At 39.3% G+C, this 121896-nt stretch overlaps 11 protein-coding genes across 19 annotated transcripts; 5 read left to right on the forward strand and 6 right to left on the reverse strand.

Moving 5' to 3' along the window:
- Window positions 1–9327: 9327 nt before the first annotated feature.
- Window positions 9328–32026, forward strand: LOC111234228 (small conductance calcium-activated potassium channel protein 2-like). 2 transcript variants are annotated; one of them, XM_022762193.1, is made up of 8 exons: window positions 9328–9738; window positions 10161–10256; window positions 20975–21393; window positions 21664–21850; window positions 22048–22158; window positions 22244–22371; window positions 27459–27528; window positions 31751–32026. In XM_022762193.1, the coding sequence occupies exons 1-8, from the start codon at window positions 9352–9354 to the stop codon at window positions 32024–32026; spliced, it is 1674 nt and encodes a 557-aa protein (XP_022617914.1). In that variant the 5' UTR covers window positions 9328–9351. The 2 variants fall into 2 exon arrangements, with proteins under 2 accessions (XP_022617914.1, XP_022617915.1); XM_022762194.1 differs by having other exon boundaries at window positions 21709–21850.
- A 3558-nt stretch (window positions 32027–35584) lies between these two features.
- drg1 (developmentally regulated GTP binding protein 1) lies at window positions 35585–42053 on the forward strand. Its single transcript, XM_022762152.1, has 9 exons — window positions 35585–35748; window positions 37170–37293; window positions 37409–37584; window positions 37688–37757; window positions 38281–38450; window positions 39089–39219; window positions 40474–40641; window positions 40789–40911; window positions 41692–42053. The coding sequence occupies exons 1-9, from the start codon at window positions 35710–35712 to the stop codon at window positions 41789–41791; spliced, it is 1101 nt and encodes a 366-aa protein (XP_022617873.1). The 5' UTR covers window positions 35585–35709; the 3' UTR covers window positions 41792–42053.
- A 6996-nt stretch (window positions 42054–49049) lies between these two features.
- Window positions 49050–53556, reverse strand: stard7 (StAR related lipid transfer domain containing 7). Its single transcript, XM_022762189.1, has 8 exons — window positions 52630–53556; window positions 52024–52187; window positions 51813–51862; window positions 51196–51306; window positions 50900–50982; window positions 50692–50791; window positions 50516–50600; window positions 49050–50350 (listed from the first exon to the last, which is right to left on the reverse strand). Exons 1-8 carry the CDS (start codon window positions 53076–53078, stop codon window positions 50172–50174), a joined length of 1221 nt encoding a protein of 406 aa, XP_022617910.1. The 5' UTR covers window positions 53079–53556; the 3' UTR covers window positions 49050–50171.
- Window positions 53557–56434: 2878 nt separating this feature from the next.
- LOC111234143 (sodium-dependent phosphate transporter 1-B-like) lies at window positions 56435–69377 on the forward strand. Its single transcript, XM_022762078.1, has 11 exons — window positions 56435–56711; window positions 57833–58548; window positions 58959–59099; window positions 60181–60266; window positions 60567–60663; window positions 64282–64401; window positions 65771–66052; window positions 66214–66853; window positions 67013–67198; window positions 67348–67432; window positions 67632–69377. Exons 2-11 carry the CDS (start codon window positions 58200–58202, stop codon window positions 67785–67787), a joined length of 2142 nt encoding a protein of 713 aa, XP_022617799.1. The 5' UTR covers window positions 56435–56711; window positions 57833–58199; the 3' UTR covers window positions 67788–69377.
- A 170-nt stretch (window positions 69378–69547) lies between these two features.
- On the reverse strand, window positions 69548–72781 carry LOC111234145 (cyclin-dependent kinase 11B-like). 6 transcript variants are annotated; one of them, XM_022762080.1, is made up of 13 exons: window positions 72677–72781; window positions 72446–72499; window positions 72321–72347; window positions 72007–72057; window positions 71817–71852; window positions 71699–71719; window positions 71573–71608; window positions 71441–71476; window positions 71258–71290; window positions 71169–71183; window positions 70836–70874; window positions 70703–70735; window positions 69548–69667 (listed from the first exon to the last, which is right to left on the reverse strand). In XM_022762080.1, exons 1-13 carry the CDS (start codon window positions 72729–72731, stop codon window positions 69654–69656), a joined length of 450 nt encoding a protein of 149 aa, XP_022617801.1. In that variant the 5' UTR covers window positions 72732–72781; the 3' UTR covers window positions 69548–69653. The 6 variants fall into 6 exon arrangements, with proteins under 6 accessions (XP_022617801.1, XP_022617800.1, XP_022617803.1 ...); XM_022762079.1 differs by having other exon boundaries at window positions 71441–71479; XM_022762082.1 differs by lacking the exon at window positions 71169–71183.
- Window positions 72782–73441: 660 nt separating this feature from the next.
- pcyox1 (prenylcysteine oxidase 1) lies at window positions 73442–78769 on the reverse strand. The gene is made up of 7 exons (XM_022762223.1): window positions 78514–78769; window positions 78151–78295; window positions 77208–77414; window positions 76923–77097; window positions 76624–76835; window positions 76375–76527; window positions 73442–76253 (listed from the first exon to the last, which is right to left on the reverse strand). The coding sequence occupies exons 2-7, from the start codon at window positions 78269–78271 to the stop codon at window positions 75583–75585; spliced, it is 1539 nt and encodes a 512-aa protein (XP_022617944.1). The 5' UTR covers window positions 78272–78295; window positions 78514–78769; the 3' UTR covers window positions 73442–75582.
- Window positions 78770–79551: 782 nt separating this feature from the next.
- fam136a (family with sequence similarity 136 member A) lies at window positions 79552–82480 on the forward strand. Its single transcript, XM_022762180.1, has 3 exons — window positions 79552–79838; window positions 79949–80089; window positions 81690–82480. The coding sequence occupies exons 1-3, from the start codon at window positions 79752–79754 to the stop codon at window positions 81876–81878; spliced, it is 417 nt and encodes a 138-aa protein (XP_022617901.1). The 5' UTR covers window positions 79552–79751; the 3' UTR covers window positions 81879–82480.
- Window positions 82481–83999: 1519 nt separating this feature from the next.
- gmcl1 (germ cell-less, spermatogenesis associated 1) lies at window positions 84000–90382 on the reverse strand. 2 transcript variants are annotated; one of them, XM_022762234.1, is made up of 15 exons: window positions 90046–90382; window positions 88933–89110; window positions 88687–88810; window positions 88479–88575; window positions 88289–88386; window positions 88052–88164; window positions 87906–87971; window positions 87584–87668; window positions 87405–87495; window positions 87143–87283; window positions 86986–87055; window positions 86783–86858; window positions 86527–86672; window positions 86163–86250; window positions 84000–86071 (listed from the first exon to the last, which is right to left on the reverse strand). In XM_022762234.1, exons 2-15 carry the CDS (start codon window positions 89106–89108, stop codon window positions 85931–85933), a joined length of 1512 nt encoding a protein of 503 aa, XP_022617955.1. In that variant the 5' UTR covers window positions 89109–89110; window positions 90046–90382; the 3' UTR covers window positions 84000–85930. The 2 variants fall into 2 exon arrangements, with proteins under 2 accessions (XP_022617955.1, XP_022617954.1); XM_022762233.1 differs by having other exon boundaries at window positions 88933–89115.
- A 3291-nt stretch (window positions 90383–93673) lies between these two features.
- Window positions 93674–100725, forward strand: ggcx (gamma-glutamyl carboxylase). The gene is made up of 15 exons (XM_022762129.1): window positions 93674–93842; window positions 94114–94314; window positions 94732–94890; window positions 96137–96302; window positions 96413–96491; window positions 96607–96713; window positions 96823–96986; window positions 97089–97390; window positions 97861–97992; window positions 98242–98393; window positions 98486–98655; window positions 98777–98907; window positions 99004–99151; window positions 99388–99589; window positions 99687–100725. The coding sequence occupies exons 1-15, from the start codon at window positions 93818–93820 to the stop codon at window positions 99844–99846; spliced, it is 2298 nt and encodes a 765-aa protein (XP_022617850.1). The 5' UTR covers window positions 93674–93817; the 3' UTR covers window positions 99847–100725.
- Window positions 100726–102756: 2031 nt separating this feature from the next.
- snx24 (sorting nexin 24) lies at window positions 102757–106403 on the reverse strand. 2 transcript variants are annotated; one of them, XM_022762130.1, is made up of 7 exons: window positions 106225–106403; window positions 104655–104738; window positions 103845–103949; window positions 103535–103629; window positions 103399–103428; window positions 103113–103177; window positions 102757–103000 (listed from the first exon to the last, which is right to left on the reverse strand). In XM_022762130.1, exons 1-7 carry the CDS (start codon window positions 106291–106293, stop codon window positions 102930–102932), a joined length of 519 nt encoding a protein of 172 aa, XP_022617851.1. In that variant the 5' UTR covers window positions 106294–106403; the 3' UTR covers window positions 102757–102929. The 2 variants fall into 2 exon arrangements, with proteins under 2 accessions (XP_022617851.1, XP_022617852.1); XM_022762131.1 differs by lacking the exon at window positions 103535–103629 and having other exon boundaries at window positions 103399–103466.
- A 977-nt stretch (window positions 106404–107380) lies between these two features.
- LOC111234195 (protein-lysine 6-oxidase-like) lies at window positions 107381–113503 on the reverse strand. The gene is made up of 7 exons (XM_022762158.1): window positions 112694–113503; window positions 112293–112401; window positions 111669–111806; window positions 110055–110211; window positions 108320–108415; window positions 108031–108146; window positions 107381–107932 (listed from the first exon to the last, which is right to left on the reverse strand). Exons 1-7 carry the CDS (start codon window positions 113346–113348, stop codon window positions 107926–107928), a joined length of 1278 nt encoding a protein of 425 aa, XP_022617879.1. The 5' UTR covers window positions 113349–113503; the 3' UTR covers window positions 107381–107925.
- Window positions 113504–121896: the final 8393 nt, after the last annotated feature.

Genomic DNA, 121896 nt, shown 5'->3' on the forward strand with positions numbered 1-121896 from the left:
CCCTCTGTCATAAACAAGCCATGGTCAGGAGCGCATATTGGTTTATGACCAGAGCCTAAAGACTGTTGCGAGCTGCCCAGCTTAATGGAAGTGCGACATTAATCACTGGAGTATGCCTTTAATGAGGCCAGCTAAACTGTTTCAAAACTTTCTTCCTAGAGACAGAAAAGACAAATACTAAAATGTCACTTCATCATTTTCATGGAAGCTATTATTCATTTCTCCATCACAATTATCACAATGGCATTTACGGCATTTATCCAAGTATTCATAAAGTTTTGACTTATACATAGCGTCTGGAAACTGTTTATCCACAGCAGATTATATTCATATACAACAGCACCTTGGAAGTGTGTCGATTAAACTATATTTGATATTTCAATATTTGATGAAATTAGCGAAAAGCTTTAGAGTACTTGGTACAGTATGACAAAGTTCTGCTTGAACACCCCCCAAAATTTTAGCTGTGACTTATCTGTGAAGCACATTATAAATCAAGCTTGCCAAAAACATGATCCCTCTGTCACTCTCGGAGTCTCTTGCATTGACGTTAAATCTGCCATGAGGTGGCAGTAGCACAGCTGGTATTCTCAGCACGTGTCTCTGAACAAACGTGTATGTATCTCTCAGTCTGGGCTCTTTGTTTCAGGCCATCAGAGAAACACTTGGCAGCAGAAACAGACACTCAAGGAGTCGTGCCAAACTTGTAAGGTCCTCCCAAGTAGACAGAGAGTCATGGTAACGCTTGATCACGATGAATAATGAATGGCTCACAGGTTCACTTTACAAGGAGCTTTTCAGGTTCAGACACATCCTCACTATATTCTCATTATGTGAGGGTGAGCTGCAGTCTGGGCAGCGTGACTTATACCAACTGATGCATCCGCAACTTCTGACTCTGCTGAATATTTCCAGAAAGTTAATATACTCTGCTCAAGACATTTCAAATGCAGTTGAAGCTAAACTTAAATAAACATGAACACAACATATCGCGACTGTCATTGTACTTACAGTATCATAGGCAGAGCACAGAGACTTCAAGCTCCAGAAATGCTCTTAGAGATAAATTAAAACTGTATTTTCAACTTTTCAAAAGTAATATGCAATGAAGTTGCCCTGAGCAAACATTTTGGCAAAAATGACAGTGATAGTCTCACTAAGATTCATACTTCCAGACATGTGGCTTTAATGTTCACATCATTATTTAAACATTTTTAGCCATACTAGCGGCATGACACTAGGGATCGCAATGTCGATCAGTTGCTCAAGATTGACATGATTGAAATTAAATTTTGCATAGATATTTTGTGGTCCCAGAGGATGAATTATAATGATTTTGGTGTTCCCTTGACCTGTCCTCTAGCACCACCATAAGGTTGACATTGGTGGTTTTTGAAATGTCTCAACATCAATTGGGCGGATTGCCATGAAATTTGGTTCACACATTTATGTTCCCCTTAAGATGCACTGTATGGTGAACACTCAACATTTCACTTTGTCCAGCACTTTGGTTTATGACCAAATACTTTCAACTATTGCCTCAGCTCTTTGTGTTTTAGTACTAATTAGCAAATGTTAGCATTTGCTAACATGCCAAATTAATATGGCCAGGATGGTAAATATTATACCTGCTGATTATACCAGCATTTTAACATTGTCTGCGTGAGCATGTTAGCATGTTGACGTTAGCATTTGGCCTCACAGATCTGCTAGCATGGCTATAAACTCTTAGCCTTGTTATCTTACTGTAAGGCTCAGAACCTAATGTGGCTACTGTATAAGAGCGACCTGGAAAAGTTTGATTTAACATTACGGGTTTTTATCTGTCTCTTGACAGATGTTAGAGAAATACTCTTCTTATTTCACCAAACCGCATGCAGCTGCAACATGATGTGATGGGCTAATGGGTTACAAACTAGAAGAGATCAAAGAGCCACAGAGGTGAAAGATGCAGCTGGCGTCAAGACTTTGGGATAAACCATCATCAGTGTAGCTCTGCTCAAAGCGGTTAGTAAGTATACAGTACCTGAGCAATGCTATATTTCTGTGCACATGATTTGTGGTTATCTAAAATGTCAAAGACTCACGCATTCAAGTTCTCTTTGTGAGGCGCACACACAAGTGTACACACAAAATTCAAGGATAAAACATGCGGAGCTTGTCAAAGTTGTCCTCAAAGTGCCAGTCATGAGGGATATGTTTTCTAATCTCCAGTGGCAGGAAGCAGAGTGGTACAGCAGAAGACAAAACAAGTTTAATAAAAGAATTTTGCAAGTATTGATGTTAATAATAATAACGCTGAGAAATGTCAAATGTGCTTTTGTGAAGTAACCAGACGATCTTCTCGTCTCAGCAAAGTGACACCAGTTAGAAAACACACTTCTTACTTTGTGTGATGCATTCATCTTCAGAGTCACCTGGCCATAAAACACACCTGTGTATAAGGTAACAAAGCAGACAGACCAATTATGCTGTGAATTCCTGCCCATGCATGCAGGTTTTTTGCCCATGCGCCGTCTTACAAATGACAAATTTACAAATGAACCAGCACGGCGGCAGTATATCACTCTGCTCATGGAAATAAACATGAAACCTGAGAGTCAAAATCCCACATTGTGTATCGTGCCATCATGCCCTTGAGCGTGGCACTTAAACCAGATTGCCAGTAAATCTCCAGCTCAACACAAATGGCTCTTCTGTCAGGTGTGACGCGCCTAAAAGCCCTCTGGATTCAGGTATCAGGGACATTAGAGGAGGAATTGGAGTGAAAACAGGTGCAGGATGCTGCTGGAGGGCAAGTTTCTCACTCAAGTCAGGTATCCACTGTCCATATGACTCACAGCTAAATAAATCATGTTCAATTAATTTCCAGCACAATGGAGACAGGTGACATTGGATTTTTGGTGAAACTTGCAGGAAAGGATAGATCAGCTACACCTAACCTTTAGACAGCATTTGGTAATATTGTGCATTTTTTTAATTTATGTAATTATGTTTTTGTAAGTTTACTTTCATTGCTTGTATGTTATTTATTTATTCAATTGTTATCTGGCTGAATTAATTTACCTCAGTGATGTTTCTGTTTTAATCTGTCGTGAAGCGACACACTTGTTGAAGCGGATTGTGGCTTTGCTTTGAAAGCTACTGTATAAAATAAATGACTTCATGTGTTCATGTACACACACATTACCATGGCATAAATGATTATGCATGTTCAACTGGAGTGTGGACACTTTTAGTAAAGACTGCAACACAAAGAGAGAGAAAATGTTCTGCTACTATGGCAAATATTATAAAAGACTTCACTTCTAATTTTAGCATTTGCTGTTTGTATTTGTTCAAAACATACTTCGTAGGCTATATGTCATTTGTAATAATATGTGTGATCATTTATTTAGGGGTTAAGAATACAGAATGTGTGAAGACTGGGTGAAACAAAGCATTCAACCTGAACCCAATTTGTATTAAAAAAAGTATGATAACGCTATTGTTCATTTAACGTGTATTTTGTCATTTTAACTGTCTAAAATTATGTATTTATTCTTGTAGGCTAAGTCTCTTTTTAATTTTAGAGTTTGATCAAAATGTTATTTCTTCTTAAGTTAAGTGGGCAGTGGTAAACAAGTATTAATTATTCTTATTGGTGTCAACTTAAACTACTGGCTTGTATTGGCTTGCTTATTCTGTAGGTAGGTGTGAAGGGAAAGCTTGCACCAGGACAACAAATTTATGAACAGGCCCATTATCTCCAGAGGTTATGTTTTTACTCGTGTCTGTTTGTTTGCCAGAAAACAAACAATTTGAACCAATTTGCACCGAACTTCTTGGAGGGACTGGGCATGAGCCAGGGTAGAACCCATTCAATTTTGGGGCAGATCCAGATCACTTACTATGAAATTGAATTTTTTTTTTCTATGTAGTCTGGTATATTTTTTTTCACACTGGCCTTGCCGGAGGTCTGTGCTCTCTGAGTGCCGTTCTAATTTTATGTATGATCATGCAATTGTTACTGATGTGTTGGTGTTTTACATCGCGCTCTACAGTGTTTCCACTGTTCCCAGATTTACATTGTTGTTGTATAATTAGTTATTAAGAGTGAATGCAGTTTGACCATAAGTGATGTTGTATGCATGCCTGGTGAGCTGCTCTCCCGTGTGAGTGCAGAATGTAGTCGTGGCAAGTATCCCTTACTCCTCCTGTTCTCTACAGTCAGAAAACTGAATTCTAAATCACAGGCCAGAACACGCAAAACATTATGCAATGCCGCACTTTTGTGATAATGATCAGAATAAATATACCCTCAGCTAACTTACAGGTCAGACCACATGATATCACTCGAATAATGAACACCATAAACCCCATAGAAGGCTGAATGCAGAAGCTTTTCCCCAGCGTTTTGACAAAAGTTGCTGTATTTGCATAAATATGGGGGAGGGTAGAGCTGTCAGTTTTAAGACTGTTTTAATTGTTCATCCTGACATTACAACTGTAATGGCTTATATAATGTAATAAAAGTATACAGATGGATGATTGAATTGTGTGTACAATTTGCTGCAGAACTTCCATCTCATTAAGTCTCATGTTGTTCAAATATTCAAATATATAGTCCTGGTGTTCATTTAAGGGTCTATTGAGCACCTAGCAGCCATACAGAAAAGGGTTTTGTTTCAAAAGGAGGAGAACAAACTTTTAACAGGATGATTTACCTGCTGCTTTGGACAATTGTCAAAAGACCAGTGAAAAAATATTGATCTCAATAGATTCACAACTGCATATAGTACAAACTGCTGAAGTATTATGGATAAGATGATGAATAAACCCTTCATTTGCAATCATTCGCAGTCTTGCAAGCACCTAGCACCATTTAGGATCTTGAACTCATTCATTGCTTTGATCATCTCATCAAGAGTCTCAACTGTGCTGTCAGAGTCATCTGAGGCCTTGAAGTTATTAAAAAGAAGCACTGGCACTCAAGCAAAATGAAACCTCTGCTCATAACAATACCATAACAAAAGCAATCTCTCACCTATCATCATAGGAATTCAGAAGCAATCAATGTTCTTCAAAGAACATAAAAGTTTTTTCTAATAGTAAAATGTACAGGAATTTGTCATGGTGGCATTGGTGCAAAGATATTGATAACTTTCAGAGCTACAGTACAGGAGGGACAGGTGAAAGAGTGCCTCAATATAATTTATGTCTCTGAAGTGGAAAACTGTCCGAAAGGCATCTGTGAAGGTTCTCAGTCATCCAGGTCATGGTCATCCAAGAAAAGTTCAATTCAGGGCAACTGGAATTGGTTGAAGATACTTAAAGATGAGATGAGAGATGAAACATCGCCCAGTATCTACAATGCATTTTCAAGTATCCACAACCAAGTCCAGTTGCCCTTGATTCAACTTTTCTTGGATGTCTGAAAGGTGCTTTTTCACATGGGAGACTCACAGTAAGAAGGTTGGTAAAGAACGGCCACAACTCATTGGAAGAACCTATTGAGGTCAAGAATGTTCTTGGTGTTCTTTAATGGGCTGGTACCTTCACCCAAGGAAAACTGGGAAATTACTGCTGAGCTTCTAAGTGGATGTTTCTTGCAACCTAAGCAGGCTGCTCACTTTGCGACTTGCCTTAGTCCACATTTTTCTGCCTACTTGTCAGTATGATCAAAACACAGTCCAGTAGGTAAACACATGGCGTTGCGGAGAAAAGTGGTGCTGACTCTGTAATTGTGTGAGGCAACATTATGTTTCCCTTTCAAGGTACATCAGAAGGAGAACGGAGAGAGCTGCAAGCTCACAATTCAACTTTTTTATTTAGGAACTGAAAAATCTGCATTTTGGTACACGTTGCCTTCTGCAGGATTAAACCCACACTTGATCTGATGGACATTTATAGTCTATACAAATGAATAACAATTCAGGATCGGAACAGGCTGCTCAAATCTATAGCTATATCTAAACTACAGTATTCAATAGGAATCAGTGAACAGCTAACAAAGTAAATAGAATTACTGATTCACGGTTGTATGCCTCTGCCACTCAGAGTAGTTTCAGGTTACATCCTTGTTTATCCAGAATCATATATAAAATATTAACCAATTGTGTAAAAATGTGTCATAATTGCTGTGTAGAGTCTTAATTTATTGCTAAAAATGTGTTTTGTGAGGTGACCGTGACATTTGACAACCAAAATATAATCAGTTCTTCCTTGAGTCCAAGTAAAGATTTGTCCCTTGAGTTTTTCTATTGATAGAAATTTTAATCTCAGTGATCCTCAGTATCATTCTTTTACTGTACATTTCTACATTTATATTTAAATATTCTACTGCATGTGGGGTTTGAGTTTGTAATCTTGATTGGGATGTATCATTGAATCCTCTAGACTTTTGTTTTTTTCTACTTTTCTATGTTTTTCTACTGTGTATTTTTTTTGTGATTTTGTATTATTGATTCCTTGTTTCTATAGCTATAGATGTATGGATGTTGGAGGCTTCACTTTGACTATGAATAACCTCTCTGTATCTTCTATTTGATTTGAAACACCACTCCCACTCTACACATCCCATCTGAATTAAATGTAGCTTAGTCCTTAAAAGATGCACCAATATATCAGTTTGTAGAATAATGAATTAAAAGTTATCGTGTTAGCCTTTGTGAGCCAGCAGCACACTAGAATAGTAGAGTTTTTCTTCTCTTTTAAGTGCACTGGCATGTCAGTCTCCACTTTCAATTCCACCACCAGGGGGAGCAATAACCAGCTCCACAATAACACAGACTATAAATGAATAATATGTATATGACGAATATGAATGCACTTCTTATAATTATCCCCATGACCATAAATCTTAAACTGAAAGAAATTCATGAACACTGTGGTGAGGCTCATCACAGATCTTCCTGATTCAGATCCTCTTTTTTGAAATAATATCATATGTTCTGCTTTTTAATGCACTTTTTATAGCTTGCTCCTTTTCCTATATTCTAATGTATATTAATGCTCTTCAGTAACCTTTATTGTTTTTTTTTACATGTACACAGGTATCCCTTGTGAATGAAGGGATGAAATGAAGTCTCAATCTCAATAGGACTTATATGAAAAATTTGACATTGAAATGTCATTTTTAAACGCCTATGAGCAGTAGTAATAACAGTTACCAAACAGCTTTAATTCAGCTCCAAAGAGTTTTAGACTTAATAAACATCAAATGTAGTAATCAGATTTTACACAGTAACACAATTTTGAAATGAGCTCAGCAGAATATGAGATATTTTGTAATGTAGTTTTGCAGTACATTGTATGATGATAATGTGAGGAAGTCAAAGGCTATCAAGTGTTTGAAAAAAGTCTACTTTGGGTGGACTACGATTTACCAAGATATCCGGAAAATAACTACATGATTGAGATGCATGTTGCCAGGTAATACCGTCTAGAATGATCATCATTCAGCTTATATGAACGGCTCTCCAGCCGTATTTTGTCTGACTGTGTCCCACAGAGCAACGACACAGCTCAAACATTAACCGGATAGGACGGATACCGTTTGTCCATCCTGTGAGCGATATGTGTGTTGAATTTATAAACCCTGTGTTCATTCACCGGGACTCCACACACACACACACATAGAAGAGAAGAAGGAGAAGCTTCCGCCTAGAGAAGGTGGGAGGTGTCAGGTGGTATGTGTATCCAGCCAATCAGGAGTAAGTGCGCATTGCGATCCTGTGCAGAAGGATTGTTTTATTAAAGGGTTGGTAGTGATCAATGGGCGAGTGGAGCTGTCCGCGGTGCTGAAAGTTACTTCATGATGGACTGCCCTTCAGCACCATGGACAGCTCCACTTTCATCACTCCCATTCAAAAACAATACACGAGCCTATATTCATCACAAAATATTAAATATATAAATTTTAAATCAGCGTCCAACTTTACACTTGTTTAGTTTTTCATGGATGATGAGATGAGATATATATAAGAAAACGAGAACTTTACGACTCCAATGCAGCTGTGGCAAAGAAAGCCTTATGAACGAACTGTGCAGCTCTGACTAAAATCCCACTACAAATACAAAAACATAACTCCAATATAGCCTAACAGCCCTAAGACTAAATTTGTTGCTGCTGCAACGCCGGGACGTGTGGATGATTGGGTTTCGGGCTTTGGTTTATGCCCCCACAGCTGCTCAATCTCGGGCAGTTGGCTGTATTTCCTCAGGGTGATATAACTCTTCTACTCCATTAATAACGCAGCCACCAGCGGTCACATCAATCTGTGGCTGCAGACACAGGCCCCGGTCATTTAAGTGCTACAGGCCTGCACGGTCACATGGTCGACGGCCAATGAGCTGAATGAAATCAGCACCTTGTAAATCAACGGTTGCAGGGTGTTTCCTGTGAAGTCGATAAATGGGAAATCAGTCAGGAATTTATGAATAGATTGATATGCGTTGTTTGCAAAAGCTAAATCACACCTGTGAGAATGGCATATCTTAAAGTGCTGAAATGTATTGGTGAAGTGATATGTAACCACAGTAGGAGAAAATACACCTTCTGTGTGTTTTAATTTATACTTTTAAATGTATTTATATTTTTTATTCCGTTTGTGGCTACAGTTTCAGAAAGAAGTGAAGTAGTTTTTGTCAAAAGCTCAGTTTGGTGTAAAAAAAAGTGCTGGTAGATCTCCAAATTTAAAAAAAAAAAGAAAAGAAAAGAAAAAAAGAGAGAGAGAGGCAATAATTCTGTAGTTTTTGTTGATCCTGATGAAATAAGGCTGGGCTTCACATCCCATGGTTGCAACCTTTTCATGACGTCGAGCCAGTTGTTTTGGTCCCCTCTGCCCAATCGGAGGATCCTCTCACATTCTACCGGAGCCGAAATGGGTCTATTCATGCAGCGGCACTGTCCTCCCGTAAGTACCATAACGCCCTTCGTCGGGTGCTCTGTGGTACCCGACTGCTGCTTTAAACAGCAGCACTGACATGGAAACCCCTTTGCAGCTGCAGAACGATTTCTTTCCAGAGCAGCAGTTCCAGCACTGTAAGTACCAGCACTACTGCGGGCGGGAGGATCGGCTCGTCAAGCAGCACGACCAATGCTGCACCTGCAATAACTGCACCTGCGATGCGAGAAAAAGCCTCGTCTTTCGCGGGACGTCGCCGACCACTGTGGGAACTTTAAGGACACCTTCGGAAACGTCTTCGAGGCAAGGTTGCCAGTACAGCGTCTGCGAGTTCACACCCTCTAGTCATGGTAGTTCATCCAGACATCATCATCCTCACCATCAGCAGCAGCATTGCCGCGATCGGCAGCGGGGCAGCCTGGGCAGCAGCCACAAAGACAGTAACTCCTACAATGAAATAGCCATGAGCAGCTGCAGATACAACGGCGGCGTAATGCGGCCGCTGAGCAACTTGAGCTCGTCCCGCAGAAACATACACGAGTTTGATTCCGAGTCCCAGCCTTTACAGCCCATCTCAGCCGCAGATGCGTCGGACACTCTAGTATCCAAGCCGGAGAATAATTCCACCACCCTGATGCCTTACGCATCGGGAGACGGAGGGGGAGGCTGCAGCCACAGCGGCGGTAAATCGGGTAAAAAGAAGAACCAGAACATTGGGGAAAAGCTCGGGCACAGGAGGGCCTTGTTTGAGAAAAGGAAGCGGCTCAGCGACTATGCTTTAATCTTTGGGATGTTTGGGATCGTTGTTATGGTTATAGAGACTGAACTCTCATGGGGAGCCTATGGAAAGGTGCGTATTTACCCATGCCGCGCAGTCCCGTCTAGACCTAGAGTTAATTTAGTGGCATGCGACTGAGGGAGCGAGCCGTTTAAATTAAACAACTTCTGTCAAAAGTGTTAAAGACAAACAGTCACTTTAGCAGCACAAGTCTGAGCTTATTATAAAGTATCCCAGTTAGTCACATTTCCAGTCACATGTAGGCCAGAAGGCCCACTGCTGTCCAACCATGAAGGGGAACCCCATAATATAAGAAGATATCATGTCAGCATTTGTTGCAGTGCGCCTTACCAAACTGAATTTTTACTTACTTTTATGTGTTTTTTTGCCCAGATGTTTGTCACACAAGTAACAGCTGCTTTACCATATAAGAATGTGATTTTATGTCATGATGCTGTGTGTTGTTTGGCTTTAGTGTTGTTGCTCTTTTCCAGGAGTCCCTGTATTCATTAGCTCTAAAATGCCTGATAAGCCTTTCTACAATCATTCTCCTGGGGCTGATTATCATATACCATGCCAGAGAGATACAGGTAATGTTGCAACACTTTCCTTATTCTTTAACTGATGTTAGAGGGTCATCTTACCATATGTCATCACATTTCATAAATACTAATATTTAGCTATAAAAGTGCACTTTATATGATAGCCAATAAGTTTTGCAGATTATTCCTTTAAGTATTAGAAAAGATGTTTTTTACTGATTATCCATATGCCTGTGTAAGAAAGTGATTTCTCTGCAGCATGGGGCAGTGTAAATATTCAATGAAATTATATTTGCAACATGAACATTTTGGATGGCTTTGACAACTTTATTTATTTTCACTTTTCATCATTCTTAGGATAAAAACATCTCATGTTTGTTCTATAACTATAGTGTAAATAATACTGTAATTGCACAGAGGTTTTTGCACTGTAGATTGTAGTGTTTTGAAGCCACATTACTAGTTCATTATACATTTTGATAAGATTTAGAAACCCCTCACAGTGTTCAGTGGATGGATATAGATCGTCAAGCTCCCCTGAGACGTTTCAACACTTGTACAGTTTTATGACCCTGCCTCAGAGCATTGTTGCATTACTTACAGTTCCTCCTGCGCTCCAGCACTCGTGTCTTTGTTAAACAGCCACAAAATTAATGGCGCCACTTTCTGCAGGGTGAACGTATGTTTTCAGAAAGCTTTCTTTTCTTTTTTAATTAAATCAGCTTAAAAGGAAAACTTGAAAAGAAACACGGCTCGAGCATTTTTTATGCTGTTTAATCATGTTAATGGATTTTCTGACTTTTAAACAAGATGGTGATTTTTGAAAATGCCTTCAGATAAATTAATATGAGCTGATCCATCTGTTTTCATCTTCATTCTTTTTCTCTATTAAGTCTTAGATTCAAGATGTAGAGTGGGCTTTTTGAGATACAAAAAAAAATGCCACATTTGGATAAAACATTAGGTTCTCATCTCTTGCATTAAAGGTTGCATTAGTCACAGTATATTCATCAGTCTTGTTGGTATATTTAGGACTTACAAGTCCCAGGGGAGTATCAGTCATTGAAATAGCCAAACAGTAAAACGTGTCGCCCCCTTCAGATGTCTCATTGTAAACCTTTCTTTATGAGGGATGATAGAAATGCACAGACATCATTACCATATTTCAATGCATAACAAAAGCGTTTTCATTTCCCTTGCAGACAGCTCCCAGTAGCTGTTTATAAATTAGAAAGCATACTGTAAGTTTGAATGAGTATCATATTCATTCTTCCCTCCCTCTGCCTCCACACCTTTTATTCTAATTCTGTGTAAATTAATCAATTCATAAACTGAGCTTTTTCACCTCTTGCTTGTACAAACTTTCCTTGATGCTAAATACTGTAACGATTCAGTTGTGACTAATATATTGCAAAGGCGCATTCCTCGTCACAGCGGGTTTCATTTAGTTGAGTTTGATAACAGATTGTGTTAAATCGGTAGTCGTGCGTCAGTCCTAGGTTTACGGTCCCTGTTCACATTAAACCAGTGAAATGCTTAAGCACTGAATTATGCTACATAGTTTTGGTCACAGTTGACTGTATATTCCTATATTGTGACACAGAAACACAGGCGATGATACCCAGTTTTACAAAGTTTGAACCCTCTCTTTTACACATTAAAAATGGCTGTGAAGCAACATGATTTCCTTCATTACAGATGAGCTGAAATGCTCCTTTTTGCTCTAAAACTAGCTTTTCTTTCCTTTCCTTTCATTGTCAGCAGCTGCACATTTGCCCCACAGCAAGGCTGCTCAGACCTCTTTGATCCAGACTCCTCTGACACTCACGTCAATATCCAAAACATGTTTCACCCTAGATAGCTCTCTCTTCACGAGGAAGACATTTTCTCCTTTGTTGACCTAGAAAACCTTATTAAGGCAATTGTTTGCCTCAGAGTTGATTACTGCAATGGACTTTTCACCACATATCCTCTCCATAGTCATTTATATACAATTTATTCAAAGCCTGAACACTCAAATGAATCAGAAAACATCATCACGTCACTGCAGTCTTAGTCACTCTTCGCTCTAAAGTTGATTATAAGGTCCTTCTTCTAATTCATCAAGTCCTTTGGAACAAACTATCAGCCAGTTCCTGGAAACTTATTATTTAAATCAAGCTCATAGTGTTTATACTTCAACTTCCACCACACCAGCTGCTCCTTTCCTTCCCTGCCTAAGGGGCCTTTGTGCCTGTTGTTGCTAGTCTGTCATTACTTGGTTCTTGCAGGCTGACATATGCGCTTGCACACACAGACACACACAGACACACACAGACACACACAGACACACACAGACACACACAGACACACACACACACTCATTCTAAATCTATCTTACTAATGACACAGACATGCACACACAGCGGCGTTGAAATGTGTGTGTTCCCTTCACATTTTCTCTGTGCTTCCGCTGTTTGCTGCTCAGTCCAGGCTTTTGTGACAAACTAATTTGATCAAAAGACGTCAACTGAAAAGAAAAAAAAAAAAGTGATTTGAGTTCATGTGAAAATGTGATTTTGAAATGTGCCGTGTTAAATTTAAAGACCAGAATTCAGCCTCAAAGTGTGAAATATCACATTGTCAGGTTGACACAGGGCTAAATGAAGACTGAAATGAACCCCTACAAATGAAAAGCCTAACTTGTGATTTATTTTTGTCAGTGATAATGAGGTATGCAGTTGAAAATCTCAATTGCAAGTTGTCCAGAGCTCAATGTGACAACTTTCTTATGTTGCGTTTGACCAATAGACACTACCAAACCTAAAGATATTCAGAGATATTCAGTTCACAGTGATATAAAACAGAGAAAGGCAGCAAATCCTAACAAAACAAACCCTGGGAGAAGCTGGAACAAGGGTGTTTGGAATTTTAGCAACCAAGAGTTATGTTCATTATAAATTAATCTCAATTAACCAAATAATTTTCGGCTTTGTGAAACACAAGATAACAGCGAAAAATGTCCATCACAATCACACAGAGCTCAACGTGGCATCCTCAAACGTCTCGTCTGAGGATTTATCTTTTACACTCCATCATGTTTTAAAGGTTCTTCATACGTTTTTTACATTATTTTATCTGTTAGATAAATGCATAAAGTGGAGTAAAATGTGCAACATTTTGCTCTGAAATACATTGAGGTAGAAGTAGAAAGTGTTAAGTAGTTGAGGTCATGTACTTGGCTTTTTTTTCCCCCACCACTGATAAACTGGTGGAGTGTCCCTTTAAATTGTGGCTCTCTGACATTGAATTTCACTTAACCAAACACAAACCCAGTGATTATTTGACTCCATGTTTATTCATATTATCACCTGGATGAAACATAGCACCAGAGATACTTTTAACACTCACACTGACCTCTGTTGTGCTCTTCAGTCTAATGTAAAATCCCTGGTTCGCGACCCTCACTTTGTTTTTTGTTCAAACTCTAAAATGAGGCCAAATTGTTGGTGATATTAGTGGAGTGCTTTCTAAAGTGCACTTTTCCATGTTGGAAATTTTGCTCCTGCAGTGAAATAGATTATGCATGCACATCCATGTGTACTCACAGATGCCTGTCAGATGCAGAGGCATAAGTCAAGATGATGAAGTATTTCTCCACCACTTCTAGCCCCTTAAAACTGATTTACTTGTCAAACTCGGTAAAGACTGTGGCCTCTCATTTTTACATGGTATAACAACGGGACGTCAGAGTGACTGAGAACTCGAAAGGTCAGATCAGAAAGGATAGATGTTGGACCCTAGCTTTCGTTTGAATTGTTGAGGGACACATCTGCAGTGGCAGTGACAGGTGACACAGAACCAAGTGCATTAACAGAGGGAGACAGTGTGTCCATGTTTTGCTCAATGTCCTTAGGTTTGTACCAGCATGTATAATTAGGAGACATAATACGCTTCTTTGTACATACTGCTGTCATTCAAAATTCTGAAGCACATATGCTTTTATACTTCTCCTTCAAATGTTATCGGCCTGATTTAGTCCCAGTAATGTCTTTTGTTGACAGCTGGCGATCTGCCTGAGGAATTTTTAGACGTTTTTAGTTTAGTCGAGTTTGCTGTGTTGGCAGGCAGCGACTTACTGTACGAGTGGAAAGGGAGAGGTTGGAGTCTGAAGCTCCTTCCTGACTTTGATTTGTCATTGTCAAAGTCTGATATGAGCTATGAGCTGGGAGCATCTTCCTCGTCTCACGGCTAAGATGGTTGATGAATTCACCTTTTCCTGAAGCAGACAGAAACTGACATTTTGAAAGTTTTCTCTTCTTCTCACATCAAAGGCCTCTTGCCGAGGGGCATTTGTGTTAAGGCCATTGCTATGTCGCTGTACCTTGTGATGACAGTTCTGCTGAGTTTTCTCAAGCTAATGCAAAACGCTTTGGGGCCTGTTCTGTCTTTGATGTGTACTTTTGTGATAAAAGTCAGCACTGATGTTTCACAGTCGCCCAGTATTACATTTTACAATCTGCAGAAAAGATAAAATAACAACACATCGCTCCAACGCTGTGCCAGCGAATCCTGCCAAAGCCAAACTTGGCCGTGCTTGTCAGACCGCCCCTGGGTGGTGTGTATGTGTGAGAGATATGGTGTAACTGCAGGAGACGCTCTGCATTTCTCACAGTGAAATCTGTCCTCTACCTGAGACTCCAGACCGGAGTCAGATAACCACCACTGGCTGGTGACCTCAGTGTTTTCACTGAACATACAGGCTTTCAAGGGCAGAGACAGCCTCCCAAAGAGTTGAGCATCCTAAAGATTATTTATTGATGGCATTTACGAAATTGTGCCCTGCATGTGGCTTTAAACATGCAGCAAATTTTAGATTATTAATGTAGGCGACTTGGACACAACTGCAACAGTCTAAAGAAAGATTTATAAGGGCTTTTACTTTGGCGCAGAGAGGTTAAAATGACTTTGCTTGAAGAGAGGAATGTATATGCAAATGTGAAACTTAATTTCAGAAACAAAAGCAAACTGCAACAGCTTCAGATTTACTCAGCAAAGTGGCCTCTTAGTGGCTCACTTTGATATCATAAATAAAGCATTGCATTAATGTCTAATTGGGCTGAACCTCTCAACCTAATTCACTAATGAGATTGAGCGATTTCATTCTCAGTGACAAGATATATGTTCCCATCTCCACATTACACAGATTAAATATTGAGCTGGACTCCATTAGTTATATTGAGCGTGGTGAAACCAGTAACCAACCCAGCTAGCATCGCTGTTGAGCTCCTTGGAGACTGCACAGTATAGAGGCAGGACAAGCGGCAGGCGGGGAATGATCTCAGGACAAATTCAACTGCATCATCTCTCAACCTGACATAAATGAAACTGTCACATGATGAGCAGAGGACATGCACTCTTACTGATTCGACTGTATCTTATTATCCGTCAAAAAACAAGCTGAATATCCAAGAAAAATCATCTGGATTTATCCTCATTCAGAAATAACTGCCGTAATGTTTGTTCTCTGAGATCTGTGGCACGACGCAGGAGTTTCATGTGTGTGCTTTTTTATTTAATGTCACTGTGAGGATACAGTGACGGCATTTTGGCCAATTGAGACTTAAGACTTAGTTTTAGGGTTGAGGTTAGGATGTGTCCCCACATGTACAGCGGGACAAACGTGTTTATGTGTCTCGGTCTGTGCGTGTCTATATAATAAATGAGGGGTTATAAGGGCCACATAAGGCACATAAAAAATTAATGAAAGAAATAAAAGGGTCAAATATATACTGTTTTTTTTTTCTCACCTTTCAGTTGAGGTATCTGGTCATGCAGATAGGTTTTGGTTTAAAATGTGATTAAATTTAATTAAATGTAACAGTTGTGTGGCTTTAGGAAAAAGAATATTACAACTCTTGGATAATTCACCACAAAATTATGTACAGAAATTCATGTTCCCAAGACAATGAGGCTTACTGACTTTGGTGATCCCCTGACTTTTCCTCTAGCGTGACCGCTGCGTTGACACTTTTCGTGAACTTTGCGATGGTGCGAGCAGCACAGAGGAAATTCCATTCACCTCCACTGTCCTCGGGTGAGGGCAGCATTCTCTCTCAAAACCTGGACAGGAAAGTGAGAAAATATGTTTGTTGTAATTTAGATCCTTTAAGCGACTAACTCATCATTAATTAGTAGCATTTGTCCGTGCCCTTTACACTGTGATCAGTATTTTTATCACAGTTTGTGTGAGTTGGACAGATGTGATTTTCTGAGACCATACCCCCTTACTAGAATTTTACTAGAACTGTCTTTATCATTTATTGATTGTTTATCCTCCTTGCTTCAGTCAAAGGCAGTATTACAGGTTGACAGGGCTGAGAGGTGTGTTTGATTAAGGCATCATTTTTATTTTGGCTGTTGTGGAAAATGATGGTGTCTCTGTGCACACAGCTTCTTGATTTATATATCTACCAAAATGCAATTAAACAATTGCTCACAAAAAAATGTATTTGGGTTCAGATATTTTACGACATGTTTCACGTTGCTTTGACAATCAGGATTTCATGTGAATTTTGAAACTGCAGACTTCTAAGTTGCTTTCAACCTTTGTAGACATGTGTTTAGCTGTTAGTTCAATTTTAAAATCCCTTTTACTCGTGGTGTTTAAATTATTTGTCAGCCTCCTGTAACTAATTTAAAGGCTTCCTGACTCGTCAGCTTTTTTAATTTCCTGACTCTTCAGTATCTTCCTCTGTAGCATATTCTGACATGATGTAAACCACACAGTTTAATGTTTTTTCCACTGGAGATGTTGGTTCCCCCACCTCTCTGTCATAACTGCTGGTTCTGCTGCTAGCATGGAATATTTGATGCTCTGAGGTAAAGGGCCCTTGAGTATTGTATTTCAGGTCATCCATTACCATAATTGCTTTTACCCACCAAGTAGGCTTTCCTTATGCAACCTGCGTTTAAATGTTTAATTACATTGTTTTGAGGTAACAAACTTTGTAACTGCTTTTGACAGGACAGGTTTGTTGTTTAAAATGTAAAATAAAACGCAGCTTGTGCTGTGTGCAAACAATAGATTCAGCTGCTTTCAGAGACCTAATTCTGTAAGTAAGAAACCGTGGCAGAGTGGAGTCACAGCTTGCGTTTCCGTGTCTACATTACACTCACTTGGAAAGCTGAATAAGACGAGCTGTGGTTAGAGTTACACACTTCTCTGACACATGTCAGTTTGTTAAAGGAGCTCGGTGTCACTCATTTGATATGAACAACTGCCTCTGAAAATTTAATCCATGTGTTTTCTGTGTTTGGGGGAAACTTTGATTGTAGCTTTTAAATAAATATAAATGAGCTGCGGAGGCTTTGTGGGACAGTTGTGCCGTTTGTTCGGGGACATGTGTTAGCTGTAGCTTGCTCTGTTTATGTTGTTATGTGTCAGATCACTGACAGCTGATATTTCTTGTACAGTGGCTGTTGGACATATAATTGGCTCAGAGGCTCTAATGAGTGCACAGTGTTTGCCATTGTGGGTTCAGTGAAGTTTGTGTGTTAAAGCCTTTAAAGCTGTCAAACTGTAGTATGTGGAGCATTCATGTATGTCTGGGTGAAAAGTTGCAGCACACAGCATTATTGATTTTCTGTGTGCTTTCTTTGTCCTTGAGTTGAACATGTTGAATGGGAGCTTTCTTTTCAATGTGAGAAATATGACTATTTCAGCGATTCTATTTTATGTAACATATCAGTGCTAAATTTACAATCTAGGTCACTGATCCCATTAGCCCTCCAGAACTGGGACAGTTTTTTACTTCTATAATGAGAAATTCCAAATTAAACTAAATGGAGACTAGTTGGCAAGATGCCGAGTCGTGATGTGTGCCTCCAGTGTGTGCTGAGCATTTTATTTCTCATAGAACTAAAACTGATGTTTGACTGATAAATCAACATATCAAGTATATTTCATACTTAAGCAGCCAAGGGTCTGCATGAAAATTATTTGGGTGTGAAGGGGGCTGAACTTTATGTTTGACTGAACTTTATGTCTCAGGGTTCTTTATATTTGGCTTGGACCTTGCCTTTGACATTAAATATGGCAACACCCACCCCTGTAAATTTAAGCCCTAATTCAAGCTTAATATTTTAATGAAACCATTTTTACATACCCAAATCACAGATAAGGAGTTGAATTTGAAGTTCATAAATTATGAAAAACCTGATAAACAAACGGTGCATTTTATTTACCAAGCACTCCAGCTGCTTTCTATTTCTGAACCAAGAGCTACTACACAGTCATTACCAGTGTTACTGAATAAGTGAAAGGGGCACATGCAGGCGAGGGGCTGTTGTTCTGTAATGATACAGAATAAAGGGAAGGCAACACTTTACAGAGATAATGTTCAATCACTACATCCACTGTTTCTCAAATCTGACATGTTGGCCGGGCTAGAGACTAGAAAATGAAGTCCTGATGCAGAGACATGATTGTTGTTGCTCTACATATGGCAGAATGGACTGTGAGCCTCTTGCAGTAAAATCTGCAAAAAAGGATGAAATAAAATATAAATCTGGGACATGAAAAATTTAGATCTCCTCTTGCTCTCCCAAAAATTTCAGACCACCCTCCTTTCAGCAAAAATGAGGAAAATAACTTTCCCCCATTTCCTTTCCACCTCTGCCCCTATTAATTTCTGTACAGTCCCTAAGTTTAAAAAAATGTATATTCAATTTTTCCTCACTAGTCTTCATGGTTAATGCAGGCAAGTATTTGTGGAGCACACAAAAGTCACTGAAAATCCCAAACTGCACACTTTAAAGATGAGCTGAGCTGACAGATGAACTGACCTGAGCACAGTCCCGGTCGCAAGGATGCTAAACTGTAAGCAAAAAACATTGTATGTGAATATTTTCATTTTAAATCCTAAGAAGTCACAGGACATCGTATAATTGATTACCAAGCATATGAGGGAGGTTTGTGACAAAATGTAATCATGTGCAGTTTTTCTTTCCTCTCCTTTAGAAAGGCTTCTGCTATCATGGCAAAAAAACAGCCACGAGGAAACCTCACTTATTTTTGCTGACAGCAACATTTTGTGAAATATCTACTGCCAGTTGTGATGGCCTGTACACAGGCAGAGGACACTGAGGTGATTGAGTGGAAAGAACAGGAGCAGCTGTGGAGGAATATCAGTGTGGCGTGTCAGAGAGAGGAATTATTTGACAAATGTAGGGGAAGCTAATACAGTTTGATAGTATTTAATCTGCAACGCGCACCGGTTCCCGTAAAGCTCTGTGAGAGGGGTAAGACTGAGATAGTGTATCTACAGCCATAAGCATGATCAGGGATCACTGTGAATTAGCCGGCGATGGTGGTCATGGGCTGAGCCATTAGCTCAGGGTGAATACACCGTGCAGTGAATCTTTTGAGAGAAGATGACTGCAGATTGGATTTAAAGTGATGAAGAAGAGGGAGGGGAAGAACAAGAGGAGGGACCAGCAGCAGCAGCAGCAGCAGCAGCAGCAGAGGTGACCATGTGAGGAAGCTACAGTGAATGACGGAGGATGAGGTGGAGAAGAGTGATGAGGGGTGTTGAAATTCACCCATGCTGAAATCCCCAGTGAAATGGCCTACCTTCTGGTCGGGGTGGCCAGGCGATCGGAACCTAATGCTAATGTGGAGGTGGCAGATGTTCTCATCAGTATAACGCTTTGAAGTTGAAAATGCCACTGCATGCTGCTAATCTAACACTTATTTTTTTTATTCAGGGAGTCTGAAAGTAATGAGGGAAACAGAGTAAGGGGGACATACATGGCAGAATTCAGTCCCAGAGTAATAGTCAAACATGTGCACACAGACTATTAAGCCTATTTAGTACAAATTGCATACTTTACATTATATTATTGCCATTAATTATAGAATTTTAGAGTTTTTAATTATTTTTATTAGGTCTGCAACAAATTGTTTTCATTATCCATCTGCTGATTCATCGTTTAGTCTGAGATGTCCATCATAACTTCTTGTTTTGATCAAAAGTCCAAAACCCTAACATATTCAGTTGACAGTGACAAAGAGAAGCAGTAAATCCTCCCAGTTGAGAAGTGGGAACTAGAGACTATTTGGCTTTTTTTTGCAATTTTTAGAATGCCTGAAATAATTAATTGATTATCAAAATACATCGATTAATCAATTAGTCAGCTCACATTTTGAGTTACTTTCTGCCTTCCAGAAAAGCTGTTACAGCCTTGAAACTTGAGGTAGGTAATTTATCACAATGGTTTTCTCACCATACAGACATAAATATGAATAAATGGTTACTACAAGGCAGGAAAACCACCTGAAAAATGAAAACACCATGGTATACTTTGGAAAATGCATTCTGAAAAATAGAACTATTTCAGTCTTTCAACATTCATCCCATACCCTTATATCATGGTTCATTTTTGGCTTTGAAAGATCATACCGTCCGCCCTTTATCATATTAGTCATTTTTTAATCTTTTTTTTTCCTCCAAATGTTCTGAGCACAGTTACTTGAATACATTTTATACTGTGGAACATGGTCAGAAATATTGTATGTATATATATATATGATTTGTCTAAAATGGAGAAGAAATTACTATGGTCTTTAAAAAGTGTGATTCAAAAATGTGATTTAATGACCCGAGGCTATTTGTGACTTATTGTTTAATGGGTTTAATGATTTCCTGCAGCTTGCTGTGTCACCATGATGAAAATGTTAGCTGGCTTTTACCCTCCATCAGCCTCACTGTGCCCTTTCCTTACAGTTATTTATGGTGGACAACGCAGCCGATGACTGGAGGATAGCCATGACATATGAGCGCATCTTCTTCATCTGCCTGGAGATCCTGGTGTGCGCCATCCACCCCATCCCAGGGAACTACACCTTCACCTGGACCGCACGCCTGGCCTACTCCTACGTGCCATCCAAGACGGATGCGGATGTGGATATCATCCTGTCCATCCCCATGTTCCTGCGGCTGTACCTCATCGCTCGTGTCATGCTGCTGCACAGCAAGCTCTTCACGGACGCCTCATCCCGCAGCATCGGTGCACTCAACAAGATTAACTTTAACACACGCTTTGTGATGAAGACCCTCATGACCATCTGTCCTGGCACTGTGCTGCTGGTCTTCACCATCTCGCTGTGGATCATTGCTGCATGGACTGTGAGAGCTTGCGAGAGGTGCCTGGATCAGTTTCTCACGCTATGCTGCGCTGCTCAGCATGAAACATAGATAAGGAGTAAAAATAGATAATGTACACACTTCTAAGCTCAGTCTGTGTCTGAGCATTAAGATAGAAAGATTTACACACAGTGTAAGAAAAGATTATAGCCCTATGGTACTCTGAAATGTAATCTCATAACCTACATTGGATTAAATCCTAATTCTTTCTTCTTTTTTTAAAATAAGAATTAGTCATTAGAGAAGCTGAAGTGCATCAGTTTCTGCAGGTGCTTTAAGGTTGGTCAACCTGTTGTATTTATTATTTATTGCAGGTACCACGACAACCAGGACATAACCAGCAACTTTCTAGGAGCCATGTGGTTGATCTCAATCACGTTTCTTACCATTGGATATGGGGATATGGTCCCTAACACATACTGTGGGAAAGGAGTCTGCCTCCTGACTGGCATTATGGTGAGAAAAGCAGACTTCAGTTTTTTTCTTTGCCAGTTTGTGAAACTGTTGAAAGACAGGAATACAGGAGGCCTTATCATTTGTGTGACTAATATGCTGCTAATATTCAATGACAGGAAAAAATAGTGGACAAGCAAATGAAATAAGTAAAAATCCACATTGTGCAATTGTGCCTGTCCATTCTTGTTATTTCACAGGGTGCTGGCTGCACTGCTTTGGTGGTGGCTGTGGTTGCAAAGAAACTGGAATTAACCAAAGCTGAAAAACATGTCCACAATTTTATGATGGACACCCAGCTAACAAAAAGAGTAAGTGAGCACTCCACATTCAGTTATTTGACATCACAGATATCTGCATTCTTAACCAAACATGTCCTTTTTTGGGGCACCTTAGGTGAAAAACACAGCTGCGAATGTTCTCAGGGAGACATGGCTCATCTACAAGAACACCAAACTGGTGAGGAAGATGGACCACGCCAGAGTCAGGAAGCACCAGAGGAAATTTCTCCAAGCCATTCACCAGTAGGTACCACGCCATTAACCCTGATCTCGCCAGTCATGTTGGTTTAATATCTTCTTATCCAGCAGTGTATTTACATGATTCACCAATGCTACACGAACCTGAAATCTGAATTGTTTGACACCTGTAGCAAAAATATTTTGCTCATACCATTGCAAGATCTTTGTGTATCATGACCATGTTTCACCTGGCTTGACTAACTTTAAATTTGCAGATGTGGTAAAGTGTTGGCCTGTTGATTCAGCATCGTAACGAATGGTAAAATATGCAGGGGACTAAATTTATGCAAATATTATTCACTGATACACTAGAGGTTCTTGTAATTCATTTATTTTTAAACAGGGTAGGAATTGCCAGCATGAAAGAGACATATCTTATCTGTGTAAAATGGTGTTTTCTCTGAATGAGATTTGGAAAAATTTCCATTTTCCCAGAGTTACTGCAGAAACAGTGAGTTTTTCAGCAGCCACAGTTTCATAGAAGTATTCCCGAAAAAAACAAAAAAAAAAACAACTAATTTTACCTTGAAATATTCCCAAGTTACAGAATTCACAGCAGTATGATATTGATCTCGCTCTCTCTTACCCCCTCTCTCTCTCTCCTCTTGCTGTCAGATTGGCTTTTGTGTGTCTCTCACTGTGAGTCAGATGTCAGGCTGACCTCAGGGCTGATACATGTGGGTTTCTACTTTTCTAGCGGCTGGTCAGACACTTACCTGTCAGCTAGTCTTTTAGTGCATCCCCAAGGACCCCAAAAGTGCTATCTAACTCCAAAACAGTATTGATCTTAGCCTTGCCTCATCTCGTTTTTCTTCAACCTACAGTGCTTGCATGCACACCTAATCTGTGGCGTGTTTCAGGAACTGGAACTCAGCTCTGTGCTGTATTAAAAAAAGTAACTAGATGCACAATGACTTTATTGTTATGTAGCTTTATGCTCAAGTAAAATGTCCCTTTTTTATATGTTTGTTTCATATGCTTTCTGTGGTTTTATGTATGTATATGGGTCTTTGTGCTCTCCTGTGTACAACTTTGATTTGCTCATGGATCTTTTGAACACACATTTATGTTTGAAAGACATTAGGATGTGTAATTACAAGGTAGAGAATCTCATAAACTGTCTGCTGCTGCAACCCGCATCCAGATTTGTGCCGTTTAATAGTCTTTTGTCATGGTTGCTTTGTCAAGTCATTATGTCCTTGCAGGCAATTTGCAGCGGTGGTGACAACGTCTCATGTCCACCTCCTGTTCTCTAGGACAGCCTAATAAGGGAAATCCCTCTGAGCTAAAGCTAAATCTATAAAGAACCAGATTCGGTGGGAAAAAGTCACGTCCAGCTCTGTGCGCAAGGACAAATACTCAGCATGGTTTCAGCACTGTCCTCTTATAAAGATTTTCTGTTGTTTCATGACGTAGTGTGTTTCACAGGCCTTATCTGAGAGAGTTTTAAGTGTTGCCTGCAGCCTATATGCTGGGTGTGTGACACAAACTCGGGATTGAGATGAATGTAGGACAGGAAGTTGCCTGACAGCGAGCAGATCGCTCAAGTGGAGGGCTGGAAAAGGCCTACAGCTGTCCTTGACCTGTCATGAGGCGATATCAAACATCAAATCAGATATCATCGTGCCTGTTTCCTCTGGTAAAAGCTGCAAGACCGCGTGTGAAACTCACTCAGACATCATCATCACTCACAGCAAAGGATATGAGGTGTAAACAGTTGTTAAATGGCACCATAGACGCTTTGAGGCACTGTCTGTGTTGGTGAACACTTACAGACGTCACGTTAACAGGAAGGTTGTACTTTGTATATTTCTGATAACCAGCACTAGTGTAGAGAAAAGGGATTAGACTTGGAGAGCGAGCTAAGCTGCAGCTACAAGAAACAGTCCAAACATCGCAAGATAACACACAGGTTGCAGGAAGAAGTAAGTCAAGCAAATATGGTTGCTGCTGTTCAGACGTGAGGCGACAGAGAGTATAGAGATGAGGGGTTACAGCAGCCAGACCTGAGCAAACAGATTTTGCCATCTGAATATGTTTATATGATGTTGTAATAATTCATTTGTCTACTTCATGTTTCCTTTTTTTCCTGTTTGTGTCAACACAATGAAAATAGAGCTCGAAAGTAAGTCTTCGCCTCATACGTAGATACAGACCTGTTGTGTGCATGCTAACGAGAGCTTGTCCTTGAACCCAATAATGTGACTAAAAAAATTACACTCCTTCATTTGATAAGTGAAATTCATGCCGCAAAAAAATGTTGTTTGCAATGACTGAATTGTTTCACATGACACAATCTTAATTTTGCCAGATAAATTCATTTAAGGTGCTACAAAGGTTTTTTTTGTTTGTTTTTTTATTAGATGACTGTTCAACTGAGTAGCCTGTCAATTTTATAAAACACACCACAGTCTCACATTCAATCTTCAGCATTTTGTGTTGCAATCACAGCTTTAAATAACCAGCACAAACAACCTTTAGACGTTATTATTCAGTGGACCAATGCTGCACATTGTGAACACACCTACAAATGCATATTAAGTGAATTTCAATTATCGGTGATGGAGGGTGTTTTTCTTTCCATTTCTGCATGGATGTGATGAGAATTTGATCTTTAATCAGAAAGCCACTGATTAAACTCCAATCAACTGTGCTTTCACTTACCGAAGGATGACGACTAGAGCTCTACAGGAGGCAGACCCGCAGTAACACAAGTATAATATTTATGATATCCCTCAAGTCATGTTATACAACCTAGAAAGTCATGCTCATACAGATCAGGGCTCAGGGTCATCTTTCGGCGTGTGGAACCATTGTTACGCCTGTTACTACATCTGCAGCCACATTTCCTCCATTTCTCTGTTGGATGACACTTTAGCAAAGACACTGATCCGGTATTATCATGGCTGGTAAACAGTATCATAAGAAGGACATTGAGCTGTCATGCATCTCTGCCCTAACAGGAATAAGCAAAATTAGCGATAGACACAGCTGAAACACTCCTGAGGTTATCTGTTTGGTGCATTTTACCACACCACAGGCAAGATGTTGCAGTATGTGTTAGGCCACAACAGCTGTTCAGTCAAGCGTCTCAGTCGGTACAGCTTCCCTGTGGGAACGCTGTCCCTTCCCAACCACAAGGTTGAAGTGGGAATCATAGCGAGACACAGGAGAGTGAGTGCTTGTTAGCTCAGAGATCAGTGGATTGGAGAAACGGGAAAGTGACCTGAGAGGAAGGTCGGGGTAAAGCCTCCGAGCAATCCTGTTTGTGCCCGAGAGGCTGCAAACTGTGACTGACGGCATGAAGCTGTCAGCAGGGACAGGAATAAAGAAAAAAGAAAAGGGCTGCAGAATGTTCACCCTGTCCATTACACCCGAAGAAAAATTAGCATTTCTTTCCACAATGAGGTAAACGGAGGTCATGACAAAAGAAAGCAAGTCGGGAGGGTAAAAAATATGGCACAGCACTAACTGAGATTGCCTTAACAGATTTAGTGGGGTATTGAAAAGCTTAGCGTAGCCGTTTTCCCCTGATGAATAGCAAGCAGATTTAGAGTGCCCATTCAAAAGCAGAGCTGCCCATGAGGAGTGATTGACTGAGGGAAAGAGACACATAGACTATAAAAGACAGGGCATGTACGCTTCCTTGTCCTGACCTCAAGCTGCCCTCCGCTTCGACCTCATTTGACAGCTATTGGTCATCCAACTGTGAAATGTATATTTCTAACAGGTCTTACATCAAGTGCAAAACCATTTGACATTGGATATCTATTATCTTTCATCATTTCAGATAGACTACTTCCTTCTTTTTTTCTTTCATTCGATCACTTGAATAAGAAAAGTGCTGTTTTACAATAGTATTCTGCACTTGTCTTTAGAGTCTGCTCTGTATGAAGCATTTCGGTCCTCAGCTGTCAGGACATCTTTCCTTGCCTGTAGTTTTCTGTAGTGACTCCTGTGGCACCCTCTGTTGGTCTAACCTGTCATCTTCGCTCCACATCTGCCTGTCTTCAGGAAACAGAGAAATGATCCTGCATTGCATGAGAATGGGTGTATCTCGGCTAATTAGCAGACTCCCCAAGGGCCCCTGAAATCCCTTCTCGATCTTCATCACATACACAACCTAATGATCACCTCACACTGCATTCATGGCTCAGTTAGTTATAGTTTTTATTATTATGATTTTTTTTTTTTTTTTTTTTTTTTTTTTTTAATCAAAACCTAAAATATTGGCAAACTTGCCATCTTGATATCAATCTGTTATTGTGCCCAGTGTAATTTAGCATGCGTGGGTGAGTCAGGGCAAAAAAAACCCTCTTTAATATCCTGAGACCACGTGTGGTCGACACTCTACAATACTGCACAGTTGCTGTTTTTGAGCCCCCTGAGAGAATGAGTAAAACAGGCTGTAGGAGCTTAATTAAACAGGAGATGTGAATTATTTAAGCATGTTGTATGGAGTAGGTAAGTTATTTTATGCAGACTTCTGGTTGCTAAAAAAAAGTGGGCCATATCGCAGGTCATTTAATCTCACAATTTAACTGTCACTGGGAAAATAATGTCCTTTATGAATTCTTAGAACAAGCTTTAATCAACAAACAAATTGTGAAGACTTCTCTCATTTCTGATGTCATGTTTTTTTAATGTTTATACTGGAAAGTCTCTGAAGGAAAACACTTTATAGAGAACAGTGTTTGTTATCTGTGGGTTTTTAAGTGATAAAAGAAATTCATAGAACTACAAAAAAAAAAGAAAAGTTGGTTTAACCAGAAGGAGAACTTTAAAAGGTACAAGAGTTCCTTGTTACTTTAGTATGGTTGTATGTATTGGTTGGTAGGATGTAGAGCTGGTCTCATTCTCCTCAGTGGCAGCTCCCCCCTCCCCCCTCCGTGGTCTCCTTTCCACTTGCATGCAGCTCAACCAAACAGACTGACCCTTGCAATCCCTGCATTCTCTACACACATCTTGTGCATGAGGAGTGTTCTTCATGTGTATGCCTTTGTGTGCGCACAAATTTAAAAATGATTTGAAAAAAAAAAAAAACTTCTGATAGCGTTAATTTATTGGGTTCTGAATGGTCTTGTGTTCAGATTGAGAAGTGTTAAAATGGAGCAACGCAAGCTGAATGACCAAGCAAACTCACTAGTGGACCTTGCTAAGGTAAGCTAGACTAACAGTCTACTGCTGCATTGTACATTAGGATAGACAACTATCCTCATAAGCTTCATTCCTTTGTGTGATTGAATTCAATGCATGCTGGTTCACTCGCTGAATTAGTTGTGTTTTCTAATACAATCAAAGTCTACAGGTGTCAAATAAACAGACAGGCTTTTCAAAAGGTGATTAAAAATAAATCTGTGTGATAATTCTGGTTCACCTAAGCTTTGGATCCTTTGGGTATGAAATAATAACTTAATAAATTTTCTTTTACAGTTCAAATTACTATCCCCAGGACATGTTCGCCTGAAAATTACTAACAAGACTCACTTTTGTCTATGCAAAAACCAAATGCAGTTTTTCACTTAATGCATTCTCTAATATTTGTCTCCAGATCCACTAAACAGAAGTTGACAAACCTTAGGGAAAGACCAGGCAGAACGCCAGCCTGACACAGCAGAAAGAGTAACCTGGGAAGGGAGACACACTGTGATCTGATGATTCAGCCAGAAGTAAAGGCAGAGAAAGAAAGGAGAAGAAGGCAGAGGGCTTTGACATTCAAAAGTACACCACAGTCAAACTGGATTCAGGCCAGCGTGCCATGAAAGGTATTAGTTAATATTGCCCAATCACCTCCTGCTGTAAAACAGTAGCAAGAGCCAGGATGTGACATTGGATAAGGTGGCTTGTAGCCAGTGCCACTCAGCAGCCTCTTTAATCATTGTTATAAGAGTCTGACGCCATGAGAGGGCAGTGTAGCTCTTCGTGCTCTCAGTGGAAAGATGGAGCTAAATAGAGCTGAACATATCACTGGCAGCTGCATTGCCTCTGCAGTGCAATGTGAAATTCCTCAGATCACAGTTTTTCCCCTTAACTCATTATCTCCTTTACAGTCTAATATAAAATGTGGTTTCTCATTTAATGTGATTTTAAATGATGCAGTTTTTTCCCCACAGCATCTTCTTCACTTTTGCCGTTCAGGCTGAATTACATGTCCTCAAATTGCAAAATTGCTCACTCAAGCTGCTGTTTGTAACAATCTCTGCACTCTCCTCTCTCTTTTTCTCCCCTTCTCTTGTCCACAAATAGGTTAATAGTGTCTGGTGTTGACAGGGGTTGAAGTGGATCTATAATAACCGCATATATTCTTGCTCCATCAGTAACATCCTCTGTTCATGATATTTGTTTCCTCGTGGTGTAGTAGGCCTCTTTTCTTGCTCTCTAACATTTTATGCCATCACTATTTATTGTGTTCATGTTTCATTTCATGATTTACAGATGAAGCCTAGACTTGGTTTAGTTCAGTTCTGCATGTAGACCCGTGCCTAGCTGCAATGAAATTTTCCGTCAGAGGAAGAATAACATGTGTATAAGATAATATATAATACATGAACAGTTTAAATGCTGAATTTCATTTCTAATCCACAGAAAAATCTTCACAGAAATTAAGTATTAGATTAGTGTTGATGTAAGTAATACAACACAGTGAAAGCCTTGTTTCCACTAGCTGTCAGGCTGAGCAACGTCAGTACTACTTTAGTCCTCACTGATTCACATAAACAACCTATCCCATTATTGCTGCCTCAAATCAGAAGAGGACAAGGTAAGTGATGGATGGTATCGCCTCTAGGCTGCCAGGGATTATTAGTCCTCTGCTGAATAATACCTTAGAAACCGCCCTCCAGCAGCAACACTCCTTCTCTTTACCCAAGAAGTGACACAGATTCAGCATGTGTTGACTATTTTTTAACACTGAACCTCGGGATTAAAAAAAAAAAAAATAGTAGCTACACTGTATTTGTAAAAGGTCTGTGAACAGATGGTTGATGCATCAAAAGAGCAAAAAGCTTCATGCAAAGTCAGCAGGCACCTTTTCTGTCTCCTCAAGGTCATAGACTAATGTACTCTGGCATGAACATGAACTCTCGTAAAGTGTTCATATAAAGTCAGCCCTTCTTTAGCTAGCAGGAAATGTGCTGGTTCTCAAGGTTGTAGCTACTGAGCATAAAAATAACTTAACCTGATGATCCTCTGTTCTTATTTTAAATGTGGGATTGACTTTTCTGCTTTCAACCTCTGATCACCCAAAAGTAGAGGACAATGGGACAGTCTGCTGGGAAACTGCAGCCACCAAAATAGATAGACAGTACTATAATAGACGCATTTACCTTGACTTGTAAAATTTGATTCCTCAGGTTGGCTGGGTTTTCATGTTGATAACTTGAGGTTTATTTTTCAGCTCTGTCTTTAATCAATACCCATTTGCCTATATGTAAATTGTAAGGGCTCTTGTTTGCTGTTATTATTTCTCCTGTTCCTACTGGGGCATGATGACATGCCCTCTTAGAGCTATTTCAATATACAGTACGTGATGAGGGACAAAAGCCCCAGTCCTTAAATGCAAAAATGCAATTAAAAGTTCATTCAAACTTAATATGAGGTCTCAACACTCTGGATTAGTTAAATATCCCGGATATCCACCATAGCTTTTTTTTTAGTACAAAATTCTGTTTTTATTTCACTTGCCCTATGTTTCGGCATAGCAAGAAAATACAGGTCACCGAAGACCAAAGACGATATTTTACTAAAAACACAGTAACTCTGGAGGAAATTATAAGTTCTGTAGAGATCGTCACTCCCACTAGATGTTGCACGAGACCACCAACAACTCAGACCAAAACAAACACTTCGTCAGCCACAACCCTCCCTCCTTTCACGTTCTCATTCAGCCAGGTGATACAAAGCCCAGTGAAAGTGGACACTAAACACACAACAGGAGGCACAACTGAATACAGTTACCCTGTGTACACGAGAGACAACAAAAACAAGCCAGCCACAATAATTAGCCCACATTGACATTGCCGTGATATGCTCCATAATAATGCTAGCAGCAAGCCAGCTAGCAACACCAACATTTGCCAAACGAATTCATAATACTTGTTACAGCAAGTTAGCTCATGTTATCATAGCTTCTGTAGCTGGTCATGACTGAAAATAGACATGTAACATTAAGTAGCCATAAAGTTACTTACACATCGACGAGAAGAAGGGCCAGTTCCGAGTCTAGTTGGAGCCTTTAGCAGCTAGTGAGTCTAGTTGGAGCCTTTAGCAGCTAGTAGGGGTCTCAATCTTGGTACAGCCATATCGGTATTCCTCCACAGTTGGACTGGGAAAGAAGTTCAGCCTTGGACTTATACTGGAACCGTCCATACGAATGAGGAGCCGGTAAAGATACTAACTAAGCAGGTAAAAACTTTAAAACTTTATGGATGTTTTGAAGGTCCACCAGCTGACCAAGATTTGAGCTGGTAGGTCCCATGTGCTCTGGTCTTATCTCTTTCTTTGTTGGAGGCCCTTTTAGCTGAAAAAGTGGTTCCTGCAGTGGAGGAAACTCTGGAAGATGCTTTCACCTGAATGCTGAGTACTGTAGTGCCATCTAACCTGTGGGCGGTCCCTGTGTATTTGTAAAGGTGGGGAGTGACTGTGGGCTAATAGTTTAACTGGAGGGACTACATGCACTAACACGCACGCGCCATTCCACATACCAAAACCAAGAACAGAGAAACTCAGATTATAAAACACACCGAGGGGATGTGACTTCATTCTCTGCTCAGGGCGCCATTACTCCAGTATATTTTTTACATAGAAAATTAATTGCTGCTGAATTATTGTTTAAAATCTTGTTTACAGAACCTTTACCATGATTTGTCAAACTGAGATTGATATTGATTATTTTCATTTTAACTTTACTGTGCATTTTACACAGTGACTGTGGATTTTGTTCCCCATCACTCACACTGAAATTGCTTCAGGAATTTAAATCTCAAGGCAACAACTGCAATGACCAATAATGCTTGAAATTAAAAAAAAACAAAAAAAAAAAGTAGGCTATTGAAAAGATATGAATGTATCCATTAATAATTTTTCTGTCAGACAATGAAAAGTTGTTAATGGACTCTCTAAACATTTACATTTTTCTGCAGTCTGAACGGGATATGTTGAGGAGTGAATCTTTTAATGTGAAGCTTCCTTTCCTCTTCTTTTCAGAATAATCTGATAACTCGCTTTCAGCTGTGCATGTACTGACGTATTGAAGAAGCTTGTGTTTTTATCTGTAAACTGTTTGCTAATACTGAACACATATAGCATTTTCAGGTTGTCCATAAAAAATAACAACAAATTGGAAAATGATCATGTTAAGTGTGTCTCCTCTCCCTTGTTCCAGACTCAGAACATCATGTATGACATGATATCGGACTTGAATGAGAGAGGAGAGGACATGGAGAAGAGGATTGCCTTGCTGGAGACAAAGCTGGAGACTCTACTGAGTAACTTGCAGGCTCTGCCAGGACTCATCAGCCAGGTCATCAGCCAGCAGCACAGGGACTTCCTGGAGGTTCAGCTCCAGCCTTATGACAAACACAGCCCTGAGCGCTCACAGTCAGTGTCCCGACGGAGGTCGTCCTCCACAGCACCACCCACCTCCTCCGAGAGCAGCTAGAGTCCAAGGGGAATGCCTCCACTGAAGACTTTTGCCATCATATGGCCAAGTTGCATTTATCGTAAAGCCTTATGGTTTCAATAAGTATTATCCAAATTCTGATGACAGAATCCAAGATACTGGGGACAATGCATTTTAATGGATAACTTCATGCTGTTATTTGTTTTTTATTACCTCAAAAGATGTTGTTATCCTTGCTCTGGTGACAAGACCTCAAATAATGGCGCTTCCCTCAGTAAAAACTAAAAGGCCTATCGATGGGGCTATGATAAGAACTCTACTCCATCTCTATGCAGAGGTAGCCAGTTTTAGGTGGCAAGGTTACCAAGTGTGAAACTATTGCACTAAAATAGTGCTTCTCACAGACTTTGTGCTTCTGCGGGCTTGATTCAGTTGCCGTGTTCCTCAAAGCAAACTGAGAAACCACTGAGAAATCAGTCAGGGAGAATGACAGTGATATTGAGGAAAAGTGCTGTGTTTGATGGCCTGGAGTGAACTGATAGCAGAAGGCAGATGAAAATCACTCCTACACACTGTCACTCAGAGATAACTTAAAAAGCTTGAAATGAGGAAAAAAAAGCATATATCTTTTAGGTTAGAAACAGCATCAACTATAGTGGTTTTCTTTTTGCAGAGTGCCCCTGTAGAATGACTATTTTTGGGGCGACGTTGCAAATAATTTAATCCTCTAGTCAAAATGAATGCATTAAAATCTGTACTTGCACTTACTTTTTAATCAATGCACTTCAATGCTGACTGACATATGATATAAAGATGCGTTGCTCATTAAAAGAAGAACATTTGAGATGTTTGGGCATGGGTTTATTATTGTCAGTTCTCAAGTTGTGGCCAGTGTTGATGAATCAAGTCAAAGCCCTTTTTCTGTTTTTCACAAAGAAGCATTAACTTAGACCTGCAGAGGTCTACAGAAATGTACTGAGTGATCACAAAATCAGTAATTAGCCCTTGTCTTGCTGTGTCTCACCTCCTGTCCTTCGTTCCTGTGCTATTTATGCTTGCTGTCATCTCAGCTGGGCAACAACAAATGCTGAACAACAACTCGCAGAAACCGTATCTACCTTTTAAAAAGAAAATGCCTATTTTTATATATTTTGATGAGGACAAGCACACCTCCTACAACGAAACAAACAACAATGGGGACATAAGAAACGACAGATTCAGCATATCTAGCATATGGTTTTTCTCGGACTGGAGTTAAGATACATACTACATACATAGTCTGTTATGTTCTTTCCTGATCTTGGTTGTACACAGATTTTAAAATTGCATTTTTCTTCAGAATGCATTTATTTTTTAAAGCAAATGCTTTAGATGACTCTGAGGGCTGAGCTGGAAGAGTAGAACTGGTAAATCTACCTATAGTGACTGGCATTTATTAGGGTTAAAAGGTTTTGATGTCAGAAAGCAAATTAAAATGTTTCAATTTGATTGAAATATCCTTCTTGGCCTTTCACACAGTGTGTCTATATATCAACTGTGTGAAAAGCCTTGATGTGGCCAATAAACCCTCTGGACAGTAATATTCCCCATATGAACATACAGTAGTTGTTAATGCAACCTTTTCAACATTCACAGAGCATAGCATGGGTGAGAGAAGATCTGGTGGTCACTCATCAATACAGCAGCAATGGACTTGTTCAACCAGCCAACCCACCAACCAATAAGTCAATCAGAAGGTCAACACAATGACAGATGTTCAGTCCACCAACTTCAGCAACGTAGAAACCAATGAGAGATTATACTGTATGCGACTTAAACAATAAACAATTAAACTATAAAAATATACAATTTGATTGTGTCCTTTTTTCATTGTATATAAATTTGTATTAAATAGGACAAGTTAAAATGTGTGTGTTTGTGTGTTCCTGCATAAACAGACAGTTACATCAACATATAACTATAATTTGTGGTCCAAATCACTTTCAGATTTAATTGAGTTAATTTAATGTGGTAACTTCTTTTGATTTCTCACTGATCAACCACTGAATGGAGTCAAATTAAAAGAATGCTCCTCTAATATGTATCATCTGGGCAAATTTTGCCCCAAACAGTAACTTTAAGGCATTCTAATGTAGGCTGTAAATGGCTGACCATGTACCATTTGACATCTAGACTCATTTGCCAGTTTACTGAAGGCACACCTGGCTAAAACAGCCCTCCAATAAATCATCCTTCATTAAGGTTATAATGTTCAGAAATTGCTTTAGCCAGGTGTTGATTTAATGTAATAGAGACTGTAATTGTGGTGCTGTTCAATTGTAACGCATTATACTGAGAGGTGTTATTAATGTTTAGTCAACCCTCATCAGTAGTAGAATAAGTATTCTAGTTATATACCTCCACAACATTATTAATGAATTCTCCAAAAGAAGTAAAAGTTGTGCATTGAAAAACCTACTTATGTAAATGTACAGAAGCACCATCAGCAAAAATACAAGTATCAAAAGTAAAAATACTTGCAGAAGAATGGTCCCTGTGACTATAGCTGTAACTAGACCAGCTGCAGAAATAAAATGTTGCTTATCCATTGATAACAATCTTATAATGGGACATATTTGTATAAATATATCTATTTATATGACATTATTATGCTGTTACCAATGCATTTTAGGCATTTTATTGTTACACCACAGAAGTGTAGTCCAGTGGTGGTCAGGCCCCTCCAAAGGATCACATGATAAATCTGTGGGTTTATGAGATGATTACTATTATACACTGTAGCCCATAAAGTTGGAATAATTTTGTTTTCAGACACAATCCTATTTATTCCTATTTAAATGCATCAGTAATCACTTTGGAAGAGATTGACTACTAAAGTTTTGAGAAGATATAGACTTTATCTGTCAAGGATAAATCACATTGTCACAATGATTCCATGGAAAGAGGAAAAAAATATTTTATTCCAACTTTATGAGCAAGACAAATGTCAATCTATGTTTCATTGTAATGGTAATGAATTATTGAATCTTGAATGATGGGGTAGGAAAGTTCTTGGAAGTCAAACAGTTATTCAAATGAAACTGTTGGAAAAGTTCAGAGTGGACATGTTTCTTTCTTCACAACAGTTAACAATTCAAAGACATCTAAATTCTGAGGTGTGCTCTTTTGTATAGCCGCAAGCCAAAAAAGGTCGGGAGCCATTGGTTCAACCTTTAACAATGCACTATTAAACTTACTTATGTTTTTCAAGTGAAATCTTAATTTAAACATTAAAAAACTAGTGATTGTGGCTGTCAAATAAATGTTGTGGAGTAAGACGTACAATATTTGTTTTTTGCAAGTAAATTGCAAGTAAATGTACTTCGTTACTTTCCACCTCTGACCTTCATTGATGTAAAAGAAGTGTGCAAAATATGTAATCAATATAATGCAATACAATCCAACCGTATGCAACCAAACTAAAAGTTGGATAAACCAACTCCGATTATATGATTTTTTTGTGTTCAGGCTGATACCTTTAAGTCCTGCGAGTCAGCGCACAGGGCATTGTGCTCTGCAGTACCATTATGTCCTCGCGAGATTACCCGCGAAGCAGCGTACAGTGGCACTTGCGTGGTGTAGACCTGTGTGCATGCTAAACAAAATCTAACTTTGCCAACTCCCATGTAAAATCTTTCCAACTTGTTTCGTAGCGTTGATTGTACTAAAGAATCGCCGTCACCATGAGTATACTCGCCAAAATAGCAGAGATTGAAAATGAGGTAAGGCAAAAAAGTAGATAGCAAGGTAACCCAATGAATCTGTCACGTTTTAGCTAACGGCTAGCTGTTAACGTTAGCAAATAATTAGCCTAGCTCCCACAGCTGGGCCTCACATTATACACATTATTTTACGTCTACAGTTCTTTAACAAGTTTCAACGTTTATCGAAAAATGCTCATTCAATTTGTAGCTATAGTATGAATCAAATAAGTTAAGCTAGAGGATGTTGCTAACCTCCGGGTGTTAAGCATAGATATTGTTTGACAGGCTGGCAACCAAACTAACGTTAGAAAGCGCGTATACATCTGTTTCCAATAGCCAATAACCAAAATTTGTGGAATATGAAAGAGACAACATTTTTATTTGGTTGCTATTCGTCAGTGCGTGCTAGGGGCTACAAAGATGGTATTTGAAAATGAAAATGCAGTGTAAAGTGCTTAGTTAGAGAGGAAAAAAGTAGCCTTATAATTTAGATTATTTTAGACGCTTGAGCAGAGATATTACAGGACCGAGTATGAACTTAACTATCACCCTTTCAGGGTTAGCAATAATCCTTCACAAGATAACTTCTGAAACTGAGAGGACAGTTAAAGGAAAATACTCCTAATCAGTTTCAACACAAGTCATTATTTACCTCAGTTAATCAATCCTAGATTTGAGGACGAATAAAACCCTGCAGAGCTCCTTGTGACAGTCCTCAGTGTTATTCAATACTGACATCTTTACTGTTATTTTCAAATGCGATTCAATAATCAGTACATGTCATGTCATTATAGCATGCCACGTCTTCTTTTGTGATTATTAGTAGCAATAAGAAAACTTACGACAGCATGTGATTTTTTTTAAGGAGGCAGTTTTGTGGATGCAAGTGTATGAAACACTATGTTTCAGGCTGAAACAGTTTGTTGATTGACTGAAAATGAATAAATTATTTTGACCATTAAGTCATTTTTCAAGCAAATAACATCTTACATACACTCCTTTTTCTATCTTATGTGACAGTAAACTGAATAGCTTTTGTTTTGGACTGTTGGTCAAACATTTTGAGATGTCACACTGGGCTTTTAGGAATTGTAAATGTGAGATATTTAGATATTTCAATATATTCTGATACCCTATAGACCAAATGATAAACTGATTAATTATGAAAATAATCAACAGATTAAAAATAATCATTAGTCGCCTTATTATAATGGGGTTTTTGCTATAAAGAATACACCATTCTTTATACTCACTCACTCTGATTCAAAGTCATGGTGGGCATAAGCCTGTCGTAGCGTGCAATGGGCAGAAGTCATGGAAAACACCCTGGATACACTGACAGTCTTTTAATTATACTTGACTGCAGACTGTAAACTAAAAATTGTGATGCTATGAACAGGTTTGAGACCTAATGTTGGTGTTGTTACTGTTAATTGTAGATGGCCAGGACACAGAGGAACAAGGCCACAGCTCACCACTTGGGTCTGCTCAAAGCACGTCTTGCCAAACTGAGGAGGGAACTCATCACACCAAAAGGAGGCAGTGGTGGTGGAACAGGAGAAGGTAAGATCACGGTTTTTAAATGCTTAGTTCACTCGCTACTCTTACCTATGTGTAGTATAAACATGCCTATATGTGGTTTGATAAAAGTTTCTGATTATTTTTTTTTGCATTTTAGGTTTCGATGTAGCAAAAACCGGTGATGCTCGTGTTGGCTTCGTTGGTTTTCCCTCAGTAGGAAAGTCTACACTGCTAAGTAATCTTGCAGGTGTGTACTCTGAGGTTGCCGCCTACGAGTTCACCACCCTTACGACGGTACCTGGAGTCATTCGCTACAAAGGTGCCAAAATTCAGGTACAAGAGTTTCTTATTTGTTCAGTGCCCGTAAAAGTGTCTTCGGTTTAGTATTTTTATCATCACATTGATTATTTTCCGTTCTTTTCTTCCTCCTTTTAAGCTCCTGGATCTCCCAGGAATCATTGAGGGGGCCAAGGATGGCAAGGGCAGAGGCAGACAGGTCATCGCAGGTAAAGATGTGATCAATGAAGTTTCTGCTGAGACTGATACAGGTTTTTCCTGGCAAAATAGAATTATGAAACAAAGAATAATACCAGTGTAATTAATTTTTCCCCCCTGCTCACATTAATGCCAATCTGGAATGCTTTTCCAGTCATTGCATTTAATGAGATACTTCACTTTAGTTGTGTGCTGTTATGTGCTTCTCGTGGCATCTAAGCAGCATGATGAAATTTAATAAGGAGTGAAATGGTTTAATCAGATGAAATAATGCCCATAGGGTTTTTGATGACTATAGAGGCTGAAACACGAACAAACTTGCTTCCACAAAACTTTGAGCTAATGTTTTAGCAAACAATTTACACTGTTACAGACACACAGCAGCATTTGAACATTTTTTAGGGTCCACTAGTTGCAGGAAAATGTGAAACCTCATAAGATTTATGAAATGGATGCAGATTCATAACGTATACACTACAGAAGTGATGTACTCCATAATCCACTCTGTTGTTTTCTTGCTCCTTTCTGTTTTAGTGGCTCGAACTTGCAACCTAATCCTCATAGTGCTTGATGTGTTGAAGCCTCTTGTTCATAAGAAGCTAATAGAGCATGAGCTGGAGGGCTTTGGCATCCGACTTAATAAGCAACCACCCAACATCGGGTTCAAGAAGAAGGACAAAGGAGGAATCAACTTCACAGCTACCGTATGTCGCACACAGCACAACAGCAATTTAAATGAAGAGATGCAAACTTCTCACAATTTTTACATCTTAAAATGTCACTGAAATGAATAATGTAATGCTGATAGGAGTTCTTAGTGGATTTTAGTGGTGAGATGTGTGACCGTGTTATAAAATGCTGGTTATCTACTTGTCATTCAACCAACTAATGAGCTGGAAAAGTGAGATTATCAGAATGTGTGATACTGCTGTCAATTTGACATGCAGGATTTCAGTTGTCAGCGGTGTCTAATTGACTGGCAGTTCATTTTGATGATGGATATTTTTCTGGCATCCCATTACTTATTTAAAGGTTTGAAATCATCTGCAGAATTAAATGTGGAAAACACATTTAGCCTAACACATGGTTAGTTCTCATCACCCTTGTAACGAACACTGAAACAGCAATGCTGCCCTCAGGTGGACATGCAGGAGATTACACTTCATTTCTGCACATGGCTGTCCATGATGGTGTATTAGAAGCATGATGTCACTAGTGCAATGTGAAAAATATCCATTGCCGGATGTGCTTAATATATATAAAATATTTCTGTTTTCACCCTCTCGCTCTCTAATGTTGATTAACATCGTGCCTGTCCTTCACTTTATCTCTCTCTCTTTAGTGTGCACAAAGTGAGCTGGATGCTGAAACGGTGAAGAGTATCCTGGCAGAGTACAAGATCCACAACGCCGACATCACTCTGCGCAGCGACTCCACCGCTGATGACCTCATTGATGTGGTGGAGGGAAATCGGTAAGCTGCTGAAGTGCCAGAATGGGCCTCCTTAGTCATCCTCAGTGGGTGTGGCCTGTTGGAGTCTAAAATCCTATTTCAGTTCCCACTACACCAATGCAGATAAATTTGAAAATGCATTTTATGTGCCACACGGGGTTCCAGCCACATTTGTTTTTTCAGACCATTTTTTTCAGATATGTGTGTAATCTCTAGTTAAGCTGTGTCATCTCTTACCAAGGAACCTATAGTATTACCATTTCTCAGCGTAATTGAATAAAATAACTCAAATGCATTCAAATGTAGGATATGTGGGTTGTGGGTTTATTGTGGGTTTAACCCTGCATTGTGCTGTATGTTGGACAAGGATCACACTTCCTGGGACTGTCTTTCAGCATTTTATTGCAAGACACCAGAGATGGCAACGCAATAACCTCCTGGCAATTGCAGAGAAGAAAAAGCATTAAGGTCGCTCATAAGTGCTGTCTTCCTTCCCAGGGAACAGATTGTAACAAAAAGATTCTATTATTTAGAAGCAAAGCAATCATTCGGCCTGTACGCACATGCTTCGACAAACTTAATTTACAATTAACAGATGATTAAAATGTAAAAATATCAATACATTCCTTTTGCACTTGTTTAAAGTAACTGAACATATATAGCAGATACATAGCAAAAATAAAGTAAACAGAGCAAAGAACATGAACTTTTCAAGCAGAAAAGTCAAGAACGAAAAGAGGAAGAAAAACCAGTGTAAGTACAACTCAGAGTTTGGTTTGTGAAATAAAACACCCACCAAACTTCCTGTTAAGACACAAAACATTCAGTTTTGTATTAATTGTTTTTATACTAATGCAGCATATTTGTTCACATAAAACTGTATTAACATAATTTTGGAGAGCATACACAGCACTACATATGAATCAGATATAGCCTTTCTATATCATATCCTAAATAGTTGAATTTAAATGTTTGGTTTAACCCTGTCTGCCATGACTGTTTAATATGATAGGAAAAATTACATTTGGTATGTCGTTGCATCTGACAACTTGAACCAAAATCATCTTACCTGAAGTATAACAGAGGCAACCAATAAAAGCAGTAAAAGGATGAAAATCAGATGGAAATTGTTTAAAAAAAATTTCAAGTCAGTTTTAACAGTTAACAGGAAAAAAAAGCAAGAAAACAAATGTGTGAATTCATTTCAGACTGACAGCTGCTGATTGTGCAGTCATTTCATGGACAGCAGCCACTTACAGTCTTTTGTCACAACAGGGTCTACATCCCATGCATATATGTGCTCAACAAAATCGATCAGATCTCCATCGAGGAGCTTGACATCATCTACAAGGTGCCCCACACGGTTCCCATCTCAGCCCACCACCGCTGGAACTTCGATGACCTGCTGGAGAGGATGTGGGACTACCTACAGCTTGTGCGCATGTAAGATTTGTTTATCCATTCAATACAAGGGGATGTGAAGAACAGTTGGGGGTTGAAATGCTGCAGAACAGGGTGACTCTGTAAAAATTTACATTTTTGTTTGTTCAGACTAAAAAAATTTGATTGAGATGATGCTTCCATTTGCAGCTACACCAAACCCAAAGGCCAGCTTCCTGATTACACATCTCCTGTTGTACTCCCTGACGGACGAACTGCAGTCGAGGATTTCTGCTTAAAGATTCACAAAAACCTCATCAAAGAATTCAAGTAGTGAGTACTGTAGATTTGGCTTCATTTTTTTAGTCTTAAAGGGAATTTTGCCTCTGAGCAGCAGCACAGAGTGGATCATTTGCACAATCCTGAACACGACCCTCATTATGTCTCTAACATCTGAACAGTTGACCATAGGTTTGTCCCAGTATATTCAGTACATCAGAACTGTACATTTTGTTAGAAAGGAAACGCCTTTGCATACACACAGTTTGAGAAATTAAATCATTGTTAAAATAAAAAAAAAAATTCGGATTAGTAAGATCCATGGTTACATGCCAAGTGTTCATCGAATGGTTTAAAACAACACAGTCGCTTTAATCACAGCCATTGCCCTCTTTATGGCGAGATGCGCCAGATAAGCATTAATTGGAGGGTTTGGATTAGGATCTGAGATGATGTGTTGCACCACCATCTTCAAATGGGAGAGCTAAGATCGTCAATCAGTCAAATTGTTAGTGCTGCTAAGCATTACCCATCCTCCAGGGAATGAATGGGTCAGACGGTGACACATGCGATTAGAGCGTTTGTAACTAAAAGATTAACTGTCATTGTAGCCTGTAGGTTACTTTATGGTGCAGAACCATTGTAGCAAAGAAAGAATAAATTGATCTTCATTATTTATTTTCTGGTGTAATTAAGATGCATGATGAGCTCTGTCATCTCTTCGTTTTTGTTTTTTAAGATGGTGTAAAAATGAAACATGCATCCTGTTTATTGCCTTGAAGAGATTGATCATGCACGATACTTTTGGTCATTTTTAAACTCTTTCTCTTTCAGTGCTCTCGTGTGGGGATCATCTGTGAAACACAACCCTCAAAAGGTGGGCAAGGACCATGTAATGGAGGATGAAGACGTTATCCAGCTGGTGAAAAAGTAAAAGGAGTCTGAATTCACTGCATGGCCTGCGTATCACAAGGTGTTCTGTACAGTTGCTCAGTAAATCGACAAACATATCCATCGCAGCATCTGTGTAATTTGGTTCCCAGTTTTTTTGCTCTAACTTAAAAACAGTGAAATGAATTTAAGTGTCACATTTAAAAGAACCTACAGTACTTAGCACCATGAATAGTTCATATTGAATATTGGTTAAGGCATTGCATTAAAATCTAAAAAATCTGCACAATAAAAAGATAAAGCAGTCTTGCTTCATTCTTACCTTTTCTTTTATTGTTGTTGTTCGTTTTTTTGTTTTTTTTATCCAGCTTTTAATAGATTTATTTGATCCGTCCATATGAAAGTTAGCATGTATTCAATAGCAAGTATATCCAGGCACACTTCTATATTTAAATCAATATGATTTCATGTGCTACATGCAATCTGCCACTAAAGCGACATAGAAATGTTTCATCATTGAATCTCCTCACAGTTACATGGTCTCCCTCAGAAACAAAGCAGTACTAAGCAACAGTGTTACCACGACCACTTCAGTCTGGGTCCAGGAAAAAAAGTCTCATTTGAAAGCCCTGTCCAGCTAAGTGATTTATGTGACATTGATGATGAAGGCAGTTATTCAGGCTGCCGGCCCACCCCCTCTCTCTGGTAAGGACGGCCACTCAGGTTAATCAGTTCATTCACTCAGACGCAGTCTGGGGACATCATACGCCAGCTGTTCGCAACTAACATGACTCCACAGAGCGAAATACAGAGCATTTCATCAGACCCGGGAGCACTTCTGGAGGCTAGCATTATCTAATGTCAATATGTTGCAACCTGTATGAAGTGTAGTAGCCATTTTGTGTCTGAGCAGCCAGTGATTGCAGTGGATGGCGCCAGTGCATACTGGAGTAAATATAGACAGTAGTATGATATTGGCAGACTGGAAATTTGAAGAATAAAGACTACACTCCATCGAAGTGGACAACAAAGCCATATACAATTGAGCTGAGCTTTTCCAAACGTTTATGTGGTTGTCTCACAGCGTATTTAACATGCTGCAAAGATGTGGCAGTAGCTTTGTCAGGTTAAATAAAGTCACCCATACATTTTATCTAAAATTACACACAAAATGTATCAAACTGGCAAAGGTAGGCATTTTAACACACATGTGTTAGCAATACAAAATATCCAGTATATATAACTGCAACTTTAACAGTCTGATGTGTCTGCATTTACTAAAAGAATATAAAATCATACAATATATAATGGCAAAGGAAAAATGATCATGATTCCTGATCCCCACTGAATTAGATCCACTAAATGCATTAAATGTGTGGTCAGGGAAAAGAACTGCTTTGCATGACCGAAAAATCTTTTTCCGCCCGTATATAAGAAGTCATTTAAATGTTAAAAGTGCTATCAATATTGTCCATTAATTACTGGTTACACTGTGTCTGATTCAGAACACCACTGGATGATGAGCAAGGATTTACATATGCAACAGGATTCCAGTTAATGGATATATGAAAAGCTAATATGCAAGAGAGACAACATGCTCACAGCACTTACAATATCGATATAATGGTTCAATAAGAGTTTTATGTGTTTAATGTTACACACCACAGATCTTACTGAGAGAATAGCTACTTTTTTAGGAGAAGCTGCAGTGGTTGAAGGTAATGCCTGCCTGTCCAGCAGCAGCAGGATCAACCCTCCTCAGACACCGCCTCTTCCCCACCCCCTTTTACCCTGTAAATTATAGCAGCACTTTAGCTAATGAAAGAGTTGAAGACCGGGCACTAATAAAAGCCATTAAGTGAATAAAGCACTTCCCCCTCTAACAAAATTAAAGAATCTACCCATTTGGAGAGGGAGGACTCTGTATTAATATTTATGAAATGCGGAACCAGTGGCCCCCCCCAAACTCCCCGACCTACGTCCAATCCCAGCCTGACCAAGTCCTCCTTGCCAGTGCACCTATCCCAAGAGAACATCACCAACCCCTCCTAGCTTGAAGGAGGGGCAGAAGATGGGGACTTGAAGGGTGCTGAGGACGCAGTCAGGACAGTCAGTCTCAAGTAGAGCAAGCTGAAAGACCCCCAAGACACAGCTCAGAGCACCCTACCGCCTTCATCACCCTTCAACCGGCTGCAACTAGCATCGACTTTGGGGCCAGCGGATGGAAAGGTGGGTTTCTTGGAAAGACCAGATGTGACTTTCCAAAGACAGCAGTTGGCGGTTATCAGTAAAATACAAAGTAAGTTCTGGCTTAGTCTTATGTTTGTAGTGTTCCATTGATGATTTTATTGGGTTGGTCACTGTGATCTTTAGATTGAAGACCATTTTTTTGTAATTTTGGGCTTTGAATCTGATATTTTTATTGATAGATAATTGAAAACATTTTGAAATTCTTCAGTCAAACTTAGAATCAGGTTCTGAGATTTATACGTGAGTTTGAAACTTCTGAAATATCCTGATTGTGGTTGTCCATGCAATTTTTGAAGAAAGAAAAAAACACCAAAAACAAGGTAAGAGAGCATCATAATGTATCACAATCATCCATACATAAAAACCATCACACCATCCCATCAACCACACAGCATCACTTTGAAACATCCTCATTGTTCTGAAAAACATGTCTGTTTCACCGCCACCGCCCACCATTTTCACCCCAAAGTACTCCCATTTTCATGCCAGTTGGTCACTACAAATGCAGGGTTTTCTCTATGGTGCATTAATATGCATTATGGTGTAATTTCATCACACAAAGTGGTTCAGTTGCCTGAGCTCTAAGTTGATTATTGCACCATGCCTTCTCATTTTAGTAAAACCTCCCTGGGGAGCTGAAAAACACAAGAGAGGGTAACAAGATTGTCAAACCTTTTGGAGAAACAGCTCTCTCAGCTTGATGGTATCATGACTCTTGACATTGCACTCAGTGACCGTTAACACAGTTAGGACTAAAATGTCAGGAGTGGTTGTGTCTTTACTCAGAGTAGACGGTAACTCAGAATAGACGGTAACTCAGCGTAGACGGTAAATGTCCTCAGATGGACAACAGCGATGAAGCTCTAACTACCATTCTTGAGTTCATTGTGTCACAGGCCACCAAGACTCTTTTTTTGGTCAGTTACGAGTAAAATTTCAGTGAGTGGACTCTGTGAGATGCTGCCGTTCTTAACAAGATCACTGACGAATTAACCAAACTCTGTTTCCATTGATCAGTTGAAGAACACCCAATAGACTATTTTGATAAAGCCACCATTCCTTGGGCCTGCTGTAAATCTTTTCTTGAATGTTGAAAATTTCAATGTTTGTATCCAAGAATAGAAATTTTAGATTTTTTTTTTTTTTTTGGTCTTGGTCTTTCGTGTCTGGTAGAGTTGATTGCGAAGACCAGGAGGGAGGGGTTTGACGCAGTTAGTGCGCAGGAAGGGTGTAGCCCTTTTTTTCCGCAGTGAGTGTGACCTATGACTAATCGTTTCTTCTTATTCTGCAGATGTTCTTAACTGCAACTGTGTTACAATTTTTTTCCAATCACTGCATAAACCAGTGGTGCCATTTTTTTTTTGACAATCAGTCCATGAGTCTGGATCCCCTGCCTCACACCTTTGGACTTTTTTGTCTCTTGGACTGCAGATACCACCAAACCGTGGAACTTCTCATTCAACTGCAAGAACCCAGAAAATACTTTGACTATGATGTATTTCTTTTAGGGGTTTTGATACTCACACATTTGCCGAGAGTAAGTTAGCTACGTTTGACGAAAGCAAAAAGGTATATTGTGTTTTACTGGTTTTCTATTCTTTCTTTACATATTCAACAAAGCTTTCAAGTCTCTCGGTTGCCTGACATGGAGCTGCATCCTGTGTTGAGTTTTTTGACTTTGCCCAGGACCCCATTGTGCTTGATCTAACCATGCAGTGCATCTTCTGTCCATGGTTGTGCCAAGCACCTTGGAGGCTTCGGAGCACTATCTGCCTTCTGTTGTGAACTTCTAAGCAATTTAGAAAACTCAGAAATGCATTATCAAGTTGCTGATGTACTTGTGCATTTTTACATTTAAAAATATGAAAGAAACAAAGACAGTGCAATAAAACTTTGGAGAAAATTCAGACGGTAGAGCACGAAGGCAACAACTCCAGAGCAAAAATAGAAAAAGGACCAATAACTACAAGGTACTTTTAATCTTTACATGATAAACAGTTTTATCATTTCCATGCTCCAATTTTCTTTTTTATTTTCATTCATGTTGTCTCATCTCATGATGCACTAAGATGTAGAACTGTGACCAATAAATATCATCTAAAAATCCTGTGTGTATTACTTCCAACAAGTTTTTTTTTCCATATCTTGAATGAATTGAATAAAAAAAAAAGTGAGTGAGTGTGGGTCTCACAGGGTTTATAACATTCATAAGGATAAAGCTGTCATTTTCTATAAGATGGTTGGTTTCAATATGGCAGATTTGTGGAAACGATCAATTGCAGTAAGTGCTCAGTGGCTTTTAACGATGGCTAATAATGTCAGCCAGTAGAGGTCATATATTAAAACAATGTGCACTCTTATAAGACTGCGGACACATCGCAGATCTTTAAATCAAAGAATGAGACATTGCGCAATGGCTGAGACATACAAGGTGGTGGAGGTGCTTTAGGCAGTGAGTTCTTGAAATGATGATACAATGATATTATTCTTTGTTTCCATATAGCGCTTGGCTACATATTTGACTTTCAGTCGGTTTGACTTTGCAGTGTGAAGTCAAATCACAAATAATGCATTTCACCAATAAAATTTTAATCATTAAACCAGATTCCTCATTTCTTGACTCTTACTTTTAATGAATTCAGTCTTTACTTTACATGATAATATAAACTATAAAATAATGTAAGAATCTTTGGTTTGACTTTTTGTCATAAAGACGGTGAACCGCCTAACCCTAACCCTAACCCTTCATTTGTTGTGTTGTACTGAGTTAATATGCCATCTTGGAGAAATATTTATTCATGCGTTTGTCATTTCCAAAATACATCCTCCTTTGTTTGGGAAATGCAACCTTGCCAGCAGTTTGTGCCCCTCTGACTGTGGATGAGGTGGGGTGCTACTCCTCAACCCTAGCTGCCATCTTAATGCAGTGATCATTATCATATTTAATATTTTAAATATATGCATTTAATAAATTGAAAAAAACCCACACAGGTGTTTCTAATACTATGAATGCTCTGTTCTCTTCAATTATCTCAGGAAGCCATGACACTGTGACCTTGACTCTTCAGGACTCTGAAACTGAAGCAGCTCAATAGAATTCAGCCTTCATTAATTTTATTATTTGCACCTGTGATTTTCTGTTATTTTGTTATGGTCTCACGTCAAAATGCTTTCCATGATAATGTTTATTGAAGATTCTTCTGAGAGATTGAGAGACTTTTTAATGAGAAATCAAAGCAACCAGAAATACCTTTAAACCGGGTTTAATCGACACAGAACAACACTGTATAGCAAACTCACTGGATATATAGATCAGAATGGACATTTGCTTATTTGAAAATTAAAGTATAATAATAATGATGTTATTCCAATGTAAATACATCTTAAGCAAAAATGCTGGATTCTACCAATTTAGTCCGATATCCCAAATCCATAGTACATATTGATAAGCAGGTTTTTAGTATAAGCTGTGTTCACAATAGGAAAGTATACTCAAAGAGAATGCAAAAATTTTAATAACTGTAGGTGGTGATATAGCTCCAAAAAATCTTGGAAAACAAAAAATATGTATTAAATCTTAGGAAAAGAAATTTAATTGGCAGCAGCTTTCCAAAATCGCATGTTGAATGACAACCAATGTCATGCATTTTCTTCCACTTAGTATAAATTGGTACTCTTGTACACTGCTAAAATAGTAAGACAAGTACACACTGTATAAAATTAGTATATATTATTGTTATGGGACACAGCACCTTATGTCAATAGTTTTTCTTGTTTCAAGCTGATCAGTTGATCAGACATTGCTCCCAGTAAATTGTGCAGCCTGTCACCGACCTCATATCCAGACAGGGAATATAAGGTTTACAGATTATCAGGGTCAAAACCAAGAGTACTCTGCAATCATCAGCTGACCACAGAATGACACGCATAAAGATCTTTTTATTTCATCTGATTAGTCGCTCTTCCATCTCAAGAACTCTTGAAATCACAGGGTTACAAGTGCTTCAGATCATAGAATTATCCAAACTGTTCCTAACGTAATTCATATGCAGTAACAAATGTTATACTGCCTGCAGGAAGGAAAAGCAAAAACAGTAAGTGACAACTCTTTTAGACTACTGCAGGTGGCACGCAGGTGTCTACATATGACAGAGCATCAACTGTCAACTATCAACTGTTACATTCTGAAGCTGAACATAAATACTGCATAATGTTCAAATGGGTCATTATGATCTCATTAAAGTCAGTCACAGTTTTTTTTCACCACACAAGATTTAAATATCAAAAACATTTAAATTTCCTCCCTCACACGTTCAACATATCAAGCTTATTTCACATCTTACACTGCCATTTTTTAAGTAACAGCAGGAAATACTTCACACCAGAATAGAATTATACATAGTTTTGACACAGCAGGGATATATTAATACTAGATGTGGGACTTCCTTCTCAAAGTGGAACCCAAACTCTTTGTCTTGAAACAACTCCTACAGCTGATTCACTTGGATGTACCACCTACAAGAAGTGACATTGCATTTTAGTACAAGATGAGATGTTTTTAAACACAGAAGGATTTCAAGATATCTGTACCAGATTGTCAGGCTGTAAACAGTGTACTTTATTAGGTTATCTTTAATTCCACAGCATGTGGTACTCTTCGTACATTCAAAACAACCCCTGCAAACAGTTAATTATGATTTGGAAGGATGAATCGTATGGCGGTTTAGTCGTTTTAGGACCCACATTATTAACAAAAACCATAGAATCACAAAGTAGGAGAAACATGTGACAGAGCTTGTTCTACTGATGAGAACAGGGATTTCCAGTATACAGGCTATGGCTCTATGAATGTACAAGAGCTACAGTAACACAGAAAAAACAAACTGATAACTCCAATAGTGCAAACCTAAGTGATAGCTGTTGTGAACACCGGGATAACAAAATGATTTCTGAGCTGAAATAGGACAAGTTAATTTCTTTTTAACTCATATGAAATGTAAATGGATTGTTATGTGGCACAAGGGCACCATGTTTCTCTTAAAAGGGCACTGTTTTTTTTTTTTGTTTTTTGTTTTTTTTTTTTTAAATGTGTCTCTCTAAGGTTGCCTTGCTAGAAGCGTATGAGTACCATTGTATCTGAGGATTTATGTGGTTGTTATAAGACACTATGCCCCTAATGCTGAAGGACCGGCTTATCTTCAAAAGGCTGTTTTGTCAACGCTGGCAGTTTTGAACAGTCACGCGGACATGGTGAAGCAGAGAGTGTGAAAGCTCAACTGTGCTGACAGGAAACCAATGCCACCCCCAAAACACAAAAAAAAAAACAAACAAACAAAAAACAAAAACTCCAGATTTTACATTTTCAACTCTGTGGACAATTGTTCCAATAACGGCATCATTTTAGTAGTTTTTTTTTTTTTTTTTTAATCCAACCTATCCAGTCATATGAAGAGCAAATGCTCGTGTTGCAAGCAAACAGGAAACCAGTTGCTTTAAGTCCATGAAATGAAGAAACATGTTAGGAAGTATTTCCCGCAGAGGCCTCAGTGCAGGCCTTCATCTGTCAGTACAGAAATCTTGGCCATAGTTTTGTGTTACAGTGACTGTTCTATGTTCAAATACTGTGCAACCATTTGTATGACCTCTTGCTGAGATCATACCACAGACACTAACTAGTGATGTGGCCGCTGGCGGTCTGAACAGCCTTCAAAGTCAAGCCTTGTCAAACAATGGAGGACAAGCCATAGAACATTAAACTGAGAAAAACCGTGCTTTGGCAAAGAGCATTTCTACAATTAGGAATTTTGGCTCGATCATACCAATAGTTGCAAGACATACATCTTTACCAAAGGAGGCAAAAAATGCCATGTGACATTGGTTGGCTAAGTAAAAATTGTGCCAATGCCAGCAGTCTGGATGACAATTTCCATGGCTACATTTGCTCCAAGGACAGTAATGCTGTCACCAATACAGTACTCTTGTAATAACTCATCTACAACCTATATAACCATGTCTGTGGATGGACTTTCAGGATATTTCTCTTTACTGTAGGTTGCAACTTCCATATGCAGTTCACACAACGCACCCAAATAGTTGGTGTTGGAGGGTTTGATATGGGTTCAAGTGTAAGTAAAACACGCCAATGTAACCCCCTGATCTACAAAATATCCATCTCAAGCGTAGATCTGTCCTGGACCACCTGTGCGTGTGGTTTCTCCGCTGAGGCGCTCCTGGCTTGGCTGGCGGTTGGTGTCACTGGATTTAATGACACTCGTGTAGTCATGGATCCCCACTTCCAAGTTCTTGGCCCTCAAGGCAGCAGTATGTAGCTTCTCCAGAAAGTCAGGCATGCCTGCCAGGTGCAAAGGAAGAACCTCCTTATTATCATTGACGACACACACACACACACTCAGTGGGCAAACATGTAATGTATGTGAGGAAAGAAACAAATTCAAAAGTATAAAAATACACATGAAAAATGCAGAATTTGCAGTTTCAACCAATGAAAGGAGCTCACCACTTGACACCATCCAGCTCACACAGTAACGGGGAAAAACAGTCTGAGGGTCATCACTGTACGTCAGCAGGTAATCAAACCCATTCTGTGAAGAAAAAGTCAGACTCAGTGGCTACAAAACAAAGGACGCTGGATGCAATTTTAAATAATTCTGTAGCAGCACATTCACCACAAACCTCATCAAAGGACTTGTGAGGGCGAATGACCATCTTTGACTGGTATGAATGGACTCTCACAAATTCCTGAGTCTCTGGGACTCTGGGATGCTGCACGGCTCTGTACAACAGAATTAAAAATAAACAAGATAAAATGACATATGCAATTTAAGTTGTGCATTATATATAGATAATATATCAAGAACTCTCGAAAATTATAATGTCCCACCTGGATACCAAGACCATCAGGTTTTTGTCGACATCAACATCATAGCGGCGCACATACACATAGTCCCTTGAGTACATGGGATACTGTGAGGGGAGATAAAAAAAAAACTATCTGACCATTTCAAATACAAACTGATGAATATAACATGGCTGGTATTTGATCTTGACCAAGTGTCATTGTAAATGTCCTTCAAGCTTGGCTTGCACAACAAAAGACAAAAGTCCTCTGTAAACAAACATTAGGTAGAACAAATAGCCTCATTCATTTAGGCATAACAGAAATCAACAGAAACTCACAGGGAAGTGTGTAGCCCAGTGCACAACTTCAGAGCCAGTACTGACATCTCTGTCCACCACTTCAAGCTTGATAACCAGAGAATCCCACTTCTTTCTGTACTCTGTATCCAACTGGGGGAAAGGGGAAAGCATAAGTCAAGGATAAGGTGCTTAATATAGCACATAGTTTTACAGTTGCTTTTATGCTGCACACGTAAAACACAAACATGCAGGTTGTGCAAGAGCGGTGGGGTAATGGAAATGCAAAACAAGCTGCCATTAGTAAACCATGTTCACAATTCATGAATAAAATAATCACATGCGAAAGTCCCACTGCCATAAATACTAAACCGTCAACCAAATTACTTTCATTACTGGTTGGATATACTTGTGTAATTGTCATTTTATTTCAGTAATACAAACATTTCCCATGGTTCATAAGTTGGGGCTTCAGGAATGAGGAGATGTCTGCACACTCAAAACCTTCAAAGAGCTAAAAGTGCAGCTCTCTCATACTTCCTTATGTTTTCTTATTGCAAGTACCTAAGTAGAACAAGTTATTGGTTTCACTTCCTCTCTTCATTAGTTGAAACTGACATATTCCTCGTAGCATATAATGAGAATTGAAAGGTCTGTACCTGTACGTTGAAGAACTGTCTTGGTGTGACATCGGTGTAGGAGCCCAACACTGCAATTAAAACATAAATAAGGGATATTGACTCTTCAGATAAATCATACCAATACCATCATAATCAAAGAAAAACTCAAACGCACAAAAGAGAGAAATCGGAATGTGTGCCCTTTCTACGTATAAGGTGAAACATGTGAGACATGTGTGCATTGGCTGACCTCTGTATTCATAGAGGTGACTGCTGGGAATAGGACGCTTCCACACTCTGAAGTCTTTCCTCTCCACCACAGCTTCCCAGCCAGAATCCTGTTGTCCGGCCACAGCCCCCAAGGATGTGCTTAGGCATTTTACAGCCTCCAGGGCCTGTAGTTCAAGTCCACACCTTCAAAAGGGATGCAAATATCAGGCTGTTTAGCATACTGCACAGGTGACATTATAGATCATAGTCAGATATGAAATGCAGCACTGAACATACAGATGGGTGACAAATTGAAGGGACAAACTATATTAAGTGGAGTAACATCTTGAATCGCAGAACAGCTTCAATGCACCTTTGAATAGATTCTGCAAGTCTATAATTCTATCATCCTTCTTCCAAAGTTACTACCTGATTGAATGTTTTGATGATAATGGAGAGAATGCTGTCTGACATGTTTCAAAATCTGCTGTAGGTGTTCAACTGGGATGAGATCTGGTGAACGTGAAGGCCATAGTATTTTCACAGTCATACCTTTTAGTGGCCCCCTGTTGCCCTAGGTTTGTCACCCTACTGAATGTCTGATCGCGATTGAATCCATGTGTGCATTTAATGAAATATTTCCAACCTGTGAATTTCCTCATCTTGAATCTTCTCATTCTCCCACATGAAGACACCAGCCAGGGCCGCGACAAGTTTCCCAGTGGGGGCGTGCTTGCTTTGAAATCTGCGCCATATGTTCCCAACCAGGTTCCACCTGGTGCGCTCGGAGTACAGGTTTGAGTAAAGCTCGCGGATCTGACAAGCACGTCGGAGCCTCTGTCCAGTCACAAAGCTGCAGTGGTCGGCAAATATGGAGAGTAAGTCCTTCTTCTTATGGCCAGATCCCGCGGCCTCACTGGCACCTGCTCTCTGGAGCCAGGAGAGCAGCAGGCCCACGTTCCTCCCCAGCCACGGGACCCTCTCGAGTTTTCCTCTGCCCTCCTCGACAGTCTGCCTGAATGACTTGCAGCTCTGAAGCCTTATTGTGTTTACACCGATCTCGCAGATCGGACGACGGGACGCGGAGTGAAACATGACAGCTGTGACCGTGACACTAGTTCTCAAAGACAAAATAAATGCAAGAGGCAGTGGCTAGCTAATGCACCTCGCAGCTAAGCTAATGCTCCGCGGAGATGAATCACACATTACATCTAAACAGATAATAACACTAACTTTTGGCAAGCAAAAGTCATAATTTTACTTTGGTTCTGATGTTAGTTATGGAGATGTCTGCGAACACGCGACATGAATTGTTAGCATTAGCTAACGTTATCTCTGTTAACTGCCAACTAGCGCGACACAGACAAAGTACACCCCAACGGCGCCTCGCTTATTTTTGAATACAAACTATAATTGCTGCATTGCAAACTATACTGTCTATTGTTGCTCCAGCACAACTGTCTACCTGTGAACCTTTTCCAGAAGACAGCCTCACGTTGTTCAAACTCTCGTAGGGAATTTGACCTCCTCTTCCTGCTGCCTCTCACACACCCACTCGGAAAACACGCCTTACAGATTCTGAAGCGGTCGTTCATTGGACGTTCCCTGTTTTTAGGCAATTTTGATTGGTCTTAGCAGAAGTCTGTCTTAAAATGTTGCAGCTCGGGCGCCAGCATGTGCGTCTGTCCAGCCTTTACTACAACTCCCCTTGCCATTTTTCTTCTGGGTTTAGGGAAGAGGGTAACTTTCAAACCCTATCCAGGATCAGTGTCTACGGCGAGCTTAACTATATGGCTGAACCCATAACGGGGAGAGGAAGTCAGAGTCGCCCTCTGGCTGTGCAGTTCAGAACCAAAGTCTTCAGCCTTTATTGGTGTTATGTAAAGTCTCAACACGTGTACAGAGGATCCGTTTCACAAGACAACAGTCACACGTTTGTGTTAAAAACAAACCTGTTTCATTGGCTTTAATTATGGTGTATTTGTGCTATTGAGTTAAATATGTTCTGGTGAGCTTGACCCCTGTTCTGATAAAGCTCTTGTGACAAAAAATGAATTATGTATTTTTTGTCATTGGGAAAAGTGCAGAGGTTAATTGTGTTATTTCATAGTCTAACACTTCATCAATGTGAAAATGATTTTAATAATTTGGAGGAAAGCAGTTGAGAATAACCCTAACATTGGAATTGATATACATATATAGGAAGAGATAGATATAGAGAAATATTGTTAATGTCAAAATGTTATTAGGATAAAGCACGCCAGATGGCGCCGTTTAACCATTGCAGAAGACAAGTGTTGCCATAGATCAGTCTGGAGGCCTGCATATGTGATCCAAACTGTGTTATTTCATCAAAGCCACAAACTTTTAGGATATGGGCTCAATGGTTTTGAGGAGCATAGGCACTGTACCGTACTGTAATGTACTGCACTCAACATCGCCAAGGGTCATGGTGTCCTTAGGGTCCCTGGGAATCAATAGAAGAAACAGCCTATACATATATATACATATTGTAATGTATTCCCTTTGTCTAACCTTGTCATTCAGTCATTTATTCAGCCATTCATTCAATTACCCTGTGCAACCTACCACATAGAAATAAAATATAATAGATATAACAATGAGCTTTTTTTCTTTTCTTTTAACCACATAGTGTCATCTCACAGATTAAGTTGGTGTAACTGGGAAATATACTTAATTTAACCTTCCAGGTCCTGTATTACCTAATTTCATCCAATTTTATTTGAAGTTATGTGTGTGTTGCTAATGAAAGTTATGAAGGATTTCAAGATCATAAGACCATAACACAGGATGTTTTTTGAAGAACCTCGTGAAAACAGCATGATGTGCCTCTTTGTTGAAGCCTACTTATCTGTAAAGCAAACAAAGCATTAGTCATATGGCTGCTCCAGAGAGTTAGAATGATATTTGCCTTCAGGATATAAACTATATGGAAAGTGTTTTATCAAATTGAACATTCAGCTCAAAATGAAGCATCTTTCAGGTATGAATTCATGTTATAGTCTTTTCAGGCCTATTGGAGTGGAAGCTATCAATATACACATCAGAAAAAACATGAACTGGACAGTCCCACAATAACCTAATCTGTGATTAAGTTGAGGTTATTTTTCTGTAACTGACCCCAGGTTACTGGCAAGGGAGTAGAGAGTCTTACGATTAGCATGAGCAACTACTGCGTGGGAGTAAAAGAAGACGCAGATTAAATCACTTGTTATTACTAATGGAGATCTAGAAATATCTAGTGTAAAAGTCCCTGATTGGGTAGTTTTGAAACAAATGTACAGCAGCTGTAAGCGCCACTCCTTCCTTTGTGAAATGCTGCCTTCAGGGGCACAGGCAAAAAATCGTAATTACAAGGTATCACGCCCGACTCTAAACATTGCCCAATATATTTGAGAAGAGCAAAATTTTCCACGATCCACAAAATACGTGACGTCATGTAGGGAGAGACAATGAAAGGAGTGAGTTCATCATAAAATAATAATTATACGTTCTGTTATTGCAGCAATACTCAAAGTAAATAAATAACTGTGGTGCGTCTGGTGTATTTTCCTCGTTAATCTCAGGCAAATACAAAATACGTTTTGGCTACACTGTTAATCAGCCAAACATATTTTGCTATGCTTGTTGAGTACTCCTTACATTCAACATATCACTCTGGATGACAACATTACAATCATAAAAGAAAACGATTTTTGTTGGAGGTTGGATGTTGTTGTCATTTCCGGGCGAATGCACTTGAATGAATGTCAAGTCTTCTGTAATGCAATCAACATAACCACCACCGGGTGTTATCCTGCACTCTTTTGACGTGTTTTGTTTCCCTGAAACCAGTGGTTACTAGGGGTAACTGCGGTTTGTGTCAATGTGTCAGTCTGATATGATATGATTGAAACGTGGTCGCATGACAGTTTAGGTAATGTTAAAATCATTAGCCCTGATAGATAGATCCTGAATATTGTCTTATATTGTTGTATTCTATGGCGAGATGCCTTCATTGGAAGTGCATACATAAGTGTTGAAAATAACTCCAGAATTAATCTGTAATATAATATAATATAATATAATATAATATAATATAATATAATATAATATAATATAATATAATATAATATAATATAATATAATATAAAAATAATCAATTACAAGCAAAAGCATACAAAATTACTCAAGTAAGAGTTGTTGGTTTTGTTGTAGTGGCAGTGTATTCGAACCTGTGTTTGAATAAGTGGATTATAGTGAAAAGCAATGACGTTAAAGAAGACAACCATGCACTGAACACATGATAAGTTAAAAAAAGAAAAGAAAGAAGAGACAGACAGAGAGAGACAGAGAGAGAGAGAGAGAGGAGCCTCTGACAGCTGGGCGGAGCTTCCTGAAGGGTGTATCCAATAAATAAAAAAAAAAAAAAACTCTCTGTTCCACAGACCGGCACGAGCAAGTTCTACACATGCGGTAGCGAAACTCTCATTCAAGCTGAGACGTGTTTGAATTCGAAAAGACGGATTTATTCTACATCGAATCTGGCAGTCTTCAATAGCTTTTTTTTAAAATTCCAACGTAAGGCAGCTTTTTTGACAGGGATATATTTCATTAGTTTATTTTTTCATTATCCCGCGCGCGCTAACGATACGGTCTGTGCGCGCTTTAATTAGCTTACTGGCTAGCAAGCACCATTCTTCCCGGGACTGACAACTGCAACGTGTGGTGAGTTTTATAATTTACCCTTTCCATCAGAGTAAGAGTTTCTTGTGGTGTATTCACATAATACCAACTTAACACAAACATCACACGTTAACATAATGCTAATGCTAACGTTAGCTTGAGCAACAAACCATTGTGTTACGTCTTCAACAATAACGATAAGATCTGTTTCTGATGTGATCTGTTTGCTAGGTTGTAACATTATGTTTAAGCAAAGTCTGACACTTTGTTAAGATTAAACATCTTATTTGACCGAGGATAGATAATGGTTGCTGTTAACTTTGGACTGAGTAACATTTGGCACGGAGCAAGGTTAATGGCACAATGAAACCTGTCCTTTAATGTTAACCTAACGTTAGCAGTACTGACCGTCTGTCGAACAGACACTTGGCAGGCCACTGAAATTGGCTCGACACACATGAGTGCCCACCCGGTCATTCAGTGGTACCGCAGCACAGCGCTGGCTTGTGTTCCCTAAACCATGTCACATCCGGTTGCGTAGAAAACCACGTCAAACATAATTAAAACCGCAGATAATAGGCGCTGTAGCTGTTATTGATAGAATTATAACGGGTCTTTACGTCGAGTCGAAACCGGTCCAATTGTTTCTATTCTACAGGCGCGTGAGTTCGTACGAACCGACGGCGCTCGTGTTCAGTGCTGTGTGTTCTATGAATGGATGACGACACGTGCGCACGTAAGAAAAATGATAACGTTTCTTATTGATGAGGCACTCCTTATCACGTAACGGTCTTTGTGGTCACCGATGCTCAAGAAGACGACAGTAAACAATAATAAAGTGAAGCGTCTGGGTTAAATTAGCGGACGTTGGCCTCACATAAACGCCGGTTTCTTCCTGCGACCCATAAAAATGGCTTCCCACTGAGTTTTCAGACAAGGAAGCCACTATAGATTTTCCTCTTGGTCTAAGTGTTTACTAGTGGCTTTTCCACGCTTCTTACGTTGTTTTCTTTGTTGACCCCCTTTGCTTTCCCTGCATTTCCTTTTGAGTTGTCAGTGTCTTTGCTGTATTTTTATGAGTCACCACATGAAAATGGAATGACATAAAACAAAATACACTTTTATTATTAAAGCAAGCCTTTTCTGTCTTTTTGTCTTTTCAGGATGTACCCCTGCTCATCTGCAGTTACAGTTGCACAATGGCTGTCATTTCACTCTGCTTGATAGCTCAGCGCCCAAAGAACAGCAACAGATCTAGTATAATTACAGGATAGCAATAAGCCCACATACCTCTGTTTACCTTAATTGTTTTCTGGTCAGTCCCAGATAAACCTTTTACAAGTTTGCACTGCTTAATCTCAGAAATCCTGTTAAGACAGGTGGACCTGAAGAGAAGTTAATTATTTATTATACCTTGTACCTCTTTATTTTACTAGCTGCTGTCTAGAAATAGCATTATATAAATAAATATTTTTGACAGGCATTCATTCCCTTTAAGATTGTGAAGCAATTCCTAAATAGTCTACAATCATGGTTTCAACAACTGCAACTGCTATAATAGTGGCCACCACAGCAGGGCTGGTGGCCCATACTGCTCTCATAGAGTATATGTGGCTGCTGATTGTTGGCTTCATCATCGCCTTCATCTTAGCCTTTTCCGTGGGTGCCAATGATGTTGCCAACTCATTTGGCACAGCTGTGGGCTCTGGAGTGGTCACCTTGCGACAGGCCTGCATTCTGGCCACCGTGTTTGAGACTCTGGGCTCTGTGCTCCTTGGGGCCAAAGTGAGCGAAACCATCCGTAAGGGTATCATCGACGTGGGCATGTACAATGGCTCTGAGCATGTGTTAATGGCTGGATCTGTCAGTGCTATGTTTGGTGAGTATCTGCAGCTTATCTTGCATGTAATTAAATGTGCAGTCACTGAACCCTGTGAACAGAGTTTGGTGGCACATAGGGCTTGACACTGTTAAGTTCTTGCAACTACAAAAATTTAGATGTTAAACTGTAACTAGTTGTCTAAAGTACTCCTTATTTTCATACAGTTTTTTTTTTTATAAAAAAATGTTATCATTTAATTGAAGAATTTCTTAAATTACATTGCTTGGAAGATTTATTGAATTTTTAAAGTTGTGTTTTGCCTTAGAAGGGGAGGCCCTTGGACTACTGTGAGACTAATGTATTAATGTGTCATTTTTGGTGATTTTAAATCTGAAAAGCTATGTGGAAAAGCTGAGATCAGGTCAACCTGTCGAGTCTAATGTGATCAATTAATTTATTCTCATTAGGTTCTGCTGTGTGGCAGCTGGCCGCCTCCTTCCTTAAGCTCCCCATTTCTGGAACACACTGCATTGTTGGTGCTACTATCGGCTTCTCGCTAGTTGCCAAAGGCCAGCAGGGAGTTAGGTGGTTTGAACTCCTCCGTATTGGTAAGTCTGACACTATAATCAGCTGACCTAGATATGTCCTCATTGTTTGAATTGCATCGCAGGCTATAAAAAATTAATGGCAGTGTGTGACCAGTAATGCAATGTTATCATAATACATTAGTGAGTGTTTTGTCTGTGTTGACCTTACATTATCTAGGTCAACAAGTTAGTGAAGTTATGAATGACAGTTACAGGTTCAGACATGAATCTACAACTTTTCTTTTATATGAAATGTAAATCAAATGTGATTACAGTAGTTCCTTAAGTCTTTGGAATAATGGAATCTCTGGATGGGGAAGGAAAGACATTTGTCAGAACATGTGGGAAATTTTACTTAGAGCTTTGTGAGCTTAGATCTAATTTTGCAATGTCTTTCTTGTTTCTGTATTTCTTGCATTACACTGGTTTTCACATCTGTGTTCCTCTTCAGAAAGCCTAACGCTGATGTAAATCAGACTGTTGACCCCTTTTTTTTCTCTTTTCCTTTTTTTTTTCCTTTTTTTAATAGAAAACCGCAAAAATGGATCACAAAAACAATAAAATGTTAATATTATTCAGTTATGGAGAGGATTTGAAATTTGACATTGAGATCACAGGAAGGACCCTTGGTAATTGAACAGTTAAATGACTGTCCACAGTACAAGTAGCTATGTTGCCAAATTCTTCTGCTCTGTAGCCAAAGACTGTCCACTTTTATTATTGCTATTTTATAGTTAAAATTGACAAATGGCATAGCCTGAGATACAAGCTGAGTTGAGGTTTCCTGTTTAAACAACACCTGAAAGAATTGTTTTAACAAGTATTGCATTTCCTACAGGGGAAAAAACAGTATTGCATTTCCTAGAAGATTAGAGTAGAGTAGAAGGAACTGTTTCAGGGGTTTTATGAAAAGTTTATCACTTGTCTCTTTAGCTTTGAGTGAGAATAATAGTTGTAAACTGGGATTGGCTTTGTTTGACTGATGTATATAATTTCAAGAATTAAAAGCCATAGCCAGGAGGTTTTGTTTCATTTATTTGACAGAGTTGTCATATATTGCGTGTCCACTGAATGTCAATGCTCTTATTTCTTTAATTTGCAGTTGCTTCCTGGTTCCTGAGTCCCCTTTTGTCTGGAATAATGTCAGGCATTGTTTTTTACTTTGTGCGCATGTTCATCTTACACAAGGTAAGCTGGGTGTTATCAACTTGTAGATAGTATACAGTATGTATTTGCTTGAGTAAAACGAGAACTGTTTAGGTCAGTTTCAACACTGTACTAGTTCACGCTCAAAATGACTATGAGGAAATGTTTGTTACATGGCAATAATAAAGCTACTGTTCTGATGCAGTCCCTTATCTGCCTCATACACCGAGGTTCAAATTACCATCATACTGTTGTTATGTCATTAACTGTAACCTGACAGCAAAATGGTGCAGTGTTGTTCAGTGGGTGTAATTTTTATTTCTGACTATTTTGTTCCGGTAGAAAGACCCCGTGCCTAATGGACTGAAGGCCCTGCCTGTCTTCTATGCCGTGACCATGGGAATCAACCTGTTCTCCATCATGTTCACTGGAGCTCCGAGTGAGTATCATTGTCTCAGTCATTTTGCTCTGCATGCCTGCCTGCAGCCACAGCTTAAAATAAATTGCTCCCTCAGACAGCCGGATGCCCACACATATTCCAGACTGAACCAGGCTGTGTTTACCATTTTCACAGAGGCTGTGTTTATTTTAACATGTTTTTTTGGGGCTCTCTTGCTTGTGGTTCTACAGTATGTGGGTCATAGCTGGAATAAAGTTTTAGAGCGGAGCACAACAGGGAGATGGAAATTAGATTTCACCTAACTCTTGACATCACTGTCTGTGTCCTTCAGACATGGAGGAGGAAAAGGGAAGTAAGGAGGGTGTTTTGAAATGGTCATAGTTGTCTGCTGCCTGTAGTTGTACTGCTGCTCAGAATTAGTATAGTGATGCTCTGAATACTTGTGACTACTGATTACTCCTCCAGAAACTCTTTATTAAATGAGCAACTTTTGCTCCTTTGTTTTTTTTCTCTCTACAGGGCCTAACAGTTCAAGCTGGCCTGGGCCATTAAATGGCTGCTACAGGCCAGAGTTTGACCAGATATGGTGCGCTGATGTGTGCATGCACATCACCACACTCACTGAGAGGAGATCACTTGCAGTTCCAGCATAGCCCATAACCCTGCTTAGTCAGGCAGATTCTGTACAGTTGTGTGAAGTCCCTCACACCTCAACACACTGTACATGAGGACCTGTACTTGGGTACCTCAGAGAAAAAAGGTGCGAGATTGCATTTTTAGACAGCAACAAACCCACTGCATCTTCTGTTAAGTTTGGTGTTGATTTTGGTTGATATTTTTATATTCACACGGACATCATAACATCTATATATTCTATAAACTGTAGATGTAGACAAATTGCCACCACACACAGGCTCATTGTTAAAGCCTCAAGACTGAAGTGAAGCCAGTTGAACATTGGGACAATCCTCATCAATTCCTGCATATCAGTTTCCCAACACTAAGCAATGCAGCCGATTCATATCATTGTTTGATTTTATAAAAAAAAAAAAAAAAGAAGAATGGTATGTTGCTCTCAAAGTCAGACATCCCATGTTTATTTTGTGGCTTAGTTTTGGATAGTATACTACTCTGGCACCCAGGACAATAACAGCTCATTGCTGCTGCCCATTGCTGATATATGCGCTCTAATGCAGTCGCAGTATCTGCAGCCAACTAAGTACAGTATGTTTGGTTTCCTGTGATAGGACTCAGCATTCCCCTGATCTACACCCTATCATAATGGTGCGACTGGACACCAGGCATCCCACAGCACATTCCAATACTCAATATATAGACCAGTGCCAGAGACCTCAAGTCGGCATGTGCAAAAATTTGGGCCAGAGAATTTGAGGGTCAGCTGTCGATCCTTTACAGATGAGGCTTAGTGTGACTTGGGTTCTTGACACCTTTTTATAAATCACTCAGCTGCTGCCACTACACTGCAGCTCCCGTCATTGTAAAGTGAAAATCTACCCAGAAAAAAAAAAATCTAATTATTACCCTCTTAAAATGTTCGTCACCTGGATATAAAGACTTATGGCTTCCTATATCAGTCAACTCTTCTAGGCATCTCAGAGATACTAGAAGCTGTTTATATATCTGCTGCCTTCAGAGAAGTATCACAAAGGCTGCTTCATGTCCACATCGAAACCCTTCTTTTTGTTTTGCATACCAGTGTTTGTTTCACAGGGCTGAGTGTCATAGCGACCGTACGTTTTGACCCACACCATTGATTAAACTTCAATGCGTTTAGCTGGATAAGAATTTTCTGCCTGGGTTACCCTCTTAAAAAAAAAAAAAAAAAAAAAAAAACACTCTGTGGCATTGGTTGCTGGGGACGCCAAACATTCAGCAACATAAGAGATACTCACATCATAGTATACGTGCCTTATTCTAACCTGAACTGTGGTCCTGAAACAAAATTGTAGGTGTATTCAGAGGATGCTTTTGTCAACTGTGGTATAGATACATACTTACTGTTAGGAGTGAATGTTGTGTGAATACTTGTCACTTAATCCCAATACTCTTGCTAAGTGCTAAACTGAGTTCTTGACAAAAGTGAGTCAAAGTGGCAGTTTATGACTCACTTGGCAAAAAACTCCCTGGTTATCCTGTCATTGTAATTGAGGTTGGTGGTGAGCTGCACATATAGTACTGGGTAAAAAACATGTTATTGTATAATGTAGGCCATGGGATACAGAGGTTTCAGGGAGAGGTTTGGAATGCAGCCATGGTTAAATTCCATTTCCTGTGCAGTCCCATTCATCCCACTGCATGGCTGTGGTATAAACCCACTCTTTGTTTGGGAGTGTTTATCAGACCGCTAGACCTAGGCCAGCTTTTAAATCCTTTCTTTTATATTTTGTAAGAAGTTCCCTACAAACAAGTCATAGTGACAAAGAGTTTCCATGTGAATGCTGTTAGGCCCCTTTTGTCATGTTAAGGCTTGTGTCCTGTTTTACTGAGTTCCATGAAGTGTACTGTACATACAAGCAGTGTCCAACTGCACAACACCTGTCTCTGGATGTCTTACTATATGTGAGCCAAAGAAGACAGGAGGTTCAGCTGTTACAGAGGCACCTTCCGTTTTTTTTTTTTTTTTTTTTTTCCTCCTCTATGCCTCCCCTGTCCTGAAGGGAGTGAGCTTCCATTGCGTAACTAAATAAACATCAGTTAGGTGCTCTGCAGTCTCATGCTGCAGCGTGACTCAGTGGAGAGAGTGCATTGTGGACTCTGCCCTCAAATGAACACATCAGTTGAGACACTTATTGCGTAGGCTTGGCCCTCATTTCCTTTTGTTTATCATAAACTTCCCAAACAGTCCTAAGCCACTGGAAGTGTTTTTGGTTGTTTTTGTTTGTTTTTAGATTATGCATGGCCAAGGTCACCTCACCGCAGGTGTTGCTGGAATTTTCAGCAGCTCCCGTTTTTGTTTTCTCCTAACCACAATGCTTAATTGTATCATCTCTGTATGACAAAGATGACCACTTCCCCAGGGAAATTTAAATATTTGCTTTTTGCCAGCATGTTCTGCATTATATCTACCTCTGCTGCACCAGCTTTGCTGCAGTCTTGGCAAGAGGTGACTTTATTGCTACAGCAAACAACTCAAGTGACTGTGGCCTTTTAAGGAACTCATTGTCTTTGTGCAGTTGTTAGCCGGGCACTTGGGGGTCATGGGGACATTTTTTGCTCTTTCACCTATTAAGTGTTACGTAACTGTTCACATCTAGGGATACATATGCTTTCCTTATTTAACTTGGACGTGGCACAATGAGGCAATACTGTCGGCCAAAAGATGGCACACATGGTCCAGTGTCACTGGAGTTATTGTCTTGTAGTTTATTTTCATGTTTTAAATGAGAATACAAGTTCCACCTGAAAAATCATTGTCCTAATGTGACATCATGTTGACTTGTAAAAAGTATCTTGCCCTATATTTTTAGTTTTTATAAAACTGCTCATTGTAATTTTTGGTACATCAGTCTTAATGCAATGGGACTTTATGTGTTGTCCACTAAGAAAGGTAGCACCTGCTGCCTTGTTTTTTTAAAAATGCCTTTCTGTTTGCCTCTGTGTGTTTGTTTCTGTCCGTGGCACCTGGTGGTCCTTCAGTGCTGGGATTTGACAAGGTCCCTTGGTGGGGCATCCTGCTCATCTCACTGGGCTGTTCTGTGCTGACTGCTATTGTGGTCTGGTTTATTGTCTGCCCTCGCCTCAAGAAGAAGATTGAACGTAAGTCATACCAAAGTTTATTTTTTTTGTTTGTTTTTTTTTTTTTTTTTTTTAATTTTTTTATTTTTGGCGACCTGATAACTCAGTTTTAAAATCCCAGTGGTCACCAGTTTCTGCTGACCACTGAAATGTTGGGTTTCCTCTCTTAAGCCACTGGACAAGTGAGGGATTTAGCACTGCACATGTAACCTAAACCTATTCACACTGAGGGCTCGTATTAATCCAGCAAATGGGGCTCAGGGATATTTTGTCATAATGGAGTCACTCTAATGAAAAATATTGTCATCCGTTTTTGTCCTATAATCCTGGATTAAAGTAAAAAGCCAAGAGTCCTCTGCATTTACACACCAATAGTGTGGTTCTGGTGTTGAAGAGGAAGACAATTCAGTTTTTAGAATTTATTGTAGCTTCCTCTACTGTTAACAATACTGTTTTATCACTTTTATATTTAGTCGTCTCTTAAAGGTTTAGTCTGGCTTTCTTTGTTATTTCATGCATAAAGAAAATAATTACAGAATAGCTTTATCTGACACAACACAGGCCCACAAATGTAGTTTTGTAGAACTTTTTTTTACAAAATCTATGTATGGAAAACTCAATAAAACTGTCTTTCAGTTTTCTCTACTTGTAGCCATTTTGAGCCATGTTTATATTGTCAGAGAGACAGCTCTAACTCTGCCAGATGTAAGAATACATAACATATTCTTTACATTGTATTGACTTTACCTGTCGTGTTGTCTTTAAAGTAACAAGAGAGACGGCCGGTGTATATGCCCAAGCATGATCTGTCTAGATCAGCTCTATCCCATAGACAAGCAGCCTAATTGGGTCGTAGTGATCCACTAATTGGTCTTTACCTCCTTGACTAAAATAAGAATAGGTTGACTTAAGGTTTTGACATGGCATTTGCTGTGCATTCATGGGGAGAAGCTTGAGCTCCAGCCTTGACCACTTTGGATGATGCAATGTGACCAACTGAGTCAGACTACTCCTATGATTATCACTGAAAATATTGGAACTGAGTATCTGATTCACTTTAAAACCACAAACAAATGTCATGTGAGCCACAGGGTATGTTGACTCTTATCGTCTTTCATAAGTTAATCTGCTAGTGGTAGTGTAAATATGTTCGTTGTAAGGTCATAATCCATTTATCTGATCCTGCGAACACAGGCGCTCGCTTTTGAACACGGATAACGTTGCATTTTTAGGACAAAGGTTTTTCTGACTCTGGTTATGCAATTCTTACAACTCCCCACAGTTTAAATTGAAAGGAAACACATGTGCTGTGCTAGTATTTCTCTGCTGTAATGTGTGTATGTTTGGACACGACCCAAGCAATATCTCACTCCAACTCCTCCCCTACTAGGAGATATCAAGTCTTCCAGCCCCTCTGAGAGCCCCCTGATGGAGAAGAGGGAGCTAAGAGAGGCCCACTGTCCAATCCTGAAACAGACTGCAAAGGACACATCTATGCCTACCACCCCAGCTGTCAGTCAAAACCTCGCTGCTCAGCCCCAGGCTCCTGCTGAGGAGCGCAGGGTGGCGTTTGACATCGGAGATTCTGACGATGTTGAAAATAATAAGGAACGCAAGGTGGCATTTGATATTGGAGATTCTGATGACAGCGAGTACAGCAATGCAAATGGGGGTAAGTAAGCCAAGAAACAACATTGTCAATACTTTTATGTGTAATTAAAGTTATGTAGCTTAATGGTATTTAATGTAACTCCTCCAATGAAATGACACATGAAATTGAAATTGATTCTGAACTGAAGGCTTTAATTTTTTTTTTTCTACCCCTTTCTGCAGCCCCTAAACAGGTTCAATCAAACAGTCAGGTCCAGGTCCACAACCAGCAGGCTCAGCACAGCAATGGTTCCACAACAGCTTCCAATCAGGTCCAGTTCAATAATCAGGTTCAGTTCAACAATAGGCCAGCACAGATGCCAAGCAACGGTTACAGCCAGTACCACACGGTCCACAAGGACTCCGGACTCTACAAGGACCTACTGCACAAGCTCCACCTGGCCAAGGTTGGTGACTGCATGGGTGAGGGGGGCGACAGACCTATCCGGCGCAACAACAGCTACACCTCCTACACCATGGCCATCATTGGCATGCATGGAGACTTCAAGCATAAAGAAGGTGAATTCCGTGCTAGCGAGGATGGCGACAAGGGCGCAGGGTCTGGCAGTCAGGAAAGGAAGCGTGTGCGTATGGACAGTTATACCAGCTACTGCAACGCTGTGGCAGAGCACACGACTCCTGAGGGGCTGGGAGAGGGAGAGGTGACACTAGAAATGGGGAAAGAGGATGCAGGTAGCAGCCAAAGCTCTTTGGATGAAGATGGGCTTGAGTCGGACAAACCAGAAGTCTCAACTCTCTTCCAGTTCCTCCAAATTCTCACTGCCTGTTTTGGATCCTTCGCTCATGGTGGAAACGACGTCAGGTATGCGGGCTCCTTTTTGAAGGTCTTGTTATCAGTATTCAGGCTGATAGCTGACACTTCAGTTTCTCTGACATGTTGTTTTCACTTATAAAAATATTGCTCAACTAAAAGTCAGAATTTTTGGTCACTGTTGAAATGACCTCATTCTTTCCTCTGCAGTAATGCCATTGGACCGTTGGTAGCACTGTGGCTGGTTTACACAACAAGCAGCGTGACTTCAAATGAACCTACACCCATTTGGCTCCTGTTGTATGGTGGCGTGGGCATCTGTGCTGGACTCTGGGTGTGGGGCCGCCGAGTGATTCAGACCATGGGCAGGGACCTTACGCCTATCACCCCCTCAAGGTACAGATACCACAGACAGTGCTGCTCCTGTTTCTCCTTAGTCATTAAACCACATCCTCCGCAGACATTACTAGTCTTTCAATTTAGCAGGCAAGCTCAGAGACGTAAGTGTTTTTTTGTTTTGTTTTTGTTTTTTTCTTTCCCTGCAGTGGTTTCAGCATTGAACTGGCCTCAGCCCTGACTGTCGTGGTAGCCTCTAACATTGGCTTGCCTGTTTCCACCACCCACTGCAAGGTAAGCTGGTCAAACACTGTGGTCTTGGAGGCATACTGAGACATGGGGGAAGAGACTATCTAGTGTGAGGGAGGCTATAGTAAACAGTCTGGTAGACAGTCGAAATGTGGAGCAACTTTCTTCTTATTACAGACAAATCATTTGAAGACATAAACTTACAGAAGATAATGGAATTTTATCTGACAAATGCTGTTTCCAGGTGGGCTCTGTGGTTGCAGTAGGATGGCTGCGTTCAAGGAAGGCAGTAGACTGGCGTCTGTTCAGAAACATCTTCATGGCGTGGTTTGTGACCGTGCCCATCTCTGGTCTGATCAGTGCTGCCATAATGGCCATCTTCATCTATGGCATCCTGTGAGCATTCAGCTACACCCCAAGCAGGGGAGGAGAAAGAAAGCGCTCCAGTGCGCACCGGGAGAAAAAGGAGTAAAGTTGGAAGGCCAAAATATATCGCTTACCTCAAGCCAACAACTTCAGAAGAAAAAGGAAAAAAAATAGAAATGTTGACAGGACTTGTGATATGGGCCTGTGGTTCTTGGCTGCATCATTTTCAACCTAGAATTTGCTGTTCGTTCCATCTGGGCCACATCACTTCCAGTGGGAAGCTTGCATTTCTTTGTTCTGACTTGCTTTTTCATTTCACATCATTCTGTAAAGATTTAATCAAAAATCATTGACTGATTTTTTTTTTTTTGTTCTAATACTCATTCTTACATTTTTTTTTACTTTGAAATTATGTATATACAACCATGCTATTTTTAATTTTGTTTTACACGTTAGAAAGAAATGAACAATTAAAATGCAGTATTAGCCTTTTGCAGATGTAACTCCAGTCATAACACATGCTGAAAGTAATGTAGATGAAAAAGCAGTATTTTTAGGTGAAAAATGAGGTTATTGGTGTGTATGTGTGTTTTCCCCAATTCCAAGTATCTATTATTAATGAATTCACATTTTATATCTGGCTTGGTTTTATCCCCTAATTTAGACATTTTTTTTCCACTGTTATAGAACAAAATTGACTTTCAGCTAACTGTAAATTTCTAGAGGCTGGTGAACACATTTTCTACCATACTGAGGAATTAATTCAGTCACGTTCACAGCACTGCAGTTTGTCTTTATGACACACAATCATCTGAATAATTTACTGTGGTAGAAGCACTAATTGTAAACACTGGATGACCACCTGCAAAATGATATGAGAAATACTGTATCATTAGCATAAAAAGTCAGCACACTTCTGGTAGGAAATGACAACGCCCTAATCGTTAAAGTTAATGGATAATGTGTTATCCAGTTCTTTAATTAGAATCTCCTGAGGCTCTACATTCTTGATCAGTGTAGAATGAACTGCCTGAAATATCTTGGTTACTTGAATTTGAGAATTGTAACAGCAGAATGTCAACTAATGCAAAAACGCACTCTCAGACAAGACCTTAAGTCTCCTGTTCAAACTTGATTGCGTCATCAATGGTTAAATGCTTTAGTCCTGCTTCAGCCTTGTTTTTCTAGTTCACCTTGTGTCAGCCACTTCTCAGTTTGGTTTTTCTGGAATGGCACCTGTCCTAGACAGCTGGGTTGCTCTAGTGTTCCTCTTTCTCCCTCAGCCTGATAAGCTGAATTAAAGGTTTTAAGTGAGGAGGAACAGGAACTTAAAAACTAGAAGTTATCTAACTGGGTGGTTTGGTGTTGAGTTGATCTGGTCTTTCTGTTTGAACAAGGGCGCACATACGTGGCATGCCACCAGTGTGTGGTCTTTTGGCTGCAGTACTAAATGCATTTCAGACCTATAGATGCTGTAGTTGCCTTAATTGTTTTATTTTCCCTTAGCTACCAAAGAAGAGTTGTTTTGTTCTTTTCTTTTTTTTTAATGCACATCAACATACTATGATCCACATATGTGGATGAATAAAACAAAAACAAATTAAAAATAAAAATGGGAAATACTGCTGTTGAACTTTTATTTCATAATGATTTGAAATAGAGGAAAGCTTCAGTGTATATAAATAAAATACTATGGGAATGTATAGGAACTGTTTCCTTTGGTAAAATATGTTGTCATAGTAAAACACCCAAGTATTTTGTCATGGTGTGTATATATAAAAGAAGACACACAGGTTATACAGATAGGTGGGATAGTTCCCTTTTTATTGACAGTAAATTCAGCGCAGCTCAGGCACCGGGTGATGAGTGAGCGCTGGGATCCGCATGTTTCTGCGCTTTCTCACTCCAGTACATCTGTGACGCAGGGACAGACAGAGAGGATTCCTTTACGCTAGCTTTACATTGCAAACACGCCACAATTCAGTAGTTTTCCAGGGCTCTCAAAGCGAGTATATGAATCACATCTTTCCTAGTTTTTTCTAATATGACTCACTCCCCCTGTCCTTGTACTGATGAATGATGACTGCACCAATGTGCAGTTTTACTGCTGTAAAGCACAACGCAAGGCCTGCTCTACCCCAAAGGATTAGGATTTACTACTACAGGTTGAATTTCTCTTTTACACCAGTGCATGAAGGCTTTCCTTCTCAAGAATGTATTTCTAACATGAAGAATGATGCAGATAACCTTTATCACTATATCCACAACCTTGGATCAAAAGAATTCAATCAATTTTAAAACAATCCTTTCAGCATCTTTTAGGACAGGGGCGCTGCATCCTTGGGCTTAAAATAACCAGAAGCCGATGATACAGTATAAATCAAGCACAATAAGCACCTGGGGACAGACGTCTCAGAGTGCCCTGGATTCTTGTCCTAGATTTACTCACATGCAAGAAGGACTGTGTTCAAACAAACAATCCTCGCATCTGATTTTTGAGGTCAAGCTGTAAACCGATTCTGTGGTGATTTGAACATCTCCAGTCCAACTTTGTTTTTGACTTTATAAATCAAAACTAAAAATATTAGTTCGTTTACAAGCTGGCAGATTGTAAATTCGTAAATGTTTTGGAGGCATTTTACTATTTACTTGATTTAGAAGCCAGACTATAAAGGTTTTGACACTATTAAAATCTAGTTGTGACTGGCTGTGACTGGCTCTGTTTTTCACTATCCAGTGGATTGCATAACCTACAATTTAACTTTCATTGGGTTGCTCAAAACAGTTCACCACATCTTGCCTCAGCAGGTACTTTTGGGTTGGCCTTAAAAAAAATGTTAGCCATCGTCTGGATGATACTAGTAAACAGATAAGGATACATTTGGCCTTATATGTGGATTTTTATGATAAATCGCTCCTGATATGTGTGTAACTTTTACAGGTTTTCACCTTGTTCCTTGGTTGAATCCTGACTGACTTCATCTGCAGAGGAGAAATGAGAAAATGGGGGATTACAACAGGTAGTTACAGTGTGGGATCCATAATATAGTGAGTTTTCAGGGGCCATTTTACTTCATCTTACCCAAACTGCTCACAGTCTCTGTAACTGCTTCATGGTGCTCTGGGAATAAATTAAAATTAAGTTTGATGTGAAGCAACTTTTACATTTGGCCAGACTGCTGTGTACCTTCTGTGTTTATTTAACTCTAAATGTTCTTAAAAAACTCATAAAACTCATAAAATATCAACTAAAAGCCTTAAATATGACTTGTAGTTCATGAATATGTGGAAAATTGCATTTTTCGAAAAGAAAAATTCACAATTATAGGTTACTGAATAATTCCAAGCTCATACTGTTGTGTTTTACATGTGTTTGTTTTACTAATAACTGCCAGTGTAGATTTATAACACTTACCCCGCCTCTGCCTCCCTGTCAAAAATAAAAAAGACCAGCTGAAATTTAAGCTTGAATATGCTGAAAATAGGTTCATGTCACAGTCTCACCATCTGCTTCCTCAGAGGACTCAGACTCGGATTCTGTGGTAAAAGGGAGAGGGAGGTCAGTCACAAAAGTGTGATATGTAACATGTCAGTGTACTGTGAGGCGCAGTCCTTCAATCCAGTGCTTCTCTGAACCGTCCTTTGTTGCCATCTATAGGCTGATATTTGAACCGTTAAACCTCTTACCCTCATGAGCTGCAGTGTCAGAGTTGCCGCCTCCCTCTGCTGAAAGAGGATTTCACAGTTATGCAATGTTTAATGTCAGGTAAAGAAAGATCATGTGATGTCTGTTAAAGCCAGCCAGATGTGTTTACACACCTGTCTTGTCACCCTCGGCTTCGATGTGCTCCTCCTCTGTTGAAAACATTTTAACAGGTGATTCTGACTATTAACACGCAATCAATATGTGTTCAGGCATTGATCATGTGATTAAGTATTACTCACCAGATTCATCCTTAACAGCCTCTGTAAGTGAAAGATTTGATAAATTGCATTAGCAACTGAACCGAGATCAGCCTTTATTTGTTCTGAATGAAGTCAAAGGTCACATAGTCCCTCTCACCAAGGTAGTGGGTCTCCTCATTCTGTTCCTCTGTAACTTAACAGGGAAAGGTGTAAAGTGATTATTGATGAAACAGAAAATTATTTTACATACGTACTTAATACAATGGATTAAAAGGTATAAAAGCTCAGGAAGTTATTTTGATTTATGGTAATCGCCCTGGGCTTCGGTCTCTGTGTTACAAACCTACCATTCATCTGAGCGGCCTCATTCTTTTGAGCGGCCTCGAACTCCATCTGATCTGAAACGGCAAAAAAAAAAGGTTCAGTGTAACTATGAAAGTGAAGAAATGGAGTGTTACAGATAGATATATGAATGAATTAAGAAACATACAACTAAATACAACTGAATAAGAAGTTAAATTCACAAAGAAGGTGGCTTTACCAAACTTGATTCAGTCGCCACTCTTGCAGTCAGATGAATTAACACACACAGACTTTAACAAAAAACATAATACAATACATTAAAGTCTGCTAGAATCTCAATTGGACCAATGCACTGTACCTATTTTCTGCAGTTCAGTTAGCCCATCTGCGTGAAAAAACACAACGTGTGAATCGAATTTCAGCAGTTTTGAGGCGTGTAAGTATCATCGGCCTTACATAAGTATTTTAATTGTTGAATCTCACCGTATTGAGCAACTTTTTCCTCTTTCTCTGCAGATTCCAGAGAGGCTGAGAAAGCTAAAAGTCGTCATGAGTACATCGATCAGCCTTCAGATACACACATTACTGAAAATCTAAAGTAATTTCTCTGTAAATAAGCATTAATTGGTCTTCTGTGGAGGAACAGTCGCACACATTATCAATCATTAGCTGATTCTCTTGAAAATCATGAACAAAACTTTTTATTCTTCTTACCGGTGTGAAATGCTGCCACGGCGAGGAAAACAAACACTGGCACTATAAATCTCATCTTGACTGTTGGTCTGTTGGTTGAGGAAGATTTTGGGTGTCACTCCAAACTGTGTGTTGTGTTGTTGTCATTTCACTGCCTCTTATATCTTCAGTCACATCACATGCTTTGCATGGACAGGCGGCTCTGGTACCATTGTCCCTCCCTACCTGAGAGGACAGCTGCGTGGCACATCACCACACAGACGTATCCTTATTCATGCTGTCAATGCCACCCATTGTTGGCTCCTCAGTCACATGAGCCTTTATTTGGGATGCTACTGTGACTGATGAAAAAAAAAAAACGGGGGTCCTTGCAACTGAGCTGAAAACAATGTTAATTTCCTTTTGGGATTGGAAACAGTGATTTCACCGCACACCCATGGCTTATGAATGATGGGTCACAATGTGGCTCAGGGAGACAATTCCTCAATTTATCATGCAATCATGCAGATGAAAGAGATCCTGATTTCTCAGCCCTGAATCTGTCACAAGGGACATATTCAGCAACATCTGAATGTTAGATGATAGTATGAAATTAAATTGTGAAATGGGACAGAAAGAAAAACAAGAGAACAAGTTGGATAAAAGATTCTACTATAAAGACAAATAATAAAACTCACTTCATCTATAAAGCAAGTTTGCAAAAGTGTGATCTATATGAGAAATGATTTAAACATAATTTAATTTGGCTAATTAAGCTCTGAAGCAAAATATCAAATACAAAGCAGACAATGTCTCACCACTTTATTGTGATTGTAAACACTTTCAAAACATACAGGGGTTTCAGTATTGTTTGTAATCAAATTAATTTGTAAATAAAAGGATCATTTTATTTGTCCAGAACAATCCAGTCTAAATACTGCACATTGGTGGGGTTCTTTGGCATTTGGACTTCAGTATAAAACAGAAGCTTTTCTATCAATTAAAGTGCACAATTAATATTCTGGCAACAGTGTGTCTTGACTCATACTCAAAACTTCTTTCAAACATCTAGAAAAATACACCTCTAAAAGTGCTTAAGAAACAATCAGCAAACTCTAGCGGTCTTCCCAAAGTAGTTAAAGAACATGAAAGTGGTCCAGGAAGGTACAGTGTCTTTAAGCGACATGACATCAGATAAATCCCAGGTACTGAATACGCCTCCATTTGTTACAAAATACAAAATACAGAAATGCGTCAGCCTCGCTGCAGTTTGGTCCTGGTGGTCTGAGTCTGATGGCAATTTTCACGTCATTAAAAATGACACAGGAAACCCCTAAGGACAATTGATTTCTAAAATCATTGGGAGACTTATCATCTACTAAACACATAAGCTAATTACTTCAATAGCTTAAGGCACCACAGTAGTTTAAATGGTCAGTGTGATTAGACTCTTTCCAATTACGGCACATTATATCAACAGTCTATTTAAATGCTAAGAAAATACATTAATTTGTTAATACTCCTTTATAACATCCATATCTTCCAATTTACAAAGAAAACGTCTTGGTGGCACAACTCTCTTACTGACAGCTGCCTGTACTCACTATCAACACATACAGCAGTGTGCTGAGGAGGTAGAGAGACTGAGAAAATCATTGGAAGACACATGAATCCATCAATAACGGGACATCGTCATATTAGTCAACACTATGCAAGAATTTGGCTAAAGGGTGACAATGGTTGGTCTGTGATTTGTTAGATGTACCGTGTTTAAAACAGAGGAAATGCACTTTAAAAAAAAAAAAAAAAGTTTTAAAATTTCTTCAAGATACTCTTACATATAAAGGAACAGTCATACGTCTACCCTGCAGTGCAGCGTGGTTCACAGTGAATACAAAATTCAGCACAATACAATGTAGTCCCACCTGTTATTGTGATTTGTGCTGCTGTTGCTGGTGACAGAGCGATGAACTGTGGCTACTGTTGGAGTGATTAAAAGATTTCCTGTTTATTACAACATTGGTCTTTTTTTTTTTTCTTAGTTTTGGCCAACACTAATAATAACTTTGTACTCACCAAGTTAACTGCTGAGATCTTAGAAAGGAGACACTTTGCTTTAAAGGCTTCTTCAGATAGGGGCAAGAAACATGAGGAGTCAAACAACCAGACAGATTATAAATAAGCACCCAGGTCAACGGTCGAATCATCACCCAAACTGTCAGTGTACATGACAGCCTGGTTCAAGTTTAACCTGCCATATATGAAGTTTGAACAGTTTTCCTGTGGTGCACTCACTCATGGTTTTATCTAGAAAATCAAGTTGGCTTGTTTGAAACTTTTCTGATTGTTATTCCTGCTGGAGTTTGCTCTCCTGTCAGACTTTGTAGCAATGTCACCTAGACCTGCAACTAACGATTATTTTCATTATTGATTTACATGTGGATTATTTGCTCAATTCATTGATTGATCTACAAAAGAGCAACAAACATTTACTATAATGTAAGACAATGACAAGTAGGAAATTTTACCATTTGAGAAGACAAAACCATTGAATATTTGGCATCTTTGCTTAAAAACTGACTTAAACAGTTAACAGTCAATTATCAAAATTAACTTTCTTTCGACTGACTAATCTTTTATTCGACTAATGTTAGTGCTTTAATGTCATGGTGTTCCCAGATCTCAGCAATTACATTGGTGAGTACATCATCTGACTGGTAGAAATTACAGCCCAAACTGCAAAAATAAGACCAACTTGTAACAAACCAGAATATAAGTTTAAAAAGGCAAGAGCACCCGAGATACCTGAAAGAGAGTTGGGATTTGCCCTGACTGGAGAGTTATTACAGTGCAGCAGGCAAGCCCATGAGCATCTGTATGGGTTTATACTGTGCTTGATTGATAGTATTTTATTGCTTTTGGTTCTCATCTCAAATAGTTCTCACTTGTCAGAGCTCCCCTCTTAGTCGGGTGTGAAGGTCCTCCTGGTCGATCTTGCCGTTCTGTCCATGCCAGCGATGGTGTGCCAGCAGGGCCACGTTCCTGGCGGAGATGGAGCTCATCTCCATAGCACTAGCTGCCCACTCCACAGCGTTGAGGTAGTACAGCCGGTTGTGCAGGATGAAGGGAGGGGTCTTACGATGCGGTGGGCAGTACGCGGGATAAGCCAGCCACCGACTCTCAGACACTGAATCCCAGGAGAGGAACATGTTCTGCAGCTGCTCTTGAGACAGCGGCTGTGGAGAGAACACCTTCCAGACTTTGGTTTGGCTGGCGGGGGGCCGTTTGTAACCTGCAGGGATATGCACAGGGTCGAGAGAGGAGAGGCTGTTGATGACAGAGCCCTTAGAGTCAGTGGTGAGGACTTCAGACACAGTGAACTCTGAGGCTGGCTGTGTGGTCCCAAGGTAGGACATGTTCAGCAAGCCGTGGACCAGAGTTGACACCGTCTGGTGGTAGCGCCCGGGGTAGTTAGACGGGATTTGAGGGGAGAAACCTGAGAAGGTGATGTCAGACTTTCCCTGGTGAAGTGGCGTCGCTATTACCACAATGTCATACAGAGAGTGAGCTGAGCCCGATTCCCCAACATAACTGACCTCATAGAAACTGGCTGTGGTGCCTGAAAATGAGAGGTGGAGGGAAGATGAAACGATTGATATTTAAAAAGTGTGAACATACACATGACAAATCCATCGACGAGAGAAAACGACATGTTCTGTACCAAAAGATGTGAACGTCACCTGTCTTGGAAGGCCGAACCTTGACTGCAATGGAAGTCACTCTGGCAGGGATGAGATCACTTTTACTGTGGTACAGCAGTCCTGAGCAGACTCTCTTATTGCCTCCATCCACTGCCCACAAGCCTGAATCTGCTCCTGCTAATGACACGGCCCCTGGAAGGCAAGATATAAATGTTAACTCTATTCTACAAGTTCACAATTTTCAATAAAAACCCTGTACAATACAAACTCTTACACTCTAAAACGTACCCACAAAGCCGTGGATGCGGACACTCTGACCATAGTTGACACGAGTGATGGGTGCAACAATGTCGTTGAGGAAGATCTGTGAAAATCCTTCACCAATCATAGTTTCCTCCAGAGTCTGATTCATCAGGGTAAGAAAATTATCACCACCCATGGCGTGCAAGAGCCTCTCCACATTGGAGAATGAGTAACCATACTGCTGATACTGGTAGATCCTGTGAATGATGGGATTTCCATGATCAGTAAGACATCCTGCAGAACAAGGAACAGCAATTCTGCATCGAAGTGCTTTTATTCCTTACCTCATAAATTTGTCCAAAACACTCTCCACCCACATCTGCATCCGAAGAAAGTTGAACCCGTATTGCCAGAGCATGCGTAAGAAGTTAAGAATGAACCAGTCACTCTCTTCAAATGTGAGCTCCTTTCCATCAAAGATTGCCATTTTAGAGGAGACATCTTTCCTTGCAGGAATACCTGAAAACATAGGCAACATATTGAAATATCCTGGACTGCATGCTGATAATGGTTTCAACTATTCATGTATTTGTTTTGAGTCTGTTTATTTGAGGTTATGTTGACATTACCTAATTTTTCAATGAAGTGCTTCATGTGTAGGTTCAAAGGATGGATCACTGAACCTCCTGTCTCATACTCATACTCCCCGATCTTCACTGTCGCTAGTCGTCCACCAACAGTGCCAGATTCAAACACATCAATCTTCACCCCGGCTCCAAACTCCTGCCTCAGGTAATATGCAGTCGCTGTGCCACCGATGCCTGCTCCGACCACAGCTTTAAAAGGAGCAATGACAGCGGGGTAAACCATCTGTGCAAAAGGCTCAGCTGGAATTGGTCGACTGATGTTATTGCATGAATTAATGTCCACTCCACGCTGTCTGCTTACATCATCATCATCATCATTTTCTGTCAGTTGACTGATCAATTAATCAACTGATTGTTGCAGCTCTAACTCACATATTATCGAGTGGACCATCAGATAGGAATCTAATTTCCACAAATAAATCTTATATTTGGGCAATTTAGGGCTGAAAGTGATGATTATTTTCGGTTAATCATTTAATCTATAAAATGTCAAAAAAATGTGAAAAATGTCCATCCTAGACTCTTAAAGTCCGAGGTGATGTCTTTAAATGTCAAAAGCCAAAGATACTTTGATTCCATGTGATAGAAAAACAGAGAAACTCTTTTCTGTTGATTAATAAATTAATTGCTGCAGCTTGAATGCAATTTATGCAATTTATGATCTCATTTTATGCACTTGAATTGTGTGTTTTGTGTTTTTTTTTTTGTTTTTTTTTACTTGGCTACTTTTTTCAAAGCAACTGTACTCTGGGTGAAGTCACAATGAGGTCTCCCACACAGAATAAAATATGAAATCAACCCTCTACCTCAAATATCCTGGGCAGGATACTGCTCGTCTATCCTCCAGTGAAACCAACTTTAGAGGATAGATGAAATAGACAAGATAACTGCTGTGTTTTTGGGTGCAGCCTGGGATTAAGCTTACCTATCTTTTTGGGCTGGTTCTGCAGCTCTGGGGCTGAAGCTAGACTTCTCCTCCCGGTATGCCAAAGCCCCAGGAACAACAGTGCTCTCAGTGACAGGGTTCGTAGACTCATTGTGGACATCTAGAGCTCAGCACTAAGGAGCATCTGTGCAGGAGAAATAAACATCAACCACGATCAGTTCAGTTAATAAGTTTCTATTACTCTCGGTCAAAGGTTACACTTCCCACTTTCAGCCTCACGCAAGGAATAAGTAGGGGAATGGTGACATAAATAACTGCACAGCTGGGGTCGGCAGTATCATGCCTGTCTAATGTCTTTAACTTCATAAAGAGAAAGTGGTGAGGGTAACAGGGTGGACTCACTATTTCAAAAGCCACTAGAGAGGGCTGCCAGTTGATCCAGAGGTAGTCTTCACAGAGTTATCTTCACCGGGAAACTTCAGTATCACTTTAAAACTCGTTAAAACTCGCCGCTGTGTACTTAAACAGAAAACTGAACTTTTCACAGACGCCACTAACACACCCGAAGTGGAAATAACTTCTGGTTAATAACAATAAACTCGTTTCACTCTTGAATAATGTCGGAGCACCATGAACGTCGCTAAATATTGAGACACATTTCCGGGCATGCTTACATTCGAGTTTCAGAATAAAACCCTCAAACTCTGTTCAGCGTGGGGGTGGAAATATTCTGCTATGTGGTTTGTGCCAGTGGCACAGGAAACATTGCACAGATAGAGGAAGGAATGGATTCCGCCAAACATCAGCAAAATTCTGGATGTAAATGTCCTGCAGTACGTCAAGAAACTGGTACTGAAAAAAGTAACAGTGCATTAACATTTGAAAAATGATGATTAAAATGTTTTATGTCAGTTTGCTGCAGCGGTTGTATTTACTTCTTTTCACTTCAAGAATCGACGAACTGTGTAATTTGCCAAGGGATGTCCAGACGTTTACATAAAATATCATAAGTCTGTGTTGGAGTAATATTAATGTTGGCTGTAAATAAAGGACAATCACGGTATTGTACCTTTTATGAAAACATAAACATACTATAATTAACCTTTCAAAAGATAAAAGTTGTCATTACTGTTGTCAAGAAATTTAAATAGACTATGAAAATAGAGAAGTAAAATTCAGTTAGGTTGATTTTCAAATTGTGTTTTATTTTGAAAGTTCAATTGATCTGTGCAGTTGGAAGCTGGGCGGAAGTGGTCATTTCTCCTCTGTCATTTCACATAAAATATAAATAAATATTGAGAAAAACAGCACACCCGTGTCAGTATAATATATTATTCAGTGTAATGTTTGGATAAAATCGGAAATCTTCTGGGAGTTAATTTTGAAGTCTGACCCAACCGGAAGATGACCTTTTTTTTACTAGAACCGGTTGCGGAAGAAAAACGGAAGTGACGCAATAATCTCTCATCTTGAACCATGCTTGAATGGAGGTGACCTTAGTTATTATCAAATTGTAAAGTAAAGAAAGTAGGCGGCTGCCGTGTACAGAGCAGGTACGTTGCGCCCGTCCGGTCCGGTTTAGATGCTCCTAAACTTTGCTTGAATATTTCCGAAGACTTGAGCGAGCAGGACGAGCAGAGATGGCAGAGGCACATCAGGCACGCGTGCAGAATGTGGTGGAAGAAATGGTCCAAAGCCTGGAGAGACATCACATCCGTAAAATGCAGGTAGGTGTCCTACCTGTGGACACATGAACTGTGCATGTTGCGCTGTGTTTCTACCAGTCTGCCCTCTGCGGCATCTGTATCCATCACATGTCTCATATCTGCTGCTGCAGGGTCGCATGTTCAAGTGCAGTGCAGAATGCTGTGATAGCTCCACAGACTCCATGTCTCAAGTGCATCAGTGCATCGAGAGGTGTCACACTCCGCTGGCCACAGCTCAGGGACTGGTCACTTCAGAGCTGGAGAAGTTTCAGGTGAGAAACATGATATCTGTCTGTCCACTGTCACACTGCATTACCTGTCAACATGAGACTGTGTGGGGTTTTTAAAAGTGGATTTTTTTTTTTTTTTTTTTTAAATAGTTTTTCCTTAGTCAGGCCACATATAACAATGCGATCCTTTCAATAACAATATTATATGTCAGTGTGGCAGGTGGTATAATCACTTTTATCAAATCTGGCACAGACTATTAGCAGATTAATTCAAAATGGGGCATTTCTCTATATATTTGTCTGTATCTATATATCCTACCACCTTCAAGTAAACCAATTAAATAAATTCTTATTGGAATATATGTCATTGGACTTATATAAGATTAAATAATGAGGATGTTAAAACTTCTTTTCAACAATGTGTCCTCCAAGACGATCCTCAGTTTTTGGTAATAATTCAGGACTGTTTAATATCATTTTGATAATGGTTGTCATTGTAATTTAGTGGTGCATATTCATAAATTAATCAAATTCAATCAAAAAAACAACAACAACAACAACTAGAAGGGCACACAGAGAGCACAGACCTCTGCCAATGCCATTGCCAAACAACATTTGCCAGATCTAGGAGTAAAAATTCAAATGCATGCAAGGATTCAGATCTGCCCCAAATTTTAATGGATTCTTCCCTGGTCAATGTCCCACCACTCCATAAAGTGTAGTGCAAATCATTTCAGTACATTCTGTGCAATTCTGCTGACAAATAAACAGACATGGGTGAAAACATAACCTCCTTGGCAGAGGAAACAAGGAGCACGCACACTGAACCTGGGGCTTTTGGGGCCACTGAGTCCAGGGCCAGGGGGCAATTGACAGAAACAATTTAAATGCTGTTGAAACAATAACTTAACAATGATTGTTAGGAAGATAAAATGGCTAATTACATTTATTCCCACTATGTAAATTGTGTTGGTGTATTTCTTCTTATTGGAGTCATTTTCAAAATCAACATTTAAGCAGAGTTTTACTAAAGTGGAATAATTCAATTCAGATTTCTGGAGTTCAATCCAAGATGAACAATGTCCCTGAGGAGAGTTAACATTTAGGCTTGGAGCCAGGAAATCAAAGCAAAAAACAAATGTTAAGTTGGATACAACTGCATTAACAACATCACACATGAGATCATGAAGGTTTCTGAGAAATAAAGTGAGAAAGAAAGGAAAGAACACAACAATACAGTTGTGAGACACAGTACAAAAGCATAACTCCCACATGGAAATCAATACCTTCACCTCATCCTTTTGCTTATGCATTTATGAAAAGCAATATACAAGCCCCACTTGAAGAAATAATTTTTACATCTGATCCAACTTTTTCGAACTGTCAACCATTCCTGAAAAGGAGACAACTTCCAGTTTCTGAGAAGGATGTGTCATCTGGATCCCGTCCATAGCAATTGCAGAAAAACAGATAGGACCTCACTATGTCTTTTAAAATATGAATAAAAAACTTTTACTTTTTAGCCTAGTTTTAACCTAAATGCTTGCCATGCAAATCTCTTAAACATGCCCACTGGGAGTTCTCTCTCCCCATCTTTAGGAAGTCGGAAGTCATGTTTTCTCTCCTCTTTGCCCCCCCTCAGGACCGTCTGACCAGATGCACAATGCACTGCAACGACAAGGCGAAGGATCTATTTGACTCCGGCGCCAAGGAGCAAGCAGTCCGATCGTTGATGGACCGCTGTGTGGGCAGTTGTGTGGACGACCACGTTAACTTGATCCCCAGCATGACCCGAAGACTCAAAGAAAATTTGGACTCTATACAGCAGTGATGAGCGGGGGTGGATGGCTGTGGCCCGTCCAGCAGCGTGGGGTTAGTCAACAGTTTGAAGAATAGAGGGGCTGGAACATCATTAAAGCAAAGCGTAGCATTTTGACAAATTTTAGAGGCTGTGACTCTAAATTTTGGTGTTGTGGAGATTTAAAAATGCTCACTGTGAGATTTATTGTTGTACTGTGTGTAATCTACAAACAGCAACCTTCTTGGAGACTGGGAGCTGAACGTTTTTGGCTTGTTATATCTTGGTTCATCTGCAACAAGATAAATCCAGTGATGCATCAGCTGTCACATTGATGTGTGTGTCAACAAGAAAGTTTACATTTTTAAAACGTTGGTAAATTCAGTACAAATCTGAGTATCACATTATAAAATATACACTTCACAATGCAATCAATGTGATTCAGATGTGCATTTATTTTATGCATTGTTTTGAATGTGCTTTGTATTCAACTCTTCTCAGCCAGTTCCTCGCCATCATCAGCCCCCTCATCTTCATCTTTTTCTTGTAATTTTATTGTGAGTCATCCTGTGATTGTCTCACCTCCCACAATGAGACGTGTTTATATAACTGAATTAAAAGTACTGTAGATGTAACTGGGTTTGGACTGTGTTACTTCCATAACATCAACAACATGAGTTCTTGTAATAATAAACACCAGAGATACAATTATTTTATTTGATACATGTATTTTAAAGACAGCAAGAGAATATTCTCAATTATATACAAATAATGGTGAACACGGTACCAGTATCACAGCATAGCCTGAGAATAAGAGTAAGCAGATGATGAAAAGCTGATCATCTGTTGACAACAGCATACGTTTCTGACATCAGTTAAAAAAAAACAACTGTTAAATCAACTATTAACAGGAGTAAGTGGGATATGAAACTGTGGTAATCTCTGATAGGAGGCTTAATTCTTACTATTGGCCCTTTACATCATATCAATATAGAATAACAAGTGACAGACTTGGAGGCTAGAGTCGTGATAAAAGTGTCTTCTGTAAAGTCATAGAAAGTTCTGTAGAAGCGAGGATAGGTTTTACCATCCGAGGTTTGCAAGGGAAATGACTGGAGTATTATACTCTCTTACTGTAAAGGCCAGAACAGACTCTGGAGAGGAGCCAGCTGAAAACACAAGTTGTACCACCTACACACTGATCTTTGAGCCACTCTCACAGGAGGACACTGCAAAACAGCATTCAATCAGACTTTTTAAATGTTCTTAAAAATACAGATATCCAATATTCTCTAGGCTTCTTACATAATTTAATTCACATCTGGTGGAAATCCCGTCTTCATACTTAATTGTAAGGGAGAGACAGGATTTCTAAATAGAACTAATCCCAAAATCTCCAAGTTTTCATCAAACCTTTTTCATTCCTAACAAATACTGGTGTTTGTTAGGAATGAAAATTCCTAACTGACACAGAGGAGATCAAACTGACTGCAGAGGAAATGTTGTGTAGGAAACTATAGAGAGAAACTAGAATTACTCAGGAAATATAGTCACAACCTCCCCTTCTGTTCCTGAGGTACAGTTTTTTAAATAATGGCCAGAAAAGTGTTTTTGCAGAGCACTATGATGTCACAGTGACGTTGACCTTTGAGTGTTTAGATATAAAACAAATCACTTCACAAATTTCATCCTGTAAAATTCTGTCATAATTATCTAATGAATTGAGTTGTGGCCAAAAATGCATTTTGTGAGGTCACAGTGACCTTTGACCTTTGGCCACCAAATTCTACTCACACCATCCTTGAGCCAAAGTGAATGTTTGTGCCAGAAGTTATTAATTCCAGCTGGGTGTTACTGATATATCATATTCACAAGACTATGAGGTCACCATGTCCTTGACCTTTGACCACCAATTTCTAGTCAGTTCATCTTTGAATCCAATTAAACGTTTGTGCAAAATCTGAAGAAATTTCCTCAAGGCATTACTGAGATATCACATTCACGAGAACGAGGGGATGGATCAACAGTCGTTGTTGCTGGCGAGGAGGCATAAAAACATTTGTAGCAGATGGAAGGTCAATATTCATCAAGTTCATGAGTTTCAAAAGCATAAATACCGAATTAACTGAGCTGCCGTAGTAAAGACTGGTCATGTGATAGCACCACAGCCCATGTGAATGGGCAGTTTTATTGGCAGTTCATAATTGTGTACATATTTTACTTTGCAAAAATAAATCCATACAAATACAAATGAAGTAAAAAATAAATAAATGCCAAATAAAAACACCTTTAACGTTTAACTTGATGACAGTTACAGATGCAGCTATACAATCAAACTGGACTAGTATGAATTAGCAGTTGCTTTACAAGTCTGAAAATCCCCATATTTATTAGATTTCAAACAACATGAGGTAATACATTTCCAAAATTGCCAAACAAACAATCAACTAATTAAAAAAACATAACCGCAAAGGTACTTCATGTGGTGAGGGGAGCAGTCTAAAAACTGCTCACTCGTGCCTTAACAAAACAATACAAAGTTGATATAATGAAATGAATTGACTGAACTACGAGAGAATAGCGGGGGATATTTGTAGTACGCAGTGAACATCCAAGCGCTGGTGTCAGTAAAGCGTTTTTTAACTGTAAACTGTGTAAATGAGGCAAACACCTTAAGACTCCTGAAGCCTTGTGTCTCGTGAAGACAGGTTATTGGGTTAAGTCTTTCTGACCTCATGATGCTGGTTTTGTAGTTAATATTTCAAGTCCATCGGGACCTCTGGACGAGGTGATGCTGTTTTCTCTAGATAATACTGAAGAGGTGATGAACTTTCCAATCTGAAAGCCTTCACAGAAGTTGCTCTGGTCTAGAATAGCATGCAGACAAACCCAACGTAAGACTGAGCCACCAAAGCGACATTAACCCATGACCCAGAAGAGTTAAAGTTTTAAAACAGATGCAGTAAAAGCAAGATTTAAAGTTGGATATCTGTTGAGTGTAGTCATCACCTGCGGTCCATTCAACCCTGTTGGCGTGCAACTTTGTATGTAAAAGCAACAGCGGGGAAGTGTGCTTAAATGGAGTGTAGGCAAACGAGGCGGCAGGTCTATCAGCAGCAGGTGGTAGAGATGCAAAATACTCTTCTTACAGAGTTTGAGTGCTGGCAGAGTTGAGTTTTCGAACACACCCATCAGTAGAGCGAGGGACCACACCTCTCTCCACACCCCACAGTAAACAACAGGCTTGAAACTTCCCATACAAGTCAGTGCAACAACTGCTCTTCTAACACAGACGATTATACGTTTTTTTTTCACCCTTTAAGTTTAAAGTTATCTTAGTGGTGCAGTTATTAGATTTTCTGAGACAGTCCATTAACCTCTGAGTGATGGACAAATTACAATCTGTTGAGTTGTCTATCATCTTGAGTCACATGTGGGTTCAACATTTGGAAACATCCAAACATAAACCAACAGTTTCTGTTTGTCAAAAGTGGATCTGTATTCCAGTTAATCTCATGGAAGTCACTGGGTTTGAGGTTTGCTCCGCAGTGTGATCTTCAGTTTCACCCTCTGGTGATGTTCCCACATTTCAGGATGATAATGCTCCCATACACACCGAGTGGTTAACACAAGTATACAGTGAAACCCTTCCACAGTCTTCACAAGCACAAGATATAAACATAATGTGGCCATTATATAAAGTTCTGAAGTCCAAAGAAGATTTTCAAAAAAAGACTGGGGGTTTTCAGTCTCGATGAATGGCTCAACATCTCAGTGAAGACAGTTCATGACAGACATCCAAGGAGAAGTGAAGCCACTCTGAAGGCAAAGAGTGACCTAATCCTTCCTGGCCATTGTGATGCGTCTCTGTCATACTGTAAACTCCATGTATAGATTACTCAGAATGCGCCAAAACACTGAATACATAGATACAAAACATTTTCCCATCACACCTCACTGAGTTACAGAGCATGCAGATGATATGTCCAATGTGGAGATGGTGTTAAATATGGCAGTGGATTGTACATACAAGCTTGTGTCAGTGTCTCGGCGTCGCCAGAGGAATGCTTGCAGTTGGACAGGCATCAAGACACAATGCGAGCAGTGCTTTCTTGTTCTGAGGAATCTGGACGGTTGTCCGACTGAGGCGATGTATACAGGAAGTTACAGCACACGTAGAGGGGGAATGACAACAATCGGCTGTCCAGGTTCATCACCACATACTCCTGAGTGATTGAAGGGAAAGGAAGAATATTAAGCAGGTCTGCAAGATAATGGTGATCTGCAGCCATCTGTATCTGAGTAGCGCTCACTTACCTGGTCTTTCTCAAGGGTGAGAAGCTGGTAACCTGTTGAGCGACTGCAGACCAGTTTTCCACGGCTATCGAAGGAGGCAAGACGTAACCTGGACAAATAAGAAAAAAGTCAAGTTTTCCCGGACCAAAGCTGCTGATGAATACACATTGCTTTTATACAAATAGTTTGACATTTTAGTAAATTCACTTTCTTGCTGAAAACGTATACCACTCATATTCTTATAAGGTAAATATGAAGCTACCACCAGCAGCTAACTTAGCTTAGCATGATCATCTTATCTTCCATATTTAAAACCGCATGATACTGACAGTTATAAGCACGCTTTAGGTACAGTGAGTGTTCAAAGGTTAACTGCACCACTGACCTGTATGCCAAATGCCTCCGAGGTTGCAGACTCACAGCGCCCCCACATGGCTGACTCAGAGTATTCCTTTTGAAGACTATGAAGCGGTTTGTGTAGGTCACCAACAGGTCGAAACCAAAGTTAAAGCCTGTCCATCGCCAGCAGTACTGAGGAAAAAGAAAATGTGATTGATTGATGGTTTTTTTTCTGTAGAAATTAAACCAAATATGTTAAGTGTATGGGAGAAAATGTTCCTGTAACAGACTGTCTGACTCACATCTCCATCTTTTGTCAACTTCCTTCCACACCTCATACTGCTCAGCTCAAACTCCTCTTTGTTAGCTTCCTGGGGACTAATGACAGACAGGGGCCTTTGGCATCACACAACTTCATAATCATATTCTATACATACAGTTTTTGTGGTTATATCAACATGCCATTGCAGTCAAAATGAATCCAATGACTCATTATAACACTCACCCATTGTCATTGTCAAACTCTGTCCGGAGCATGGCAAACCACTGGTTTTTGTACACTGACGTTAGCCAATCTGGAAAATAAAGTATGAACAGAAAAATGTCTTTATTTCCAGAGTGTAGTACGTGATGAAATGATGTCATGCAGAACCACATCTCACCAGGGGGCAAAATATTATCTCTCTCCAGGATGCGTGCAGATGCCAGATCGTTGATGATATACTGGAGGCGAACGTATTTGAACACTGAACGAAAGGGTGCACCTTCATCTGTGTTCAAGAAGGGCTCTTTCTCACACAGGTCTGTAGACCAAAGTCAATTGAAAACAGAGTAAAACACCTGTGTGCCGCTATCAACAACAACAACAACAACAAAAAGATTTATATGAAGACACTATTTCAGAAGATGTGGCTTTAACAGTACCAGTCCTGCGTTTGCATAGCCAGGCATCAGCGTCAGCCAGAAGCTGCTTGATTGGGCCGTCCCATGAGGGATTGAGCTGCACAAACATCCACTGGAGAGAGAGAAAATTATGAGAGCTATTAAAACAAGTCTGATAGTCCAGTGAGTATATCTGAGTTATATCTAACGTTTCCTTCTACCTTTTTCAGAGCTGTGTATACATCCATCTCCACCTGCATGACAAACAGGTCTGAGGACTGAATGAGCTGCTCCATCACCTCTGCCCTGTAAACGTAGCGCATAAAGAAATGTTAGTATGGTTTTTACACTGTGGTTTGAAATGCAACTACTTAACATACAGTAGCCATTTCACTTCATTGTCCTCATTTTAAAAAGTAACAGCACTAAAACTAATCAAGTCAATTTTAATCATGGAGTTCCAAGCAACAGAAAATGATATTTGATAATTGTAGGCTAGAAGATGACGTAAAAACTAAAGAATTGTGAGCTGAGCACACAAACCCAAGTTCTTTCATCAGGTCAACATTTTGGTGGGTCATCAGGTTGTTCAGGAGCCACTCAAGACACCTACAAATATAGAGCATAAATTACAATCTTACCTGTAAATTATTGTGATTTGAAATAAGTTAGATTAATCAAAATCTGACTTTTTCATGACTGAATCCAAGCCGTAGATACTGGCACAAGCATAGTAGCCACACACGGTCTTCGCACTGATGTTTTCCTTCATGGTCTCTCCACACTGCTGGATCAAACCATCCTGTAGACAACAACCAGCCAAGAGACTTGATTAGGTTCTGTGTGTCATGTGACTACATTTATACAAAATCAAAACTGCAATTTTTTCAGTCGTGACAATAACTGGCTTCTTTCACTTCACTGACCAATTGTAGCATACAAGCAGCGGCAAGAATACTGACGACTCTGCTGGGCTTGATCAGGACATCGTCCCGGTACAGGGATCCAAAGACAACCTGTAGAGCTACACACGTAAAGCAGGATAGAGTTATCAGTAAAACATGTAAACAAACAAACACAGTCGACTGCTGGTTTCAGTGACTGAAGTGCTCTTACCTTCAGTGTCGATGTTCTGGTCTGGGATCTCCAAGTTGATTTCCATCATGTTGGACTCCTTCCACGAGCCGCTGAACATACTGGAGAAATATCCTGACTACGAAATGCAAGGAAGAGGAGGAATGAGTCCTAAATGATAAGGATAAACACACGTGAAAGAATATATCACAGACTGCCTTTGAGGTGTTTTTGTGTCATTATATTTTACCTGGCACAGATACACTTTGTGGAGGTTCCACTCCTGTCCCAGAGCAGAGATGCGAATGTCACTGTTTTCGCCATTCAGGAACAAGGTTTGATAAATGTATCGTGATGTGCTTTTCAGTTTCTTCCTGCTCAGGTTTGGAAAACAGACAAACAACAGAGGAGAGACCAAAGGCAGGGTCAGACAAAATACTGATAACTGACAGATATTTCACACTGAATTGATCATAGGCTATTTGATTGGACTTGCCTGCGAGGTGTATCTAGTAAGGCATCGTCCTCCTCTTGTTCACTGTCACAGTCACACTGGGCATTTCTTTTCCTCTTCTTACACTCACAATTGTGCTTGCGGCTGGTACTTGTGCCCTCTGCAGCCTCCTCTAGGCCCTGAGAGGGGGACTGGAACCTGCTGCCTAGACTTCCCATCTCTACCCTTTCAGAGACATGAAACAAACAAAGCAACTGTCAGAAATAACAGGTCCACTGTACTGTATCTTCAAATTGCAACATCGCTTTGCAAATCAATATATTAATGAGAGCACACGCTGTTAGGGACTTTGGCTTGTGCCGAGTTGTGATCTAGCTTGTGTTGGAGTTTCCTGTCACTCCCGCTTACAATGGATTTATCTGTTGATTTGTTTTTTGATTAATTGATTATTTAGACTATAAAATAGCAAAAAATAATGAGTTCACATTGCAGTTTTGCAGATCCATGGTGACGTCTTCAAACTGTATGTGTTGTTTACAAATGTTTATAAAAACATGACATGAAAAACATGACTAAAAATTCAAACATTAAGCGGATCCAGGAAAAGTTTGCCATTTTGTTTGACACATCACTTAAATGATTGATTATCAGAATAGTTGCTGATTAATTACCTGTTGATAGACTAATTGAGAATTAATTTCAGCACACTAATTTTTCTTAAGACTACATTACAATGTATTTGACTGTCTTATAAAACGGACAGAATGCTTTCATCATATTATAAACGGTGTATTTAATTTTGTCTATATTGCCTTTCCTTCGAATAAAATAACGACAGTACCCTTCATCAAAAATGACATTATCTAGTTAAATGTTCAACAAAAGAGCAAATGACAATAGGTCAAATTTGTTAGTTGATGTACTATTGTTATCATCTGCCTACCTGACTGAAAGAACAATCATATGTGGCCCCAGAGGCCTCCAGATTTGTATGCACTTGTATTTATGAGTGTAAGGACAACAAACAAAACCTGAACGAAGTTTCATTAGCTACACTTTTTCATTGCAAGAGTCTGATGCAAGGGCTCCCTCCTCCAGCATCTGCAAACCACATGTAGAGTATGCTAAAGAAAAACAACGACTGAGTTAACTCACCTGATGATCAGCAGCGGGCAGGCTGAGGGAGAAGTGTTAAGGTGAATTTGGACGGTAAACACTGGCTGATTATCTCCCGGTCAGACAGTCTGTCAGACGCTGACAAGCCAGCCGAAGAGAAGCTAACCTCAAAGCTAGCTTAGCTGCCGAATTCACAGACGAAAACACGTCTGAAAACAGTAACAGCGTTACTTCTGACAAGCTGTTCCTCCTCACAAGCCTCCAGACGGCAGAATCCTGTTTGGTTCCAGTTACATCTTTCTAAATTGGCGCTAATGCAAATACAGAAATAGGAGATGGTGTGTAGCTACCACTGCCCTGAAAGTCTGTAGCTGCTTTTGTTATTCTTCTTCTCTCTTGGTTACTAGGATGTCAACGTCACATGTGGCTGCTTCGCTCAATGGCGCCACCCACTGTGAGACAGGAGGATTACACAAGTCTGAAAAGTGTAAGTCAATTCTATCACCATCTGTTCATTTGCTTAGTTTAGTTTAATACTTTTAAGGCTTTTGAACCAGATATTAATCATCCCATAAGATATATATGTAAACTTGATAACTAATCCTACACATTGGGCAACAGAAGCTGAACCCTGCTGACCAGTGTGTCTGGCTCCCCCTGAGTCCAAAGGGCACTGCCAAATCAACAAAATGTTCAGCCTCGTACTTATTTGTACTGAGGAGCCTTTGCTTAATACAGACTTTTATCATGACTGCACTGATATTTCGAAAGTGAAAGTCTTTTAATCATTTTGTCCTGAGAAATCATCTAAAATGTATGTGCAGTATATTAAAGGCTTATTTTATTTATTTATTTGATACTTAAATTTTTAAACATGACTTTTTTCCTTGTATAACCACAAAATATAACAGCTAAGCATGCCAAGATATCGTATTTTAAAAAAGGAATGTGTCAATCTGCACTCTCTGTTGGCTGAATTCAGAAGGAATTAATTTTGTTTTACACTAGTAGGAGTTTTATCTTTAATTTACAACATATTTTACCACACACAAAGACAATACTTTTAGTGTAGTAGTGATAGTGATACAAATGGACAGCTAACTGGGTAAATCTTCAAGTTAGAACAGAACATGGGGCCAAAGATAGGGAAGGAAGTTTCCTGGAAAGAACTGTGTAATTTTGTACTAACCATAGGTCAGATACTGTAGACACACTGTCAACACTCTGATGTGCTCCAAACAGCATGTGTGCCTGTGATACTGAAAAGCTTTAGTGCACACACCTGGTTGTCTGTGTGAGACAGACGTCACTAAGGCAACCATTTCACAAAGCTCTTTCATGTTTCTGCTATTCAGGGCACTTAACACCCTTCCCCACAAAGTTGAATAATCCACCCAGGTAGGCCAAGACCTCTAAATGAAGCCTAACCTCTGAGTTGGATAAAGTGTTTGGTCTACAACCATCTGCAATGACCAAAACATACCACCAGTTTCCACAGACCAATAGGTTTCAGCAGAGGTGATCAACTTTCAAACCCCTTAAGAAAAAAAAAGTTACTCTTCCTACCCCTGTGAAAGAAGGGATATTAAACAGCTTCCAAACATGATTTTCAGTGAAAATCTTTCTATCAACTACATTGCTTGTCAAGGCCAGATCGAACTATACAAAACTGACTCTGGATTTATGTGACAACTGTATTTAATAATTCCTAAAATCCTGAGAGTAAATCCCCCACAGCATGATCTCTTTCCAAAGCCGCTGGGTCAATAAACAAATGGCTCATAAACAGATATAAGTATACAATACATGGCTGGCCTCTAGCGGTATCCTGTTGTATTGTAGTCAAGACAGTATATTTGGGAGTAGTGTACGAAAAAGAAAAAAAGAAGGTGCATATAAAGATGCATTTAAACTACTGTTTTATTTTCGTTTTACTGAATGTGGACGGGATTTTGATATGATACATTTATATTAACATTTATTTTAAATGAGATGGTGCTTTTTGTAAAGAACAGTGAAACAAAATAATCTTTGTGCAATATTCATTATAGCTTGATCACTGTTAAAAAATGACTCAGTGCCTTTATAATATCTTCTAACACATATAAATGTTGATTTTTTAATTTTTATTTTTTTTTAGATGTGATCTTATTGTTGTCATGGTTTGACGTGACGGACTTTATACTTGGACATTGTTTTATTTCCTGTTTTATTTTGTAATTACTTCCCTTGTGTCTCTCATTTTAGATCTACTTCTTGTCTTTGCCCTGTTTCCCTCCTTTGTGATTGTCTGCCCCGCCCTAATGTGTTACACCTGTGTCCAATCACCCACGCTTCCCTTGTGTGTTTAGTCACTGTGCTCCCACTTGTTTTTGTCAGTCCGTCTGTTGATATCTTCTTGAAGTGCTTAGCTTAGCTCCTGTTCACTTTCGTTTTGGATTTTGAAGTCTTTGACGTTTCACCAGTTTTGTAAGTTTTCTTTTTGTTTATTGAAATACCTTTTTCCCCCCCTACCAACCCCCTTTTTGTGTTGGCTACTTTTGGGTTCAGTTTTTCCCTTAACCTGGCAATTTTTCCGTTTGCATATTTACGTTTTTTCTTTACTGGGGAAAGGAAGATTAAAAAGGGAGAAAAAATTTGGCAAATATTATATAAATAAATGCAACCCAATTCCAGCATAGATAATGACAATATATTAGAGTAAATAATGAATTGAGCTGATTTTTTAAATTTATTTTTTTTTTGAAGATTAGTTCAACCTTTTCCACTTTTTTGAAACTGTCGTAGAATGTCTGTAGAATCTTTTTAAGGTAAATGTAAAATTGCCTTCAGAAGCTCTAAACCTAATACAATGCCCTTTCTTTCTTCTCCTTTCTTTATATACAGTGCTGTGCAAACGTTTCAGGTGCTTTAGATGCTATACACCATGCACTACCATCAGGGAGGCATATGATTGGTCCCAAATTCATTTTGCAGCATCACAACAAGCTCAAACATACAACCAGAGTCATAAGGAAGTATCCTCAGCCACGAGAAGAATAAGAAGTCCCCCAGTGAGCTCTCATCAGTCTGGGATTGCATTAAGAGACGGAAGACGATGAGAGAACCTGAATGCACAGAAGAACTGTATCCTCCTAGGTGGAATAACCCTTCTCCCAAGTGCCTTGAAAAACTTCGCAAAGGGGGACCAAAGAGAATTGGTGATGTTTACCCAATATTGATTTGTTTTAATTTTCTGTTTGCATTTTGTATGAAGTTAATTCATAAATAAAAACTATTCATGGCATTTTAACATTATTTGAAAACATCCTCCCATTACTTTAGTGCCTAAAACCTTTGCACAGTACTGGATATATATTGTACATAGATTTTATTATCTTATCTAAATAGCTTGTTTTGCTCATTTAATATCTCTTATTACTATTGCATTCATCATCATTTCTCGTATAATTATAACATACAGATGCAATGACTGTAGCCTATTTTTTTTTTTTTTTTTTTTGTGAAGAAATTTGAAACAAAAGGTAGGCAGGATGTGACGTATGAGGTGCTCCCGCTGGTGGGCATGGACATTGGAGGAACCAGCCAATAAACGACGAGCAACTCTTTCACAACATTCCAATCCCTCCCAATCCATCTTCCTCCTCCTCCCCGACCTGCCTGTGTGTATGTGTGTGTGGGGGACTGTGACACGTAACTTCGTCCGTTTCATTGACGTGACCAGGCTGGACACCTCCACCTTGGGCAGGGAGAACAGAGAGACCCCCGTTGTCCCGAGTCCAAATCCCTTTTATTCTGGACATTCTTCAGCATGGAGGCGAGGGACGCGGTAGCAGGTGAGGTTGGCGGTAGCATTGACAGTCAGTGAGGCGATGTGTTGTTGTTTAGCCAGTGTAATAATAACTAGTTAGACCTGCATTCAACCAGGGACACGCTGTTATTTTAAACCATACCCGTGTTTGAGGCAAAAGTATAGCTGAATGTTTTGTAAATCGTGCATGGATTTTTAGCTGTTCTACTTCAAGCCCAATAAGTGAGTGTTTAGCACATAAGATCTTGCTCATAGCCATAAAGAAATACTTTTTATTGTCTTGTTCAAACTCTTAGGTGCTCTTGTGAGAAGTGATGGGGAGGAACAAACTACAAAGAAGGTGGCAGCTCCTAAAAAAGACAAACCACAGACAAAAACCAAGATGGAGCAGATCTTTGGGTTCAAGAAGGAGGACCTGACCTCCTGGCAGAGTCTGGTGGCCCTCCTCAACCGTCCCACTGACCCTGCATCCCTCGGCATCTTCCGCTGCTTGTTTGGTGAGTTAAACCAGCAGCCATTTTCTCAGTCTACTCACTATATCTGACTGACTTTGCAACAGGTTTGAGATTATTCTCAACTTTATCTATACAGCGCCTTTGAAAACACAGGAACAAAGTGTTTTACAGTAAAAAAAAAAAAGGAATAAAAGTAAATCAAAAACACAAATCTAAAACAAGATAAGCCTAAGGCAGCAACCTTTTGTATCAGCTATGGTCTCTGGATGTTTCGCCTGCTGATACCAGAGTAAAGAGCGTTGCAATAGTCCAGTCTGGAGGAGATAAAAGCATGGGTGACTCTCTCTAGATCTGTAGATGAAAGGAATGACTTAATCTTGGTTAAATATCTCAGCTGGTCAAAGCAGGATTGCACAGCTGTCGCAAAAGTGTCCTCCTCATCGTGTGTCTTTCCTGCAGGTTTGGTGATGACCATCGACGTCACACAGGAACGTGGCCTCAGTCACCTGGACTACAAGTACCTGGATGGGGCCCCTGTGTGTCGCTTTCCCCTCTTCAATTTTTTACAGCCCCTGCCAATGGACTGGATGTACCTGGTGTATGTGGTGATGTTCTTCGGTGGGTCACACTCTTTATTTTGAATTGAAGTCTTATGTGCAACAGTTTTGATGTTGAACAGTTCACAACTCAGTGTTTACAGAGGTTTGGGGAAGAGAAGGGTGAAGCAGTCACTTTATAGGAGACAGTCTCTGTGGGGTGGCTGTCTGTGGTAAAGATGAAAGCACATACACCAGACCTGCAATTTTCCACTTTTTTCCCCCCAAGTCAACTAACTTCTGCACAATTTTGACTGTGGCTTAAGCAAAAAAGCAAACAGAGAGCAGAATACAATGCCAATCAAATCAATACTGATTAATGAAAACATCAATAGGGCTTCAAGTATTTTACAAGGTGGATACTTTCAGAGCTTGATTATAAACTAATATTCTACTCCTATTTGAACACTTCCAGTCATGAGCCAACATCTGTCTCTCCTAGAAAAAAATTCACATGGTTGCTTCACCAGGGTAGCAACAGGGTAGCAATCAGAAATCCTTATGTTGCTTTGGTGGATTGTTCAGATTACTGACATTTTCTAACACTAAAACCAACAATCAAACATTGTTTATGGTATTTAAGTATGGTGTTGCGATTAATGATTATTTAACTTATTTATTACTAGAGGAGAAGACCAAGACCTGCATCATTGCAGCGCTACATGATTTCTCCATTAGTATTTGATATTAGTCACATACAGCTTACAACCCAGCAGTGTACATTACATTTATTAACACAAGACAAGTCTATACAAGAAATGCAGATGATCATCACAAACACTGCATATTCATATCTGATATATATATATTTGTATATGTTATGAGTATTATACATAAAGTTTGGGGACCAAATGGTCAAAAGTCAAACCAGGCCGAGATATCGATGCCAAACACCAAACTCCTACATTTCCCATAAGGCAATTTGGTAACAACTGCCATTAGACACTCCCTACCTGGTTAATGCTGTCCTGTCTCAAACTCTGCACCTCCAGTTTGTAGCGTAGGCTTATGTTATAAATTTGTTGTCTCCCAGCTAAAGCAGTGATCACCCTGATGACATCACTGTGACATCATCAGGGTTATTTTCTCAGATGACAAATTTCCTCAAGAGCCACAGACAACATTATATCACTGTTTTCACCAACTGAGGACCCCCCCACCCCCCACCCCCCCATGGACTAGTTAATGGACATTTCTGTGTAAAAATAGACTTATTAATAGTAACAACTACAGTTATCATAACTTTAGTTGTGTGTTTCTAACTAAAGGCGCCTTGGGCATCATGCTTGGTTGTTTCTACCGTCTCTCCTGCCTGATGTTCATCTCAACCTACTGGTACATCTTCTTTCTGGACAAAACGGCCTGGAACAATCACTCGTACCTCTACGGCCTCATTGGTTTTCAGCTCATGATCATGGATGGCAACAGATACTGGTGAGATGATTTTTTTTCGTGCTGTCTTTGTGTGCGCTTGTGTATTTCTGTCCCGTCTATATGTGCAAGCCTAACAGAGGGAGACGTTTAAAGCCTGTGTCTGCTTGTAGGTCAATCGATGGATTGCGGAGACCGTCTATAAGAAACGCTCATGTGCCTCTGTGGAATTACACTTTGTTGAGGACACAGGTTTGTACATCTGTGACTTCAGTTTTCATTCAAACAGATTTTTCAATGTGAGTTTCATTCATGAGCACAGCTTGGTAACAGGTAGTCAAAACAGTCTGTTTGTTGTTCCTTAAAGATATTTATAGTGTACTTCATCGCTGGAATCAAAAAGTTGGATGCTGACTGGGTGGAGGGATACTCCATGTCATACTTGGCACACCACTGGCTTTTTGATCCTTTTAAGTAAGTACTATGAAGCAGCTCAGTCCAAAGTTATTTTATCTTTTAATTATTTATGGTTGTATCTCAATACTCCCACACTGATCTTGCTGCAACACACATTATTTTTCAGAGTGATTCTTCCTGTGGAGTTAGTAAATCTGCTGGTGGTTCATGGAGGTGGTCTCATTCTGGATCTGACCGCCGGCTACCTGCTGTTTTTTGACGCCACACGGCCTTATGCGTTTTTCTTTGTCACCTACTTCCACTGTATGAACTCTCAGCTCTTCAGCATTGGTAAGTCCGTAGTCTTGCTTCACTTTTACTTTACTTTTAGAAACTTATGTTTGTTGGGTGTCATTTTACCTTCTTCATATTGAGGCTGTTGATCCTCGTCAGGGATGTTTTCCTACACAATGCTGGCCACCAGTCCTCTCTTCTGCTACCCTGACTGGCCAAGAAGATTCTTCGCCCATTTCCCAGGATTCCTCAGGGCAGTCCTCCCAATCACCTCACCGGACCCTCAGCCCAGTCCCTCTTGTGTTTACCGAGAAATCCAGAGCACCAGCGTGGAACGCCGGGAGACCCCGCCTGCTGCCAAAGCTTCCAAACTCAGATTTAAACACAAGCTGGCAGCCATTTTTACTATAATCTACATAATTGAACAGTTCTTCCTGCCTTACTCCCACTTCATCACACAGGTATATCTGCCTCCCATGTTTTTATTTAGCCTAAAACTGCTTGTACGGCTACATTTGATTAAAAAGAACAATTACTAAATTGCTGTATAAATTTCTTTCAGTACTTTTCTACACTGAGAGCTTCTGTTTAAATGGATCGTACTTGTACAAAACTAATGTCAGCAAAAGCCTCTTAAGTGAGTCGCCAGACTGACAGTTGCTCAATCAGAGTCAACACTCATTGGTCCACAGCAAACAACAGCTCAGACTAGTGTTGTCAGCAGAGGGGGGAAAGCTCGAAAGAAGCAGATATGGACTTTTTTTTTGTCTTTTTATTTATGAATTTTAATATTTAAATTCTTGGTTTATAGAGAGGTTTGATTTAAAAAATGGTTAAAAGGGGTAAATCTGTTAACAATGTGAGTTTTTTTTTTTTATTTTTTTAATTTTTTATTAGCATGAAATAATGCTAATATTATGTTACTGTGCAGGGTTACAACAACTGGACCAATGGCTTGTATGGTTACTCTTGGGACATGATGGTTCACTCCCGCAGCCATCAGCATGTTAAGATCACCTACAAAGATGGAAAAACTGGAGAAATAGGATATCTGAACCCAGGGGTGAGTTTCAGGGAAAACACTGGCAGATAAAGACAACGCGATAATTATATTAAATCTATTTATTTGTCTTGGCTTTACAATATATCAGTGGTTAACAACATCTGAGCTTAAGTCATGTTAACAGAACAGTTTTAAATGATTTAGCTGATGACTATCACAGTTTTACTTTTTCCTTATCACCGTTCATCTGTTTGCATTTCAGTGTGGCTGATTTCCTGATAAAGTAATAATGATGTCTGTGTACTGTAGGTGTTCACACAAAGCCGTCGGTGGAAAGATCACGGAGACATGCTGAAGCAATACGCCACGTGCCTCAGTCAGTTCCTGCCTCGCTATAACATCTCTGATCCTGAAATTTACTTTGACATCTGGGTGTCTATCAATGAACGCTTTCAGCAAAGGTATGAGAGCAAAAGACATTATTAATGAGTGATAATTTCTTCAGATGTATGCAATGAATGTTGAAATGATTTGCTCTTGACTCACCTCTAAGGATCTTTGATCCCCGTGTGGACATTGTGAAAGCTGATTGGTCGCCTTTCCAAGCAAACCCGTGGCTGATGCCTCTGCTGGTGGATCTCTCACCCTGGAGAACCAAGTTCCAGGAGATTGAGGGCAGTTTGGACAATCAGACTGAGATCGTCTTTATCGCTGATTTCCCAGGTTTGGAAAGTCTCCTTGTCCTATCTATCCTTCCAGAAGAAAAGTTTGTTTGTGTACCCTTATTCATTCTTGTTGCTATATGGGCTGCCTTTGTAATAACTGACAGAATTTTACCTTTTAGGTCTCCACTTAGAAAACTTTGTGAGTGAAGATCTGGGCAACACCAGCATCCATGTGTTGCAGGGCAAGGTGAACATAGAGATATTGGAGGAGAAAAAGAACTTCAGCCTGCAGCCTGGTGAGCAGATAAAGGTACGGCTACACACCATCATCACTGTTAACATTATAACCTGTCTAACCTGAACACAACAAGCTTTTACAATAATGTGAATATGTGTATGTGTGTAGGTACCTGCTGGGGCTTATCATAAGGTGTACACAGTGTCAGAAGAGCCTTCTTGCTACATGTACATCTATGTCAACACTACAGAGGCGGCTCTACAGGAGAACTTCACCAAACTGTTTGAGCTCCAGGAGCGCATTCGCAATGGGACAGGTGAAAATGTGTTTTCCAGGAGGGGTAGTTCTTAGTAGTGGAATATTTATAAAAAAAAAATTGGATCCAATGCAAACTTGGTTTTAAAAAAAAAAAAAAAAAGGTAGAGTAAAAGTATCTCCATATGTCCTGGCACATATTTTATTTCTTTTTCTTTTTTTTTCTTTTTTTTCCATATTCTTTGTTGCTGAAGAGCTCAAAAATCATCAGATGCTGATGCAATTTTCATCCCACAGAAACCGAGCCTCTCCCTCCTGAGCTGCAGCCTCTTGTTGCTGCAGATCTGGAAGGGGCAGAGGTCAATGCCACGGACCCGATTGTGCGGCTGTTCCTGAAAAGGCAGCGCCGCATGAAGGAGGTGAAGAAACGCAGGGAAGCCAGTGTGCTGGAGCGGCTGGAGCGGTTTGCTGTAAAAAAGTACTATACGATACGGAGAGGGTGAGTATTATCAGCGTGCCACAGAAATTGTCCAACCAACCACTTAAATCATCTGTGAACTGACTATCGTATTTACTATGTCTCCCTTTTCTTTAAGATTCTTGATGACAGCCATTGCTATGAGGAACCTGGCGGTGGGCCTGCCTCCTCTGGAACAGCTGACAAGAGAAGTTGCCTTTGCCAACATGAAAGAACCTCAGGCTGAAGCCAACCAGGACGAACGACTCAAAGACGAAGTTGGTCACGGAGAACTTTAAAGCTGCAGATGGGGCCAGAGATACTCTGCTGAATTGCCTCCAGGTGCTGGATCACATATTGCTAAGAAATGTGTGTGTTATTATTACTACTGGACTGTTACTACCCTGGGACATTCCTGCCCAGAAATCAAAGATTTTTTTTTTAAATTTTCTATGCTTCTGAAATATTTGGCATTTCAGATTATTTCCACAATTTTGTTATAGCATTTGTTTATGAATCTCAGTTTTTGCTGAGGACACACTTTTATTATAGCCACAGCAAAACCAGAATACTGTATGTTAACAGATATGCAGTGCTTTGCCTTGCGAGATTACATTTTATGTTTGTTTAGGAATTTTATAATTGCATTATTGCTGAGTGATATGACCAAAAGAAGAGAGAATTTAAAAATCAGCACTCTGTGACGACTACAAGTTTGCTTTTACAAGTGATCTGATGGAGGATCATATTTTAACTACACTAAATCATTAATGCTGCTTTGTTTGGAATGAAGATGAAGAGCAGAGGTGGAAACGTGACTGATCACTGGCTGTACAAGTATTTAAAGGGGACAGATTTTAAAGAACATACTGACATCAAAAGGATCAGGTTGGTCGACTCCTGTTGGTACAGTTTCATTTTATTGCTCTAATTTGAAAAAATATGGCTAAATAATTTACAATTGGCAGGTTTACAAATCCACAGTACATGTGGAAGTTTACAGTGATTTCAGGGAACATACTTCTCTGAGCTATTATGCTAACCCTATAATGTGATGAAACAGAAAACAATTGTTAGCTTGTCAGTTAACGGCCTTTTTTAGTCACTTTTCTAATAAAGAGCTTATGGTGTTCAATAAACCTGAAATTATTTTAATTAAAAATCAACTTGAACTTTCAGTCTGACAACGGTGGTTTGTGGAAAAATGAATTTTAATGGTGTCAGTATTTTTACATGTCGTCCATTTTAAAGTGCTACAGTAGAATTCCAGTGTTCACTGTAGGTTGACATTATGGCACATTAATCATAGTTTTCACATAATCAAGAGTACAATGTTACACAATATAAATACATATAAATCTACAAGATGGATGTCTAGGAAATGATTTACTTTGTACTTTTGTTTAGTTGAGGTTAAGTGTTCAAGAGTCATTTAATGTAAATGTTTAGTGATCACTGCTCAAGTGGAAGTCCAGTCACATTGGAAAACAGTAAAGGCAGGTCAGACAAGTACTGTCCATGAGGTGACATGCAACGTAATGCTTCACTACAAGTCATTTACAGAGTTGACAAGAGGGGATGATTTGTAGTTTAACAGACAATCATTTACATACACACAACATAAACACTTTGTATTTTATTTCATATTGCACAGTATTGTACTGGTTGTGTTTTTAAATCGCCATATCCCTTTACACGATGGGTGACTATGCCTCTAATCACCACAACTGAAAAACTGACCTTCTATAGTATGTGTAAATTCAACATGAAATGTAAAATGACTGGTGTTAGTGTTAGATACTGGCCTGTAGCAAGTGTTATCATTAGTCTTTCCTGAACACAAATCAACACAATCCTTATTTCCATTACACAAACCGAAACCTTGATGTGAAAACTACCTGCACCTACAGCTACCCAGGCAGAGTCTGACGCTGGTTTTCATGAGATTTGGGACAATATAATAGAAACAGACTTGTGTCAACTATCGTCAGTATTTAAAGGATTTCTGCTTTTGATTTAATGATTAATAGAGCATAATTGTGCACAGACTATAACTACATTAAAATGTCCTTCAATTTTTCTTTATAGTCTAAGTAGGAGAGAGGTCATGTGTAGTGTGGAATTGCAATAGCAGTTCAAACCCTGTGATTTTGCTCATATCTCACTGCTTCCCTCCCTCATATGTCATGTGGGCAGAGCTGTAGAGGGAGGAAGATATCCCAAGTGAAGAAAGCGCTGAGGCATGAGTAAGAGACGGACAAGTCACCTTAATTCTGTCCTTATTGCTGTGTCAACATCCGTTTTCTGCAACTCCGGTGACACCAATCTCAAGGTAAACATGTCTTTCCTTACTAAAGGTTATGCCACATATTTCTATACAGTGTGGTTACATTTCAAATTGGCTCTGTGCCCAAACCCTCGAGCTCCTGACCAGATCAAACTGAGCTGCCCGCCCAGAGCTTGCTAACACTATAATATTCCTTAACAGACATCTAATGCTCAATGAAGGCCCAAATCACTGAAACAATCTCCTCAAAAAGCTCCAATCATTGCCCCCCTATCATGTAGCACATTGCTGTCAATTCTCCCAGAATGCCCTCTTTCAAACATTCATCCACGTTGTCCCTCTACACTCCCTCAGCTGGCTCCATTTGGCAGCTCAAAACAGATCCAATGTGGTGGCACCTCCCTGTTTGCAGGCCATGGTCCAGCTCCACACTCCCAACCCTGCGATTTGTCCTTACAGGCCAAAAAGAACGCTTCTCTGGCAAACCTTTAGTCCAGCTGGTTTCCTTCTGGTTCCCCAGAGCTGGAGAACCATTCAAAATGTTATGGTATTGGCAAACTAAACGCTCAAAAAAAAAAATTCTACTTTCCTCCTGTTTATATCTTCAGTTTTTACCCTAAATGTTTATTTCACTCATGAAAATAAAAGATAATTTATTACTATGTATTAAGCTCTATCATTCCTGAAATAATTGATAATATCTTTTCCTAATTATTCTGATTGTAATGTCTCAAAACATTACAACATTAACGTGTCGATCTGACTCAGTTAAATTTTTAACAAACTATTTTCGGAGGAGAATCTGGCAAATTTATTGAAATATGGGTCAACAATATGGATGTTAATAACAACTGAGGGCAACAGATTATAATTTTATGTTGTAAAAAGTGGTGCCAGTGATTTATTGAGAGATTAGGCATCCTTTTTTTTTTTTTTTTTTTAAATGTATGGATTTTTGTTATAAGCTTTGGGAAATATAAATGAGGCTCAGTTTATTATAACATGTTATGTCCTTGCTGATGCACACCTAAAATGGTGTGAAAATATGAAGCATCCGTTTGTAGAGGTATTTCCTCTTATCAGCTCTGCACCCCTCTACCTTGGTTGAAGATCTGGGTAGAAAACTCCATGTATCACACCTTCAATCACAACGTTAGAAAATGCATCTGAAAGTTAAAAAGAAAAGAGAGGTTTTAAAATCAAAAGATAAGGTGAATAAGAAGTGCATGCCCACTTTATAGTTAATTTACCATAATTAAATAAGGAGCCAGAACTCACCACGCGCAGATGGCAGCAGGTAGGGGTCTCTCAGAAACAGCAGGACTGGCTGATGTGAAAGTTTGCTGAAAAGAGTCAGAAAAGGGGAAGTCACAGTGTTTTTTGGGAAGCTACATATACATAACGGCATGAAGACACAGGTGGTGTCCACTGACATGCTGGGTAAAGTTCAAGTGCAGAGCAAATAATGACTGAGGTTGGTTAAAGTGCAAAGCATGAACCTGACCTGCTGTTTCATTCAATAGTTTTTAAAATATTCACTGAAACAGGAAACAAAATGACTCACCTGGATTCCTCCGATTCCGTATCAAATGACCTTTTAAAGAAGAAAAAAGACATGAACCTTCTAGCAGCCTGGGAACAAACGAAAAATGCCACAAATTGGTCTTTTATTTTATAGAAGAGCTGCAGTTTCAACTCACCCACAGCTTTCTGTTTTTGGCACTGAAGGAAAGTGGCGGATATTCAGGAAATCCAGGAATATCTTTGGAAGAACCTCATTTTCCATAATTACAGTCTGACCAAACAGACAAAACAAAAGCAAATTGCAATGTGTGTTTGAAGCAGCAGCACTGAACTGCGTGACTTTTTGAATGTGTTTAACTGTTCTACATTTGTACTTTTGTTTTGGGTTTGACAAAATTTGTACTTGGTAAAAGCAGACAGACTGTGTGCACGGCAGTTTTTAGGTCAGAGAAACAGTCTTAGTAGGTGGAGTGAAGGTTTGAGTACCTGCAGGTAGAGCTCCAGACCTTGTCTCCTCTGCTCCAGGACTTTGGGGACCCAGTTTCTAACATGCTTTGAAGGGATCTCAGGTGGTTTTATGCTCTTCTTCAGCTGGATGGATTTAAAAACATCATTAAAATATATACACGGCAGCATTTACATGGTTAGAAGAAAAATAAGAGTAAGAGTCTAGTAAGAGTGGAAAATTGTCTTTGGCTGCAACACACGGTGTTAAATACAATAGGACAACTGATGATAAAGAGACAATGAGGACAACAAATGGCAGGGACACATTATCAACAAACAATAAGGTTTAAAATGAAAAAATACAGTATAAACTGCTTATAAAATAACACAAAGAGGTGCTTTGAGCTAAATGCTCAGACATCCCACTATGGCATTTTAACATGCAATTTTTTAAAATAAAAACATTAGAAAAATCAATCCAAGGACCCCGAAAGGAAAACGGCTAAATGGAATTCAACCGTCAATCATTTTATTATTTACAACTGTGCTTCTCCTATTGTGACATGTCAAAATGTCGGCCGTTAAAAACGTCCATACAGCAGGTAAAGATCCAGCCAAACAAATGGACTATTGCGAGAGACAGGAAGAGGAATTTATCAATGAAACTACAACCACAAACCACCATGGTTAACCTCCATGAATCTATTATTTATTAGCATGCCAACAGTATTCACATTTGAATTTTCCACCAGTAAATAGGTAAATAGGGAAAAATGTTTTTGAATGTTCCTATTTCTTGCATCTGTCTTTTTGTGTTTTTTTCCTCCAATTATGATCATGAAATCTCACCATTTTATGCAAGGCGTGGAATTCGCTGTAGCGTTTCTCAAGCGTGTGCTGTCGGCCATTCATCAACACGTCAATTTTAAATACCTGAAAGACGGAAAAAAGTTAGTGCTACTTCTTGAGAGTCAGTTGAGGGAGTCGTGACTTATCACCAGAGTCCATCAGCCAAAAATGTCCCCTCCCACTTCAAACAGTCATTGTGTGACTGATTGATCAGCTGAGCGAGTGTCAGTCACTGTCAGTTACTGTTGATGTCAGCTAGTTGCAAAGAGGAAACATCTGGCTGATGGAGTAGTAAAAAGAAGATCTGTCAGAGTTACTGTTAACATAATTAAACAGACTGTCCTCTACTTCCGTCACTCGGCTGAACTCTTCTGTAAAAGTGTCACTTTTACTGCATGCACGTCACTGTTCTTACCAACATTTTGTAAAGGAGGAAATCCACTCTTAAATGCAATTCTGGACTGGTTATATAAACACAAATGACTACATCTCCGAAGAAAGAGAGCAAACAAGTAATAGTTTATTAACAAAGCCAGGAACAGCAGTGACTTCACTGTGGAAAAGGCAAAGGAATGTGAAATCAAGTGATGAAAATGTTTATTTTGTTCATAGCATTTGCCTCTTGTAATAATTTAATAATCTTTTTTCTATTAAACAGCACTTGAACATCTCCCTCTAAACCACAGACATTAAAATGTTTACTCTCTTTTAGGAACCCACATGATTTTGGAACTTGGCTGCAGGGATTTGCTCCCATTCAGCCATTTCTTTTTGTGCACATGAGGTAATGTGTTAAACCAGGAAACAGTCTGACCCAGACACAAAAGATGATTGAAAGGACAAAAAAGAGAAAATAAAGCTATTCACTTCTTTTGCTTTTTTAGATGCCACTATCATGTCTGTATGAACAATCTCTGGCTAGGACTAGCAGCCAGTTCGTTCAGCTATGGGAAACTAGCTGAAATTCAAATGGTTCCTTTAAGTTTGGGATAATTAGGGAACTGAAATTGAGTCTACTCTGTATCAGCAGGCATCCTGATTTGAGGTATCAGAATTGTGACTCATGTATGACAGAAAGCCTGTGTTACAGCAAGAGGAATGGGGTTTGACAGAAATGGGGTAATGTTTTTCTTTTTTCTTTTAAATCAGTCTTTATTTATGTCAGGCAGCTGGGGATCCTGTGATCTGGTGACCAGGCAGGGCCGGGTCGGTTTACATGCCCTGTGGCTCTTTAATGACATATAAATTAAGAAGTGAGTGTAAACGCGACATGCTGAAGGCCTAAAGATTCTCTGATCAGTCGAGCTGAACAGTTTCATGTTTACAATGTGCAACAACAAGGCGAAGTCAGAGCTGGTATGAGGCATCTCAACAGTGGGTAAACACACAGACAACTTTAAATGAACAGCGACATTTACGCTGCTTAATATAATGTCATTATTATTTCAAGGGTAAAGAAATACCACGACAGATAACATTACAAACTGATGACAGCAGCAGAGGGGACTATAGACAGACACACAGACAGACAGACAGACAGACAGACAGAGGTTATTACTGAGCAGCTTACCGTGTATCCTCTCTCGATCGAGTTGTTCTCTGAACGAAACGACGGAATCGACACCCTCACCGGATGCATTTCGACTTGAAAAACGTGTAGTTTTGAGAATAGTATTTAATCCTCTGGCACATATATACACACACTCAAACACACACACACTCTCTCTCCCTGCTGGTGGTTTACTCCGGTTTCTCTGGCAGCCTGATAAAAATCACAGAGTTCAAATAAGCTGACAAAGCCTCAGTGGCGCGCCCTGGTGGAGCGGAGGGTGGCGCAACAGACTGAACAGGCTGAAGTAATGTTATGTTTTACTCTAACGTTGTGTAATGCAGACCGTGCTCCAAATGTCTGTTGTCAACTGTTCAAATATTGTTTGTGTTGCAAAGAAGAAAATGTTACATACATTCTGCTTCATGGACATTATTTAGAAATCCTTTTTTTTACCTTCATCATTGTAGTATGAAGCAGTAATGGCTGATTTCATCAGGCCACGTTGATGGTTCGCTTAAATTTGTTTGAGGTAGTGCTGAATACATTATTCGATTGGTTATTGATTAGTTGATCAAAAGAAAATTGGTGACATTTTAAGTCCCTGTATTTATGAGAAAGTTATAGTTGTTAATAAATACACTGATAAACAGTTAAATCTGCTTATAAATATATTGCAGTGAGTTGAACATATTTTATTAACTGTGTAGGCCTATATACTGCTTATAAGTGTCACCAACAGTTTCAACTTATTGTCTGAAGTTATTTATTGAAGATGCATCCCATCACTTTTAGACATCAATATTAGCTAACAAATGGTACTGAGCCTGCCTGTGAAAACAATGATAACAGTAATAATCCAAGTCAGCATATAGCAGTCTCTGCTACTTGAGTTTTGACCATTGTTTTTATAACTTGTCTCTCACAGGTCCCCCATCTTTATGAAAGTAAATGCAAAATGCTCAAAAATAAATAGATACAAATTCTGGTTCCAGCTTCTTACAGTAAATGTCAGGATTTGCTTCTTTTCTCTGTTTTACAGTGTGTGTGTGTGTGTGTGTGTGTGTGTGTGTGTGTGTGTGTGTGTGTATGTGGCAAAGACAATAAACAATGAAAAAGGGGTAAGAAACAAAGGTGAGTCAGAGACAAAGAGGTGACTTCAAACTGATCGGTCTAAAACAGCGATATAATATCACAAAGTTTTATTCAAGTTTCATCAAAAGCTTTGGAGTAAAGAGAGTTTCTTCCGTTGCATATAAATATAACAAATACATTTTCCTTTAAACAAGTGGTTCATTTTAAAATTGTGATATAACTGATATTGACCTAACAATGAGGGCAAGCCGGCTTATGTGTGTATTTAGCTATTTTAGGCCTCTAAATTTCATCTAACTATCTTAGAAGCAGTATGAAATGCAAGCATACAGTACAATGCAATAGAAGTAAGTAAAATGAAAAAAATCTCAAAGAAAAGTTAAGAGAAGAATATACTTTTCACTAAGGAGAAGAAAAAAAAACTACTTTCCCACACAAGAAAAGAATTCAAAATTATCTGGCACTATGAAGACAGATTTCTAAATTGAGAGTATTTTAAATTATAAAATGAATGCAAGTCTTACGAATTTTATGTTTTTTTAATTTTTTTTTTATGTTTTCATATGCAGTCCTCTTCATTGTCATTTACAGAACGTCTCAGCTGAGCTACTGTGAATGACTCAGCTCTTAATACCTGAAAAAATATATGTAAAAGAATTAAAACACTGACAAATCAACAGGGAACACAAAAAATAAAATAGAAATATTTGTCAGCTGACACATGATACTTACGATGACATATGACAACCTGACACGTAGGCGTAGTTGCCAGTGTAGCGAACATCACAGCGCACATTGTTGTTGCTGTAGTCTGATTCTGGGACCTGATAGTATGGATTTACACTGATCTGTGGAGAACAACAACAACAAAATATATAAAACTATAAGAATCAATAGTGGCAGCAAAGATAACAATCAAATGTTGATGAATGCAATGTGATTCCTCAGAAGTGTAACTCTTTTAAAGGGTTTTTTTGTGTCTCAAGGAGAGGCCAAACATCATCTGGTATTTCTGACGAACCTTGAGGACATAGTTTCCAGGTTTCACATCTGTGATGTCAATCCACTGGCAGTCAATGTCTGCGTTGTAGGTATCATAGCATCCTGGGCTCAGACCCTGGACATTGGACAGCATCAATATAAAACATTATATAAACAAAAACAAACTTCTTATTAAACAATACAAGGCTGTTGTACATATAGAACAGTAACTGTAACTTTAAAAATGTTTTTAATGCTATTACAGTCTAATATCTAATGATGAAAATTAAAGGTTATAATTAAAAGGAAAGTAATTAGCGTAGAAGTGGTTTTGGATTCAGTGCCAAAAAAAAAAAAAAAAAAAAAAAAAAAACAAGAAAAGAAAAAAGTAGAGAAATAAATCAGCCACTCAAAATACAGGGAAAAAAAGAGCAGGATGGAAAAAGAGAACATGTGCAAAACAACTGACATTCAGGCAGGTGGGGTCATCTTACACAAGAAACAGGAAATCATTAAATCACCATCACTACTGGCTCATGCTAAAAAGGAAATACTAAAGCTGTTTTCTAAAAGACAGCTGCTTCAGTAAAAGAGCACTTGTTTATTTTAGCTCCACTCTCCTTTTTTTTTCTTTTTTATAAAATGTAAGAACCACAAATCCTACGACCAAATCTTTGAGTGAAAAGCAAGTCAGTAAAGTTGTTGAACTGGCATTTCAAATATGCCTTTTTTGTAGAGGATATTTTGGAAAATCACAAGCGTAAATAATATGAAAAATTCCTTTTTTTCCTGGGTATTGTTCATGCTGGCTCACTGTCACGCTGGCATGGCTTACTGTGAGAAGAATAGAGCCACCATTATGAGTAAGAACATCAAAATGTCTGCTGTGAAAATGGTCTATTGGTCTGCCGACAGGCTGCTGGTACAACGTACAACATGGACAGTCGGCACTATGAAAGATGACTTGAATATGAACATATTGAACATATTGAATTAATGATTAGCCTCTTGTCTTTTTGGTCGTTGCGCACATTTTTAAAACAAATGCCCTGTTAACTGTAACTGTAAAAATATGCGTCTCTGTCCAGAGTGTGGATATTTAAGGCTTAACTTTAACTTAAAATCAGTTATAACAGTTTTTTTGGATAGTTAGATGTTGTTTATTTACAGCAGAGGCTAGCGGATTGAGTCAGAATTAATAGGCGCTAAGTGGCTAAAATGAGGCTAAACCTCATAAAGTTGATATGGTGAACTTGTTAGCAAACATTTGCATAAAAAACACAACCTGGAATAAAATTATGATTAGTTTGGAATTGTTTTTCTGGCCACCTATTCACTCTCCTTTTAGCTCTGTTTTGGTCTCCACCATCTCTATAGGGAAACACCTGGTTCTGTAGCCATAAATACTCCACTGTCTTCATCAAGTTGGCAACTTTGTCTTTTTTGCTGGGCAGATAGCATAGAGTTGGTTTTTAGAACTTGTTTGTCTATTGCTGTAGCTGAAAATGACACTGATGAGGGTGGTTAGAGTAAACCACAACTGATAAATCTGTTGGCTGTGAGACAAAAACAATGAGCTGAATGAAGCTGAAACGCTCCATAGAGCTGAGGGGAACTACAGAGTAAACTGATAATCCTCTGTGGTTGACTCAGTATTTACTTTTTCATATACAAGAAGTCATGTGATCCTCTGTTGATATAAAAATATTTATACGAGCAGCTTTAAAGTCAGAAATAACATTTGCAGTTTTGTTTTCAGCAGTTGTCTTTGACACCTGGGTATGTGAGGTGCAGGCATATCGCCTGTAGTATCCATAGTCACAGGACGTGTCCTCCAGGCAGAAGCTGGCCTTGTGGCCCTCAGCCACCGACCTTTGACTGGTGGCGTCCAGCAGGTCGTAGTGGCTGAACTCATCCATGCTGTGGTAGTGCCTGTGGATCAGCAGCACAGTGTTCAACAACTCCAGACATTTTTTTAACTAAACTGAGTGAGTTCCACATCAGTCTGGGACTTTTTAAAACAACCAGGGAGTGTTTTATGTTGAGAGACCCACCTAGGATTGTTTTCCTCACTGAGCCACATTTACATATTTACTGATTAACATTTAGATACATTCTGTTGGACATTTCCTAGTGTTCATTCTGACTGAAAACATCACAGGTGTTTATTTTATTTATCATTTACATGGTTACATGGACCTGCAGTGAATCTAAAACATGTTCACTCCATTATCTGAATGACAGAGTTTGTTTAATGAGATAAAAACAGCCTGGATTTTAACTTCAGTTGACTTTCAAAACACTGACAAAAAATCTATACCGTTAACATCAACATTTTATTGGACTGCTGCCAAATGTGCTCCATTTTGGGGAGTAGCACAGTGAACTGTTTGTTTCACAACATAACTATGGACTGAGGTAGTTTCTGTGGAATCAAGGGAAAACTAGGTGCTTTTCCGTAACCTCGAGAATGGGACAAAACTACCAGCAGTTTTTTGACTCATTATCTCCCACACAACTTCATTTTACAATGTCTGGCTTTGCAGTTGTAAAATGACTGAATTCAAAGGTTAAGTGGAGTTCAGGCACATCATTTGTGGAAGCCCAAAGCAGATTTTACTATCTTTATGTAGAGATTGTAAGAATAGAAAGTTAGATCTTTAAAAGTCTAAGTATACAAATAAAACTCATGTTTAGATGTCAGCTCTGATACCATAATCTCTGCAAAACAATATAACAGCCAACAAAAACTCTAAAACAGACAAAAGTAACACAACTGTGGTTCAACAGGGGGTGCCATACCACAACTACAGACTGGAAAAGAGAAATCGTGATGATGGTATCTCTTGGAAATAACTAGTTCAGCTACTTATATTTGTAATGTACACAATGATGAACAAAAAGTTTTTTATCTCCAATTAATACTCTTATGTTCAGATATAGTTTGATCTCTTCAAACCTCTCACTTCACATTCACAGCAGGATTCTCAGATCAAGTCATTGGCTGGTTTATTCATTCATGGATATTACATACACATGACTCTAATTAAATCCTTCTGGAGTCAATTAATTCATCTCTGAATACACTATGTTTTATTTACTGAGACATTACTTTATTTATATATTATTTAGAGGCAAGCTGCAAAAACCACTTTAAAGGGCTGATGTGGAGCTTTCACATACTATCTCATTCACAACCTAGAACTGTTCTATCATAATATTTTGTACAATTTTATCGACACCTGTGGTTTCCTGGTATTTGTATACTTTGTTAACTAGCACATTGGCCAGTGAGAACAAAATGATGGATTAGAATAGCAACACACCACAGACACTCTTTTCTCTGTGTGAATGTGAGGCGGACAACACTGACATGACATTACACTCACTGGTGACAGCTGTGCCACTCCCAGGAGTAGCGTGGCCTGCTGGGGAGGAAGTCGGCTGTCCCCTGGTTCTTGACTCTCTGAGGGAACCTCAGCAGCATACGGGTGTCGTAGTCTCTAACACTGGCTCTGTAGGCTGAGCTGCAGGCACAAACCAAAGAAAGAGGATATGTGTGCAGGAAAAACGAAAAGCACTGCTCATATATGGACACAGTGACATCACTAAGATTGTTTTTCATGCTACATCCCCTCCTCTGAGTGGAGCAGTGTCTGAGTGAAGTCTATGTGTCACAGTCGATGTGTAAATAAATGGTGGGTAGAAAAAAAAAAAGTTGGGGGAAAGATGGTTGTTTGGGTTAGTTTTCAATAATGTGTTTACCATCCAGGCTTTCTCCTCTCATGAAAACTATGATTAAACTTTTACAGAAATCCACGACTCCACCTCCCACCATCAGTGGAAGGATTTGGTTAATTTTACCTCATCTCATGCTTCCACAGGGCAGCCCTCACCCACAAACACTTTAGGTGGTTGTTATGGCTCAAAGCTCTCTGAATCACACTCAGACTTGGCTACAAACTCAGTTTTTTCTCCTTTCGCTGTGGATCAGTTCTGACAGCAGTCCATACCTTGACAAACAGTTTTCCTCAGCTGAACATCTCAGGTTATACATTGGGACTCTCTGGACATAAGCAGAGGCTTGAATGTAGTAGGGGTCAGGCACAAGATCAGGAAGACCTACAGCAACATAACAACAACATGATAATAGTGATATGAACTGAGTAGGACAAGCATTGAACATGAATCAACTAATAACCAATCAACAATCACTTTAACAGATGACAAATAGATACAGTATATAACAGAAAGTAGAGATAGACTTTTAACACGATAGACACACTAACTGATTAATCGATTGACCGATTGATAAGTGATTAATTGATTCAACTTTAGCATCATAAATATCCCTTTAAGAGGTAGGGTAATGACTATGCCATTAATGACTTGAATGCTGTTTCCCCACTCTTACCGTACTGATGATAACTTGTGCCATATCCGGGTCTCTGTCTCGGCATCGGTCTCTCGTAAACGTCATAATGATTGTAATATGGATTATCACTATCAATGGACTTGTAGGGGTCGTAGGGATCGTCACCCACCATCATGTCTTCTCTCCTGGGCAGAGGTGGACTAACAGTGACCTTTTCCTGGGTCTCGTTGGCTCTGTTGCTCCTCTGCGTCCCCGAGCGCTCACCGGGCCGGTCATTGTGATGCTGGCGGTGCTCGTGCCCTCTGACGAGCCTTTGGAACAGAGGCACGGGGCCGCCGGAGCTGTGCGGGTGGGACTCCGACCGGGGAGGCTGCTGCTGCTGCTGGGCCACCGGCTGGCTCTGGGTGTCCTGATGTCTCACGTCCGCATCTCGGATGATGGTGACAGGTCGTGCCTGCACTTGCTCCTGAGGTGCGCCCCTCCGCCTCGGTGGCTGATACTCCGAGCCCTGGCTTAAAATGCTAAAAATCTTGCCGTTGTGTGACCACTGTAGTGTATTCCGCAGAGCCGGTCTCTGGTTATTTCCTTGTTGTGTACTTGGATTTCTCTGAGACTGGGCAGCTTGCAGGATGAAAACAAATAAATAGACGCACGCATATGCGTAAAATGGCGTGCCAAATATGCGTAATCCCATTGTGAATGCAATTAAAGCAGACGGAATGAGACAAAGCAAATATTTCTAATGAGCCGGGGTTGCCACTTGTCTCACACTTAAATGTCCTTCATCTCTATTTGAAGGATATCCAGTGAGAAGAGGAGAAAGCTAAGTTTCAGTGTATCCGTGTAAACTCATATCGCTCTGCTCCTGCAGCCTGCAGATGCGCCCAGTGAGATGATGATGATGAGGAGGAGGAGGAGTTCAGCATTTGGAGTTTCTGAAACTGTTACACAAGTCTGGGTCTGGTGCTGCTGCTCATATAACCATACTGGATACGTGATGTCTGATCAAGTGTGTTTGATAACTGCTCAGTCTGGCCATGGAAAGTTGTTAATGTGTGTAAGTAACAAGCGACTTCATCCATGCACATTTCACTTAGAGTTTTATGAAAAACAGTCAGACACAGAAACAGATGCCAACTTTCATGTGAAATCCACCCTACTTGGTTGTGATTTTATGAGTTTATGAATATTATGACTAATTTCCTAGAAACGATTGTATATTATCTTCATTTTTTCTTTCTCTGTCAGATCAGCAAAATGTCATGATAAGTAGCCTTTTCCATGACTGTTGGATGAACTCCCAACCAAATTGCAACTCACTCTGCCAGAAGTCTCTACACTCATCCACTTTCTCATAGGAGGATCTCAGAAACCTAAACATGACTCTTTGATGGGCCTGCAACATTTTCAGTATTTTTCTGGGAAATCATCTGCCTGCCAACCCCCCCCCCCCCCCCCCCTCCACCCCAGCCGCGCCTCACTCCTGTCTGCTGGAGCTTTGCTGAAAACGTGAGACTTATCACATGCATCTCACAGTAATCCTCTATAAAGTCATAATTAGTCTCTTTTGAGCAATAAACAAAATGAGGCTGTGGTGATACTTGATATCTGTATTACTGTGCCTGGTGGCAGACTGGTGACCCCAAGCTCCTCTCCTGATAAATCTAAATCATTCGCTGCAGCCCAGCTGCCCTGCTGTTAACATCAGAGGTATAATGCATAGCTTGGGAAACTTTATCCAACGTATTCATTTGGTCTGTCTAGTGAACCAGGAAATTCTTTCTAGCATCTACACAATTGGCCACAGGATGGCTGCTGCTAAACCACAACAAACGCTCGCAAGGATTTTACAGTTTCTGAGACTACAAAGTTTTATGAGAGCTATTGACTTAAAAGGAAAACAATGTAGATTATATCAGATGGATTTATGAGCTGTTATGAGTGAGATTCATAACAGCTCACAGGTTCTAAATGAAATCTCCAGAAATGCAGTTCAAGAAAAATATATAACAAAATAAAGCAGCAAAGGCTTTTTCCTGATAGACCCCAACTTCATGTCACAGATGATAACGGATGCAGCACAAAGTAAAGAGTTTCTGTAGTGTAATAACAGCTCAATTACAGTGTCATGTATCCTGGACACTAGGGGGCAGATGACTGAAAATGATACTGGACTTCTCCATGCTATTTTCTCTTCTCATCAGTACCTGAGGGAGTAGTTTAGGAAGTGAGGGATTATGGCCTTTCCTTAGACAAACTCCACAATCTTTGTTAGGCTATATCTTCAGATTTTGTTTTTGTCTTTGACATGAACTAGTGTCTAGAACCAAATCCTGGAGTAGCACAAATAGTGTTGAAACCAAAAATAGTTGCTGGTAGTAGCTACCTACAGACACTGTACAAATCTGGCTCTCTTTATCTATGAACTTGAAAAAATGCTAACAGCAACATTTGGAGCAGTTTTCTAACCTTTATTTATCCAGAGTGAAGCTTTCTCTTTCAGGGATACTGCTCACAGTTGCACAGTTACCCACATTTAGAAGCTTCAGTTACAGTCTGATCCGTTTGCTACTCAGCAGCTGCACTTGAAAAGCTGGGGGTCTAGGTCTTTGCTCAAAGGCACCTCAGTGGTGGTATTGAGGGCTCCTCAAATTGATCCAGTCAGTTCTATGATTGAACTGGTGACAGTCTGTTCTCAAGCCTCAAGTCTGTTCTTCAGAGGAATAGTTTGACATGTTGGGAAATATACTTATTCAGAATTACATGAGAGGACTGATATCGCTCATTTTTGCCTGTTGATAATAGGCTGAGGCAACAGCCAGCTAGTTTAGCTTAGCTTGGCACAAAGACTGGAAAGAATGGGAACAGCTAGCTGAGGACTGTCTGAAGGTAACACATCTGGCACATGACACCCACTAAGAGTTGTCGTTTTTACATTTTGGTTTTTGTACAGATAGAATTTATGTTGCGGTTATGTTGTAACTCTCTGAAAACCACATTTACACCTTTAGATCTGGTTGTGTGAAGTAATTCATTTTGAGCAGTTATTCATTTTGCCTGTAAGCCACCACTGCCCCATTTAAAGGATCAAAAACATATTTTCTCAGTTAGCTTTTACTGCCAGCAATGGGGCGTCGCATGAATACCAAATTTTCTACCAAAGGTGGCAATGTTTTGGTTATTTCACATGAGAGATTCTCTGTTTCTGCTGTTTTTCCATTACTCCTCTCTCTTGTTTGAAGTGACAAATTTCTGTGCACCAACCAGGAGTCAGCAATATTTTAATCAAACTCTGAGGACAGTTGTACGGCTGTTTGCTTGTGTTGCCAGGACATTATCAGTCAGCCATACCCACACAGTCCTGGTGAAACAGATAATTGAAGGTTCTTCATAAATAGTAACTAAGGATGTTTTATTTTCCAAACTTTAAAGGTGCACTGTGGAGTTTTATTACAGTCATAGTTTCTGTGTTCATTGTGTTTAAATACACCAAATGCATTGTCTGCATAACAAATGTAAAACATTGGCAAAACCAACTCCAACTTTAAACCTATATTTTTTTACATCCATATTAACTTGCTAGGAGTCTTTGTCTTCTCTATCTTCATTGCTGCATTGCTGTGTTTATTGGCACTGTATCATCACCTGTCCATCACTGGCATAATGCGAAACCATTGGCAAGACTGTGACTGCATTGGACACATGCTCAGGTTAGTGCTACTAGTGGTCAAAAACTCCACAAGGCACCTTTAACTTTTTTTTGCATATTTTGTTATGAACATTTAATGTTTAAGAGAAATACTTAATGTGAAACTATTTCAGGAGCTTTAAAAGCGGGTTTGTGAATGAACATCGATCTATGATGCAGTGAAAATCTATTTTGCCTAAACAGTAGCTGCAAAGACATAAAGACAAAGAAAAAAGGCAGATGAAAATACTTTATTATCTGAGAATGGATTCTGTTTAATGGTAGAGTAAACAGATTAAATCATGCTGTAAATTACAGTTAATCTAGTTGTATTGTTCTTGGATAATGGAGGGCACACATCATCTCACAGTCACGTGAGGTTACATTTCAGCTTGTGTAAGCTGTGGGGACCAATCAGCGCCAAGTGGAGTTACATGAGCTCCTGAAAATGTGTCCTTCCTGCAGACTTATTTGAGTTATTCAAGAGTTACAGATGAAATGTTTGATACAGACACTGGATAAGGATGTACCCGTGGCTCATTAATCCAGATGAGCTAGAACATACTTGTGAAACAGATAATCACAAGAGTCCGTTTCTGAGGATTAAAAAAATGAAAAGAAAAGAATAAAAAGTTTTTGATTTATACAAGAACCCTTCCTAACTGAATCAGAGGATTGGATTTGACTGACTGCTCTTTTGTAAAAGGTTTCCTGTTTTGTCCTCAGAGATGCCCTCCAGCAGTATTTTCTTTCAACTATGAAGGATTTGTTTCCAGTATAACAGCTATGGATGCACTTTTTTTTTTTTGTCCAGTATGTGATTGTGTTTTTGCTAAGAGGATGACTAATGTACACTTCTGTGATTCTGCATACCAGCAGTTCCTCCAGAGAGTGAAAACGATGTGCATGTGTTCCTGGGTTGCCTCCTTTCTCTTCACTGGAACACCAGACAGACAGTCAGAACCAGCTGTACTCGGTCACCAATGTTTTTCACTCATAACTCGTTGAACTTTCTCCGTGCAGAGCCCTTTTTCTCTCCAGCGAGGGCAGCACAGTGTTCCCTCACACAGCTCAGAGGCACATCTGCAAAGAATTAGCCGAGTTCTTTTGTCCACGTTGCTGGAATTCACCCTCGTTCCTGATTTTTGGGCACTAGATTGAGCTAAAAGAATGTGAAGAAATCCACGTCTGAGTTGTAGAATAAGGAGGGAAAGTAGTGACTAGGTCTCCTGCATAAGACACGTCATTGTGTAAAAGGGGGAAAAAAAAGATCTCCATCCTTTCATGATGCTAAATTTACCATAAAACCAACACCAAATTTTCAGTGCCATCACTGAGTCAACATCTGGCAGACACTTGCCAATTTGCTTGAGACATGAAGCCTATATTTAAGCAGCCAATGTCTAGATTAAAGACAAATATAGTTGTTCTATTAAAAACATCATTTTATGATATAAAATCAACTTTTCTGCAACTTTGGTGGCTCAATTTTCTCAAATGAATCCTTTAAAACCTTTTAAAAATCCAGTTTCATAAGTATCTGTTTGAAAATAAGTATTGTTTTCTCCAGTTCTGATTTTTGTTCCCATTTGCTTTTAGTTATTCATTTTCATGTCATCATTATGAGCTCATCACAGAGAAGCAGGACCACACACATCTCTCAAAACATCCATGGCAAGGTGTCCTTTCTCTGATCTATTCCCAGCACTCTTATATCACATCACATCCCTCTACTTAAACTCCAGTTCTATCCCATAACATCTCTGCTTCTGTTAATCTCCTTTTCAGCTTTTTACACTCTTAGATTTACACTCTTACATTTCCTTCTGGTTGTAACGCTTCTGCAGAACTCAGGCTGTTCAGCTCAGCTCAAAACTCAACGACAGAAACAGACAATTCAAATATTTTCTCCTCTTTCATAAATACTGGGTTTCCATTACTCTTGGAGCACCAAGTCGGGGCTTGCACCACACACACACTTTCACTCATCACACACACACACACACACACACACACACACACACAGTCTGGTGGACTACGTGGCACTCTGCACATGCACTGTAGTCTCTGTAACCAGGAGGAGGAGCGCTTTATCTAGACACAACCCAGAAAACTTTACGTTGTGTGGTGACTCATGCAGTTGTACTTTTTCATTTTCACTCCCAGTATCTCTTGACATTTGGGGAAAGACTCCAGTAAATCCAGAGATGAAGAGATTTATTTGCTCCTGTTTGACTTATATCATTGTAGTGGTGTATAGTATAGCAGTGATTTATATATCCCTCTATTTACCAAGACAATAATGATATAAAATAATAAAGTGTGGGGTTGAGCAAAGACATGAATCAAACTACCTGTCAGTGTTGTTTTGGGAAAGCCTTGAAACTGCACTTTTGACAATTTTAATCTTCCGACTTGCTCTGTGACTGATTGATTGATTGATTGATTGATTGATTGATTGGTACTGGGCCTAAGGCAAGGGTGTAAGTTTGCATATAGAGGGTAGGGACATGTCCATACCAATATTTTGGGAGGACAGAATTGTCCCTACCAATATTATTTGCACTATGTTTGGAATGAAGTCATATTAGATCATTCCAATGTGCCCTCCAAGAGGCTACATCTCCAAGACAAACGATTTAGGCATGATAGCATTGATTGACTGAAAGGGCAAGAGCTCACGTCATGTGAGAATATCACAGTGGTACCTAATGTCACTAGAAAAATCTCAACTGATATTATTTAACCACGTTAGCTAGCGTTAACTAGCAAGCTAGCCCTGGCTTCTGTCTTCTGTAGGCTAGCAGTCAGTTTGCTAGCAGGATAAAATTGGTGGATATATCAAAGTATGAGTTTAATTTGTGTTGAAAAATTCCATGAAAATGTCACCATGAATACTATGACTATTTTATGCCTTACTATACTATGATGATTTTATGCATTTCTACACTATGATTTATTTATGGGGCTGCACAGTGAAATAGTGATTAGAACTGTCGCCTCACAGTGAGAAGGTCCTGGTTTTGAACCCTGGGGCATTTCTGTGTGGATTTTGCATGTTCTCCCTGGGCCTGTTTGGGATCTCTCCAAGTACTACAGCTTCTTCCCACAGTCGAAAGACATGAATATTAGTTTTATTTGCGACTAATGCCTTCCTATGACCTTTTCATGCCTTACTTTTATCCCGTATTCCTTATACTATGGTGTTTTTATGCCTGAATAAACTATGACTCTTTAATGCCTTATTATACTATGATGTTTTTATATTTTTTGCCTTTCTATACTATAACGTTTTTATGACATTTTTTACATTACTATACTATGACTTTTTTATGCAGTTTTTATGCCTTAACAAAATGATTTATTTATAGGGTGGGGTTTTTATGCCTAATTATACTATGACCTTTTTATGCATAACAATAATTGTTTCTATGCTTTATTAAAATATGACGTTTATATGCCTTACTGTACTATGACATTTTAATGCCTTATTATACTATGACTTTTTTATGCCTTACTATACTATGATACTTTTTATGCCTTAATATACTATGACGTTTTTATGCCATTTTTATGACTTACTATACTATGAAGTTTTTTATGCCTCACTATACTATGATGTTTTGTATGCCGTTTTCATGCCTTAACATACAAAGATTTATTCATCGGGTGGAACAGTGGTAGTGGTTAGAGTACCCCAAGTACCCCGGCTTCTTCCAACAGTTGAAAGACATGCACATGATTTATGACATTGATTTATGAAATTTTTATGGCCTACTATACTATGTTTTTTCATGCCTTACTATACTATGATGTTTTTTATCTATTATACTATGACATGTTTCATACCTTAGTATACTATGAAGTTTGTTATACCTTGGTATACTATGACATTTTTGGGACCTTACTATACTATGATGTTTTTATGACCTTTTATGCCTTAATATACTATGATGTATTTTTGATGTTTTATGCCATAGAACATTATGGTGTTTTTTGGCATTTTTATGCATAATTATATTATTTCAACTCATGCCTTGCCATACTATGACGTTTATATGATCTTTTATGCCTTAATATACTATGATGTATTTTTGATGTTTTATTGCCATACTATACTAAGACGTTTTGTGGCTTTTTTATGTAATAATATACTTAGATGTTTTTTGGCATTTTTATGCGTAATTATATTATTTCCACTCATGCCTGACCATACTATGATGTTTATATGACCTTTTATGCCTTAATATACTATAATGTATTTTTGATGTTTTATGTCATACTATATTTTGAAGTTTTTTGACGTTTTATACCATACTATACTATTAAGTTTTTATGTCTTACTTTACTATGACATTTTTATGTCATGCAATACAAGCCAATTGTGATGGGGTAGCTTGTGGTTCAATGGTTAGAACAGTTACCTCACACTCAGAAGGTTGTGGATTCAAATCCCAGCAAGATGGTTTACTGTCATATGCCTTTCTTTTAATCCTATTTTCACGCCATACTATACTATGATGTTTTTTGGGATTTTTATGCATAATTGTATTATTTCGTCTCATGCCTGACCGTATTATGATGTTTATATGACCTTTTATGCCTTAATATACAATGATTTATTTTTGATGTTTTATACCATACTGTACTATGACGTTTTTTGCATTTTCCTGCCATACTAAACTGTGATCTTTTTTGGCATTTTTATGCCATACAATACTATTTCGTTTGATGCCTGACCATACCATGATATTTTTTTGACCTTTTATGCCTTAATATACTATGATGTATTATTGATGTTTTATACCATACTGTACTATGACGTTTTTTTGCATTTTCCTGCCATACTAAACTATGATGTTTTTTGGCATTTTTATGTTTAATTATATTATTTCCACTCATGCCTTGCCATACTATGATGTTTATATGACCTTTTATGCCTTAATATACAATGATTTCTTTTTGATGTTTTATGCCATACTATACTATGACGTTTTTTGCATTTTCGTGCCATACTATACTATGATGTTTTTTGGCATTTTTATGCGTAATTATATTATTTCCACTCATGCCTTGCCAAACTATGATGTTTATATGACATTTTATGCCTTAATGTACTATGATGTATTTTTGATGCTTTATGCCATACTGTACTATGACATTTTTGCATTTTTCTGCCATACTAAACTATAACGTTTTTTGGCATTTTTATGTGTAATTATATTATTTCCACGCATGCCTTGCCATACTATGACGTTTTTATGACCTTTTATGCCTTAATATACTATGATGTATTTTTGACGTTTTATGCCATACTGTACTATGGCGTTTTTCTGCCATACTAAACTTCGATGTTTCTTGGCATTTTTATGCCTTACTATACTATCTCGTTTTATGCCTGACCATACTATGACGTTTTTTTGCATTTTCCTGCCATACTATACGATGACGTTTTTTGGCGTTTTTCTGCCATACTATAGTATGAAGTTTTTATGTCCTACTTTACTATGACATTTTTATGACCTTTTATGCCTGCAATACAAGCCAATTGTGA

Source organism: Seriola dumerili, unplaced genomic scaffold (genome assembly GCF_002260705.1).
Source record: "Seriola dumerili isolate Sdu_G_001 unplaced genomic scaffold, Sdu_1.0 BDQW01000442.1, whole genome shotgun sequence".
In the NCBI taxonomy this organism is placed as follows: domain Eukaryota; kingdom Metazoa; phylum Chordata; class Actinopteri; order Carangiformes; family Carangidae; genus Seriola; species Seriola dumerili.

What these genes read in the sequence shown, in the direction of transcription:
- LOC111234228 (XM_022762193.1), top strand. Translation starts at nt 9,352, where the DNA reads ATGAGCAGCTGCAGATACAACGGCGGCGTAATGCGGCCGCTGAGCAAC. An exon ending in CATGGGGAGCCTATGGAAAG is followed by an intron (nt 9,739 to 10,160) that starts GTGCGTATTTAC and finishes GCTCTTTTCCAG; the next exon opens with GAGTCCCTGTATTCATTAGC. An exon ending in ACTGTGAGAGCTTGCGAGAG is followed by an intron (nt 21,394 to 21,663) that starts GTGCCTGGATCA and finishes CAGTTTCTGCAG; the next exon opens with GTGCTTTAAGGTTGGTCAAC.
- drg1 (XM_022762152.1), top strand. Translation starts at nt 35,710, where the DNA reads ATGAGTATACTCGCCAAAATAGCAGAGATTGAAAATGAG. An exon ending in TACCTACAGCTTGTGCGCAT is followed by an intron (nt 40,642 to 40,788) that starts GTAAGATTTGTT and finishes TTCCATTTGCAG; the next exon opens with CTACACCAAACCCAAAGGCC. An exon ending in CTCATCAAAGAATTCAAGTA is followed by an intron (nt 40,912 to 41,691) that starts GTGAGTACTGTA and finishes TTTCTCTTTCAG; the next exon opens with TGCTCTCGTGTGGGGATCAT.
- stard7 (XM_022762189.1), bottom strand. Translation starts at nt 53,078, where the DNA reads ATGTTTCACTCCGCGTCCCGTCGTCCGATCTGCGAGATCGGTGTAAAC. An exon ending in GACAGTTCTTCAACGTACAG is followed by an intron (nt 51,307 to 51,812) that starts GTACAGACCTTT and finishes CCTTTCCCCCAG; the next exon opens with TTGGATACAGAGTACAGAAA. An exon ending in ACTGGGCTACACACTTCCCT is followed by an intron (nt 50,983 to 51,195) that starts GTGAGTTTCTGT and finishes CTCCCCTCACAG; the next exon opens with TATCCCATGTACTCAAGGGA.
- LOC111234143 (XM_022762078.1), top strand. Translation starts at nt 58,200, where the DNA reads ATGGTTTCAACAACTGCAACTGCTATAATAGTGGCCACCACAGCAGGG. An exon ending in GCATGTTCATCTTACACAAG is followed by an intron (nt 60,267 to 60,566) that starts GTAAGCTGGGTG and finishes TTGTTCCGGTAG; the next exon opens with AAAGACCCCGTGCCTAATGG. An exon ending in TTTCCACCACCCACTGCAAG is followed by an intron (nt 67,433 to 67,631) that starts GTAAGCTGGTCA and finishes TGCTGTTTCCAG; the next exon opens with GTGGGCTCTGTGGTTGCAGT.
- LOC111234145 (XM_022762079.1), bottom strand. Translation starts at nt 72,731, where the DNA reads ATGAGATTTATAGTGCCAGTGTTTGTTTTCCTCGCCGTGGCAGCATTT. An exon ending in TGAGGAGACCCACTACCTTG is followed by an intron (nt 71,720 to 71,816) that starts GTGAGAGGGACT and finishes TTTCACTTACAG; the next exon opens with AGGCTGTTAAGGATGAATCT. An exon ending in AGCCGAGGGTGACAAGACAG is followed by an intron (nt 71,480 to 71,572) that starts GTGTGTAAACAC and finishes ATCCTCTTTCAG; the next exon opens with CAGAGGGAGGCGGCAACTCT.
- pcyox1 (XM_022762223.1), bottom strand. Translation starts at nt 78,271, where the DNA reads ATGTCCACAATGAGTCTACGAACCCTGTCACTGAGAGCACTGTTGTTC. An exon ending in GTTTTGGACAAATTTATGAG is followed by an intron (nt 76,836 to 76,922) that starts GTAAGGAATAAA and finishes CATCATTCACAG; the next exon opens with GATCTACCAGTATCAGCAGT. An exon ending in GGTTCGGCCTTCCAAGACAG is followed by an intron (nt 76,254 to 76,374) that starts GTGACGTTCACA and finishes TCTCATTTTCAG; the next exon opens with GCACCACAGCCAGTTTCTAT.
- fam136a (XM_022762180.1), top strand. Translation starts at nt 79,752, where the DNA reads ATGGCAGAGGCACATCAGGCACGCGTGCAGAATGTGGTGGAAGAAATG. An exon ending in ATCACATCCGTAAAATGCAG is followed by an intron (nt 79,839 to 79,948) that starts GTAGGTGTCCTA and finishes CTGCTGCTGCAG; the next exon opens with GGTCGCATGTTCAAGTGCAG. An exon ending in CAGAGCTGGAGAAGTTTCAG is followed by an intron (nt 80,090 to 81,689) that starts GTGAGAAACATG and finishes GCCCCCCCTCAG; the next exon opens with GACCGTCTGACCAGATGCAC.
- gmcl1 (XM_022762234.1), bottom strand. Translation starts at nt 89,108, where the DNA reads ATGGGAAGTCTAGGCAGCAGGTTCCAGTCCCCCTCTCAGGGCCTAGAG. An exon ending in TTACTAGATACACCTCGCAG is followed by an intron (nt 88,811 to 88,932) that starts GCAAGTCCAATC and finishes AAACCTGAGCAG; the next exon opens with GAAGAAACTGAAAAGCACAT. An exon ending in GAGTTTGACAATGACAATGG is followed by an intron (nt 86,859 to 86,985) that starts GTGAGTGTTATA and finishes GTCTGTCATTAG; the next exon opens with TCCCCAGGAAGCTAACAAAG.
- ggcx (XM_022762129.1), top strand. Translation starts at nt 93,818, where the DNA reads ATGGAGGCGAGGGACGCGGTAGCAG. An exon ending in TAGGATATCTGAACCCAGGG is followed by an intron (nt 97,993 to 98,241) that starts GTGAGTTTCAGG and finishes TGTGTACTGTAG; the next exon opens with GTGTTCACACAAAGCCGTCG. An exon ending in GCGCATTCGCAATGGGACAG is followed by an intron (nt 99,152 to 99,387) that starts GTGAAAATGTGT and finishes TTCATCCCACAG; the next exon opens with AAACCGAGCCTCTCCCTCCT.
- snx24 (XM_022762130.1), bottom strand. Translation starts at nt 106,293, where the DNA reads ATGCATCCGGTGAGGGTGTCGATTCCGTCGTTTCGTTCAGAGAACAAC. An exon ending in CGATCGAGAGAGGATACACG is followed by an intron (nt 104,739 to 106,224) that starts GTAAGCTGCTCA and finishes TCCGTCTTTCAG; the next exon opens with GTATTTAAAATTGACGTGTT. An exon ending in GTCTGGAGCTCTACCTGCAG is followed by an intron (nt 103,630 to 103,844) that starts GTACTCAAACCT and finishes CTGTTTGGTCAG; the next exon opens with ACTGTAATTATGGAAAATGA.
- LOC111234195 (XM_022762158.1), bottom strand. Translation starts at nt 113,348, where the DNA reads ATGGGATTACGCATATTTGGCACGCCATTTTACGCATATGCGTGCGTC. An exon ending in CACAAGTTATCATCAGTACG is followed by an intron (nt 112,402 to 112,693) that starts GTAAGAGTGGGG and finishes ATGTTGCTGTAG; the next exon opens with GTCTTCCTGATCTTGTGCCT. An exon ending in CTGGAAACTATGTCCTCAAG is followed by an intron (nt 108,147 to 108,319) that starts GTTCGTCAGAAA and finishes TGTTCTCCACAG; the next exon opens with ATCAGTGTAAATCCATACTA.